Source organism: Geotrypetes seraphini, chromosome 2, assembly GCF_902459505.1.
Source record: "Geotrypetes seraphini chromosome 2, aGeoSer1.1, whole genome shotgun sequence".
Lineage (NCBI taxonomy): Eukaryota > Metazoa > Chordata > Amphibia > Gymnophiona > Dermophiidae > Geotrypetes > Geotrypetes seraphini.
Genome location: NC_047085.1, coordinates 450,440,874 through 450,585,052, shown reverse-complemented (window position 1 = coordinate 450,585,052; position 144,179 = coordinate 450,440,874). Strand labels below are relative to the sequence as shown.

At 42.5% G+C, this 144,179-nt stretch overlaps 2 long non-coding RNA genes across 2 annotated transcripts; one reads left to right on the top strand and one right to left on the bottom strand.

Annotated features, from left to right (window-relative positions):
* Positions 1-32,713: 32,713 nt before the first annotated feature.
* Positions 32,714-107,932, bottom strand: LOC117355531. Its single transcript, XR_004538396.1, has 3 exons — positions 107,780-107,932; positions 75,920-75,992; positions 32,714-32,797 (listed from the first exon to the last, which is right to left on the bottom strand). It is a non-coding gene; the product is annotated as an uncharacterized LOC117355531 (long non-coding RNA).
* LOC117355530 lies at positions 107,410-138,068 on the top strand. The gene is made up of 3 exons (XR_004538395.1): positions 107,410-107,629; positions 123,687-123,787; positions 137,205-138,068. It is a non-coding gene; the product is annotated as an uncharacterized LOC117355530 (long non-coding RNA).
* Positions 138,069-144,179: the final 6,111 nt, after the last annotated feature.

Here is a 144,179-nt window from a genome sequence, read left to right as displayed (position 1 = left end):
TGTATTTGTTCTAACAAAGTGTAATGCCACATTACTATGCCAATGAAATTAGGAAATTAAGCAAAACTGAATTAAGCATGGCCAATTTAGTAGTTTTACTGTTATTAGTTTGTCTTTTGAAAAATGGCAAAAATAAATAAATGAATAAATAACACATTGAAATAATGAATTGTTTCATGGCTGCTCTCTCAATAAAAATTATAAAAAAAAAAAAATGAATTGATACGTACAGAGTTTGGTATTAGCACGCCTGGTTAACTTACTTTAACTGGAGCTCTCTTTGTTTATGTTACCTTTTAATACATTTGTAGATAAGATTTTAAGACTATATAATCTATATTTATTATCCGTGAATTTATGATGGATGATTTTCATAGAGCAAAAGGGTTATTTTGTACCTTATTGGTTGTGTTTAATGGGTATTAATGAATACGTTCACCTTGATATTTATTACTTAGAATGTAATGAGAACAGCAGGAGGTATGTATCTAATATTGAGGCTCTGATTATTTACAATATTCGTCAAATGACATACAATGTTCATTTTAAATTGTTCATTAAAAAGAGATGATATTGTGTAAATTAGATATGTAAATTTTGTATATCTCCAGAGTTTAAAATGAACACAGCCATTTTCATTGTCATGATATTCATCATGAAGTTTATAGATACAAGGTAGATGATATTAGCCAGTTTGGTAGTGTGGGCAGCTCTCCTTTGCAGTTCAGAAGGCAGTTGTTACGATGTATGGCTATATGGCATCAGAATCATTATGTTTAGGTTGCCTTGATGTTTTGAAGTTTGAGGTTTCATAGATTGTATTGTGGCATGCCAGAAACTGTTTGTGGAGGTGTGCCATTTGACCTGCCTCTGTAAACTACATTTCCAAATTTCCACTTGCAGCATAAGCATGCAGCTGTAGTGGTGGATAATTCCTACCATTGAGTGAGCATAGTCAAATGCCCAGGGCCACCAGAGGTAGGGGCCGCCTGCAGCTGAACACTCCCTTCTGTGCACCTGGGTCCAGCATCTCCCCCTCCCCCCCTCAAACACAAACCCAGCTGCTTCCCACCCAGTAGGTCTTCCAGATGCTACAGCAGCAGAGATAGCACTAAATGCTGCCTCTCCGGTCGGTGGGGCTTTTTCTCTGATGTATCCCACCCACAGGAAGTTGCATCAGAGAGGTGGGAGGTGACAGAGGAAAGCCTTTTGTGCTGTTTCTGCTGCTGTAGCATCTGGCAGATCCAGTAGGTGGCTAAGCAGCTGGGCATGGGGGGAAGGTGGAGAGCTGCCAGATCTGGAAGGGCAGGTGGGAGGAAGAGATATTGGACCTGGGGTCGTATGTGGAGAGTTTATCTTGGTCCTCCATCCCAGGGCCCACTGACTCCCAGCTACACCACTGGTTAGTGAACACTACTGTATGCACTGTCTCCCTTATAACCTAAATGTAAGTTCCATATGCATGCTTAATTTATAGAATACTATTCATGTGCATAATTGACACGTATGTGTACAAATGGCACTATTTTGTATTCAGGTGCTTAGGCGTTGATTCAAGAAAGAGCACCAAATTTTTGGCAACGGGATGATGCCCACTAAGCGTGAATTCTATAACCGCAGTTTAGCACAAAACCACTGGCATAGAATACTAATGTAAGTCTGCAGTTTCACACCTAGCTTTAGGCTTGAGCACCTATGCCATATCAAAGGCACATATAAGTTCACGCACTTTACTGTTGGCAGTTAAGTGCATGGGACTGAATTCTATAAATTGTAATGAAAAGATAATGCTCAGCGCTATTTTATAAACGGCACTCAAAGGCAACATTTATAAAATCGTACTTAATGCCGGGAACTACGTCCCACTATAGGTGTAGAAATTTACGCCAACTGAAATACTGACAGAGATGTGCTGATGGGGACGGGGGTGATTTGTCTGTTACCGTACATTTTGATAAGCAATAGAAGTACATGAACCATGGTAGAAATGCATGAGACAGTTTCCCTCATATAGAGACAGCCACGTTTCTGTGACCTAGCTACAGAATCTCAAACATACATACTCTATCACTAATACTGTAATTCTATCAGCATTGCTTATCAAAATGTAACAGACAAATCACCCCCTGTCCCCATCAGTACCTCTCTGTCAATCCCCCCTCTCTGTCAATACATGCCTACATAAGGTGTGGTTCCCCCTTATTCAATAACTACACGTGCAAATTCAAGGAACATCCCTTATCCACCCATGACCTTCCCATTTACGTATTCCTTTATCTGACTCGTGCAATTATTAATTAAAACCAATTAGCACCAATAATTTCTGATTAAAATCCCAATTAACGATTCTAATTGGCTCGTTACTCAAATTGGCACATACAAATTAGGCATGGACCCAAATTTGTGTTTAGAATTGTCAGTGCTTTTTATAGAATTCAAGGGAGGGCTCCTAGTATTCTGTAACATATGCACTTAACTTGTAGGAGTTACAAACACAAATACATTGTTAGACAAATTTAATAAACCATACCACCAGATACAAAAGGGAAGAGGGTAGGGTTACATCGTTATGAAAGAAAAAGATGAAGGGGAAGAAAAGAGCAGAAGGGCATGCTACGAAGTTTAAGTCAAGCTCATTCCTTTCCTTGCTTCCTGTTTGCTATTTTTGGACACGGCCGCACACTGGTAACATTATAAATGATGGCAAAGAAGGTATGGTTCATTCAATCTGCCCAAAGAGGTGGCTAGAATTATACCTACCATTCTATGCAGGTTATGCTCCCCTCTTTACCTAAATTATAAAACATAGAAACATGAGAGCAGATATAGGCCAAATGACCCATCCAGTCTGCCCATCCATAGCATCCACTATCTCCTCCTCCCTTTAAGAGATCTCACATGCCTATCCCATGCTTTCTTCTAATTTAATCTAAATCTTAGATTTATATACCAGATCATCCCTAAAGATATAGGGCTCAACTCGGTTTACAATAAAAAAAATATGTTTACAAAGATGTGTTGATTTTAAGATTGATCATTAGGAGTTACATTCTAAAAAACATTGAAATATCGTAGTTTTTAAAATTTTGTGGAAAAACTGAAAAGGGAAGCAAAGGGTAGAGAATCATATCTGAACAGGAATTCAGACACAGTCTTTGTCTCCACCACCTCTAATGGGATACTATTTTATGCATCTACCACCTTGCTTTGATTCCCTCCTCTTTCTATACGGGTTTTCTCTATGTTTATCTCACATATTTCTGAATTTCATCACAGTTTTTGACCCCAACAGAAGGGTATTGCAGACATCCATCACCCTCTCTATAAACAATATTTCCTGATGTTACTCTTAAGTCTGCATCCTGCTACCTCATTTGATGTCCTCCAATTCTACTGCTTCCTTTCTCTAAAACATTTATCTATTAATACCTTTCACATATTTCACCACATACTGTACATTTGATTTGCAAGTTATCATTTCTGTTTAGTGTCTGTGCTGAAATAGTTTAAATGATTTCTTCTGCTCGTTCTCATAATATTTCAGCTTCTTGACAATTCTTTGAATACTCATGTCAACCTCAATTTCTGGTTAAAAGCAATTGTCTACATGAAAGATCAAGCTGAGCAGTTAACTGTCTTCCATCTCTCCCAGGCTATGCAATGAACAAAATCTGGCCCTTTCCTGTGAAATTTCCCATTGCTCGCAAAATCGCCATGCAAGATTGAGGGATACAATGCTAACACTATTGATAGTTGCTGTATCTTGCTCCTCTAAGCTTGATTCTACATAGCATGGGAACATAGTAAATGACAGCAGATAAAGACTCAAATGGTCCATCCAGTCAGCCCAACCATACACTCTTTATAAATTAATGATTTAATTTAAATTTTACTTCTTCTTAGCTATTTCTGGGCCAGAAATCAAAAACTCTTCTTGGTACTATGCTTAGGTTCCCTCTACTGAAGTCTCCATCAAAGCTCACTCCAGCCCATCTAAACCATCCCAGCCATCCTCAACTGAACGGCCATATACGGGACACAGACCATGCAAGTCTGCCCAGTACTGACCTTAGTTTTTCAATATATACCATTATTTTCTGATTCAAGATCCTCTGTGTTCATCTCACACTTTTAAAAATCACGCCTCCAGAGGTGCCTACCAATGCCTAATGTCACTATAGGCATGACTAATGCCAGAAGTGGCAATAGGCATCATTTGCCTAAAAGGCAGGTGCCAGAAATGTAAGTCTTGAAAACCCTGGCCTACCTGTCTGACGCCTACCTTCGCTGGAGGCGTGATTCTCTAAACAGCGCCATCACGTGATTGACATGCAATCGGCAGCCACTTTTGAGGCGGCTGATGGCAATGGCGCCATTTAGAAAATCTGGGCCTGAGTGTGCAGAACCTGAGGTCTTTTATTAATACTTGGGAACCATGGCTCATTTTTATCAAACAATGGAAAAGGTGCCAGTACTCAATACCCACGTTAAACTGAGAGAAACAGAGTGAAGTCACACCTCAGTGAGTAACATACCCTCTCTTTTACTAAGGCGCGCTAGTCCATTTAGCATGCGCTAATATTTAGCACGTGCTAAATCGGCTAGCGCACCTTAGTAAAGGACCCCATAGTTTTTTATTCTTAATCTTTGTATTTCGGGCTAGATTTGAACAGCTAATGTGTTTTTGTAGAACACGGAGAGAAAACTGGTAAAAAGTCCTATTGAGTCCTGAGGAAGCGGCTGAAGAGCCATGAAACGTTGACATGACTCACCAATTTGAATGGCTGACAAATGAGATACTTTTTTTTACATATAAGAATATCTCCGAATATAATAATTTAATTGACTGGTTTATGTCCCACATGACTAAACCATTGAATGAAAGGTTTTTTTTTGCCAATGATGTGGTTGGAGGTTGGTAGGGCATAACATGCTCACCACGTTCCTGAGGCGTTTTCTTTCCTTCAGAGTGGTTAATCAGCTTTTGTTGTGGAGTATAGTTTTGGTCTTTGTATTATATGAATCCCCTACTTCCTTATTATTAATTTTGTCTATTGCATTAGTGTTAATGTGTCTATTACATCAGTGGTTCCCAACCCTGTCCTGGAGGAACACCAGGCCAATCGGGTTTTCAGACTAGCCCTAATGAATATGCATGAAGCAAATTTGCATGCCTATCACTTCCATCATATGCAAATCTCTCTCATGCATATTCATTAGGGCTAGCCTGAAAACCCAATTGGCCTGGTGTTCCTCCAGGACAGGGTTGGGAACCACTGTATTACATCACTGTTAATGTGTGAAAATAGTAAACAAGCCCCATTGTATAATAGGCAACAACAGTAATCGTGTGCGTTAATCTGCATTAGAAAAACAAGCCCTCGGTTAAAGTTCAATGACCCTCCTGACTGAAATAAAACAGATCATAACACTGTGGAGGGCTGCAGAAAATATGGAGTCCAAACTGTTTTGCAATACAATCTTACTTCAGCTGCTGAGGCACACGTTGATAGGAATAACATTTTTCATGGTACTTTTTGATAAACAATATATCCTCGCAGGTTTTGTGAAAGATTTAATACAGCTAGAGAAAGCCTGCCAGGATCTGAAAGATGACACGGTGGTGCGTGCTACTTTCAATTTAGTTGTTATAATGATGCATGGACAAATCTGTCAACAAGACAAAAACGTGGCCTCACAAAGAAATATTTAGACTTGCAAATGGTAGAGCATTTAATTATTCCAAAATATCATTCCTCAGTAAGGGTTTGATCATTATACCCATCATTCTTCAGTTGATATAGAGGAGCCATTTATCATGTCTACTACAAACAGGAGTCAGTCATCAAAATATAGATTTTCAGTTCATCTATTTCATCAGAGTATCTCAATTAAAACATGTCAGTGTATTTTATGTATATATGTGTGTAGGCTATTCAGACCTCTCTTTTCCTTACTTATTCATTCTGATCAGTTCCTGCTCCTCATCTGCCCACCATAGTTATATTCGTTGAGATATGAGGGACTTTGAAATCCATCTTTTTCATGAATCCGACCATATTTATTCTACTCATCACTTTCAGTATTCTAATGTTCTTCCTTCAGGTACTTTTTCATCTATCCTTGTCTGTTGTCACAACCGTCTCAGATCCACACAGATTTTTTTTTTTTTTTTTTCTTTGAATACACTCTGTAGTTTTTATGATGAGAAGTTTTATTCTCAAGACCTTAATTCTCACTTTTTCAACCTAATATCTATTATAATACTTCTATGTACAGAGAGATAGTCTCTTTGCTACCACACTCTTTGAACTCAGGGGCGTGTTTACTAAAGTGTGCTAGGGAGTTAATATGTTTTGTATACACTATAACGCAGGGGTCTCAAAGTCCCTCCTTGAGGGCCGCAATCCAGTTGGGTTTTCAGGATTTCCCCAATGAATATGCATGAGATCTATGTGCATGCATACTTTGCTATAACTGCCCCCACATTATGGAACTCTCTACCCCAATTTCTTCGGGATGAAATCCAATTACCAAAATTTAAGACTAATCTTAAAACTTATCTATTTAAAGATGCCTATGCCAATTCTTAATCTTAATCGTTGATCTCTTTTTCAATCTAATTTTTTCTTCAGCGCATAGCTCTCATACCAGGCACCCCCGCCCCTTGTGTTATATCCCTTCCCTCTATCTCACTTCTTCTAAGATTATGTAACTTTTTCCCTACCTCCCCACTCACCCTCACCGTCAGGTCTGTCCATACGTTTTATATGTTTCTATTTTCTCTCACTTATCTTTCTAAAACACCATTAAATATTTCTTTCTTTCCTATTTAAATTTTATTGTTAACCGGTCAGATATTTGTTTTATGATCGGGGTATAAAAAACCAATAAACTTGAAACTTGAAACTTGAAATCCTAAAAACCCAACTGGATTGCGGCCCTCCAGGAGGGACTTTGAGATCCCTGCGTATAACACATTGCCATGCTAATGGCTATCATGGACTAATAACAGTAGTGCAGTGAAAATGCCACATTAACGGGGGAATTCTGTATATGTTAGGTGCGACTTTCATGCTGACTTTTTGGTATAAAATATTATAACAGATGCAAAGCGCCAAAACGGGGACGAGGCAGCAGATCCGGTTTTAATCTTTTGTGATCTTTGAATCCTTGTTGATTTGATTGTTTTTTTACGTTGTTGAGATGTATTATGTGGATTTTAATTATGCTAGTGTAAAGTGTTAACCACTTTGAATTGTAGAGTTGAGGTATATAAATATTTGATCAAATCAGATCTGCATGAAAACATGCCCATTTATAGAATAGCACCCAAGCAGAGGTGTAGCTACCATTGAGTGAGCCTGGCAAAATGCCCAGGGCTGCCCATGCTAATTTTTTGTACCTACGGTGTGGTATGTGTAAAAACATAGGCCTCAAATCCGGCACCAATCTTTTAGGTACCAGTAGGCACCCAAACTAGAATTACCCGTCGTCCAGATTTCCCTGGACATATCCTCCTTTTGAGGACATGTCCAGGGATCTGTACAGCTTTTCAAAACCCAGCACTTTTCCGGGTTTTGAAAATAAATCATTCTTGGGAGGGGGCATCGGTGCATGTGTGGATGCATGCAAGTGACATCATTGTGTTGCAACCGTGCATATGTGGGATGCCTTCCTGCCCAACGAACAGGCTGCAGGGGTGGAGCTATGTGGAGTTGAGGGTGGAGCTGGGGCATAACGGGGCAGGGATGGGTAGAACTGGGTGGCTCTGTGGGCGGGTCTAGAGGTCCGGATTTTTAAGGTGCCTACCAGTGCCTAAAAGATATGTACCAGAATCGGGTCTACAGAGACACTTTAGGCTGCTGAACACCACTGTGGAAGTGGCTAATGCTGAAAGTGGTATTAGGCAGCCTAAAGCACCTCCATAGGCACGATTCACATCATAGGTAGGTGCCAGAAATGTAGGCCAGGTAAACCCTGGCCTACATTTCCATCATCTACCTTTGCCTTAGACATGATTGTGTACCCAGCGCTATGGCATGATTGACACAAAATCAGTGGCTGCTTTTAAGGCGGCCACCGACCACGGTGCTGTTACAGAATCCGAACCATACTGCCTTATTGATTCCTTTTGTTCCATCCCAGTTTTCCTGCATATTTTTCACAGCACTTCTTCTTTTCAATATTTTCATGGCCCCTTGACTTGAATTGATTCAGACACTTGATCTTACAGCCTTTGCATATACTGATGACTTCCATATCCTGACAACATAGATCTTCAGGAGATTCTGATAAAGCCAAACTACTAAATGAATACTTTTGCTCAGTCTTTACTTGTGAGGCGCCGGGGACCGGTCCACAACTGCAGGCAAGGCAAACCTCGGAAGACCCATTTCAAAATTTCAAGTTTACACCCAGCAGCGTCCATGGTGAACTATCAAAACTCAAGGTGAACAAAGCCATGGGACCGGACAATCTACACCCCAGGATTCTTAGGGAGTTGTGTGATGTCCTGGCGGAACCGCTATCCGTGCTGTTCAATCTTTCCCTAAGTACCGGAAAAGTCCCCATGGACTGGAAAACAGCTAACGTCATTCCATTGCACAAAAAAGGTTGCAGAACGGAGGCTGCGAATTACAGACCAGTCAGTCTCACCTCAATAGTGAGCAAACTCATGGAAAGACTTATTAAACAAGAATTAGATACGATCCTGACCGAGGAGAATCTACAGGATCCCCAGCAGCATGGATTCACAAAGGGAAGGTCCTGTCAATCCAATCTGATCAGCTTCTTTGACTGGGTTACAAGGAAACTGGATATGGGGAAGTCTCTAGACGTCATGTACTTGGACTTCAGCAAAGTTTTTGATAGCGTCCCGCACCGCAGATTGTTGAGCAAGATGACTTCGATGGGATTGGGAGTGATATTGACGACATGGGTCAATGACTGGTTAAGCGGTAGAATCCAGAGGGTAGTGGTTAACGGTACCCCCTCCAATACATCAGAGGTGACCAGTGGAGTGCCACAGGGATCGGTCTTGGGACCGATCCTTTTCAACATATACATAAGAGACCTGACTTAAGGGCTTCAAGGTAAAATAACACTATTCGCCGATGACGCCAAACTATGCAACATAGTAGATAACAGCACCTTACCCGACAGTATGGAGCAGGACCTGCTCTTATTGGAACATTGGTCCTCGACTTGGCAGCTAGGCTTTAATGCCAAAAAATGTAAGGTCATGCACCTTGGCAGCAAAAATCCGTGCAGAACTTACACTCTGAATGGTGAGACCTTAGCTAGGACTAGGGCAGAACGTGATTTGGGAGTAATCATTAGTGAAGACATGAAAACTGCCAAGCAGGTGGAGAAAGCTGCATCCAAGGCTAGACAAATGGTGGGATGCATCCGTAGAGATTTCGTCAGCCGGAGGCCCGAAGTCATAATGCCCCTGTACAGATCCATGGTGAGACCTCATCTTGAATATTGTGTTCAATTCTGGAGACCACATTATCAAAAAGATGTGCGGAGAATCGAGTCGGTCCAGCAAATGACCACCAGGATGGTCTCGGGACTCAAGAACCTCCCATATGAGGAAAGACTGAATAAACTGCAACTATATTCGCTCGAGGAACGTAGAGAGGGGGGACATGATTGAGACTTTTAAATATATCACGGGCCGCATCGAGGTGGAAGACGATGTCTTCTTTCTTAAAGGACCTTCAACCACAAGAGGTCATCCGCTGAAAATCAAAGGTGGGCAATTTCATGGCGACGCCAGGAAGTATTTCTTCACCGAAAGGGTAGTCGATCATTGGAATGAACTTCCATTGCAGGTGATTAACGCCAGCAGCGTGCTCGATTTCAAAAAGAAATGGGATATGTATGTGGGATCTCTAGCCGGGTGAAATCTGGGGGTGGGTCATTAGCGTGGGCAGACTTGATGGGCTACAGCCCTTTTCTGCCGTCATATTCTATGTTTCTATGTCTCTATGTTATTTTACTCAATGATAAGCTTGCTACTTGGCTCTTTTGTCATAAGATGAAACTATAAAAATGTCAAAAAAGATATGATATTTAACAGGAAAAGCATATGTTTATATATCTTGCCAATGTTTACGTCTGGTTCCCCAATCACATGGGTTTCATCCTTGAAGATTCTAGGTGTAATACCTTTTAAACAATACATTGTTTATGTTTCTAAAAAAAGCTTTTTCCAAATGCATATTTAAAAAACATTATACATGTCTCCCTCTCACTTTATTTCATTATCTTAATCCATACTCATCTACAGGGATGCCATGCTTTTCCCAGCAAAAAAAACATTTAGTAGTACCAATTTTCTGCTATATATCTGTACATTAGGGTGTCCAGGAAAGCCTAAAGTTGGGAAAACTGTGCAAATTGAAGTTTTTCTCATAAATTTGATTGTAGTTAATCAGAAAATAATTTTTAAAATGTTTTTAAAGCCCATCTTGGGGTCTATCAAAGCCACTGATTAAATAAAGCTCTGTTTTTCTTAAAATTTGCTGATATTTGTGCTATCAGGGTATTATACAGAAGGAGATCAGGAGATTACAACTTATCCAAAACACAGCCATAAAAATTAACTTCAATGCAAAGAAGTTTGACCGTGTTACTCCTCTCTTTAAAAAAAAAGACCATTGGTTTCCATTCACCCATAGAATTACTTTTAAAATTCTTCTTCTTGCATTCAAAGTTCAATCTAATCACACACTCTTGCTTACTGACAAGCTTTTGATCCCGTACGAAACTTCGCAATCACTTTGTTCATCACAACAACATCTTCTAACAGTCCCCTCTGTTTGACAACTATTCTATGAGACAACACGCTAGCCTTTCTATTCAGTAGTTGTACCAATATTATGGAATGTCCCCTCCCCCCCCACCATTGCCTTGAGACAGGAAACTAACTCCAATAACTTCAAGTCCAGCCTTAAAACTTTTCTCTTTAAAGATGCCTATGAAATTTATGACCTCTTCTATTAAACTGCGCTAGCAGTTTTTAGCACAGAGAGCCGCGCTGAATGGCCCACACTGTTCACGATGCTCATAGGAACTCTATGAGCGTTGGGAGCAGTGTGGGCCATTCAGTGCGGCTCCCCGCGCTAGAAAACTGCTAGCACAGTTTAATAGAAGAGGCCCTTAGACATAGGGTCAAACGCATATAATACTCAGACAAAAGGCATACGCCAGACACTCCTCTTCTCCCTTTCGTTCTTGCCAAACCCATCTGTTTTTATTTTTAAATAATGTAATCCCACCCATTTCCCTTTAGTACCATGTCTCACAAGTAGCATCTTGTGGTTTGTATTTTCATTTCCCTCTTTTTACTTAAATTTTAAATTTTGTATGATATTAACCGCTTTGGTATGATATTAAACTTGAAACTTAATGAAGAAATTTCTTGGTATTATAGCTATATTATAGCTATAACTTTAATGTTTTCCCACTCAGCAATGATACTGTACATCGATAAAAAGACATTTTTTGCAAAAAAAAAAAAATAATAATCTAGTAGTATTTTATTAAATGAGCCTTCAATATCTGCACTTTATTGCGGAAATAGAAATTTAACATAGTTTGCTAATATCTAAACACATACACTTTGGTGTAGTCATCTACCAATGATGTTCCAAACACTCAAGCATTCAATGGCTTCTTGAGATAGGATAAAGCCTACAATGCTGCTGAACTCCTTGCAACAAGGCCTTATGCTGTACTGGCTCTATGCTGATGCCACTATCAATGTCAGTTATCCGTTTAACACCTCACTTGGCTGTGTTATTAACCACCTTCACTGTGTTGACAAACTGTTAACAGTAAGGAAGTTTGGCTCTTCAGACCATCTGTCCACTGGCTTTGCCAACCATTCATTGTCGTTGCTAATGGTATTGCCAATGGATGGTATCATTGGCATTACCACAGACCCAGTGCAGCATGAGGCCTTCTTGCAAAGTGCAGATATTGAAAATTCATTTAAGGCTCCTTTTATCATGTAGCAGTAGAGCTTTTTATTGTGGGCAGGCGAGGTAAATGCTCTGATGCTCATTCAATTCCTATAAACGTCAAAGCATTTGCCTCAACAGTCCATGGTAAAAAGCTCTACCGCTGCTTGATCAAAGTAGCCCTTAATAAAATACTGCTAGATTTTTTTTTTGCTTAAAAAGTCTTTTTATCAATGTACTGTATCATTGCTGAGTGGGAAAGCATTAAAGTTATAGCTATAATACCAAGAAATTTGCTCCAGTAAGTACAAATAGTAACAATTTTTTTAAAAAAGCAGAGTTTTATATAATCAGTGGCTTTGAGCAATCCCAGGATGGGCTTAAAAAGAATTCTTTTAATTATTTTCTGATCAAGCACAATCAGATTCATGGGGAAAACTTCAATTTGCACAGCTTTTCCAAATTGGGTTTTTCTGGACAACCCTACTGTATATTTAAATCCAATTTGGGATTCAGTTTTTCATCCTATTTCATCATTGACGTTCCTTGCAAAAGGCAATATTTTTCCAACTTCAGCAGTTCTTACAGAATTTTGATATTTTGGATGATGGTCAGTTTGAGCTTAGACCACATTTTTCCACAGAATTGTTATTGGCCTCCACTTTAGATACAATCTACAGGGGGCTTGATCAAGGGGAACAATTTTTTATGATTTTTCTTGATATATCAGCCACATTCGATATGGTTGTCCATCAGATTCTTCTGTTAAGATTACGGGAGTTGGGTATTGGTGGCATGGTGTTCTAGTGGTTCACCTCTTTTTTGTACAGAAGATTGTTTCATGTCAAAGTTGGGGCAAGTCACTCTGACTGGGCAGAGCTTGGTTGTGGGGGTACCTTAGGGGTCAGCATTATCCGCAGTACTGTTTAATATTTACTTGCTTCTTCTGTGCTGTGAATTACATTCCTTAGGGTAGAGCTATAAGCTGTATGCTGATGATATTCAGTTTCTGGTTCCAAAAAGTGGTACAATCTCGGATGCTCTTCAATGGGTTGAGGACTGTTTTCAAGTGATCAAGAAATGGGTGGACGGAAATCACCTGAAACTGAATACAGATAAAGCTGAAGTACTATGAAAAACATCTCGATTTATTTTCTTCTGAGCTAATACTTGATAATGCTGTGATTTCAGTGTCCAACCAATGTAATTATTAGGGTGCTATCCTGGATTCTACCTTGTCTTTTAAACCACAGATAAAAGCAGTGTTGTTTAAATCTTTTTATAAACTTTGTCTACTTCGGAAATTAAGAGACTTTTTGTCCACAGAGGATTTTCGAACAGTTATATAAGTGCAATATTGCAATGCTCTGTACATTGGCTTACCTAAGTATGTACAGTACTTCTGGTGCAAAACACCGCTGCATGACTGACTGTGGGAGCTTAAAAATTTGATCACATCACACCAGTTTTAGTGAGTCTTCATTGGTTGTCCATATCAGCTCAAATTGAGTTTAAGGTACTTTCTTTGATCTATAAGCTGTGGCATGCAAAGAAGCCGGTAGTGATATGCAACCTTTTCAATCTATGCCAGCCAATTCGAACATTGCGCTCTGATGAGAAGCTCTGTTTAGAAGTTCCATCACTGAAGCAGCTGAAATTGCCTCAAGTCCGTCACACAGTGATTGCGGTGTAAGACGTTCTATTGTGGGAACGCATTGCCAGTTGAAGCAAAGAGTGCTCTGTCCTTGCTGAATTTTAAGAAGCTGATTCAGTGCTGTTTGAAAGATATTTCTCACGTAAGTGGGAAGGTAGAGGTTGAGCTAATGTATTGAAGTCGGTTTTTATACCGTGTGATGTTTTACAGTATTTTGTTTGTTTATAAGTGTTAGGTAAATGGTTTAAATTATGAATGTTTTCTTGTAACTCGCTCAGAGCTGTAAGATGAAAGTGAGTAAGAAATTTTTTCAATAAATAAAATAATGTTTAGCTCCTCTTGGAATTAATTATCACAATGCCTGTGAATGGAGATATCTCAAGAATTTCAAGAAAATTCTTAAGGCTTTTTGTTTCGGAACACTTACGAAAACCATTAACAGTATGGCAGTGGAGGGTTGGGTGAAACCGTCCATGGACATGGAACATATATAAACAGCTGTTCTTCTTCTGTAATTACTTTGTTTGGATTTTGAAATGTATATTTTGCATTTTCTGTGCCTATTTATTTCATATCACTGATTAATCTATAAATATTGGACAGTGTAAACTGTATGAAATCTAATATAATAAAATGCTAGGCCGCGCATGCGCACTCTAAAGTCGTGTTCCCTGATCCGTCGCGGACATGAGAGTGCGCATGCGTGCTTAGTACGTCACCACAGCCTCCCTGCTCTCCACCTCGAGCCGCTGCAGTAACGGCCCCACACTCGCGACTCGCCTTTGTTCAGGAGCCGCCAAAGAAGAGCGGTGGCCTTCCTTTCCTGCCTCTCCCACGGTACAGCTCAGCGCTCGTGCAACCCCGGCTTCCCCACCATCCCGCGAGCCCCGGCCTCGGCACTGAGTGCGCATGCGCGCTAAGGCAAAGGCGGTGCGGAGCGGAGCCATGAAACGATAGCCACCATCGGGGCATCATAACCAGTGGCATAGTAAGGGGGCAGACCACCCCGGGAACCATGTTTGGAAGGGTCCGCTGCTCCAGTGCAAAAATCAAAACTTTTTTTTACTGCCACATCGTGGCCCTGCCCCGCCCCAGGAGAGGGACCTGTCTCACTCGCTACGGCATAAGCGAAACCGCCGAGACTGAGCATTTTTAGTGGACTGGATGGGGGGAGGGAGGGCAGAGAGTGCGCAGCGGCTTTAAACTTTAAAATAAACTTTGGACGGTAGTGCTGTTTTTCCGTGATGGAGGTCTGCGCGAGTTCTCCCAGAGCCTGGCCCGCACCAAGACGCGCTCCTACGGCACTACGGCTAACAGGTGAAAAGAAAACAAAAGAAAATAAAGAAAACGTTGGCCCCCACCGAAGTAGCGGAAGGTGGAGGAGGGGCGTGAGGAGCCGGAGAGGTGTATGTAAGTGTGGGTGTGCGTGTGTATAGCCGAGGAGGAAATGCAGCAGGAGCAAGGAGGTGGGGAGAGTGGATTTCCCCTACTTGGATGTCAGGCATCAAGAGGATTGGAGGGAGAGAGAGAAAGGGGGCTGCTTTATGAGGAGGGGTGTGCTAAAAAAAAAAAAAGGCCAAGGAGAGAAAGAAATACGGACACACACATCTATTCTAGCACCCGTTAATGTAACGGGCTTAAATACTAGTATTGGAATAAACTGCAAACTGAGGATTTCCATGTTTCTATAACATTTATCATTGTTTTTGTTGGTATTAAGAACATCAGAAGTGCCATGTTAAGTCACGTGAATAGTTGATTGAACTCAGCATCCTGTCTCTGGCAGTGCTAATCTGAGTCACATGAAAGTACCTGACAAATATTAATAGGGAGATCCATTCCGTGTCAGTCACTCCCAGAAATAAGAGAATATGATCCTTAAGTCTTCCCGACTAATTATTTTTATGGACTTGTCCTCCAGAAATTTTTCCAGTCTCTTCAAACCCAGCTATACGAGGGGCTGCTGAAAAGTTCTCAGCCCAACCAAGAAGAGAATGATGTGGATAGGGTTCAATCCATGATCTGAAACAATGTCAAAACAGAATTTTGGTTCCGCAGATTGGCACTTGATGAAATAAGATAACACTGTTTCAGCTACAGTAGCAGAATTTAGGAAGTTGGCTAGTTGGGCAGAGAACTTATCAGCACCTCTTCATACAATATCCTTGCTGTATCTTCCAGCCGCAAATTCCACAACTTGATTGTGCATTAACTGACGAAATGTTTTGTTAAATTTGTTTTAAAATCTTGGGCAGCTGGCAGGTACAAAATGGGAATCTGTAAGCTAAATATCAAAGGAAAACATTTCACAGAATATGCCGTGGGACAAATAAGGATCCGTGGATTTCGAACCTGCCTTGTAGGGAATTTCAAAATTAAATCTCCTTGCATATTCTTCCTTCCCAGGTCTATCTCTTTCAGAGAGTCGTAGCCGGGTCTTGAATAGACTCCACCTCTGAAACTGAGCTTCTAGGTGTCTCTGCTGTTCCCTGCTTACGAGTTTTTCTGTATCTGTGGGGGGATGGGGAGGGGTGGGTGGGGGGTAGGGGGTTTCTTTATCGGGGGGTGGGGGTATGGTGGGTGCGGGGAGGACATAAGAGTCCAGTCCTCCGCGGGTGTTTGATGGAAATGCATACCATGGTTGTTATTGCTGTTGTATTTACTGTTGCTTAATAAAATAGATTTGAACATAAAAAGGCCTGGGCAAGAATACTTTTAGCTGCTCAAATCGGAATAGTTTGAATCCCAGGGAATTTAACATGGAAATGGCATTGTTACCAGGCTAAGAGCTCCTTTTATCAAGCAGAAGTAAAGCTTTTGACTGCAGGCCAGCAAGGTAAATGCTCCGATGCTCATTCGGGTCCTATGAGCGTCGGAGCTCTACTTCTGCTTGATAAAAGGAGCCCTAAATTCTTTTTAAAATTCTCCTTCAGTGCCCCTAGTCAAAATGGGCTGGGTCACCCAAACCCTGACCCACCCAATATTTGAAATAGCTTATATAACCACCTTTTTACTAAACCGCGATAGCGTATTTTAGCACAGGGAGCCACGCTGAATGCTGCGCGCTGCTCCTGACGCTCAAAGGGACATAAGAATTGCCGTTGTTGGGTCAGATCAGTGGTCCATCGTGCCCAGCAGTCCGCTCAAGCGGCAGCCCGTGGTCAAAGACCAGTGCCCTAACTGAGACCAGCCCTACCTGCGTACGTTCTGGTTCAGCAGGAACTTGTCTAACTTTGTCTTGAATCCCTGGAGGGTGTTTTCCCCTATGACAGACTCTGGAAGAGTGTTCCAGTTTTCTACCACTCTCTGGGTGAAGAAGAACTTCTTTATGTTCATATGGAATCTATCCCCTTTCAATTTTAGAGAGTGCCCTCTCATTCTCCCTACCTTGGAGAGGGTGAACAACCTGTCCTTATCTACTGTCTATTCCCTTCAGTACCTTGAATGTTTCGATCATGTCTCCCCTCAGTCTCCTCTTTTCAAGGGAGAAGAGGCCCAGTTTCTCTAATCTCTCTCTGTACGGCAACTCCTCCAGTCCCTTAACCATTTTAGTTGCTCTTCTCTGGACCCTCTCAAGTAATACCGTGACCTTCTTCATGTACGGTGACCAGTTCTGGACGCAGTACTCCAGGTGAGGACACACCATGGCCCGGTACAGCGGCATGATAACCTTCTCCGATCTGTTCGTGATCTCCTTCTTTATCATTCCTAGCATTCTGTTTGCCCTTTTTGCTGCCGCTGCCGCCGCCGCACATTGCGATCATAACTCCCAAGTCTCTTTCCTGGGAGGACTCTCCAAGTCCCGCCCCGGACATCCTGTATTTGTGCATGAGATTTTTGTTACCTACATGCATTACTTTACACTTATCCACGTTGAACCTCATCTGCCATGTTGATGCCCATTCCTCGAGCCTGATTATGTCACATTGCAGATCTTCGCAATCCCCCTGTGTCTTCACTACTCTGAATAAGTTGGTATCGTCCGCAAATTTAATTACCTCACTCATCATACCAATGCCTAGATCATTTATAAAGATGTTGAAGAGCACGGGTCCAAGCACCGAGCCCTAGCACTGGAAGCAGCACGGAGCATTCGGCGCGGCTCCCTGCATTAAAAACTGCTATCGCGGTTTAGTAAAAGGGAGGGATATTCCTTTCGTGCTACCTCTGCACCCGGAGGTTGTGAGATCAAATCCCAGTGCTGCTCCTTGCTACCCTGGGCAAGTCACTTAATCCTCCAGTGCCCACCGCTTTGAATGTCAGCTTTGAATGCCAAAGCCACGAAAAGGCGGCATACAAGTTCCCTTCCCCTCCCCCCCCCCTTTTGCACTGTTCCAAGAACAGCTGCTGTTGCCATCCCATGTCTGTGAGGTGCCTATGTTGTTGCCCTGTTCTTGCACAACTGAGACTTCAAACTCAACTTGAGTATCCAGTTAGAAAAAGTTGTTTCTTTTTTTATAAGACTTAGAATTATAGAAAATTGAGTAGCTGAAATTTATATTTGTCTAAGAAGATTTGCTGAGGTCTTTTCCATCCTAATAACATTATGAGGGGGTGCTGAAAAGTTATTTTGCCACTGTAGCTGAAAAGAGCGTTATCTAATTTTGTTGCGTGCCATTTTGTAGAAACCAAACCTTATATTTTTACATTGTTTCAGATCATTGATTGAACCAAATCCACGTCATCCTCTTCTTGGTTGGGCAGAGAACTTTTCAGCACCCCCTTGTAGTGTGTTTCAGTCTCTGGCAACCAGAGCTGAACTTGTGATGTCATAATGCCTCATTCCACCAATAAGAGCCACCCTCTTCAGTGATGTCACAATGGCTTGATTGTCCTTTACTTTAATTACATATGAGGGGGTGCTGAAAAGTTCTCAGCCCAACCAACCAACTTCCTACATTCTGAGCGTTATTTTGCCACTGCATCTGGAAAGAGTGTTATCTTATTTCGTTAAGTGCCAATTTGCAGAAATTAAATTCTCTGTTTTGACATTGTTTCAGATCATGGATTGAACCATTTCCACGTCATTCTCTTCTTGGTTGGGCTGAGAACTTTACAGCACCCCTTTGTACAAGGTAAGAAATTGCACTAACAAAATAGGTGCCTTTCTGGATTTTCACATAAGTGCTCTATAAAAAAAATCATCTCCTGTTTGTATGATGATGCATATCTGGAACAATTAACATGCATTAACATGCACAGAAATTTGAGCACAAATGACTAATGATTTCTTTTCTTTTTCTCTGCCTTTGCATTATATTCATATGTTGCTGACTCTTTGATATTCATCTATAGGGGGACGTTAGCAACGTGGGCTGCTGTTAAGATGTTTTATTTTACTGTTGACCTCAGTTATTAGTAATTAGGTCTCATTGCATAAAATGGGACATGTGCTCAAATAGCATGAGGTAGTGATGAAACAGTACATCTTAACAGTAGCCCACATTGATAAACCTTTTAGGCCATCTCGTATTTGCAAATGGGTAGAAACTTTAAGGGCTCCTTTTACTAAGGTGCGCTAGCGTTTTTAGCGCACGCAGGAAATTACCGCATGCTACACCGCACGCTATACTTCTAGAACTAACGCCAGCTGAGTGCCGCCGTTAAGGTCTAGCGCATGCAGCAATGTAGCGCGCGCCATTCCGCGCGTTAAAGCCCTAGCGCACCTTAGTAAAAGGAGCCCTAAGTCCTATGCAGCTATTCAAGATAAATTGAAATTGAAATCTAAGGGGTCCTTTTACAAAGGCGCGGTAGCAGTTTAACGCGTGGAATACCGCGCGTTAAACCGCCTGCCGCGCTAGTACCTAACGCCTCCATTGACGAGGCGTTAGGATTTTAGGCTGCCGCGGGGGTTAGTGCGTGATGAAATGTCCGACGCGCTAACCCCCGTAGCGCGCCTTGATTAAAGGAGCCCTGAGTGTGCTCAAATGTGGAAGCTAGGATGCGAGAACTTCAACGATGTGGCTTTAACCAGGTCAGTGGACAAATAATGCCGAAAATGTACTTTCTAGCATGCCTTTCTGTTGGGAATGACCGATCCGGATGCTGAGTATATCAATGCAATGTGTCACAGCGGCACGTTGACTACTTTAAGCCTCAGACAGTCTTTAGGGACTTTTCCTCACGAGAGAGTGATCTGCGGGGCTTTATGGATCATTCTCTCATTCTTCAGTGCAGACCGTGAAAACTGTCTCAGGAAGGTGAGAGAGAAAATGGAGAGGAGGAAACAGGGTGGCAAAGCAGAGAGAGGGAAGCACTAGAGCCACAGGCAACAAGAGAAGTTACAGCTAATGACTGATGTTGCTGCAGGAAGTAATGTGTTCTGTTTCTTCATATTTCAAATAAAGTTGTGATATTTAAGATCTAATATAGCCTTTGGCACTAGATTCACGAGGAGACTCATGGAACAGTGGTCTATGGTTAGCGCACAGGTTCTTAATCCATAATAATTTATAATAATAATAAGGCCTACTGCTGGACAGGGGGAGCAGGAAAGAGGTGCTGCTGGACAGGGGGAGATTAAAAAAAGGGAGAAGGGCTGCTGCTGGATAAGGGGAGCAGTGAAGAGGTGGTGGTGGGTCAGGGAAGGTAAAGGGAAGGGAGAATGGGTGGACAGCCGAGGAAAAAGAAAGACAGAAATACAGAAAGCAGCTAAGGAGAGAGAGAGAGAAAGAAAGAAGGACAGACATACACACATATATTCTAGCACCCGTTAATGTAACGGGCTATAAGACTAGTAATTTATAATAATATTAATTATTATTATTATTAAATTTATTCTTATATACCGCCAAACCATCAGTTCAAGGCGGTTTATAACAAGACAAAAAAACTAAACAAACACCGGATTACAATATAAATATCAAATGCTTCTCAAAAATACAAACTGCAATTGGATCAAATAGTTCTCAAAGATGAGTCACAGTACGAAAAGGCTGGACAAGCAATAAATAGCAATCATAAATATCTGATGTTTCTAAAAAAAAATACAAATTGCAATTAAGTAAAATATTTTTCAAAGAAATAAGTTTTAAGAGTTTTTCGGAATAGATTATAAGATTGAGCTTGGGGAATAAGAACATTCCAACATGAATTCATTGCACTAGCTTGAAATGCCAAGGTTTTTCCTAAGAATCTCTTATTACGACATGCTTTTACTGATGGAAACAGAAACCAGCAGGTTCTTTGTGTATTCTTGTTTGAATTATAAAAGTCAAAGTGGGAAGAGAGGTAGGTTGGGGCCAGTCCAAATAGAACAGGGATCTCAAAGTCCCTCCTTGAGGGCCACATTCCAGTCAGGTTTTCAGGATTTCCCCAATGAATCTGCATGAGATCTATGTGCATTCACTGCTTTCAATGCATATTCATTGGGGAAATCCTGAAAACCCGACTGGATTGCGGCCCTCAAGGAGGGACTTTGAGATCCCTGAAATGGAACTTTAAAACAAATGCAACCAAATTTGAACATAACTCTGGCCAGTCCTAAGGATACACCTAACAAGCCAGGTTTTCAAGATATCCAGAATGAATATGCATGAGATAAATTTGCATGTGGTGCCTCTTTATTATGTAAGTCTACCATATGCGTATTTATTTGGATATCCTGAAAACCTGGCTTTCTAACTGTGTCCTGAGGACTTGGTTGAGAACCCTTGGGTTAGAGCAGGGGTGTCCAATGTCGGTCCTCGAGGGCCGCAATCCAGTCGGGTTTTCAGGATTTCCCCAATGAATATGCATTGAAAGCAGTGCATGCAAATAGATCTCATGCATATTCATTGGGGAAATCCTGAAAACCCGACTGGATTGCGGCCCTCGAGGACCGACATTGGACACCCCTGGGTTAGAGCAATGTGTTTCTCAACTCGGTCTTGGAGTACTCCCTTGTAAAGAATGACACAGAGACAAATTTGGCCCCATCCCTGCGGGAAATATCTCCATCCCCACAAGTTCTGTCCTTGTCCCTGTTCCATCCCTGTTAGCTCTGTCCTCTTCTGCACAAGCCTCGAGCACTTATGATTTTGACGTGCTCAAGGCCTGTGCAGATGAGGACAGAGCTTGCAGGGATAGGGCAGGACAAAATTTGTATGGCCGGGACGGGGATGGAGATAGATCCCGTGGAAGCGAGGACAAATTTGTCCCCGTGTCATTTTCCATCCCCTTGCCAGTCAGGTTTTCAAGATATCCACAATGAATATGCATAAGATAAATTTGCATGTGGTGCTTCCTTTCTATGTAAGTCTACCTCAGTGATTCCCAACCCTGTCCTGGAGGAACACCAGGCCAATCGGGTTTTCAGGCTAGCCCTAATGAATATGCATGAGAGAGATTTGCATATGATGGAAGTGATAGGCATGCAAATTTGCTTCATGCATATTCATTAGGGCTAGCCTGAAAACCCGATTGGCCTGGTGTTCCTCCAGGACAGGGTTGGGAACCACTGGTCTACCTCATGTGTATTTATTTGGATATCCTGAAAACCTGGCTTTCTAACTGTGTCCTAAGGACTCAGTTGAGAACCATTAGGTTAGATCAGTGCATCTCAACTTGGTCCTGGAGTACCCCCTTGTTGAGAATGACACTTATGATTTTAAAGTGTCCAAGGCTTGTGCAGATGAGGACAGAGTTAACAGGGTTGGGACAGGGACAAGAACAGAACTTGTGGAGATGGAGTTAGATCCCACAGGGATGGGGACAAATTTGCCTCTGTGTCATTCTTTACAAGGGGATACTCCAAGGAGAAAAGGAGACTACGAGGGGATATGATCGAGACATTCAAAATACTGAAAGGAATCGACAAGATAGAGCAGAAAAAAAGTTATTTACAATGTCCAATGTGGCACGGACAAGAGGACATGGGCTGAAGCTAAGGGGGGACAAGTTCAAGACAAATATCAGGAAGTTCTGCTTCACACAACGAGTGGTGGACACCTGGAATGCTCTCCCAGAAGAGGTAATTGCGGAATCCACCATTCTAGGATTTAAGGGTAAGTTAGAGATGTACATCTCCTTATGAGTGGCATGAAGTGACATGGGTAGGGGTAGGCTAGATGCACTTCTCTTTACGAGAAGCTTGGAGCGATATGGAGACCAAAACTATGCCAGGGTACACCTGGCGGGGCCTCCGCGTGTGCGGATCACCGGACTTGATGGACCTAGGGTCTGTTCCGGAGATGGCGCTTCTTATGTTCTTATGTTCTTATGACCCTCCCAGGGACGGGACAGAGATAGGCGGGGACGGGGACATATTTGTCCCCATTTCATTCTCTATCCCTTTGCCAGTCAGGTTTTCAGGATATCCACAATGAATATACATAAAATTGATTTGCATACACTGCCTCCATTACATGCACATTTCTTTCATGCATATTCATTGTGGATATCCTGAAAATCTGACTGAGAAGGGAGTACTCTATCACCGAGTTGAGAAACACTGGGTTAGAGCAATGGGCCGAGAACTAGGCCCGATAACTAGGGTTTAAATCCTACTTCTTTCACTAACACTCGTGATTTTGCATAAGTCACTTCACTCCCCCCCCCCCCTATTCAGGTATAAACATAGATTATAAGTCCACTTGGACAGGGATAAATGTAGTGTACCTGAATATAACTTACCTTCAGCTACAGCTGTAAAGGATTGAGCTAACTCATTAAATAATGATCTATTATAAATAATAGATCATTATTTTCAGATGACTTGACCTATAAACTAATCTTTTACTCTGTAACATATGTAGTATTTATTTGCAAGTATCCTACTTATGTTAACAGTCCCTCTTTGATGTCACAAGCTTATGTCTGAAATGTTTAATTCATTAATAAAAAGTGATTTAAACAAACAGACCTAAATGTGCCAACTCTTCCTATAATATGAGAAATAACGCACCTTTTTCAACCAAGCTTATGAATACCAAATGGTCAATATCCCCTTGTGCAAATAATCTTATGAGAGAAAATAGTGTCCCATTTTATGTACTTTTTTATGAGCTTAACTTTCACCCCTAGCTCTTCAAATTAGCGAAAGCCTGTTTCGTGATTTGGAAGTAACTATAATGTTGAGAACATGTTTTCTTCTCTAATTGAGTGGTAGATCTACTTTGCATGGATAAATTTAGAGAGAAGACGAATGGAATTATTCATACATGTCAGTAACCCTTGCGTAAAAACCTTTGTGTAATCATGAATGTCATTTTGATTCCACCCATGTCTTTATTTTATTTTAGAACTATGAAGAACATTACTGGGAATATTAAAATAGGAATAATGGGAAACAAAAGAAAACATGCAATTGGAAGAAACTGGATTGTCCTGTTCTACTGATCCAGTTTCAGTTTTATCACTGCAGAGTCAACTTTGGTTCAGTCTCAATGTCCTTGCCCAATAGCAGGCTATAAATTGATTCATTATAGAACATAGTGTTTGTACTATAATCAGATTTCCTTATAATAGTTCCAAACAACTAAAACTACACTTCTCCCACGTTATTCGCGGGGGATACGGGCAGATCCGGACCGCGAATGGCGAAAAACAACGAATGGCGAAAAACCGCAAATATCCGGCTCTGACCCACTTCCACCTCCCTGTCGCCTTCCCACCCCTCAACCTGTTCGCGCCCTCGGGACCGCGTCAACAGGGCATTTGCGCTTGCAAGGATGCAGCACGATGACGTCGCAAGCATGCGTGCGATACCACCCCATGTCATCCGCACATGCACAGATGCCCTCCTGATGGGGTCCCAAGGTGGACGTTCTTCAAAACCCAGATAGAGAGCCAAGTTTTGAAAAGCCGCCTGGACACATCCAGGTAAATCTGGACATCTGGTAGCCCTATACTATATATACATGCAGGCCCTGATCCTACAAACCACGCTTTAGCGTGCCTACATTGTAGGTGTGCAGCTGCATGGGTTGTCAATCATCTGCCAGATGTGAATTGTAGAATCAGGCCAATAGTTTTGTACAGGCACCTCAAATGCAGATCAGCATTTTAAAGGCCTACATCTGAGGTGTCCGTCTCACACCTATGGAGGCGCACAGCAATGCATGCAGACACGTATGGCAGCTTCCGGTGCAAGCCAGTCTACATTTAGAGAATGTGGTGTAGTGCTTAGAGCTACAGCCTCAGAACTCTGAGGTTGTGGGTTCAAACCCCACATTGTTCCTTGTGACCCAGGTAAGGTCCAGGACGCAGGAGGGAGGGGGGGTCAGGGTCAGAGTCTGTCCATAAGTCATTCGCAAATGTTCCATATTCGTGGGCCGGATCTGTCCCTAATCCCCGCGAATACGGAGGATAGAAACATAGAAAGATGACGGCAGATAAGGGCTACAGCCCATCAAGTCTGCCCATACCATTGACCCCCTATTAAGTCTACTGGCCCCCTTAACTCTACTAACCTGCTCTATTAAGTCTATATCCTAGCGACTCTATTTATTGGTATGACTCCCGCAGTGATCCCACATAGGTATCCCATTTGTTCTTGAAGTCTGGGATACTGCGGGCCTCGATCACCTGTACTGGAAGCTTGTTCCAATGCTCTATCACTCGTTCCGTGAAGAAGTACTTCCTGACGTCTCCACGAAACTTGTATAACTACAAAAAGGCAGTATATAAATACATATCCCTAATGTGTTTCTTTACAGTTCATTTAATTTTTGTAGCAGGACAATAGACACCACACATAAGAATGATATACTAGTGTCCCACTCTAGAAACATACTAGTTTAAAGTTTGGTGGGAAGATATGTGAAATCATGGGTTTTTAGGTAACTTTTATTTTGAGTCATATGGAAATGTTAAAGTCTTGATATTAAGCTGAAGAGCATGAGGCTCGAACCTAGCTCTCCAGGTAATAGTCAACCATTGGCAAACATCTTCTCAGGTCGAGATGCATTTACGTTGGAATACCCTGTGTTTGTACAGGAAATATGAGTATGCAGCTACTGAATCCCAAAAGTGAGCTTTTTAATGGATTGAAAATGTGGCATAAATTGGATTGATATGTGGAGTTCTGAAATATGTACTATGCTTGTACTGCAGAGAAGTTAGTACTCATAGTTTTATATTTTCTGGTTGTACATCTGGTTGTAATTTAAAAATGGCAATAAAAATATTAGAACGGAATTTATTTTAATCCTTTCGCTGCAGTTTGGAATGTGCCTGCCTGGGTTTTTGTTGTTGTTGTTTTGGGGTTTGTTTGTTTTTTTGCATTTTGGTGTGTGACACCGGCTAGGCTTGCTGTCATTTTCCATTGCCCCACTGGATATTTAAAATTCTGCGGGACTACTTATGATATATATTAACATTCATACAATATAAAAATTCTTTATTTTAGCTTAAAGGAGAGAGACTTGGTGATACACTGCCAACAGGTATGGAAGCGGGCATTGTAGAGTTGACAACATGAGCAATAATAGCAGTGGCAGTAAAAGGGAAACCTATGAAAAAAGTTCTAAAAAATTTAAAAGACCCCCACTGTAAGTCTGATTCTGAAATTGCAAAAACATCCATTGAAGCTTTTGGCAGGAATATTAGAAAGTGCCTCACGCAGAAAGTTATAAATGGAACCATCAGATTAGTGAGTCTGTCAACAACACTTTAAAACACTGCGCTTATATGTTCTTGTGTGCTCAAACTTTCAGTCATCATCCCCACGTGATTAATGAATTTTTAGTCATTTTTTTTGTTTTTGCACATGAAAACCTTTCTGCTGCGAATGATCAATGACAATCACAAATAACTTACATTGTACAACAGCGCTCTTTAAAGGTCTTCCATCATCACCATACTCTGTTTAAAATAAGCTAAAATCTGCATAGTCATCTTAAATAGGATTCAGTCTCCTGTTGAAAACTATACAGGTGTTGCCGCTTCTAACACCCAACATGGATCAAGCTTTGAATTCCTTCTGCTTCAGGCGTTGATGTGCTAACGGTACCATACTGATTAGCCATGTCAGACCAAGTTAGCCAGCTTTGGCTCTGCACTCCTGGTGAAGACGTACAACGGATTCAGAATCTGTGAAATTATATTCAAAGGACATGATATCATCAATTTGCTAGCCAATGAGAACACAATTCCAAACCATGGAAAGAAAATTAAAAATCGCTAAAAAAATATTTTAAAAAAATACAGCAGAAGGGCAGCATAATATCTGTATTATAAACCAATCAGAACATGCTTTCATATAGCCCCAAAGTAAATTAGGCCAAATAAAAACCTGTATGGTCCATCCAGTTTGCTCAACAAGGCAAGTCAGAGTTGTACCTGCTGTTCCATGCAGATCACATCCCTCTATGATGGCCATTTAAATTTTGCTTTGTTTCCCTCCTCTTTCTATATAGGGATTCTCTGTGGTTTTCTAATTTATTATTGAATTATGCCACTGTTTTTGTCCCCACCACCTCCACTGGGAAGATATTCCAGGCATTTACCACCCTCTCTGTAAAAAAATGTATTTTCTGGTGTTACGCCTAAGTCTGCTTCCCTACAAACTCAGTTCGTGTTCTCTAGCTCTACCACTTTCCCATCTCTGAAAATGATTTCTTTGTATATCTTTCAAGTATTTAAATGGTTCATTGTCTAAAGCGCGCGAGGACAAAGGTGCACCGACAACAGAACACGGACAACTGAGCGCAGGACTTCATCGCGCCAAAGAAAAAAAGTATTTTAAAGGGCCCCCCCACTTTACTTAATAGAGATCACGCTGGCATTGTGGAGGGGATTGGGGGGTTGTAACCCCCCTCATTATACAGGAAACTTAACTATTTCCCTGTTTTTTAGGGAAAAAGTTACGTTTTCAGTATAATGTGGGGGGTTACACCCCCCACACATCCCCAACATGGCAGCGTGAGGCTGCGCGATCCCTATTAAGTAGAGTGAGAGGTTCCACCCCCATACCCCTGTCAGAGCCCTTTAAAATATGGATTTTCTTCGGCGTGATTAAGCCCTGCGCTCAGTTGTCCGCGCTCGGTTGTCGGCGCGCCTTTGTCCTCGCACGCTTTTGACCCATCACCATTTAAACATCTATAATGTCTCTCTCCTGTCCATCCTTTCTCAAACCTGTCCAGGTTTTCAGGATGTCCCTAATGATTATGGGCTCCTTTTACAAAGGCGCGCTACAGGTTTTAGCGCGCGCACTGGCCGCAACCGCCTCCTCTTGAGCAGGCGGTAGTTTTTCGGATAGCGCTCGCTAATCCTGTGCGTGCGCTAAAAATGCTAGTACTCCTTTGTAAAAGGAGCCCTGTGTATAAGACCAATTTGCATGCCTGTCACCTCCATGATATGCAAATCTCTCTCATGCATACTCATTAGGGATACCTTGAAAACCCAACTGGCTGATGGTCCCCAAGGTCAGGTTTAAGAACCATTGCTCTAGGGCAGGCGATCTCATCTCAGTCCTTGGGAGACACCTAGCCAGTCAGATTTTCCAAGATATCCAGAATGAATTTGCATGAGATAAATTTGCATGCAATGGAATTAAGGCATGCAGATCTATAACATTCGAATTCATTATGAATATGCTGAAAACCCAACTGGCTGATGGTCCACCAGGACAGGTATGAGAACCACCGCTCTAGGATATGCGTTTTGTGACAAGGAACTGGGATTTGTTTGTCAGGGAAAAGGGGATGTTGTGAATAATAGTACATTTGTCCCCAGATATTTGGATGGGTTTAAGGCTCAGAAGAAGACAGGTTTAAGCAAAGAAGGCTGAGAGGTACAGGGTCTAGGTGCATACAAAAATGCTGAGTAACTGATAGCCATGATATAAGGAGCAGATTCTATAATAATTGCACACTAAGGGGCTCCTTTTACTAAGGTGCACTAACGTTTTTAGCGCATGTGGATTAGCACGTGCTAACCCCCCGCTACGTGGCTAGAATTAACACCAGCTCAATGTTGGCGCTAGCGTCTAGTGCGCGCAGCATTGTAACGGATGCTATTCCGCGCATTAATGCCCTAACACAGCTTAGTAAAAGGAGCCCTAAGCTATAGTTAATTGTGAAAATAGGGGCTACTACACCTATTCATTTCATATCAATGAAATGTAAAGTGTGGAATAATGTGTTGGTTTCATGGCTCCACATCATTCTCTTCTTGGTTGGGCTGAGAACCTTTCAGTGGCCCCTTCTATTGTGATGTCATAATGCCTCATTCCAGCAGTGCCTAAGAGCCAACCTCATCAGTGATGTCACAATGGCTTGGTTTCCCTATACAATACTTGTGGCCATTTGCTAGATACATTTGCCTCATTGAAACCAAGTGTCAAGAAAAGTGTAGAAGAACTTGTAAGTTTCATGGCTCCACATCATTCTCTTCTTGGTTGGACTGAGAACTTTACAGCAGCCCCTCATACAGCTCGTTTGGATTAGCATTCTGTACTTCTTTGTATTACATTTTAATTGCCATTTTTGTAAATCACTTATCATGCTGTCTACTTCTTCCAGGGAATCCATTGTGTTGCAAATCTTTATGCCATCTACAAAAAAGGCATACTTCTTTCTAACCCTTCAGCAATATCATGCCCAAATATATTGAATGCAGTTAGATTAGGTTAGGTGTTTTTTTTATTATTTTGCTATGCTGCCAAAAACTGATACACAGACAAAGGCAGTTAAAATCAAATCAAAAGGTAATAAAACAAACTACTTTATATCACAGGAAAAATATTCACACTGGAAGAACATGGGAACGAAAGACATCAAATTTTTTTAAAAAAACCCACTCATGATACTTTCAAGTCCCTTGTAATTCCAACTGCTCAGAGGCTAAATGAAAAAGATGCATCTTTAATAAAGATTTAACCAGCACCCTCCCCCCCCCCCCTTTTTACAAAACTGTAACGCAGCTTATAGTGCCGGCTGCGGCAATAATAGCTCCGATGTGCATAGAATTCCTATGAGTATCGGAGCTGTTACCACTGTGGTCAGTGCTAAAAAAACACGCTATGGTTTTGTAAAAGGGGGAAGGGGGTGTGGATCTACTAAGGGATTCCAATTAGCCCTAGTATCAATCCCTATGATACTCCCTTTTTTCCCTCTGACTGTATTCTATTTATACCACCTTCTTTCGCCTATTAGTCAACCAATGTTTTGTCCATTTTGCCAGCGCAAGTTAGGACAGCGAACGATACTCCTCAGTTTATGAGATTGTTAAAAACACATTTGTTCTGTAAAGCATTTAGGGGGAAAAAATGAATAGGAGAGTGAGCTAGGAGTCAGCCAATGTACCCTTCCCCTTTTAACAAAACCGCAAAAGTGGTTTTTAGTGCAGGCTCAGCGCTGCTCCCAACACTCATAGGAACTCTATGGGCTCCTTTTACTAAGGTGCGCTAGGGCTTTACCACGCAGACTAGCACACGCGCTAGACCTTAACGCCAGCATTGAGCTGGCATTAGTTCTGGAAGCGTAGCGTGCGGTGTAGCGTGTGGTAATTTCCTGCGTGCGCCAAAAATGCTAGCGCACCTTAGTAAAAGGAGCCCTATGAGTGTCGGGAGCAGTGCAGAGCATTCAGGGTGCCAGCTGGCACTATAAACTGCCTTCATGGTTTTATAAAAGGGGGAGTTATTTTATGGAACAGATATGGGACGTATTAAGTTGTGGCTTCATATTTTTGTAATTTTTTGTTTCTGTTTTATTAGGGGGTTTTTTTGTATTCACCTAGGCAGTCAGGCATAATATACATTTTAAAAAAACCTAATCCCCCCTTTTACAAAACCGTGATAGTGGGTGTTAGCAAAGGCCGGTGCAATGAATGCTCTGCGCTGCTCCCCGCACGGAGCATTCAGCGCGCTGGCCTGCGTTAAAAACCTCTTTTGCAGTTTTGTAAAAGGAGGGGGGAGTAACTAAACTGAACTTTGGATCCCATCTCCATCCCGCTCAGTCTATTTCTGAGCCTTTAAGGTTGAACAGTAGCAAAGGCTTTGCTACATCCAGTGCATGCCTTTGATCCAGTTCTTTTGTCATCCAGTCAAAGAAGTCAGATTCTTTTGATATAAGAACATAAGGATTGTCCCACTGGGTTACACCATGGATCCATCTAGGCTACTGTCTTGTTTCCAACAGTGGCCAGTCCAGGTTACGAGTACATGGCAGAGTCCCAGAAAGTGGGAAGGTTTCATGCTATTTAATCACAAGGGTAAGCAGCGGTTTTCCCCAGGTGTACCTTAATGGTTTATAGACCTTTCCTCTAAGAATATGTCTAAAAATCTTTTTTTAAACCTAACTATGTTAACTACTTTTACCTATTCCTCTGGGTTTTATCTATCCACTGAGTGAAAAATATTTCCTACCAGTTGTTTTTAAATGTGCCTTTATGCAACTTCATGGAGCATCCCCCAATCTTTGAGCATTTTGATAAATAATTAATCTGCATTTACCCATTTCACTCCTTTCAATATTTTCTAGACTTCCATGATATTCCCCCTCAACCATCTCTTCTCCAAACTGAAGACCCTAGCCTCTCATATGAGAGTCCTTCCATTCCCTTAATCGTTTTAGTTTCCCTTCTCTGTACCTTTTCTAACTCCACGGTATCTTTTTTGGGAGATGTGGCGACCAAAATTGCACACAACATTCAAGGTGCACCCTCCCCAAGGAATAGTAGAGAGGCATGATGATATTCCTTGATTTATTCTCTATTCCTTTTGTAACAATTCCTAATAGGTTACTCTTTCCAACGTGTATCATTTTGAACTTGTCTGCACTATACAGTGGAACTTCGGTTTACGAGCATAATTCGTTCCAGAAGCATGCTCGTAAACCAAATTGCTCGTATATCAAAGCAAGTTTCCCCATAGGAAGTAAGGGAAACTGCTTTGATTGGTTCCACCTTCCCCCCTCCACGAGGCTACCAGCGCTGCTCCATTCTCCCCCCCCCCTCTTGAGGAATCCGACGCTGTTCCAAACCCCTCCCCATGATCCAGCTTCCCCCCTGCGAACCAACATCCCCCCCCCCGCTCTCATTGCCCCCCCTCCACCGCGATCCTACTTTCCCCCCTCCCGAGCAGTCAATGACACCCTTTACCCGACTTGGCACCAGTGCCGGTGCCCGAACATCCTCCCTCTTCTGGCACGGCTGGGTGGTGCATCGGAGATCCTCCTTCTTCTGGTCTGGGCTGGGCTGGACTGGCTTTGAGCATTTGCACATGCTCAAAGCCAGTCCAGCCCAGCCCAGACCAGAAGAAAAAGGATCTCCGACGCACCACCCAGCCCAGGCCGCGCCAGAAGAGGGAGGATCTTCGGGCACCAGCACTGGTGCCAAGTCAGGTAAAGGGTGTCATTGACTGCTCGGGGGGGGGGGAGGGAAGTAGGATCGCGGTGGAGGGGGGGCAATGCGAGCGGGGGGGATGCTGGATCGCCGGGGGGGGCGATCGTACAGCGAGGCAAGCTCAGTTTACGAGGCACCAAGTTTGCGAATGTTTTGCTCGTCTTGCAAAATACTCGCAAACTGGTGCACTCATAAACCGAGGTACCACTGTTTATTCATTTGTCATCTGGATTCTTCCTAACTTGCCCCTCCCCCAACCCTTTTTTTTTTACACAGCTGCTGTGTGGCAATGGCACCGAAGCCCATTAATTCCCAGTGGGCTTCAGCGTGATTATCTTGGGCCGCCGCAGTAATCGGCTTTGTAAAAGGGGACCTTAAATACCTAAAAATGATTTGGTACAATAATCACTTGTCACTGAAACTTTCAAATTGGGATCCAGGGAAACTGAGGGGCTCTTTAACGAAGCTGTTTAACGTGGGCCGCTGCGGTAACGGCCCCGAAGCCCATAGAGCACAGGTGTCAAAGTCGGTCCTCGAGGGCCAGAATCCAGTCGGGTTTTCAGGATTTCCCCAATGAATATGCATGAGATCTATGTGCATTCACTGCTTTCAGTGCATATTCATTGGGGAAATCCTGAAAACCCGACTGGATTACGGCCCTCGAGGAGGGACTTTGACACCCCTGCCATAGAGATTTAAAGGGCTTCGGGGGCTGTTGCCGCGCAGCTTTATAAAAGAGGGAGTGAGTGATATAACAAACTCACATAGATTCTTTCTGAATATGACCAAATGGAAAAATTCCAACATAAATAAACACCGATGAATACAAATAAGTTTATTCAAACCATGAAACACGCAAATTCACCACACTGGATGCCATGACCGTATGTAAGGTAGTTCCATGAATCTGAAAAAAAAAAAAATGTTTTCCATTAAATTCAAAATCATTGTAACAAAATACCAATTAAACTAAGGTAATAAAAAAGGTTTTGGATATTTGACAGGGTTGTGGGCCACAGTTCAAAATATGTTCAATAATATCTAGCATTGCCTTCTGAAGGATATTGGTCTATGGCAGGGGTAGGCAATTCCGCACCTCAAGAGCCGGAGCCTGGTCAGGTTTTCAGGATCTCCACCATGAATATGTATGAGATGGATTTGCATGCCCCGCCTCCTTGAGATACAAATCTATCTCATGCATATTTATTGTGGATATCCTGAAAACCTGACCTGGCTCCAGCTCTTGAGAACCGGAATTGCCTACCCCTGATCTATGGGGACTCCAAGCCCATAAGATCTTGCTAGCTGAAGATCTCATGTGAAAGATTCAACAAATTTTCTTAGTTAGGTTTATTCAGTTTTCATTCTTTCCCTTATGTGTTTTCTTTCTCTCTATCAATTGTAGTTCTAACCCTTCTTTCCTTTTGTTCCCGTTCGTCAATGTCTTTAAATATTGTCTTTTCCCCTGGTCTGTTTCTGCTTAAATTGTATTTTATTTGGCGCATTGTTTCGATGTTTTTGTACACCACCTAGAAGGCTTGATTGGACGGTATAAGAAATTTTAAATAAACTTGAAACGTGAATTTCTTAGTCAATATTTCTAGTAACTATGGATTTGGTGTGTCAAGTGCTCATTGTGCCAGAGACCTCAGCAGATTACTTGACTCAGAAACTAAAAGAAAATCTTTAGCAAAATTCTAGAGTCTTAAAAGGACGAGTCAGGGAGCATGAAGAGAGAGAGAGAGAGAGAGAGAGAGAGAGAAAAAAAACACAAAACTGCCACAGGAAAAAGACAGGGTAGAAACAAAGCTGAAAGGAAGACAAGAGGCATTAGAAAAAGTAAGAAGATAAAAAAAGGAGGGTGACAGAACTAGAGCAGAAAATGAAAAATCGAAAATCAACAGAGTCAAAAATTATAGTCAAAGATAAAGGTTGGAAATCTTTTATTATCTGAAATAGAATACTAAGTAGCTAATTAATGTCTAGCTAGCATATTAGCTGAAAAACTGTACTAGCCAATGACATCTAATTTAAGTGGGTCTTTATTACTATGGATTATTATTTTTCTTAATCCACTGTATGATGGTGTTACTTTAATTGCTTTAAAAATGCATAGCAAAGGGTATAAAGAGATTGAGGGGGGAGGAAAATGAGGTTAAGCACAAAACAGTCCCGGGAGGAAACCAATGATACTAAAAGCAAGAAAAGTGACCTCTCCCTACATTTACATTTCCAGGGTTTTCGATCAAGACTAGAGAGCACTTAGATCTATTCACAAAGCTATGACCTACACTTTTTACATATCACAGAATCATTTATTAATTTGAATTAATTTGAACAAAAGCATTCTATGCTGGCGTGTGCATTTACATGATGAAATGAAGGGACAGATTTGTAGAACCTGTTTTTTTAATTGATTCCAAAGGGAATATCTTTCATGCAATGTGCCGACTTTTTTTTCAGGCTCGAAATTCCCTACTGTCCGTGCGGTAACTATTTCGGCGATGACAAGATGTACATGTAGCGGTGCTGACAAAGTGAACAAATATTACGGTTGGTAACGTTACATTGTTTTGGATCTTTTTATTTTTTTCTATTATAGTTTAGCTAACAATGTAGTGGAAATTTTAAGGATTTTTTATCATTTTTAATTAGCCGTTTGCCTGTGCAGCTCATAAACCGTAGCTTATATCAATGGCAAATGGAAATGCTGCAACCTTGGCCAGAAACTACCTAATAGATCATAAGATGAATCTAAGGCCACAGCAAGATGAGTTTTATTCTGTGTACTGTAGATCATTCAGTATTGAATAACAGTGGGAGTAGACCTGGGACACCACATATTTAATGCAGATTATATTATACTTTAGCATTGAATTTCAATATGCTGAAAGAAAGGATGAAATATAAGAGCAGTATGAAGTAATTAAGCAGAGAGCAATCCTTTCAGGCTAATGTAGGAAAGAGGCACTTGAAACAAAAAATATAGGGTAGTGAACTCTAAGAAAGTGGAGATATTGCCAGCATCCCGTGATGCACAAAAAAAATCAGAGCACTGCGGTACAACATAATCAGAAGTAAGTGTCAGTCTCGTCAAAGAAAACTAGGATGGAGAGTAGAGAGAAGAAGAAACAAGGAAAAAGAAGAGTAGTAAGAAAACCGGAAAGTAGGAAAGAGGTACAAGAAACTAAGGGGTCCTTCTATCAAGCCGCGCTGGCGGGGTTATCGCGTTGGACATTTCATCACGCGCTAACCCTCCCCGCGGCCTGCTAAAAAACTAACGCCTGCTCAATGCAGGTGTTAGCGGCTAGCGCAGCAGGCGGCTTAACGCACAGTGTTATGTGCGTTAAACCCCTACCGCAGCTTGATAAAAGGACCCCCAAGGGATGTGGGGAGAAGAGAGACTGCAGTGGAGATAAAGAAAAAGGAAAATAAAGTGGAAGGTAACAGGCAAGCGAGAAATGATGCTTCCCTTGGAGGGAAGGAAATAGGCTCTAAGAGAGGGAGGAGAGGAGGGAATCCAGAATGGGAGTGAGCAGAAAGGATGTGGGAGAAAGAAAAAAAAAAGTCAAAAGAGAAATTATAAAAGACCTTAAATAGAGCAGGTAGGCAAGTATATACTCACACTGTGACACAGTGGCCCATTTCTAGGGATATGCATTTGTTTGAAACGACATAGAAAATGTCACTGACATTTTGCATCTCGTTTCATATAGTTATGAAGCTGCATTAGGCTCTTTTATCGTAGGCCATGGCGGTATTAGCTCTGACGCTCATGGGAATTCTATGAGCGTTGGAGCTTTTACCGCCGTGGCCGGCAATAAAAAAGCGCAGCTTTATAAAAGGAAGGGGGGGGATAAAGATTAGAAAAAAAAAAAACATAAAATGTTGTATTTTTTCATGTGCTATAAATAGTGCAAACCACTTTGCATGCGTGGATAGTGTATGCACACTATCTGGAAAGAGTGCACACTATTCATGCTCTCTCAAAAGGACTGTATACACTTCATGACTGCTGGCTCTTTCCGAAAGAGTGCACACTGTTATTGATATTGCTCTCATGATGACATAATGAAAGATTTAAACACACACAAGAAATGAACATTCCCAAAAATAACATGGGAAATGACAGGACATGAAATGTTTAGTCTGCACACCCCTACCTATTTCTTCTTCCTCTGTTAGTACACTTATGCATATAGGATAATGCCTCCAAATGGGCTGAGTTTACATGTATTGTGACAGGAAGGAACCTTAACCCTATGCCGGGGAATTCTGGGTATTCACTGTTAGTTCATGCTTCAATACCTGCAATGTTTCAAAGAGAACCTCATTTTGGAGTTCATAGGTGTAATATACACAGGCGTCAAGAGATGCTTCGAAATTATTTTTCATAAGACTGATGAGAGCTACAAGGGGCGTTCAATAATTTATCTACCTGAGTATAAAAGAAAGTAGAAAGTCTGTGCATGTTGTGCCATGTCTCCAGGTTACTCATGCAAAGTTGCGGCTCAGTGTGAGTGTGCGGCTCATGAGAGAGGTTGTCAGGAGAATCGTTGTGCAAATCAAGTAAGAAACTGCAAGATTTGGAGTGCAGTTCAGTGATAAAATTTCTCACAAAAGAAGAGGAAAAAGCCAAAGGAGATTCATGAATGCATGACTGCAGTTTATGCTGAGTCTGTCCCATCATCCTACAAAGTAAAATTTTGGAGCAAGCGGTTTAAGTGGGGTAGACAGCTCATAGAAGATGACCCTCACACTGGACAGCCTGTGCAAGCAACCGCCACAGATATGTGCAAGAAAGTTGAGGATTTAATTTTATCAGACAGACGAATTAAGGTTTCCCGAATAGCTGAAGAAATGGGCATCTTGGCAGGTACAGCTTGGAAAATAATTCATGAAAAGTTGGGCATGTCCAAGGCTAGTACAAGATCAGTTCCAAGAGAGTTGATTCCATGTCAAAAGGCCACAAAGCTCTAGTGCTGTCAGGCGAACTTCAAGATGTTCTGTGAAGACCAAGTAAATTTTTTTTCATCGTTTGGTGAGACTTGGGCCTATCACAGTGAGCCTGAGTTCAAAATGGAGTCAATGCAATGGAAACACAAATAATCCCCCACCCCAAAAAAGTTCAAGACAGAAAAAATCTGCAGGCAAAGTCATGCAACTATCTTCTGGGATGATAAAGGACTTTTGCTTCTGGAGTTCATGCCACACAAGACAACCATAACTGGGGAGAGTTACTCCAACACAATAATCACTTTGCCGGAGTCAATCAAAGAGAAAAGATGAGGGAAAACTTACAGCAGGCGTGCTGCTTCTTCACGACAATGCGTCGGTGCACATGTCACAACAATCACAGGCTGCCATCTGAGAATGTGGGTTTCAGCAACTGAACCATCCACCCTACAGTCCTGACCTGGCTCACTCAGATAATTTCCTGTTCTGAGTTTTCAAGAAATATCTCTGTGGACATTGGTTTTCAAGTGATAAAGACGTCAAGGAAGCTGTGACGTCCTGGTTTGAAGGTCAAACAGAACAATTTTTTTCAAAGGGGTTGACGTCAATGCAGGAAAAGTGGATGAAGTGGATGGAGCTATCAGGGGACTATATTGAAAAATAAAACAAAAAAAAATTTTAACTCTTTTCTTTCCTACTGAAGTAAATAAATTAACAAACACCCCGTGTAATACAATTTTGCAACTTTCTGGCATATTTATTTGGACTCTAATGGCATTTGTTGGTTCTTAAGGATCTCTCTTTCAACTTGCAATACAGAGAACTGTATATACTTCCTCTACCAACTAGTTGATTAGCCCCTCACTTAGGAAATTAGCACTTGCCTCTTCATAGTTCCCACTCTCTGGAATCTACTCCTCACTGACATCTGCTGCGAACCTTCATAGTCAAAATGCACACTTTTCCTAAAAATCTGGCTGGTCCTCCATGCTTTTCCTGATTTTATTTCCTGATGTACCTCTGCCTCTGTTCCAAATGCCTGTTCCCTACTTCTCTGTACATTTTTCCCTCTTCCTATTATTCCTCTTTGCTTGTCTGCATTATTCTTAATTCTGTTGTCATGCTATTGCTCTTCCCCCTTCCCATTGTGTCTTAATGATTGAGTCTGATTGTCTTAGGTGTTCATTTTTGAATCAAACAAACATCTTGAAAGGCCAAAATGGACCTCCATTTGAGCAAAATGTTCAATGTACCGATTTTGCAAAGGCAGAAAAGGAACATCTAACACTGCCGTACATCTAAACAGCAAGGGGGGTATGTTGTGGGTTAATTTTGGGTAGGACTAGGGAGGGCCCAAAATCAGGAAGTCTAACAGCAATTACTGACAGGGAAAAAATGTCCAAGTCTAAAAAGAGGGATGTCCTTATTTAGACCTGTTCAAAAAAGTGCTCTGATTGACCAGCTGTCCACTGGAGGAATTAAGGCATGAGACCTCCTTAATCCCCCAGTGTTGTCCCCCTTCATCTTCACTGAACGTAAAATTGAAAGGGAATATAGGCTCCATGAGTGGCCTAGAGATTAGTGCAGTAGAAATTTGCATATAATCGAGGCAGTGTATGCAAATCAAGTTTATGCAAATTCAATGTGGATATCATGATCACTTGACTGGCAAGGGGGTACTCCAGGACTGAGTTGAGAAACACTGCAGTAGAGTGTGAACCATGTGACCCAGGTTCAAAACCCACTTTTAATTTGAAATAGAAAAATATTTACTGCACCTAAAAATATAATTTAATTTAATTTAATTATAGCACTTATATTCCACTGAACTGATGTAGTTCTAGGCAGATTACAGGGGCATTATAACATTCTTAGTCTTGTTAACCATCCCTTTTTTTAATAATTCCTAGAATCCTGTTTGCTATTTTAGCCACTGCCGCACATTGGGCGGAAGGTTTCAGCGTATTGTCCATGATGACATCCAGATCTTCTTCTTGAGCGCTGACCCACCCCCCCCCCCCCAAGGTGGACCTTAGGATCCGGTAATTGATTTGGATTATTCTTCCCAGTGTGCATCACTTTGCATTTGTCCACATTAAATTTCATCTGCCATTTCGACGCCCAGTCTTCCAATTTCTTAAGGTCTTCCTGCAATTTGTCACAGTCAGCCAATCAAAAATAAATTAAAATAACCAATTAAGAGTTTGGCGCCAAACTCTCAAGATGCCTAGCAACGCCTACACCCTGTAAATTCGACTTCAATGACAATTATTCCTCCTTTTCAGAACTTTTTGAAAATCAAAATGCTTCTTTTGAAGCGACAACCCCTTACCCAAATGTACTTCCCTTTTCCTCTTTCCTCCCTTTATTTTTATTTTCAGTCTCGATGTATTTAAATAATTTTCCTCTTCCCATTTTCTCCCTTCCATATCATGTACGTCAATGTGTAAGTGGTTCCCTACATTTAGCTTAGAAATGCTTTTATTTTTATTAAATTTTTATATTCTACTAGCTGATGCCCCAGCGTTGCACGGGTATTTAATTATAGCAATAACACTGTAAATGGATTTAAATAAAGATACTTTATAGTGGTGAATGAAATAATTTTGTTACAGCTTTATAAAAAGTAAAATATTCAAAGTATAATGTGAAATATTTGACAAAATGAATACAATTCAACTAACACAAAAATTGATTATAAACAACATTTTTAGTTTCACCTCCAGGAGCAAGAACATATACATTCTTGGGTGAACCCACCCTTCCCACGTGTGCATGTGGGCCGTGAGACCCCCAGAACATATCACCCCCGGTAGTGAGGGATCTGCATACCAAGGTTCGTTCAAATCGGTCAAGCCGTTTTTGAAGTACTGTGAGAATGGCAGCTTTTTAATTTTTTTCCATTGACTTGAATGGGTGAAATCTGATTTTCTGTTTGTAGCTCCGCCCACGTGTGCATGTGGGCCGCGAGACCCCCAGAACATATCACCCCCGGTAGTGAGGGATCTGCATACCAATTTTCGTTCAAATCGGTCCCACAGCGTTTTACATTTTTTCCATTGACATGAATGGGTGAAATCCGATTTTCTGTTTGTAGCTCCGCCCACGTGTGCAGGTGGGCCGCGAGACCCCCAGAACATATCACCCCCGGTAGTGAGGGATCTGCATACCAATTTTCATTCAAATCGGTCCCACAGCGTTTTACATTTTTTCCATTGACATGAATGGGTGAAATCTGATTTTCTGTTTGTAGCTCCCCCCACGTGTGCAGGTGGGCCGCGAGACCCCCAGAACATATCACCCCAGGTAGTGAGGGATCTGCATACCAAGTTTTGTTCAAATCGGTCAAGCCGTTTTTGAATTACTGTGAGAATGGCAACTTTTTACATTTTTTCCATTGACATGAATGGGTGAAATCTGATTTTCTGTTTGTAGCTCCGCACACGTGTGCAGGTGGGCCGCGAGACCCCCAGAACATATCACCCCAGGTAGTGAGGGATCTGCATCCCAAGTTTTGTTCAAATCGGTCAAGCCGTTTTTGAATTACTTGGAGAAAGGCAGCTTCTTACATTTTTTCCATTGACATGAATGGGTGAAATCTGATTTTCTGTTTGTAGCTCCGGCCACGTGTGCAGGAGGGCCGCGAGACCCCCAGAACATATCACCCCAGGTAGTGAGGGATCTGCATACCAAGTTTCGTTCAAATCGGTCAAGCCGTTTTTGAATTATAGTGAGAATGGCAGCTTTTTACATTTTTTCCATTGACATGAATGGGTGAAATCTGATTTTATGTTTGTAGCTCCACCCACGTGTGCAGGTGGGCCGCGAGACCCCCAGAACATTTCACCCCAGGTAGTGAGGGATCTGCATACCAAGTTTCGTTCAAATCGGTCAAGCCGTTTTTGAATTACTGTGAGAATGGCAGCTTTTTACATTTTTTCCATTGACATGAATGGGTGAAATCTGATTTTATGTTTGTAGCTCCGCCCACGTGTGCAGGTGGGCCGCGAGACCCCCAGAACATATCACCCCATGTAGTGAGGGATATGCATACCAAGTTTCATTCAAATCGGTCAAGCCGTTTTTGAATTACAGTGAGAATGGCAGCTTTTTACATTTTTTTCCATTGACATGAATGGGTGAAATCTGATTTTATGTTTGTAGCTCCACCCACGTGTGCAGGTGGGCCGCGAGACCCCCAGAACATATCACCCCAGGTAGTGAGGGATCTGCATACCAAGTTTCGTTCAAATCGGTCAAGCCGTTTTTGAATTACTGTGAGAATGGCAGCTTTTTACATTTTTTCCATTGACATGAATGGGTGAAATCTGATTTTATGTTTGTAGCTCCGCCCACGTGTGCAGGTGGGCCGCGAGACCCCCAGAACATATCATCCCAGGTAGTGAGAAATCTGCATACCAAGTTTCGTTCAAATCGGTCAAGCCATTTTTGCGTGATCGCGGCACATACACACATACATACCTCCGATTTTATATATATAGATTTTACTGTAAACCGTTTAGATACCTATATGATAAATGGTATATCAAAAATAAAGAAACTTGAATGCCTAAGTGGAGGTACCCTCCAATGCCTAACGACACCTAACTGAAAAGTAGGCATGGTTAGGGGCGGATAATATATATGGTTGACTTAGGTATCACTATCTAACCGAGTAAAACCTGGCCTACCTACCTCTAGGATGCCTAGCGACACCTAAGAACTCCTAGGCACCGCTAGGCGGATTCTATAAGCAGCACTTAGTGGTGTGCTAAGGTGCCGTTTATAGAATTTGGCCCTACTGCTTCCTATTTTGGAGGCACTAACTGCTCCTGCATAAAAGCTGCATTATCCAGTTAGCACTTGCTAATCATAACACTCTAGGCAGATAACATGGGAACACCCTCTCTCCGCTCATGACATGCCCACTCTAAAAAATATTTATATAAAATAGGTAATATACAATTAGTACGTAAAACAAGCAAAATACCACAAAATGTTCTAATGCATTTTGCAGGGAGCCTTTTCTGGCATACTAACTGCTTTTTAGGGTGTTGAACGCCATGTAATTAAAGGACCCTCTAAAGCAGGGGTGTCCAACCTGGGGCCCGAGGGCCACATGCGACCCTGTGAAGTATTTTGTGCGGCCCCGGTCAAGGGCGATGCAGTGTTTTCCTCTGCTGCCTCCGGGTGTTTACCGTTTTGCCAGCTCCCTCCTCTGTCTTGTTGCAGTGTTTGCGCGGCCCCAGAAACATTTTTTTTTCGGACAATGTGGCCCAGGGAGGCCAAAAGGTTGGACACCCCTGCTCTAAAGTTTCTAATGGAATTGGATACACTAAACTAATGTAAACTCCCTTAAATGTATTAGTGTATATTTTATGCTATTTATTTAATGCTATTTATATTTATATTTTATGCTATTTATTTACATTCTTTGCTTTGCTTTAGGATCAAGTGCAAGGACCCTGATCTATTCCTAAGGGCTAATAAGTTGCTGATAAAATGCCCAATTACATCTTAAGATGAAAAATGTTCCTCCTATCCTCTTAATTAGCTTAAGAGCTGATAAATCAAAGTTATGAGTCTGGGTGGGTGGAGGCTGGGTTGAGGATAAATCAAACACTGAACAGAAAGTTTTAACAGCTATGCCTGAGCTCATTTTACTAAATACTAAACAGGAAGGAGTAGATATTCAGCACTGTTTAACTGGGAAGGAGAGGCTTCTACCTAGTTAAATAGCGTTGACTCAGGACATAATGTTCCGTATAGGGCTACTGAACATTATGTCTGATCACTGCAGCACTCTCCAGTTAGTACCAGAGTGGACCTGAAAGCTATCTGGGCACTGGTGCCTGGATAACTAACTAGGCAAATAGGACCGCATGGTAAAGCAGATCAATTCCTGTGACAACTGATGACTCAGACATCAGGGACAGATTCTGCAAAAAAACGATAGGCGCCTACAGTAAGGCAGGGATCGACAGGGAAAAATGCTTGAGTACCTGAATATATCTTTGTAAACTGTTCTGAGCTCCCCTGGGAGAACGGTATAGAAAATTGAATATATAACTAATTTTAAAGGCCTACATTATAGGCACCTAAGTCCTTTAGAGAATCGCGCCTAGTGGTGTCTAAGCCTTTCTCCACCCCTAAACACACCTACTTTGGTGTTAGGCACTGCATGGTACCATGCGATAGGCATTTTTATCTTTTACATAATCACGCCTAAGAAGAAAGGCACCTATCTCCCGATTAATTTTTTTTTTTCAATTATGAGCTTCTTAACGCTCATTATTGAAGACAATTTACTAATTAAGTTGGGCGCCTAACTTTAGGTACCTTTTCTAGAATTTTCCCCTCAGTGCCAGTAGCTGGATAGGGCCCAGCACTGCTGCTCCCTCCAACCCAAGGGTGTCAAATGTCGGTCCTCGAGGGCCGCAATCCAGTCAGGTTTTCAGGATTTCCCCAATGAATATGCATGAGATCTATTTGTGTGCACTGCTTTCCTTGTATGCTAATAGATCTCATGCTTATTCATCGGGGAAATCCTGAAAACCCGACTGGATTGAGGTCCTCGAGGAGGGACTTTGACACCCCTGCATAACCTCAGGGGGAGTCCTCCAACTATGGCCCTCACAATGCTTCATGATCACATTTTCAGTGGTGGGAAACAGGCAAGCTCTGCAGGACTCCAATAGCAATTTAAAACACAATATTGAAGTACCCACACACTCACTGACAACAAAGCTCAGTTTGGAGTGCCCAGCACTGAATACAGAGTAGGTCAAACTCAGGCCAAAAACAATCGGCATTGACCTGAATGTTTTTGCAACTAATGTGTGCCTGAACAGGCCTTAATAAACAGTAAACAGCATGGGTAGTACTTAGCTCAAGGTAATCAGACTTTTTAAAAATGCTGGTTATTTCAGGCTGATTTAGACCTATGCCGGGCCACATCCAGGTGCCAGCCCTGAATATTCAGTCTTGGGCAGCTATCAGAAGTTATCCAAGTATCGCTGATATTCAAAGCTGGTTCCAACATAGCTATTTGCCGCTTATGTCATGCCTGGATAGTTATCCAGGCACTGATACTAATTGAATAGTTCTATACTGGTTAGACATGGTATTCAAGGGGGGGCATGGCTGAGCCCGAGCGAAATGGCGGCTTAATCTCCGTGCTCCCGCGCTGCTCCTCACACTCCGACAAACAGCTATAAAAAAAATCGAAACCGAGTCGCAACGGTAAGCGGCAGAAAAACCTGCAAGTGTCACCGACCTAAATCGAGGGTTGCCGACCCAGAAATAACCGCCGGATGTCGGACAAAAAGGTTGGGAAACGGCACAAGCCTGAGCCGCTTTCCCCATCAAAGGCACCGCTACCACCTTCCACCGGCGATTCGGGCCGTGAAATCCTGGCAGAGCTGAGAGAGCTCAAAGAGCTGGTAACGGAAACAAAGGCTTCTACAGATGAAATAAATGAAAAAATTACAGGTATGGCTGAGGATTTTGCACACCTCCAAACACGTGTGAACACATTGGAATCCAAGATGGAGGCTAGCACCATACAACTAGCTGAGCTCAGGAAACAGGCCACCCGCATAACTGCATTAGAAAGAGACTTGGAAGATAGTAATGACCGGTCTCGAAGGTGTATATTGGGGCTCCCGGAGAATGGCCGAGATGGTGAGCTTATTAAGAATCTAGAAGCTCTAATCCCTCGGCTCCTTGACCTTACTTTCCATAGAGAATTTGAAATAGAAAGAGCCCACAGGGTGCCCTCCTCTTCCACTGGAGACCGTCGCCCCAGACCGGTTGTTCTCAAGCTGCTCAGATATAGAGAGCTGCACGGGAACGGGGATGACGGGAATCCCGCGGGACCCACGGGGATCCCGCGGGTTCCCCCTTTGGGTCACGGGGATCCCGTGGGGACGCCCCCTAGGGTCGCGGGGATCCCATGGGGACGCCCCCTAGGGTCGCGGGGATCCCGTGGGGACGCCTCCGAGGGTCGCGGGGTTCCTGCGGGGTTGGATCGCAGTGCACTGCATTCGAGCCGCGAGGGTAGTCTTCTCCTCCTTACCTGCACTGTCGCAGCACACAGCCGAACGGAAGTCTTCCCGATGTCAGCGCTGACGTCGGAGGGAGGGCTTAAGCAAAGCCCTCCCTTCCTCCGACGTCAGCGCTGACATCGGGAAGACTTCCGGTCGGCTGTGTGCGGCAGGGCAGGTAGGAAGAAGGCAATGGCGAACGAAAGAGGGGGGAGGGGGCGGTCCGCCCCGAAGAATGTGCACAGCTGGTCAGGTCCCCCGATCGACCGACAACAGGCCCGGCCGACAAACCTCCCTGCCCTGTAGCCGCGAATCTAAATTACCTCTTACAGCAGCTTCAATACTCCAGCTGCTGTAAGAAGGTAATTTAGATTCGCGGCTACAGGACAGGGAGATTTGTCCGACCGGGCCTGTTCTGTTGTCAGTCGGGTGCAAAAGCGCCACAAAGGTGGAGGCAGGGAGGGAGGAAAGGTGGAATGGAGAAGAAAAGACGCTTAAGGGGGGAGAAGGCCGCTGAAAGCACTGGGGAAGACAAAGGGGTGGAGAAGGACGCTGAAAGGACATGGGGTAAATGGGAGGAGGGGGGGAAGGATGCTGAAAGCACATGTGGAAGACAGAGGGGGGTGAAGGACCCTGAAAGCACTGGGGAAGACAAAGGGGTGGAGAATGCCACTGAAAGGACATGGGGAAAACAGGGGTGGAGAAGGCCACTGAAAGGAAATGGGGAAAACAGGGGGGGAGAAGGCTGCTGAAAGGATATGGGGAAGACAGAGGGGGGAGAAGGCCGCTGAAAGGACATGGGGAAGACAGAGGGGGGAGAAGGCCGCTGAAAGGACATGGGGAAGGCAGAGAGGGGAGAAGGATGCTGCCTGACAGGACATGGGAAAGATGGTGGGGGAGAAGGACACTGAAAGGAAATGGGGAAGAGGGAATGGGAAGAAGACGCTGGCAGGGAAGAAGACAGAGGTGCCAGACTATGGGGGGAGCGGAGGGAAAAAGATGGGTGCCAGACCAATTTGGGAGGGGGGAGAAAGGGAGAGGCACAGTAACAGAGCAAATGGAAGACACAGAGAGAAGAGAGGCAGTGGATGGAAGGAATTGAATGAGAATATGAAGAAAGCAGAAACCAGGCAACAAAGGTAGGAAAAAAATTCTTTTTTTTTTTTTGCTTAAGGATAAAGTAGTATATTAGTTGTGTTGATAAAAATTTATAAACATTAGAGACTCTGGTAGAAACCCGTTTACAAAGTATGTATTCTTCCCAATTAATATTTCCAAATTAATAAAGTCTTTTTGCTTATTTTTAAATGGGTTTCTACCAGAGCCTTTAATTCAGTAGCATAATTAAATGAAATAACTATTTCTGTAGTTTATAGGGACAGGCGGGGACGTAGGGGATTCCTCGCGGGGACGTAGGGGATTCCTCGCGGGGATGGGCGGGGACGGAGGGATTCCTCGCGGGGACGGGTGGGGATGGAGGGATTCCTCGCGGGGACGGGTGGGGACGGGTGGGAGTCCTCACGGGGACGGGTGGGGACGGGTGGGACTTTGGCGGGGACGGGTGGGGACGGGTGGGATTTCTGTCCCCGCGCAACTCTCTACTCAGATACCAACACGTTATGGAGATCATGCAGAGGGCTAAGATCAGAGCTCCAATCAAGCATGAGGGTTCCACCATTCTATTTGTACCTGACCTGAGCAAAACTACTGCACGTCGTCGGAAGCTGTTTCTCTCCTACAGACCACAACTAAAAGCTTTAATGCAAGATTTGGTCTACTATACCCAGCTCGCATGAGAGTAACACTGAATAACACAACCAAGGACTTCCTGAACCCTGAGGAGCTGGCTTCATTTATTGAACTGCATTCACCTACCCCAATAAATCAGGTTTGACTGTTTGATAGCATGGTATCTCACCAATTGCTGTATTGGATGATGTTATTCTGTCTACACTTTGCACAACAACTATTTACTACCTTTTATTACATGAGAATGTTGTGACACTTTTAGCTCTTGCCAGGGCACTGTTTTGCTGTTAACAACTGTTTGTATGTTAAACTCTGACACAAATGAGGGCACGTTGGGTTCTGCCTGCTGTTATGGCTCCCTCAGCTACATTCACATGGTTATTATATAGCAGTGACTGTTTTGTCACTCTTTTCAGTTCAGGGTGTTTCTCAAAAGTTTTGGATTATTATTTTTCAATGAGATATATACTGATGTGGTTTCTTTCTCATACCTGGTTTTACTTCATAAGCCTGTACCACTGGTCACCTTTTACACTCAAATATCAGTGTCTCATGCTCTTTTGTATTTCCAACAACTGCAATGTCACTTAAAATTATATTTTTAAATGCAAAGGGTCTAAATAACAAGATTAAGTTGAAAAAAGTTTTAACATATCTTGATAATCTTAAACCAGATGTTATAATGCTACAGGAGTCACATCTAGATGCTTCTGCTTCAGCTAAAGTTTTTCTCCCATGGGCATTACCACAATTTCTCCTGCCATTGATAGAAAGGGTGGAGTTATTACTTTGATTCGGAAATCCAGTAATATTTCCATCATTTCCTCTTCAAATGATCTCAATGGACGCTGGGTCAAAGTCACAATTGCTAGCGCAGGAGAGGTTTATTGCTTATTTAATCTGTATGGTCCGAATCTTGACAGACCAGATTTTTTTCATTCTGTACACGAATCTCTGCTGGATGAATCCACAGCTAACCTGGTTGTCACTGGAGACTATAACATGGTTCTGAATTCGAGTATTGATAGAAAATCAAATTGCGTGTATAAGAAAACCAAAGCCTGGTTTGCATTGCAGGATCTCATAACTGATGTTCACCTTTTGGATATATGGAGACATTTACACGCTGACAAAGAGGCATTCACCTTCTTTTCTCCCCCTCATTCATCGTACTCGAGGATTGATTTTTTTCTTGTGAGCGAAACTTTGTGTTCTTCCATAACAGATGCGGATATTCTACCAATCACTATATCGGACCATGCGGCCATTACAATTCAACTGAAAGTTAAAGTCACTTCTCCAAAAACCAGGCAATGGCGTTTTAATAATGCCCTATTACAGGATGAACAGTTCTGTGAGTTGATAAGGTCTAGAACACAAGAATTCTTTCAGCTTAATACTCCGGCACAAACTTCCTGGTATTGTTGTTGGGATGCATATAAAGCTTTTATTCGAGGTATTATAATAACGTATTCTGCTCATAAAAGTAAACAACTGAAAGAAAATCAATGTAAGATAGAGGATGAAATCAGAAACCTAGAATCTCAACATCAACAAACTCCTAGTGACATAGATCTTCTGATGAGATTGAACAGAACACGCTTCCGCTACAATTCCATCTTAAGTAATAAGGCCTTGCATGCGATATTCCAACAATCTGCGTCTTACTTTGCTGAGAATAATAAATGCGGCCATTTATTGGCTAATCTGCTTAAACGACGTGAGGCTAAATATAATATTGCCTCCATCAATTTGGAATCAGGGATCGAAGTTACCGGAGCTAAGGATATCTCTCAAGCATTCATGACTTTTTATAAGTCACTATACACTGCTGAGTCTAGTAACCCACAATTGACTTCTGAATTTTTGGCAAATATTCCTCATCCCTCTTTAGATGAGACTGACAACGAACATCTAAATGAACGGATATCATCGTCTGAAATATCCCTGGTTATTCACTCAATGGCTCTCAAGAAATCTCCCGGACCAGATGGTTTAACGGTTGAGTTTTATAGGGCATTCCAAGAGGTCTTGATCCCGTTTTACCTTCCATTTCTTGAACATCTCATCTCCACTGGAGAGGTATCTGGCTCTTTCACTGAAGCTACTATAAATGTGCTGCCCAAACCAGGTAAAGATCCGTGTCATATTGCCAATTACAGACCGCTTTCTCTAATAAATGTGGACGCCAAAATTTATGCTAAACTATTATCAAATAGATTGCAGCGGGTCATAACTAAACTAATTCCATCGACTCAAAGTGGACCGACTGGCCGGTCCTCTAGTGACAATACTCGAACATTCTCGCATGTAATAGCACACGCACAAAAACAAAAAAAAGAATTGCTTGCGGTTGGACTGGATGCGGAGAAAGCCTTCGATCGTATTGAATGGCCTTTCCTTTTTAATACCTTACTCTGGTTTGGCTTCTCGGAGAACTTCATCAACAAAATTAAGGTGCTCTACTCAAAGCCTACCACTAGAACGTTTATAAATGGTACATTATCTGATGCCTTTTATCCCAATAGAGGTACCAGGCAGGGATGCCCTTTATCCCCACTACTGTTCAATCTTGCATTAAAGCCACTGATACAGACAATACGTACAAATCCTGATATTACAGGTTTCAGACTCCAAGAACATGATAAAGATATTAAAATCTCTGCATACGCAGATGATATTTTACTTTATATAACACCTGCATCTTTTCCCTTTCTGCTAGCTGACATAGCTCGTTATGCGAAAGTCTCTGGGTACAAACTCAATATGAGTAAGACTGAAGTGATGCCTCTTAATTGTCTGGCAGTGGAATCTGACATAAATTTGTATGGAATGAAATGGTCAGCAACATCCTTAAAATATTTGGGAGTCCTGTTCGGACCGAGTATTGATGAAACTATCCTACTTAATGTTGAGCACATATTAGACATTATTAAATCTTCCATTTCCAAATGGTCTCCGCTAACCCTGATGTGGTGGGGCAGAGTGGAAACGATCAAAATGATGATAGCACCCAAGATAAATTACATATTATCTATGTTACCCTTTGTTACCACTCACCTTTCATAAACAAATGGATTCTCTGCTTACGAAATTTCTGTGGAAAAACAAGCAGCCACGTATTGCTCTTGCTAAATTAAAAGCACCTCGTATTTTAGGTGGAGTCAATTTCCCTAGTTTCCTACACTATCACCAAGCCTTCATCCTGAAACAGTGGTCATCGGGATATCACAGGCCCAATACGTATGATTCTCCTGTTTGGCTCTCTGTTGAAAATGCATTATATGGAGATAGACGTATTAGACATTTAGCTGGAATCACTCTCTCCAAATCAGACAAGCAAGATAAGATGTTGGTAGCTTATAAAATAGCAGTGGATAGCGCTGATTCCACTTTCTCATCTCGATGGTCAGACTCCACCTTAATCCCCCTATGGAACAATGATCGGTTCAAGATAGCGGAGTCTCCAATCTCATGGCCGGAATGGCAAAAATGTGCCATTTACCTGGTAAAGGATCTCCGAAACAAAGATGTCTGGACATCCTTTTCGGACCTATCCTCTGAACGTGGTCTACATAGATCTCAATATTTCCGGTGGCTTCAACTAAGTCACTGTGTTCAACACTCAGTGCAGAAAGATGGCATGCAGTCAGCGGATCCTGATATGCTTCAATTCTTACGTTCTCTCCCAAATGGTAATGTCAAAGCTTCTACTTGGTATCGTTTACTACAAAATTCCTCTTTTTCTGATCCTTTGGAGTTGGAGGTGAAATGGTGCAATGACCTCAAATTACCTTCTGATGCCATTGATTGGGCATCTTTATGGCAAATTTTTTTCAAATCCATCCGCTCAGCATCGCTACTACAATCCATATTCTTTCTCTTGCACAGAGCGGTCTGGACGCCTATTCTGTCACATAGGATAGATCACTCAATGTCCACTCTATGCTGGTCCTGCTCTACTGCAGATGGTACTATAGAGCATCTTCTCTTCTTGTGCCCACTCCTAAAGGAATATTGGAACAAAGTGTGGAACATAATATGTGATATATTAGATATTAAAGAGTCCCTGACCTATCCCATTCTTATCATAATGTCACAAGCGATTATTGCACCTATGAATCCAGACAATACTCGTTTATTTACTATTATGATATCTCTGGCAATACAGACAGTGTTGTTTTGCTGGAAAGACTTTACCAAAATAGATTACCATATGTGGTGGAACATTCTCTGCCTTACAGGGAAATATGAAAAAGTATATGCGGAAAGGACTGACTCTATGCCTAGATTTATGGCTATATGGAAGCCACTTCTCCTATATTGTAATATATAACCTTTGCATTTTCTTACGCTTTTGTACACTAGCTTGCTTGATATCTTAATAGTTATTCTATTAGACAATGCATCTAGGGCATGAGTATTGCAATTGTGATCAATATGTGTTGACATTATACTAGAGTATTACCTCGTATTCATACATTCATCAGTATATTTTGTATATGAATGTGATTTACACCATGAACTGTATTTGTATTCATCTTTGTTTTTGTTCTCTTCTGTACATTGAAAACTCAATAAACAGTTTTGAACTAAAAAAAAAAGACATGGTATTCAAAAAAACCTAGATTTTCCTCATGTTTCTTCCAGCAGATTGCTTCTTAGCAAAAACAAGTCCTACCCTCAGCCTTCAATCAAAACAACAAAATAAATAAAACAGAAAATTTATATAAAAACATAACACCCTCAAAAATAATACCAGAAAAATAAATATGCTGAATTAAACTATGTATGCATGCACATTGCATTTATTTCTTGACTTTGATTTACCATATAGCAGTTATAATACTTATGCAATTTACAAACCAAAGTAACAACAAAAAGACCGCAGAATTCTAGTCTCTACACCAATGTCTCTCAAACTTTTTTTTAGCTCTGACACACTAAAGGCTCCTTTTATAGCGTGCGCTAAACCGCTGGCCACGCTAGCCGCTACTGCCTCCTCTTGAGCAGGCGGTAGTTTTGGGGGGTAGCGCGGGGGTTAGCGCATGATGAAAAGTCACACGTGCTGAAGCCGCCACCGCGCCTTCGTAAAAGGAGCCCTAAATGGAGCAAATGTTTTTCGCAGCACATTATAATTGAAATTATGAAATTGTAAAACCAACAAAAATTATGGGCTCCTTTTACAAAAGGGCGCTTGCGTTTTTAACGCGAGCGCCGGACTATCGTGCGCTAGCTGAAAATCTACTGCCTGCTCCAAAAGGAGGCGGTAGCGGCTAGCGCATGCGGAAATTCTGTGCGTCAAGGCCCTAGCACACCTTCGTAAAAGGAGCCCTAAATTTGAGAGTTATTTCTTTAAAGTTCTTTAAGCTATGTATGGGTCATTATAATAACGGAGACACTAAAGTAGGTAGAATAGGATTGCAAATCAATGTGATGGATGAGCTTATTTTTGAATGAAAATGAACTCAAAACGCAGCTTGATAGTCGACAAGCAAACACACATTTTGTCATCTACCATCTGCAGTCGTTCTCTTTTTTCAATTTAATTTCTGTCAAAGCTAAAAATCCAAGTTTGCAAAGATAAGAAGATCCAAATGGTAACAAAGCCTTGATTGTTGTTTTTTTTTGCTCAAGTTATGCATAAAAAATAAAAATGAAATTACTTGCCTTTAGTTTTCAAGGACCAATCACATCAAAGAATGATGCTTGCCTGGGAGTTGTATCCTTATGCCTGCAGATGCTCATAACATTGACAGATTCTTACGTACGAGACATACATGTCATCTATTCTAGTGTATATTTATGAAGGGAATTTTTTTAAATAAAATTATGGAATCTCTCGTGGCACACCTGGAATCTCTTTGGGGCACACCACTGTGCCGTGGCACACAGTTTGAGAGACACTGCTCTACAGAGACAAAGTACTTAATACCACATCAAACTATGTCAGTGCTATCTAGAAATTTCTGAGAGAAAGCATCACAGTCCATTGGAAACAACTGTGTTGTAACTTCTTTTCTGAACTCCATGTACAGTAATTAGTTTCTTTCCTGGTATCTAGTGGCATGGAATTCCAACTCTAAAGGAGCAATTATGGAGAGCATTCTATCCTTTATATGAAATATAATCTCTTTCGTAGTGGGCATATCAGCAAGACTTCTTGACTTGCTCTCAGCTGTCAAATAGATTGATAGCAATTAAATTTCTTAGCTGAACAGAAGGGTCTATTATATTTTAATGCCAAGAAGCTATTGGTAACCACACAGGGTCTTGAGCACTAGAATGGTTCTCGTATGAGGAAAGACTAAAAGGGTTAGGGCTCTTCAGCTTGGAAAAGAGACGGCTGAGGGGAGATATGATTGAAGTCTATAAAATCCTGAGGGGAGTAAAACGGGTACAAGTGGATTGATTTTTCACTCCATCAAAAATTACAAAGACTAGGGGGACACTCGATGGAAATACTTTTAAAACCAATAGGAAGAATTTTTTTTTTTTTTACTCAGAGAATAGTTAAGTTCTGGAACAAGTTGCCAGAGGATGTGGTAAGAGCGGATAGCGTAGCTGGTTTTAAGAAAAGTTTGGACAAGTTCCTGGAGGGAAAGTCCATAGTCTGTTATTGAGAAAGACATGGGGAAAGCCACTGCTTGCCCTGTATCAGTAGTATGGAATATTGCTACACCTTGGGTTTTGGCCAGGTACTAGTGACCTGGATTGGCCACCGTGAGAACAGGCTACTAGGCTTGATGGACCATTGGTCTGACCCAGTAAGGCTATTCTTATGTTCTTATGTTTTCTGTGGGACTTTTTCAGTACCATACCCACTGATTCTGTCCTTGTCCTTCTCTGTGTTATAATTTGGATACAGATCAGCTGTATATTATAATAATATAGGAGGTCTTTTACTAATGCAGGCTAGCCGATTTAGCAGGCGCAAAATGCTAACGCAGCCATTATGTTCTATGGACGCGTTAGCATTTAGCACGTGCTAATATTTAGTGTGCCTTAGTAAAATAGAGGGATAATAACTTCTTATATCCCACACAATCCCATCAAGAGTTCTATGTGATATACAAGAAGCTTATGCCTCTCCTCGGGCTCTGAGATCTGCTGATCTTAACCTGATTGTTCCGTCTCCAGTGGCGTACCTAGGGTATGTGGCACCCGGGGCCCATCATTTTTTGACACACCCCCCCCCCCATGTAAAAAAATATTTTTTGTAATGACCATGAAACGGAATAAATGGTCAGAATAGAAACAGGCAGTGAAAATTTTCTTATATTCCAAACATAACATAACATAAATTATGTCTGAATTGTCATGACATCAGAAGTACATATGGAGTAGTTGCAGGTGATGCTTGGGACAGTTCTGATTGTGTTAGTTCGGATTTATGTGTTTTTGAATAGAAGGGTTTTTATTTCTTTTTGAAGGTTTTGTAGTTTGTGGTCGAGGTCAATAGGTTGTAGAGTTGGGGGTCGAGTGTTGCAGCTCGAATGGCTAGGAGGTTGTTGAACAGTTTTTTTCTTTTGATGTTTTTGGTTGGAGGGTGTGTGAATGGTGCGTGAGTTCTCCTATGTCTGGTTGAGGTGGATTGAATTATTTAGCTGAAGAAATTAGTTACCCCCTCATCCCACCACATTAATTCTCTTCCATTTTTGTTCCCATTATAAAAAAACACTGATAAGTTCCCAGAAAAAAAATACATTAAAATAAGAAGTGAAAACAAAGGCCCCTACAGATGAGAGCATAACATAAGAATAGCTTAACTGGGTCAGACCAATGGTCCATCATGCCCAGTAGCCCATTCTCATGGTAGCCAATCCAGGATACTAATACCTGGTCAAAACCCAAAGAGTAGCAACATTCCATGCTACCGATCCAGGGCAAGCAGACACTTCCCCCATGTCTTAATAACAGATTATGGACTTTTCCTCCAGGAATTTGTCCAAATCTTTCTTAAAACCAGCTACACTATCTGCTTTTACCATAACTTCTGGCCACTTCATTTTTAAGTTTAGATCTTTCCTTTCAAACAGAGACCTTGCTAGATGTCAAATACAGCACAAGGTAACTTCACATGGACTTAGCTGTGCAGGAAATGTGAATCTCCTCATACACCCACCATATAGTGCAAAAATGTGCAAAGGTCTGTTTTATTCTTTCGATCACTACATAGCCTAATGCCACACAAGCAGCGCTGTTACAAACATATTCTGTAGGTCAATGCTAAGGATAACAAAGTTTCCTTCCTTGGACCAGAAGGAGATACTGATAAACCACTGGAAGAGATCCCAACACAACACCCAAAGACCCACTCAGTGTGTGAACCAGTTGAGTGGAGTGGACTAACTGGGGGGTGGAAATGGGCCCAGAGTTTGCTCAGCAGAATTTCCCAGACCACCTCTTCCTCTCAACACATTGACACGCTGCCACCACCACCACTAGAAACACCTCACTGGGTAGGCCAGCTATGCTATAAACTTTATAAAACACATTATTATATTTTCTTATAAAGCACATATTTTAACTGAACTCTCTGACATCCTCAGCCTTTCAATTCACAAAAATAGAAGGAAGAAAAGTTCCCATTTCCTGCTGTTTCATGTCCCCGGCCTATACAATATTTTTTTTCTGCAGACCCTTCAAAAGTCTGACCAAATCCTCGTTTCACTTGCATTATAAAGTACTGAGGATTCCATCTCTCCCCAATCCCAGGTCCTAAAGTCTAAGATAGTAGCGCAAACTAATGCTGCCAGATTCAGGAAAAAAAATTTCGATTTGATTCAGTCTATTGAATTGGTTTTTCAATTCGATTTTCCTGCCCAGTTGGGTGATTTTTTTTCAAAACTCCTGGTGGGTTTTATAGCTTTTTCACCCCCTTTGGCTTCTCCTAACCACACTGGCGCTGTGGTGTAAATAAAATAAAGAAACAAAAAGGACTTTTCCTCTCTCTGTTAAATCCTAGCTCACGTTTGCAGTCCAACACCAGCTCTGTCAGGATACACATTTCAAATCTGACATATTATAATCACAAAACAGAAAATAAAATTAATTTTTCTACCTTTTGTTGTCTGGTTATATTTCAAATCTTGTTGGTCCAAGGCTCTGGTTTTCTTCTGATAACTTGCTTGCCAGGGTCTCCTTCTTTCTGCGTGCTAACCATCCATCTGCCAACTCTGTCCTCCCTTTCCATTTCCCTTCCCTCCCCAGGAAGTCTGGTATCTTTCCTTTTTTTCATCTCCCTCCACAGATCCACCTTTTCTTAACTACCCTTTCATCCGGCATCTCTCCCTCCTTCCCCACCACCCCAGAGTCCACCATCTCTCCCTTTCTTTTCCCAATTACCCTCCTATCCAGTATCTCTATCCCTCCTCCACACCATCCCTTGTGTCCAATTTCTTTCCCTTTCAGTTCCTTCCCTCCCTAAATCCCATGGTCCATCATTTCTCTCCCTCTCCTCTATTTTCAGACCCATTATTTCTTCATCCCCCCCCAAAGTTTGGCATATGCACATCTCTTTGAACACCCCCTTCCCTCCGTGTACTTCTAAACCAGGGTCCCCCCCAAAGGCCTGTCCCCCCTTGAAGGCCTGTCCCACCCCCTTGTAGGCCTGTCCCCCCTTGAAGGCCTGTCCCTCCCCCTTGTAAGCCTGTCCCCCCACCTTGAAGACCTGCCTGCCTGTCCCCCCCTTGAAGGCCTGTCCCCCCCCTTGTAGGCCTGTCCCCCCCTTGAAGGCCTGCCTGCCTGTCCCCCCCTTGAAGGCCTGTCCCCCCCCTTGAAGGCCTGTCCCCCCCCCTTGAAGGCCTGCACCCCCCCCTGAAGGCCTGCACCCCCCCCTGAAGGCCTGTCCCTCCCCCTTGTAGGCCTGCCCACCCCCTTGTAGACCTGTCCCCCCTTGAAGGCCTGCCTGCCCCCCCTTGAAGGCCTGTCCCTCCCCCTTGAAGGCCTGCCTGCCTGTCACCCCCCTCCCCCTTGAATGCCTGCCTGCCTGCCCACCCGCCCCACCCCAAAGGACCGCTCACCCCCCTGGCCTTCCCGCACCACCTATGAAGCAGCACTATCTTTGCTCCCGGCCTTGCCGTTCAGTCCCCACCACCACCACCACCCCCGAAGGACCACTCGCCCCACTGACCTTCCTGCACCACCTATGAAGCAGCCGCAGCAGGATCGCGACGTCAGCAACCCTGCGCTGCTTAGGCACTGCTTCCTGCGCCGCGTTCCCACCCCTCCTCTGACGTCAGAGGAGGGGCGGGACAGCGGCGCAGGAAGCAATGCCCAAGCAGCTCAGGGATAGCTGACCTCGCGATCCTGCTGCTTGCTGCTTCACAGGTGGTGCAGGAAGGTCAGTGGGGCGAGCGGTCCTTCGGGGGTGTGGGGGGACTGAACGGCAAGGCCGGGAGCATCCCTTCAGGGCTGGCACCCGGGGCGGACCGCCCCTCCCGCCCCCTCCTTGGTACGCCACTGTCCGTCTCTCAAAGATCTTTTCTACACTCAAAACTTTATCTTCTCCATCACAGCCCCCTCCCTCTGGAACGCAATCCCATCTCACCTTCGATCAGAAAACATACTCGACAAATTCAAAACCAAACTAAAAAACTTTTTATTTCAAGATGCATACCAAAATTCTGAATAAGATCCTTTTTCTTCCAATTTTTAATTGCTAAAAACAACCGCTTTTAAGAAGCGACCCCCCTCCCCTCTCCTTTTCGTTTTCTCCCTTCCCCTTCCTACCTCCCTTTTATTTTTATTTTGACTTTGATGTAATTTTGAATCTTCCCCTCCCCCAGCGCCTATTGTACCAACTTTGTCCGTATCTTTGTCTTTGTCTGGTTTTATGTTCCCCTATTTTTATTTTTATTATTATCTTTTTTTTAAACTCTAATTTTAGCAATTATAAATCGTCCAGATATTTGTTTAATGGTCAGTATATCAAACTGTAAATAAACTTGGAAACTTGAATATTGATAAAGATCCAACAGATTTTTTAATTAAAAAAACTAATCTTAGGGCTCCTTTTACAAAGGTACGCTATCGTTTTTAACGCACGCACCGGATTAGCGTGCGCCATAGCGCACACTAGCTGAAAATCTATTGCCTGCTCAAAAGGAGGCGGTAGCGGCTAGCGCACGCGGCAATTTAGCGCGTGCTATTCTGCGCGTTAAGGCCCTAGCGTGCCTTTGTAAAAGGAGCCCTTAATCTTTCATCACAAACTTCTTAAACGGAGAAGTGTTTAATATTTTCCTAAATTTCTTATAGCAAGAAATGACCTTTACTGTTAATGACAAAGATTTCCACCAGTATGTGACTTGGCATAAAAAAAAGTCTGACCAGATCGATTCATATACCACTTTACTCATATCTGGGTAGTAGTATAGAGACAAATAAGAATGTTTATTAATACCACTGTTCCTTGAAGGCAAGTTGATTAACTTACTCATATAGCTCAGAGTGCCTGCATGAACAATTAAAAATATAAAAGTACAAACTATAAAAACTTGAACTGGCAACCAATGCAATTTTTAAAATAGTGGAGTGATTCTATGGAGTTTTAATGATCTGTATATTAAGGAGCAAATTCTATAAAGGACATCTAAAAGTTAGGCGTTGTTTAGCCATCCAGCAGCACACTGAGGCCCTGATTCTCCAAAAGTGCGTCCCGATTTTAAGCAGCTGTAGACGTCCTACAGCTGTCTAATCAGCCAATCGGGATGCACGTTTTTTTAAAAAAAATGCTCCCCAGGCAGGCCGCCCGGGAGAGGCGTCCTATTCAGAATCGGCCTATACTAAACGCCGATTCTGTAACCGGCGTCTTTAGAGAATCGGGTTAAATTAGACGCGGCAGCTATACTTATGGCAGCAAGGGATCTCCCTGCTGCAATATGTATAGCGGCCGCAGTTGTTGCGGCCGCCTGTCCCATCACCGACAGGAGAATGCCTAACTCCTCCTGTCGGAACCCCAAACCCCGGAACCCCCTCCCCCCCAAACTCGTAATCGCCGACAGGAGGATGCCCAACTCCTCCTGTCGGAACCCCGAGCCCTCTCCCCCCCCAAACTCGTAATCGCCAACAGGAGGATGCCCAACTCCTCCTGTCGGAACCCCGGAACCCCTTCCCCCCCCCAAACTCGTAATCGCCGACAGGAGGATGCCCAACTCCTCCTGTCGGAACCATTGAACCCCCTCCCCCCCAAACTCGTAATCGCTGACAGGAGGATGCCCAACTCCTCCTGCCGGAAAGCCCAACGACCCCCCGCCCCAACTAATCTCCCTCCCCAACTAACCTTTCAATGTTGGTCAGCTGGACGGGTCTTGCTGCCGTCCAGCCGACGGTTCTGCCTCGTGGAAATGAGACGGCACGCCCCTACCCGGCCCATCCCCGCTAAATCTAAGGCCTGATTGGCCCAGGCTAGGCACCTTGGCCAATCAGGCCTTAGGATTAGTGGGGATGGGCGGACCCGCTATGCCTAAGGCCTGATTGGCCCAGGCTTCCACAGCCTGGGCCAATCAGGCCTTAGATTTAGCAGGGATGGGCCGGGAAGGGGCGTGCCATCTCATTTCCACGAGGCAGACCCGTCGGCTGGACGGCAGTAAGATCCGTCCAGCTGACCAACATTGAAAGGTTAGTTGGGGGAGGGAGATTAGTTGGGGCGGGGGGTCGTTGGGCTTTCCGGCAGGAGGAGTTGGGCATCCTCCTGTCGGCGATTACGAGTTTGGGGGGGAGGGGGTTCCGGGGTTCCGACAGGAGGAATTGGGCATCCTCCTGTCGGCGATTACGAGTTTGGGGGGGAGGGAGTTCCGGGGTTCCGACAGGAGGAGTTGGGCATCCTCCTGTCGGCGATTACGAGTTTGGGGGGGAGGGGGTTCCGGGGTTCCGACAGGAGGAGTTAGGCATCCTCCTGTCGGTGATGGGACAGGCGGCCGCGGCCGCTATACTTTATTGCAGCAGGGAGATCCCTTGCCGCGATCAGTATAGCGGCCGTGTCTACTTACAATGTAGACCAGCATTTTGCTGGCCTACATTTTAAGCGTCTCTTCCTCTACTAGGGAGACGCGTAGGGCCGCCTAAGTTCGCCTAAGGCCTGTAGGCGAGCTTAGGCATCTTGCGGGTCTCCCTAGGCTCCCGGAGGCGCCTTCAGGCCTGCCTGGGGAGCATTTTTTTAAAAAAAACGTGCATCCCGATTGGCTGATTAGACAGCTGTAGGACGTCTACAGCTGCCTAAAATCGGGACGCACTTTTGGAGAATCAGGGCCTGAGTGCAATTCTATTAAGCATAGATGGACGATAGAGAATCGCACTCAGTGGAGCTCAGCGAATTTAAGCATGTCTATATAGTTAGGCCTGCTTTAAAGAATCACCTTTTAGGCGTCGTATAGACATCTTCACAACGTCTATAACGTTATCGCATTTTAGCATTATGATGTCATTAGAACGACGATTTTATGCTGATTTTTACATTAAAATTGTATACAGTAAAATGGCATGCAGAAGGCAGCCCAATTTTAAAGAAGTAGGAAACTAACGGTTAATACAGTAGGCTTTCATCCTGGTGACTTGGATTTAAAGATTCCCCACTGTAGCTCATTGTGACCTTGGGCAAGTTACTAAACCCATCGCTTACATTCATTAGAAGCAATAGGATAATGTCACATAGGCCCAGATTCTCAAAACTTTAACACGGTCCCTAAACTGGTTTCTGATGGTTTAGCCTGCATGCATTTTAGTGGCGGATTATCAAAACGGCTTATCTTTGTCTTTAGCGAGCTTTCTAGCAGTCTCCAACACTACCATGAAAATGGGCTCTTCAATATTTAAATGAGCATTCCGGTGGATTCTTTACAATCACTGAGACATTTTCTAAGAGCGGCCTATTCTCTCCCTCTGCCACACAATACCCCCCCCCCCACGCCCCTCATCCCTGCAGCAGGAGAGATGTCCACTCTCTTCCACTGCCAAGCGAACAACACCCCCCCCCAGCAGCGGAAGAGAGGCCCATTCTCTCTTGCTGCCACACAACACCCCCTTCTGCCTCTAACCTCTCTCCCCCCTACCTTGAATTAGATGACTGACCAGAGGGATGCCAATCCCAGGATGATGATTCCCCTCCCTAGTGCAATCTAGGCCAATCAGAGCCTCAGGCCCCTCCCAGGATATACCGGGAAGGGACCTATGGCTCTGATTTACCCAGACGCCTAAGGCCCCTCCATTGGGGTGTCCAGGCCAATCATAGCCTTAGGTAGTTGCACAGAATTCAAGCAATTTTGCAGACCACAAACTTTTTATTATTATTATTATTATGGCCCCCTTTTATCAAGCTGTGTTAGGGTTTTTTATTGCAAGCCACTGCGGTAAAAGCTCCAATGCTCATAGAATTCCTATGAGTGTTGGAACTTTTATTGCAGCAATCTGAGATTTATAAAAAAAACAACCTTAATGCAGCTTGATAAAAGGGGGCCTATGTGAAGTTATCCTGTGTTTAGAAATATTATAACAGATGCAAAACCAGTAATCTGTGTCAGATAGGAAGTTAGGGGTGCTTATAATCCTTATTGCTGGGGGGCCTAGATCACTAGCAGTCTGTGGTTCTCTATATGGAGATGAAGATGGGATAAAAGTATAGAAGATTTCCACTTAGAGAAAACTTAAAAAAATAGCTTTCCTATTTTAAAGACAAAATAGGCTTTCAGTGGGAGTTGACTTCACTGTCTATCAGATACATCCCTAAAGACAAAGGGGGAATAACCTGTGCAGAGTCACCTGGCTGCCTTTCTGTTAATCTCGATCTGCTGTCAGTTACATACTCTATATATGTTTATTTCATCCATTTTCCTACATGGGGGATCCTATGTATATATGTGATAATAATCAAATAAGGAAAAGTGGAAACACTATATACTGTATATTAAACTCTTAACCCATACCAGAATCCCACTTAAACAAATTTCAATGCCCAACGATACTTATCCATGAATGTTCAATAAATATGCAATAATTCAATTGTTTCTATAAGGAGGAAAAATGGCCTCAGAGCCCCAATGGATATAATCTAACTTAAATAGATGACTTGAAAAAAATAGATATTTCATGGGTCTATTAAAAATACTCCAAATTCCACAAATGGCTTGTAAAAAATATAAACACCACTTATGATGGTTCGATGCAGAGCTACTTCAGTTGAAGAGGGACCTTAGAAAATCGGAAACAGTATGGCTAAAATCGGGATCCCAGGAACACAGAGACGCCTGGAGACTTAAACTAAAAACCTATAAAAGCCTTACCAAGGAAAAAATGAAAAAATTCTATTCACACAAAATTGGTGACATTACAAATAACAGTAGCTCTCTCTTTAAGCTGGTTAATGACCATCGAGACATTCACCAACAACCATGAAGATTCCGCATTAACCGCAAACACCTTAGCTGATTTTTTCACCTCCAAGATTCAAAAACTAAGATCTACTTTACCTACCTCGACTAATCCTCTTGAGCTTTTTCCCATTCTTCCTGACACCGACATATATAAACCAGAACAAGGGTCCAGAGCAGATCTAAACTGGAACCAATTCAAAACACTGGACTGGGAAACCTTCAATAAACTCTACAACAAATATTCTAACTCCTTCTGCAAACTAGACACCTGCCCTCCAAACATCATGAAAACTGCGCCCATTCACTTCAAAGCCAACATGCTAACCTGGGTGAACTTCCAACTTTCCTCAGGATACTTTCCGCCAGACCAAGGCCATATTATGTTAACCCCAATCATAAAAAACACCAAAGAACCCCCTAACGCCCCTTCTAATTACAGACCAATCGCTAGCATCCCTCTTTTCACCAAAATAGCTGAAGGGGTGGTAAAAGCCGATCTCACTGCTTATCTGGATAAATTCAACATACTAAGTGACAATCAATCGGGCTTTCGAACAGACCACAGCACCGAAACCATCATAGCAGCCTTCATTGACCACTTGCACACCCTTTTCAGTCTGGGCTCCAGCGCATTGATACTCCAACTCGACTTGAGCAGTGCGTTCGACCTAGTAGACCACAACATTCTCCTCGAATGCCTGACCCACATAGGCTTCTCCGACCAGGTCCTCAATTGGTTTCACGGATTCCTACAAAACAGATCTTACAGAGTACTTAAAAACGACTCTTCCTCACCTAGCTGGTTTAACTCCTGCGGGGTTCCACAGGGCTCCCCCATGTCCCCCACACTATTTAATATCTACCTTGCCTCCCTGGGTAACCTCCTTCATAACCTCAAACTCAAATTCTTCATCTACGCAGATGACATCACAATAGTCATCCCACTCTCCACTTTCTCCCCAGAACTTCTAGCCTACATCACAAGCATACTCAATCAGATAGAACTCTGGATGCTATCCTACAGATTAAAACTAAACCCCGGACAAAACAAAATTCTTCCTAGCCTCCCCCAATGACAAAATCAAAGACTCCACAATCAAGGTGAAAGGTCTGGTCTTCCCCCTTGAACAAACATTAAAAATACTGGGAGTCACTCTAGACAAACATCTATCGCTAGAAAATCACACCGATCTTACTATCAAGAAATGCTTCTCGGTGCTCTGGAAACTGCGCACCATAAAAAAATACTTTGACGACTCCTCTTTTCGCCTTTTGGTACAGGCCTCCGTGCTCAGTGTACTAGACTATTGCAATGTCATTTATTTGTGCTCCACAAAGAAAACCATGAGGAGACTAAAATTGATCCAGAACACTGCCGTCTGCCTCATATTCGGCCTGAACAAATGGGACCACATCACGCCTTTCTACCACCAACTGCATTGGCTCCCTTTCAAATCCAGAGCCCTATTCAAATTTGCCTGCTTCTGCTACAAAACAGTTTTTGGCCTATTACCAAGCTACCTCAATCACCATTTCACTCTGAATCTCACCAACAAGAAATCCCGCAGAACCCAGCTGTTCGTCTTCCCATCCCTAAAATTATGCCACTTCAATAGATTTCTCAACAAAACTTTTGCTTACCAGGCGGCTAAGCTGAACCCTTGGCTTGCCCAAATGATACTCGAGGCCCCCTCTTACCTTAGTTTTAGAAAACTTCTCAAAACGCACCTCTTCCGCGAACAGGGCTCTTAATCCCCTTTGCCCCCGGCTTCCCTTTCCCACTCTCCTCCGTTCCTTCTGCTCCCTCTCCTCCCCCCCTCCACACTTGGTCTCACTCTCGCTTACCAACCCTACCTTCTGTCTTACCATTACCCCTGCTAAATCTCAGTTATAGTTTTCCCCTCGCCCCCCCCCCCCCTCCTCTTCATTGCCTGTAATTTTTTTTGTTAAAATTCTGTAATTTTGTAATTTTGTCAAAATTTTGTAAATCCGTGTATCACCGCGGACCTTAATTAATGAATGTGAACCGCCTAGAACTTTTGGGGTATGGCGGTATACAAGAATAAAATTATTATTATTATTATTATCTTGTCATATGCCAAAATGGTCCCACTGACGATGGCCAACATTTCACTTACAAAAGAAGAATCAGGGTATAAGGACCAGCTTTTGTAAGCAAAAAGGATCTGGTATCATTATTGATGATACATTGAAACTCTCTGCTCGATGGTGTCGAAGAAAGCAAATAGAATGTTAGAAATTATTAGGAAAGGGAGGGGAGGATATGTCCCTAAACATCTTCAAGACCAACGTCCCTAAACATCTTCAAGACCAATTTAAAAACATTCCTGTTCAAAGATGCCTTTGAACTATGATCATCCTTTTAAGGATGTTTTACATGCATTTTAGACCAGTGGTTCCCAACCCTGTCCTGGAGGACCACCAGCCAATCAAGTTTTCAGGATAGCCGTAATGAATATGCATGGAGTAGATTTGCATGCCTGTTACCTCCATTATATGCAAATCTCTCTAATGCTTATTTATTAAGGCTATCCTGAAAACCCGACTGACTGGTGGTCCTCCAGGATAGGGTTGGGGACCACCGTTTTAGACCAGCATTACTGCCAGTTGTTATGTTTTCCCTCCCCCCTTGTTGTTCCCTACTTCCTCTTTTTTCTTTAAATAATGTAGTTCTTCCTCATTATCCTTATCGCCTCAGTCCTGTCTGTGGTTTACTGTGTTCCATGTGTCCTGTCCCATTGATTATGTATACTTTTATGTTTCCCTTTCTTTTTATCTATGTAAACCGCCTCGAAGCCTGATTAAGAGGTATAACAAATTTTTAAGAAACTTAAAAACAAAAATGAGACTATTATACTGCGACCACACATCAAACACTGCGGGCCCCTTTTAAAAAGCTGCAGTAGCGTGTCCTGGTGCGGCAAATACTGTACAATCAGTCCATAGAAATTAAAAGGGCTGCATTGCATTTGCCAAGTGGGAATCGCTACTGTGGTTTAGCCCTGTGTGCAATTCTGGTTACTGCATCTCAAAAAAAGAAATAGAATTAGAAAAGGTAGAGAGAAAGGCAATAAAAATGATAAAGACTTCTCTATGAGAAAAGGCTAAAAATGCTAGGCCTCTTCAGTTTGGAGAAGAGATGACTCAGGGGAGATACAATAGCGGTCTATAAAATACTGAGTAGATTGGAATGAGTAGACATGAATCACTTGTTTACTCTTTCCAAATACATACAGTATACAGTATAAGGACTAGGGAGGCATTCAATGAAGCTACTAAGTAGTAAATTTAAAACAAGTTGGAAGAATTATTTCTTCATTCAACATATAATTAATGTGATAAAAGTAATGAGCTTAGCAGGGTTTAAAAATAATTTGGATAATTTTCTAAAAGAAAAAAGAACTGCAAACTACCCCTTGACCTCCTTATATTCCTCCTCCTTTCTGCACTCTCCTGTACTTAAGTTGCTGTATAGTCTTTGAACTGTTCAAAATGTACTTAAGTGGTTGTATTATCTTGTACTGTTCAAAATGTTTTCCATTGTGAATGTTGGCTTGTAACCCGTTCTGAGCTACTGGGAGGACGGGATAGAAATTGAAATAAATAAATAAATAAAAGTCTATAAGATGGACTTGGGAAAATCTACTGCTTATTCCTGGGATAAGCATCATAAAATGTCCTTAGAAAACAAGACAACAGAAATTGTTTACACAAAAAATATCATGTAAAAAAACAAACTATTGTGGAAACCCAAAAGGTGGTGATGCCTTCATTAGGTGAAATTTGAATAATGTGGTGAATCATCTATGAGAAAGCTCAGAGTGCTAGATAAAGTGGAAAAGGTCACATAAATGAAACAGGAGTTATGAAATGAGTGACAAAAGGTGCCAGTGGGTGCCAATTTAGCAATATTATTGTGAACTGGAGAACCAATGCCACAAGAGCTGCCATTTACAAGAGACCTAACCTACAAAGGTATTATTATGCCAGATTGCAAATAATACAAAACTCAGCGGTTCGTTTGATTTTCAGTTTGAAAAAAATATGATCACGTTAGCCCTTTCTATCAAGAACTTCACTGGTTGCCGTTTGAGGCAAGAGTTTTGTTTAAAGCGTTGTTTTAAAGTGTTGTTTGGTTTGGCTCCAGCTTACCTATCCTCTCAATTTAAATTGCACAAGTCTAATAAGAATACTCAAAAAACTTGCTTGTTTATGTATCCAACCCCAAAAGCTTGTCGATATAAGAGATTTCTAGAAAAGACATTTGCATTTCAGGCAGGCAAAATTAATTCCCGGTTGAGTATTTTTATTCCCCAAGCACAGTCATACTATTCTTTTAGAAAGTTGTTGAAAACTTACTTGTTTGATAAACTTGTAACTTGAATATTTTTTTTCTGTATTTCCCAAATATGTATGTTTCACTGATTTCACAGTCTTCTTTGATATGAACCGCCCAGAACTATGTTGTAGGGCGGTATATAAGAATAAGAACATAAGAACATAAGAACATAAGAAGTTGCCTCCACTGGGTCAGACCAGAGGTCCATCCTGCCCAGCGGTCCGCTCCCGTGGCGGCCCATCAGGTCCGCGACCTGTGAAGTGGTTTCTGACCATTTCTTTAACCTACCTCAAGTTCTATCTGTACCCCTCTATCCCCTTTTCCTTCAGGAACCTATCCAAACCCTCCTTGAACCTCTGTACAGATTTCTGGCCTATCACATCCTCCGGAAGCGCGTTCCATGTGTCCACCACCCTCTGGGTAAAAAAGAACTTCCTAGCATTTGTTCTAAACCTATCCCCCTTCAATTTCTCCGAGTGGCCCCTAGTGTTTGTGGCTCCCCTCAGTTTGAAGAATCTGTCCCTATTCACTTTCTCTATGCCCTTTAGTTATTATTATTGTCTAATGTTAAATCAAACATCAAAACATCAAACATTAAGGTTTTTTATCACAGCAACAAGAGATTAAAAAAATTCAGCTTGATAAAAGGGGGCCTATGTGAAGTTAGGGCTGCCTATAATCCTTATAGCTGGGGAGCCTAGATCACTATCAGTCTGTGGTTATCCATATGAGGATGAAAATGGAGAACTAGAATATGAACAGTTGTCTATTTTTAAGAAATAAAACTCAATAACCTACTATATGTATTCTCTACGTCATTTAAAATGAATTGCTGCTCTGTAAACTCACTAAAAAAGAGAACCACTTGTGTAAAAATTGATCTATGACTACTGATCACATTACCATAAACCACACAAATATGTGAAAGAACGCTTATGTCAATAAAAACTAGTATTTTATTGTCCAAACAGTATTGTGTGAGTTGCAAAAAGTTTTCCTGCACTTCATAGAACAACAGTAAAACGGATTTCCCTGTATGTTACTAAATCTGCCACAGCTCTATGCAAATGTTAATCCCTCTTGTGAATACTAACAAGTTGAAACATCATATTGAGTATAATTAAACATCCCACAGTGATCATTAATAGAATTACTTGATGTTTGTGGTCGTGGCATAAACTCCAAGATTAACAGTGTGAAAGACCTCTACCATGTACCTTGTGATAGCATTAATGAAAAAAGCCTCTCGCACACACTCATGGAAAACTGAGTAAGGAATGAAAATCAAAAGGCGCCAGAGTGTTACCATAAATAGCTATGAACAATTTAGCACAGAAAAACATCAAACAGACCTGCCATGGTGCTGTTGGATAATATATAAGCCAAGGAAACTGTGAGTGAAACATATGGATGCAGCGTGCATGGTGACATCAATTGCACAGGAAAATGAAAAACAGAATGTGATTGGTTGATTCTAATACAAGGGGTATATCCTTTGTGTAGACTGAGTATTATCCATAATATATAAGAACATAAGAATTGTCGCTGCTGGGTCAGACCAGTGGTCCATTGTGCCCAGCAGTCCACTCACGTGGACCAATGCCCTGAGTCTAACCTTACCTGCGTATGTTGTTTCAGCAGGAAGTTGTCTAACTTTGTCTTGAATCCCTGGAGGGTGTTTTCCCCTATAACAGCCTCCGAAAGAGTGTTCCAGTTTTCTACCACTCTCTGGGTGAAGAAGAACTTCCTTAAGTTTCTATGGAATCTATCCCCTTTTAACTTTAGAGAGTGCCCTTTCGTTCTCTCTATCTTGGAGAGGGTGAACAAACTGTCTTTATCTACTAAGTCTATTCCCTTCATTATCTTGAATGTTTCGATCATGTCCCCTCTCAGTCTCCTTTTTTCAAGGGAGAAGATGCCCAATTTCTCTAATCTCTCTCTGTACGGCAACTCCTCCAGTCCCTTAACCATTTTAGTCGCTCTTCTCTGGACCCTCTTGAGTAGTACCGTGTCCTTCTTCATGTATGGCGACAAGTGCTGGACGCAGTATTCCAGGTGGGGGGGTACCATGGCCCGGTACAGTGGCATGATAACCTTCTCCGATCTGTTCGTGATCCCCTTCTTAATCATTCCAGGCATTCTGTTTGTCCTTTTCACTGCCGATGCACATTGCACAGACGGCTTCATTGACTTGTCAACCAGTACTCTGAAGTCTCTTTCCTGGGGGAGTCTCTCCAAGTACTGCACTGGATATCCTGTATTTGTGTATAAGATTTTTCTTACCGACATGCATCACCTTACACTTATCCATGTTAAACATAATTTGCCATGTCGCAGATCATTTCTCGAGCGTGTTTATGTCACATTGCAGGTCTTCGCAATCATTCTGCATCCTCACCACTCTGAATAACTTTGTATCATCTTTGTATAAATTTAATCACCTCGCTTGTCGTACCAATTTCCAGGTCATTTATAAATATGTTGAAGAGCATGGGTCCAAGCACTGAACCCTGCGGCACTCTACTCATGACACTTTTCCAGTCCGAGAATTGTACATTTACCCCCACTCTCTGTTTCCTATCTGCCAACCAGTTTTTAATCCACGTGAGTATTTCACTCTCGATTTCATGGCTTGCAATTTTTCGTAGTAGTCATTCATGCAGGACCTTGTCAAATGCCTTCTGAAAATCCAGATATACAATGTTGACCGGGTCACCCTTGTCTATCTGCCTGTTTACTCCCTCGAAGAAGGGAAGCAAGTTCGTCAAGCAAGGTCTTCCTTTGCTGAAGCCGTGCTGGCTGGTCCTCATCAGATTGTGTCCATCTAGGTGATCAATGATGCAGTCCTTTATCAGCGCTTCTACCATCTTTCCTGGTACCGAGGTTAGACTCACTGATCTGTAGTTTCTCATTTCTCCCCTCAAACCTTTCTTGAAGATCAGCATAACATTCGCCACTTTCCAGTCTTCCGGAATCCTTCCTGATTTGATCAACAGATTGGCTAGTAGTTGGAGCAGTTCAGCTATAGCCCCTTTCAGTTCCTTGATTACCCCCATATGATGAAACTTAAACCAAAATAACCGTAGTTTACGATATAACCTATATAAAACTTAAAAAATGAAAAGTGAAAGTGAAAATTACTTACAATAAGACTTTAAAGAAGAACTTTAAGATAATGTATGAGGACAGATGTATGCAGATGAACTAGACTGTGCGTAAAAATAATATAAGTGAAAATGTGGACAGAAATCAAGTGATAACATAAGAAAGTGCAATATAAACACAAATAGTCCACAGGTTTATTCGCTTCTATGAACATCTTATTTCGATCATGTGGAAAATAATCATGTGTTTGTCATGCAAATCACATATACAATAGTGTTAATGAAGCCAATCTCATGAATAGATACCATAATGAATAAAAAATAATGAATAATATATAGAAAAATGATAAAACATCAGAACTAAACTGTCATAAGATAATAAATTATGAATAAAAACAGTACTAAAAAGAACAAAATTAGAAATTAGAACATATTCGTATATTTCTTAACAAACATAAACATATTTATGTACCATTAGCTCTGATATTACAGAACTAAAAGAATCATAGAAATGGCATGAGATTCGTTTCTTGGTTTAGTCAAAATGGTTGTGAAGAACTCATTTCAAAGACAGGCCTCTGCTCTGCTCGAAGTAACTTCTGATTGAGGTCACCTACTACTACTACTATTTATTATTTCTATAGCGCTGAAAAGGCGCTCAGAAGAGCTTACAATCTAATTTAGACATTACAAGGTTTGGGAGATTATGGTAGAGGAAATGATGTAGTGGGTATAGGTATCAGAAAGTAGTGAGTGGGAGTTAAGAGTTGAAAGCAATTTCAAAAAAGTGGGCCTTTAGCTTGGATTTGAACACTGCCAATGTTTGTTAATAACTGTAAAGACAAAAACATGAATATCATTAATTGAATGCTGTTTCTCCATCCAGTGTTCCACAAGATGTGCTGCTTTCACTTGTCTTCATACACAACTACTGTGTTCTTTAATTCTTTTCCATACCTTCCTTTTACTTTTACCAATATAAAGTTGGTTGCAAGGGTACACTACATTGCTAGCGTTACAATTACTAGAAAAGTTCAAATCATAAAATCTACCAGTGTAAGGATGTTGGAATGCAGATACAGAGGACATAAGGCAGAAGATGGAACATGTGCCACAAGGTTTGTGTCCCCAATGTGCATTGGTAGAGCTAAAGGCATAAGTTAATTCTTCAAATTCCTACCTCTTGTATTATAATAATAATAATAACTTTATTTTTCTATACCGCCAAGGTCAAAATGACTTCTAGGCGGTTTACATTGAAAGAAGGCTGGACAATCAGCGAAAGAGAGAAATGTTACATAAGAAATAGGAGTTGCATGAGGAATTACATCAGGTTTGCTAAGGGGAAATATCAGAGTGAGAAAAGGTCATCTGTTTAGGCGATGAATTTGTCAAATAGAACGGTTTTAATTGATTTTTGGAATGCGCCTTAGGTCTGCCTGGCTCTATTTAGGTAGTTTCCCAGCCAGGATTGCTGTCTGCTTGCTTGGAACATGAAGGTTCTGTCCAGAGAGGATTTGTATGAGCGATGGTCAGGTGTCCAGATGGTCAAGATCAGCACCCTTGAAGCAATCATGGATCTCCAAAATATGCCAGTGTTTTCATATAATTGCTTGGATGTCATTATTATTATTATTATTAAGATGGACTTGGGAAAATCTACTTCTTATTCCTGGGATAAGCATCATAAAATGTGTTTTTACTCTATGGGATCTTGCCAGATACTTGTGGTATGGATTAGCCACTGCTGAAAACAAGATTCTGGTCTTGACAGACCTTTAGTCTGTCTGATTATGGCAGAGCTTATGTTCTTATGTTCGCTTTCTGGATCCACATCTAGTTAGCAAAACACTTTTTAGGTGCAGTGAGAGTGCCATGTCATTTTTGAGAATCCTTATGTGGATGTAAACTGATATGCATAAGAAAGTGTTTTTAAACTAATTGTAGTGTGGAGCTTATGAATTGTAAGCATGTAAGTTCATTAAAATGCATCCAGAGTCTTTTATCGGAACCATAATCCCAATGCAGCACTCGGCTACCTCTGAGACGTGACCAATGTCATCTTTTTCAGTGCAAGGACACTGCACAATAGCTTGGAAAGGAAGTTGGAACAAATCTATTCATCTTTGAATAAGAATAACATTTTCTGCTTTACGTTTTTAAATGAGGTGAGGTGATATTATGGGCTGGGTATATTGAAGTTACTGCTGGTAACTTAAAAAAAACACCATTTCATTTTTAAAAAATGGCTGATTTTGCACTATGTATAAAGATAGTGATATGCAAAAATCTTATACAATTTTTTTTTTTTTTTTGGCACCGCCAAGAAATGGAAAATATATTTTGTGATAAGGAGTGATAACTATATCATATTATTGTGCTGTAGAAAAAAAATGGCACATGATATTTTGACTAAGGGCTCCTTTTGCAAAGGTGCGTTAGGGCCTTAATGCACGGAATAGCACACGCTAAAATGCTGCGCACTAGCCGCTACCACCTCCTCTTGAGCAGGCAGTAGTTTTTCGGGTAGCACATGCTAATCTGATGCGTACACTAAAAACACTAGCGCACCTTTGTAAAAGTAAGTGAAGAATGCAGAATGTTGCTGGAAGTCACACGCTCTAAACAAAAGCTGAAAACCCAGACTTTTGCAGTTTACTGGCTGGCAGAGTTGATAGAAGGCTGAGAGACAATAGATTCAGCCCAACGAGGATAGGTTTTGATCAGAGAGCAAGAAAGGATATACTGTAGACTTTTGATTGTGTTGTTTCTCTTCACCTGCTTGAGCTCAAGATAATATCTAGTGCTTTGTTTCTTCTGTCAATGTGCCAAGGCACACTGACGTACCTTCAGACCTGATCAGATATGCCCTGATTTTCAGCTCCAGATCAGCACCTGGGCTCTGCGCTCAGCACCTCACAGCAGCAACAGATGTCAGCAGGGGCTGCTTTCTGAGTGCATGCACAGTCACACAGATATCTGTCTTCAGCATATGAGCACTGGATTATGGGGATTAACAGGCAGAATACAGAGAGCACAAATAGCTAGGCCCTGATTTGTGCATCGGAAGGAGGTACTCGGCGGCAAGAAGGATCCGATTGGAGCAGCCCTGCCTGCGGGAAGCTTTGAAGAGGCTGGTAGGCCCACCCTGGGAGCTGCGAAGGGGCCGACATAGGCAAGGATGGCTTTAGTGGAGGGCAGACAGAACAGCTGCCCTGGGCTCCACAGCTTCAGGGTGCCCTGCAGTCCAGGCATCTCTTCCCCTCGCCGGGCCATCTCCCTCCCTTCCCCTTATTTTCGTGGGTGCTTTTCAGAGTTTTCTCTGAGGTATTTGGATGCGGCAACCATTCTCAGAAGTCCCACATGACTGCCCCAAATCTTCTCCACTGACACAAGCCACCCAGGCAGAAACAGGAAGGTGTGTCAGAGGAGAAGTTACGGGACAGCCATTCTTGGACGGTTGCTGCATCCGTATACCTGTGAAAGAGAAAACTCTGAAAAGCACCCGCGAAGGTGAGGGGAAGAAAGGGAGATGACCCAACAAGTGGAAGAGGTTGAGTGGTGCTGAAGGGAAGTAGAAAGAAAGTTGGAGGGGATAGGGGAATAGATGCTGAAGGGAAGTGAGGAGGCGAGAGAAGGGGAGCAAACGCTGAAGGGGAGAGAGATGGAGGTGTAATTACTGGATGGAAGTGGGGAGTGGAGACAGAGGGAGCAGATGCTAGAAGGAAGTGGGGAGGAGAGAAAGTGGAGCAGATGCTGGATGGAAGGGGTGAGAGAGAGGGGAATAGAAACTGGATGGGAAAGGAGAGAGAGGGGAGCAGATTTTGAAAGGAAGTGGAGAGAAAGAGAACATACTGGATGAAAGGAGGCAATAAAGAAAAAAGCGCACATGCTGGATTGAGGGAAGAGGATAGAGTTAGTGAGATACTGGAAGGGGTGAGGGAAAGAGGTGGCAAGCTACAGGTTCACACAATGAAAGGAGAATTGAGTACTTGAAAGTAAGAAAGTAGACAAGAGGTAGAAAACAAATTGAGAAGGAAAGCAGAAAAGAAAAGGAAGGGAAAGGGAGAGAGAGATACCAGAGTAATGGGGGAGGCAGAGGAGAAAGATACCAGATCTGAAGGGAGGAAAGGAGGAGAGGCTAAAAACCACCTGGGGGAGGGAGTGAGAGATGGAAGGGAAGAAGACAGAGATGCCAGACCATGGGGGGAGCAGAGGGTAGAAGATGGGTGCCAGACCAATTGGGGGGAGGAGAAGGAGAGGCAGACAGTTTATGGCAGAGTCATAGAAATAGAGCAGATGCCATATGGAAGTGGCAGAGAGAAAGCAAACAGTGGATGGAAGGAAGAGAATGATGAGAAGATGAGGAAAGCAGAAAACAGACAACAAAGGTAGAAAAAAAATTATATATTTTTTTCTTTTCTTTATGCTTTATCCTAAAGTAGTATTGTAGCTGCATTGATAAAAGTTTATAAACAAAGCCCTGCCAGGTGAAAATCTCTTCCTCTAGTTTGGGAGCCAAAACTCAGATTTATAAACTTACAATTGTATAGAATATTGTTTCTTTTTATACTTTAATAAAATAAGTTCAGTATAAAACTATCCAAGGCTTGTGTAGATGGGATCAGATGGTTGGCGGGGATGGGGACCAAGTTCACGGGGATGTGGTGGGGACAGGGACTGAGTTCGTGGGAATGGGGCGGAGACAGGGACAAATATTTTCCTCATGTCATTCTCTACTTCAGATTTTAACATATTAACCACACAGCAATAATCCTCTTTTTGAAGACCTTATTTTGCTTTGTGGTGAAGCAGTAAATAAATTATGCAAAGTAACCAGATCAGTTTATCCTGCTGAGCCAGCTTTTTTTTTAATTTGCATATCTTTGCTGCTGCCCCAACACAGTAAACAAAGGTCAACTGTTTCCGTTGTTCCAACCTTGATAATGTGCCTTTAATAATCACAATCTGGTTGTGTCATTTAAACATTATTTGAGCATTTACTGGAGCATGCACTAAAATCTTATGAAACTGACATCTTCTAGACCATTATTGTCTGCTAGTGTGGTCAGTCAACCTGCTGCTAATACACTCACACTGCTGATCCATTTTAAGAAGGACCACCACACCACTTTTATCCTAGCTATTAAACTGAACTTGTTCCTTAATAACCATATCCCTGGAGTTTTACGTGCTGACACTTCCATGGTATAAGTAAAATAACATGCAATATTTTATTCTCTAAGATGTACAAAGAAAACAGATACATCTTAAAACATTTAAATAAAAGTGATTTTGTTCGTCACATTGGACAGAATTTTTATCCTCAAACTGTCAAGATGATAGAAGCATCAGCATACATTTAAATTCATGCACCATGAAAATGGTAAATGATTTATGCAAAATAAAAACAGAGTGCATTTGAATTTTCTTTATGCCGTGTCTGTGAAGAAGAGGAATATGACAAACAAATAAGATTTTTTTTTCCCCTTATACTAATGCTAATTTATTACGCTTATATAACAAGTAAACTGAAGTAGGTAGTCACACTTCTAAAAAAAGAATACCAATTGGATTTATGCGTGAAGTTTTCTTTTCCTTCACTCATGCTAATGCACTGTGAAGGTCAAAGTGAAACAGACTTGTGAAGGTCAGTCTATGCAGAAAAGCAAATTTAAATATGAAATATTAATTAATACCAATAGTGAGTGAGTAGATATCACACACCTATTAAGGGTTTGATAAATCCAACTTCTGTTTTACCTGCGTGTATATGAGTACATATTGAACTCCAGTCATGGTACATGGACTTGTCGTGCCACTGGGGCTTTTGCAGGCCTACATTTAATGCATTAAGCCCACCCAAGGCCACCTCTGGGCGAAACCACACCCATGACCTGCCTTGGGCATGCTTAAGTGTAGGTACGCTTCTCTGTAGAGGCCTACAATGTAGGCATCCTGACTCTTACACTTTAAAAAATAAAATAAAATGTGCATCCCAATTAGCTGCCAGACAGCGGTAGGATGCCTACCATCACCTGCAATCAGGACGTGTGTTTCAAGAATTAGGCCCTTAAAGTTTATTTGAAAAAATTATTTTTCTGCTTGATTCCTGGTGAACTTTTGCTTTTAAACACCATGAATATGTTGCAAGTGGCAGCGAGATTAGCCCGATGAATGAGAAAACTCCTTTCCCCTTTAAGCAGCATTTATATTGCTGCATGCTTAGGTGAGTTTTATTTTATCTGAGGGCATGTCACAAATTAATCAAATTTATCAGTTTCTGGTCACGTTGGAAATCCGTATCAAGAATCAGCATTACTTTGATAGTCCTATTGAAAGGGAAATATGAAAATAAAAAATGCATAGTTTGAAGGAGGATCTCAAATTTTCTTTTTTCCCTGGAGTCTTTTCCTTCTTTTCTTTGATTTCATTTATTCATCTTACCATTTCCACTCTTTCAAGCTGCTGCTAGACTGTAATGTCTTACTCTCGTTCCTTCCTTTTACTCTGAGCTATTCTGCAAGATAAAATGAAAGTTTGTTTGACTTTTTTCTATATGCCTCTGCCTATCTGTCCATAGTGGAGTGAAATCAGGAAGTCTTTTGTTATTGAATGAGCCTCTGATTAGTATCGCACTGCTGTATGACCCATGACTAAACAAGCAAGAAATGAGGCACGGGAAGACACAATGGGGAGAGGCAGCAAAGGTCTAGAAGATTCTACTGAAATATGTCTTTAGACCAGGGGTGTCCAATGTCGGTCCTCGAGGGCCGCAATCCAGTCGGGTTTTCAGGATTTCCCCAATGAATATGCATGAGATCTATTAGCATACAATGAAAGCAGTGCATGCAAATAGACCTCATGTATATTCATTGGGGAAATCCTGAAAATCCGACTGGACTGCGGCCCTCGAGGACCGACATTGGACACCCCTGCTCTAGACAAACTGTTCCTGGCTCCTTCACATTCACAAACAGAGAATATTTATCTGATAACAAAATCTTGCAGCCTAGATAGGGACAACACGTCTTTTGGAAATAGGGTCAGCCACAGCAAATGAAAAATGTTAGCTTAGAGATTAAAATCTAAACTCACAGCAAAAATTGTAACAGTACATTAGAGGATTTATCATTTAGATTCCAAACTGAGTGAAATCCTTTCAGACGAACTATATATTGCAAGAGATCATTAAATATAGAGAAATATAACCTAACATGTTATTGAACTCTTCTAGATGAACCTCAAATTACATATCTTCCAAAGAAATCCATGGAGGTTTGGTGTGGGAGAAGCTCTTGGCGTCAATTTGGCATACTAATCAAAGTAATTGCAGGTTTGAGAAGTAAAGAGATCAACTTAATTAAGAAATTTATTAACTGTGAAACCAAATTTATAATTAATTTGATGTTGGGTGAGTGCAGTATGTGAGTTGCACTGCAAAAAACTCAATGAGACAATTAAACAAAAAAAAATGCATGAGAGTGATTAAGAAAGCTCATTTGGTGTACATCATGGAGATGGGCTTTACAGAACGCAAAATTTGTAATTGCAAAATAATAAACTTGGAGGGCCAAGTATGGGTAAAAGGAGACCTTGGATTGGAAGTAGAAAGGATAGAATATGTATGACGGTTTGCACTTCTAAATGCACCACAGCTCTCAGGTTTAAACATATAAATGAATTATGTCTCATTCCTAAAATGCAGGGGTAGGGAACTCCAGTCCTCGAGAGCTGTATTCCAGTCGGGTTTTCAGGATTTCCCCAATGAATATGCATTGAAAGCAGTGCATGCAAATAGATCTCATGCATATTCATTGGGGAAATCCTGAAAATCCGACTGGAATACGGCTTTCGAGGACCGGAGTTCCCTACCCCTGCTATAATGCATCTAGATTATGATTCTGAACAATTCATGCCCCTGTTAAGCCATAGCAAATAGAGATTTCTGTAATTCTGTGTGTACATATGAAGGAAGGAGTAGCCTAATGGTTAGAGTAGGGTGCTGAGAACCCAAATTTATTTATTTATTCGGTTTTATATCCCATCCTCCCAGGAAAGCTCAGAACAGGTTACAAATTTACATACATAACAAAAGGGTCCTTTTACTAAGGCGAGCTAACCAGCTAATTGATTTAGTGCATGCTAACGATTAGCGCACACTAAATGCTAACGCACCCATTATATTCTATAGACCCGTTAGCATTTAGCATGTGCTAATCTTTAGCATGCACTAAATCAATTAGCGCATGCTAAATCGGCTAGTGCACCTTAGTAAAAGACCCCTAAAGCATGGTAAAAACATAGCATGACAAACATGATATGGTGTGACGTAGCATGACGAGCATTGTATGACAAAACATAGGATGGCAGCTTAACATGGCAAACATTGTATTGTATATACAAGCTTAGCATAGCAAACATAGCATGGTAAACATAGTATACAAGTGTAGCTAACCTTGTATGACACGACAGTATGGCACTTAACATGGCAGAACCTAGAGCGGTGGGCATGGGATGGTAAACATTGAGTAGTAGATATAGTATGTATAGTATAGTAGAGTGGGAGAAAAAAGTGACAATATGACAAAATGTGGAAAAGCATTGTATGACAAAAACATGGTGTGGTCAGACATAGTACAGTATATGGAAGATGATATGGTGGGATCTTGCACAGTGGAGGCTATATATTATACCACAGGAGGTGACTTGGTAGGGTAGAGCATTATATGATGAGCAATATAAAGTGCGACAGTTCATAGTACAGTGGGCGAAGCACATCAGTATTTGAGATTCATGACAGCAGAGGGCTGTTTTGTACTTAGATTTCATAAAGCCATTAACATTAGTCCCACATAATGGTGTAGCAAGGATAGAAGGTGCTCGGGGTGGCGACGCCCACTCCCATGCCACGCTCGTGCCTTCCCTTCCCCTCCATACCTTTTTTAATCTCCAGCAACTTCTCCAGCCTGCTACTTGCGCCAGCCTGGCTCCCCTCTGAAATCACTTTCTGGTCATGGGGTCAGGAAGTGAAGTAAGGGGGAAAAGCCAATGCTGGCGTGAGCAACAGGCCGGAAAAGTTGCTTGCGCTGGCAAAGATTTAAAGAGGTATGGGGAGAAGGGAGAGCGCAATTGTGGCATGGGAGTGGGCGTCACCACCAATGTTCCCTCTAAGGATTGATGAGGTGTGTGCAAAAAAAAATATGCATGAGCGACAAGTTACATACTCCACAAATTTATGAGGAGGACGCATTTTTAAACAAATGTAGTTTATCCTTGTACTCCTTATGTAATTTTAATCATCTATGGATATGTTTGTATGTTTATTGTTCAAATGGTTTTATTTATTTCCCCAAATTTATTTTTGTTATACGCATTGAAAATATTTGATATTGCGTTTAAATCAAAATCTCAATAAACTTGAAACGAGTTCCCGTGAGATTGTGGGAGGGTTAAATACTCAAAACTTAGAAGAATAACAATTTACTTAAAGTTTTTGCTACGCCAGCTTTCTGGTATCTTTACATACAGTGGCATACCTAGCATATGTAACACCTGGGGCCCATCATTTTTTGGCACCCCCCCCCCCCATCTGTAAGAAAAACAGGATTTTTAGTAACAAACCACACATCACACATGAGTACCTAGGAAAAGGCAGCATCTTACATATTGCAGTGAGCAGTACATCAATACACCCATTGTAAAACTAAACAAGCCAGACCAGCACAGATCAATCCTACACCATCAATCCTAACAGAAAACCATGTCTTTCGAACACACAGAACACAGAAAACACCTTCGCCTAGTATGGAATATGTCATCACAAACTAACCCCTCACCCTTTTACAAAACTGTAGTGTGGATTTTAGCCACAGTGGTAACAGCCCTGACGCTCATAGAATTCTGAGCATCAGAGCTGCTACCACCACGGCTGGTGCTAAAAAACTCTCCACAGTTTTGTAAAAGGGGGGATAAAATAGAAATACATAGTTTCAACGCTCTAGCTCAGAGGTGCCCAAACTTTTTGGGCTTGCGAGCTACTTTAAAATGACCAAGTCAAAATGATCTACCAACAATAAAATTAAAAAACACAAAGCACACTATACGCTGAGAAAATGTTAATTATCATTCCTATTCTGGGTTTTTTTCAAAGAGGTCAAGGCAGATGACTCTATGCATTGTCACCTCAGTAACAACCATACAAAAATAGACAAATATACCCCCCTCCCTTTTTATTAAACCACAATAGCAGTTTTTAGCACAGGTAACTGCGCTAAATGCCCAGCGCTGCTCTCGACGCTCATAGGCTCCCTGCGCTAAAAAACATTATTGTGGTTTAGTAAAAGAGGGCCATAGTGCAAAATATAGACAGCATATATAAATTCAGACACATTTTGATCACTAAATTTAAAATAAAATCATTTGTCCTACCTTGTCTGGTGATTTCATGAGTCTCTGGTTGCACTTTCATCTTCTGATTGTGCATCCAATCTTTCTTCCCCTCTTTCAGCCTGTTTGCTTCCTCTCCTCCAGACCTCATTCTCTCTCCCTGCCCTTTCTTTCTTTTTTCTCTCTTGATGCCCCCTTTCTTTTTTTCTGTTTCCCTTCTGTCTCCCTGCCTGTCCCCTTTCTTTCTCCCTACCCTCCACAAAACTACTGCTGCCACCATCGGGGGAAACAGGTCCCAAAGCCACCCCCGCAACCATCAGGGGAAACAGGCCCCAAAGCCACCGCCGCGGCTGCCCCAAGCTCTCTCTGCTTCCCACCGGGCCAACCAGCATTCCCCCGACGTCAATTCTGCCGTCGGAGAGGAAGTTCCGCCCAGCCAGGCAGCGATTGGCTGGCCCGAACTTCCTCTCCGACTGCAGCCTTAGGGTGGGTGCACAGCCGGGGCGGACCGCCCCCCTCCTTGGTAGGACACTGAAGACATGGCAGCGGCTCCTCTCACGAATCCCCACCTGCGTCGGAAGTCCGATGCAGTCGGGGATCTTGAGAGGAGCCGCCGCTACATCTCTTAACTTTTAAATACAAGCCGCCGCCACCGCTTCCTCTCACCTCCTCCCGCCCTCGAGTGAGCGACAGGGGAAAGCGTATGAGCGACGCCACTGAAAATAGTGAGCGATCGCTCATGCGCTCACCTTAGAGGGAACACTGGAAACTTTACCACCCCGAGCACCTCCTATCCTTGCTACACCATTGTGTGGGACTAATGTTAATGGCTTTATGAAATCTAAGTACAAAACATCTAGTGCTCTCCCTAAATCCAACTGTTTGCTAATCCAGTCAAAGAAGTCAATCTGTTTAGTATAACAAGACGTTCCTCTAGTAACACTATGCTGCCTCGGGTCCATTTAATTTCAGAAACCTATTTTAGAAACATTTCCATTAATTTACTCATCACAGAAGTAAAAGTATCTGGCCTATAGTTTCCAACCTCCTTTTTATTTATTTATTTATTTAAAAATGTTATATACCACATAAAACTATGCGGTTTCCATATCACATACATAAAATCTTGTTTCCCTGTGATTACCACATATAACATAGACATATCTAAACAACATCATAATGGTCTTACTTCCACTTTTGTGGAGAGAGATCACATCCAGCCTTCTCCAGTCCTTCGGGACCACTCCTGACTCTAAAGAAGCATTGAAAAGGTCAGACAGCAGGGCTGCCAGATCTTCCCTATATTTCTTCAGTACCCTCAGATGTATCCCTTCGGGCCTTGTTTAGGGGAGCACTTATAAAGGTGCAAATAACATGTGGTAGATTACCCTAGCAGAGGTTCCATGTGATACATAGTAATGAGATACAGAGCATGAAAATGCATGCAAAACAACTCATTACTATGCAAATTGAATAATATGGTTTGACAGCTAACAGTAGTACCACAGGAGTGACTAATCTGTAGTACCAGGCTACCACTGTGAATCACTTCCAAAAGGATTGGGACTTTTACCACACCTTTATAGCAAAGCGTTATCTGCTACATTAGAAGTTAACACACACTAATGACCTCAAATGAATTGCAAACCACAGTCCATGTGTTTAAAATGGTACTCAGAGAAATAATTACTAACATGATTTTTTCCCCTTTATTATGCAAAACACAGCAAAATCATACATTATTCTACCATAATGAAATGCAAAGTATACATAGCAACTTATTATTATTCAACCTAAATAGGACAGTCGGACTGTTCATGCCTGGGAGCATCGAGCCACTAACACATGGCCCAATGCTGCCAGATACCATCTTAACGGGGACAGAGATGTATTAACAGTTAGGGATCATGGCCCACCATTTTGAACCCTGAGCCACAAGGGGTAGGAGTGGTGGGGAACACACCTGTCCCATTCCACTAGACCATGAGGGATTATTTTAAGGTAGGCCCAGGGAAAAATTTAGGGTGGGTGGGGACCTTGGACTAAGGTTTAGAAAGGTGACTGTATGGGGTTAGGGAGTAAATTCAGGGAGATGTCTTCGCTTGGAGGGCAGGGGAGGCGGCTGCTATTTATACAACTCTGACCCCCTTTAAGAAAGGATCCCAGAGAGCAGAATAACCCAACTTGTGAGGTTGATTGCATTATTTATTGATTTACAATGGCAGTCACTAACCTGCAGCACTGAGATAGCACAAGTTAGTGACTCCAATGGTAGATTAACTTGCAGTAAAATATCATATTTTCCTACTTCCCCTCACCTCCCACCCCCACCCTCCCCCCCAGTGCATGTTAACGGTTAATATTTTTAACAGTTAATGCAGCACCATGCTGTTAGTGTGCAGTAATTTCCACATTAAATCGCTAACACAACTAGGCAAACTGGCCCCTAGGGGCAGAGCTTGCATTATTGCTTGTTAGTAAATGGGCCCTAACTTTGATGATATCACCAAAGTTATAAATCAAGGAGATACTCACGTTACTATTTTGGACTTCAGCAGCAACTTCGAAACTGTCAGTCCTCAATGTTAGAGTCAGGTATTTTTGAAGGAAATAGCTGGCTTTTCAGAGAAAACAAACGAGGAGGGGCAGACAAATGACCTAAAGAGCTGGAACAAAGTCAAAGGTCTGTTGTGTCTCTGAGCAAAGAAGTGTCAAATCGTGCCTGTGGGGTGCAAAAATCTGCTAACCATTTGTCAATTAGGAGGACAAGGACTTGCAGCTGGCACACAGGAGAGGGATTTAACACTAATAATTTCTACTGACCTGAGACTGCCGGTAGATGTAATGAAGCAGCAAAGATGCCAACAGTGTAGTTACATAAGGAAAGGCATAGTTTAACCACAGGAAAAAAAAAAAAAGTACAGGTTACTGATCAGATTCCACTACTGGATACTTTTAAACAAGTTAGTCACATGTCCTAGCGAGGGGAATGAGTGCCCCAACCACTGCACACATATGCATTACAAAAAAGTTGCCAGATCACAATACTGAGTGGGAATAATGTATGTTTTCAGCTTTATTAATCATAACAGCATCTAACAAAGTCCATAATCACGCTCTTCTAAATTTCCAAACCTTACAAAAGAAGAACACCAGCCCTCTGCTTCGCCCACTGTATTATGAACTGTCACACTTTATATTGCTCATCATATAATGCTCTACCCTACCAAGTCACCTCCTGTGATATAATATATAGCCTCCACTGTGCAAGATCCCACCATATCATCTTCCATATACTGTACTATGTCTGACCACACCATGTTTTTGTCATACAATGCTTTTCCACATTTTGTCATATTGTCACTTTTTTCTCCCACTCTACTATACTATACATACTATATCTACTACTCAATGTTTACCATCCCATGCCCACCGCTCTAGGTTCTACCATGTTAAGTGCCATACTGTCGTGTCATACAAGGTTAGCTACACTTGTATACTATGTTTACCATGCTATGTTTGCTATGCTAAGCTTGTATATACAATACAATGTTTGCCATGTTAAGCTGCCATCCTATGTTTTGTCATACAATGCTCGTCATGCTACGTCACACCATATCATGTTTGTCATGTTATGTTTTTACCATGCTTTAGGGGTCTTTTACTAAGGTGCGCTAACCAGCTAATTGATTTAGTGCATGCTAAAGATTAGCGCACGCTAAATGCTAACGGGTCTATAGAATATAATGGGTGCGTTAGCATTTAGTGTGCGCTAATCGTTAGCATGCACTAAATCAATTAGCTGGTTAGCTCGCCTTAGTAAAAGGACCCCTTTGTTATGGATGATCAGGCTTTTTGATCGTCAAAGTACCCGTTTAGGCCACTTTTTAGACTTTTTTTTTTATTATGAGCCCCTTACTTATTATCAACTATAATGAGATAACATAAGATGTTATTGGGCCCCATATCAATTTCTGTATATTACCATGCCCCACATTCTCAGCATTTATTCTTTCAAGTCTATAACTAGAGCAAAGACATGCCCACCAGAATGAAAAATTTAAACGATCACAGTTCTTCCAATTTTGAGGGATTCGGCAGAAGGAAGACCTCGGTGCAGGCCTCATTGCCGATAGCAGTGTGAGTGATACCCTGGCATCGAGATCCATAACTTAAGTGCCTCTTTCCACGCCAGGCTGGCCATCTTTGCCCTGCTGCATCATCACCCCAACCTCATGTGAGTACTGAGGAGAAAGGGGGTGGTGGGGGTGAATGGAAAATTGCGGTGGGTCAGGCATAAGGCTCTGATGCCCCAGGGTGGGGCTACTGGATACCTGCAACTGACTCCCAGAATCTTCCACCAAATACTGAGCAAGCTCCTTCACTCTGTCTGGGCACCTGAAGGGTCATTTGTGTCCAGTTTGTGTGAGAGGAGCCCAGTCAAGGGCAATAACTGTTATGCACTATGATTGTTTGAAACTTAATAAAGATTTTAAAAAAAAAAGAATTCAAGTCAGGATTGGGATAAGCAGAAAAAAAAAATTGCTGAACGAGAGAGGGGAACAGTCTGAGAGAGTACAGTAGGCAGGGACTGATAGACGAAGGGTGTGCAACAAGCAGCCCTCCTTTCTCCTATCTCCTAACTAAAACTGCCTCTGTCACTTACAAGGGAAGAGAAAGGAAGTTGCACTTTCATTTTTTTTCACCAGAAAAGAGGTTCTGTACCATCCCCTCAGCTTTGTTCATCACTGGAGAGTGAGGAGCCTTTAGCAAACTTGTATCATCAGTATTCTTATTGTTACAAGTAAAAGAGATCAAAGACACTGAAATGGAAAATTTATATAATCATTTATTATATTACATAAATGTGAAATTAGATAAGGTATTAAGGGACCTTCATGATGACAAACTGGTAGCATATTATTGCTCAGATGTCTCCTTTTAAGAAGTAACCACTGATCTCTGTGTTTCTACCCAGCATCCAACTTTACTGAGAAGTGGGAATCGTGGCTTTCCGCAGCTACCAGTAGAAAAGTTTGGCACCTGCTGATGCAGGCCCAATCTTCCTCCATTCCAGAAAAGCCATGGGGGTTTAAGAGGCCAGTAAATAAACAGCAAGCATTTCAACCTTTCATGAGATGGAGAGGGTGAAAGATCCCCAGAGTTCAAGGTGCATGAGAATTTCGATAAACCAAGTCTCCCTGTAGGTTGGCATTTGCTTGTGTACAGTAGACAGAGTACACTGATACCCAACAACGGCATTGTTTATATACAGGAGAGAATGATTTGGTAGCCAAAGAAGGGTGACTGGAAGTTCAGTCCAATGTGTGGCTTTAAATTATGGGTACTGTGAATTACAAGTGTGACAACAATTCTGAATCATATAATAAATGAATCTACCTTTCACTCAAACAGGATTCAGAGATTCTTTATTGTTAATGTACAGAAATACAGAGGCGGGTGTGGATGACCTGTCAACAGTTTTCTGGTGCTATAGCTATGGGCAAGCCAACAAAGAAAGGGGCCAGAGCCTCAGACTTAGGCACATTTTTTATGATGCTTCTCCACTTGTCTATGATTTTACTATGTGCCTATGTAAACAAAGGAAGTCCATAAAAGAAAATATGGTAGATAGTCATCAATTTTGTAGCAGAATTCAAACATAATTGAGACAAATAGAGAATAATCTCACATGGGAAGATGAATGGGGAGACTTTTCTTAAGGCATCTATAAACATAATGCTTGCCATTTTACATTCTCTGCAGAGAATGGGGCTGCAGAGGAAGATTTGAACTGGCTCCAAAGCAGCACTTCTTGTCCTGCAAAGGAAACCTCACCTCAGACAGTTCAAGGGGCAGAATGATGAACATGCTGAGAACAAGAGAGAATCACAGAAGGGACCCGCTGCACACCAGCGGAGAGGGAAGGTGGGAGAGATAGTCCAATCTAATCTAGACTTTGATTATTATACCGGGTCATCTCCCAACGGAACTCGACTCGGTTCAACATGTAATTAAGACTAGAGTATACAAGAAGAAGAACATAAGAGAAGTAAGAGCTATATTATTATCATTTCGTTGATACTGAAGTTAAGCCATTTAAATATTATATAAATAGTAGAGTTTTCAGGGCTTTACAAAATAGTTGTAGCTGGCCTATCAGTCTAAAAGAGTCAGGAAGTACATTCCAAATCTCTACCAGCTTGAAGACAAGAGTTTAACTAAGCTTCCCAACAGATTTAATTCCCTTAAAGGAGGGGAAAGTTAACTTATATCTCTGTGTATTCTTCGAATGACAAGATCTAAAGGTATTCCAATATAAAGGTACTAAAGGATCAAATATTCCATAGAGAAGCTTGAAGATTATGAATGCACATTTAAATTGGATCCTAAAGCGGACTGGGAGCCAGTGAATCTTTCTCAACAGAGGAGAAACATGATCGTACTTTCGTTTCCTGAAAATAAGCTTAGCTGCCATATTTTGGTATTAACTGAAGTCATTTTAAACTGCCCTGCTTAATGCGCAGATAAGCTGAATTACAGTAGTCTAGCTGGGCAAGCACAGTGAATATTCTTGATGGAATAATGATCTAACTTTTCTTAACATATGCAGACTGAAAAAACACTTTTTTGTCAAAGAATTTATCTGTTTGTGAAATGTAAGTGATGAGTCTAGGATGATACCCAGCACTCTGGAAGAAAAATCTATATGTAATGAAATACCCTGTTTTCAATATAAGAGAGGAAGGGAGTTTTTCTAATCATGGCCTAACCCAAAGCAATTTGGTTTTAGCAGCGTTCAATTTCATTTGGATGGACAATGCCCACATTTTAAGTTTAGAAATGCAGCAATCTATACTAGAAACCAAATTACTAAGATCAGGATCGACTTCCAGTAAAATGAAAATATCATCTGTGTAAGTGAATATAGTCTCTGTTGATGTGAGAGAAAAGTTTTTCAGAGAAGTCATATATTCATTGAACAGAATCGGCAACAAAGGAGAACCCTGTGGCACCCTGCAGCTGGATTTCCACGTAGAGGTTGTCTCACCCTCCAAATATACCTCATAGGATCACAGTGATAGGAATTTACTCAACCAGTTCAGAACTACTTGGTCTAAGCCTATATCTGATAGCATATGAATCAAGATGTCATGATGGATGACATCAAACACGGCTGACAAATCAAATTGCAACAATACTGCACATTTGCTTTGTGTTTGTAAATTTTGAATCTTTGAAATTAGCGATAATAGGAGGCTCTCCGTACTAAAGTTTGGTCTAAACCCATGTTGAAATGGTAGTAAAATAGAAAATTTATCCAAGTAGTTGGAGAGTTGGCTAGAAATTAATTGACTCCATCATTTTTGTCAATAGGGGTATATTTGCAATTGGGTGATAATGAAAGGGAGCTGCAGGGTCCAGATCGACAGTTTTCAATAGAGGTGTCAAAATTATGTTCCACATACTCAGTGAGAAATGACCATTTTCAAGAAAATGATTTAATAGTAAAGTCAGCCATGTAATAGCTTGTGAAGGAATATCCCCAAAAAGATAAGAAGGAAACGGGTCCAATTTACAGCTACATTTTTTCCATTTTTCACACAGTTTTAAAACTTGAGTTTCTGAAACTGGATCGATATGGAGATGGAGGAGTTCAGACAACAGATAAGGGTGGACAGAAATGTCAATCAGGCTCACAGACTCAGTTCTCTCGCAGTCAGTACCAGCACAGTCATGAGGACATGCTACAACTGCACTTATTCATCGATTATTGCAATGCCCTTTTTAAGGGAATTGCACAAAATGAAATAAGACGGTTACAAATAATACAAAATACTGCCATTAAACTAATAACAAAAAAAAAAAAAATTGATCACGTAACGCCACTTCTTAAGAACGCTCACTGGCTTCCAGTAACCCATAGAATAACATATAAAATATGTCTACTTACTTTTAAAGCAATGTTTTTTAAAACTCCTGCTTTTATCTATAAAACACTGATTCCCTATTCCACAAATAGAATATTGCGGTCTAACGAACAGCATTTACTGACAATTCCATCTCTTAAAATTATAAATACTAGAAGACAATTTATCTTTTCTGTTACTGCTCCACAAATGTGGAACTCCTTGCCAATCTACCTAAGAAAAGAGCATGATATTGATAAATTCAAGATTAATTTAAAAACGTTCCTTTTTAAAGACGCTTTTGATTAATAACTTATAATCTGGAACACAATAATTCAATAATTAAAAAAAAAAAAAAACTTCCTATCTTATGTTTTTCCCCAACCTTCTTTTTATTATATTTTGTAGTTCTTATCCCCTTTTCCTTTTACTCATGTTTTGTCAAATATGTATTTAGGTTTTTTTTTTCTTTTAAATTAATTTTTAAGGTCATGTATAATTAATGTTTTAATTTCTATTTTATTATTGTAATATTAACTATTTCTATTTATATATATGTATGTTCATCGCTTTGAAAAAAAGACAAAGCGATTAATCAAAAATTTTAATAAACTTGTTAAACTTGAATTTACAGGTAGTCTAAGTCCTAACATTCATCTGGCATCAAATGTACATTAGAACATAAGGATAGCCATATTGCATCAGAACAATGGTCCATCTTGCCAGTATCCTGTTTCCACAGTGGCCATTCCTGGCCACAATTACCAGCAAAAACCCAAAGAGTAGCAACATTCCATGCTTCCAATCCCAGAGTAAGAAGCAGTTTCCCTATGTGTGTCTCAATAGCAGGCCATGGAATTTTCCTTCAGGAACTTGTCCAAACCTTTTTTAAAACCAGCTACGTTAACTGCTTATACCACATCCTCTGGCAACGTGTTTCAGAACTTAACTATTCTCTGAGTGAAAAATATTTCCTCCTATTAATTTAAAAAGTGTTTCCCTGTAACTTCATTCAGTGTTCCCTAGACTTTGTAATTTTTGATGGAGTAAAAAAAATCGATTCACTCATACCCGTTCTACACCACTCAGGATTTTGTAGACTTCAATCATATCTCCCCTCAGCCATCTCTTTTCCAAGCTGAAGAGACCTAACTTCTGTAGTCTTATCTCATATGAGAGGAGTTCCATTCACTTTATCATCCTGGTTGTTCTTTTTTTAACCTTTTATAATTCCACTATATCTTTTTTGAGATACAGCGACCAGAATTGAATACAGTACTCGAGGTGAGGTCACACCATGGTGCAATATGATGGCATTATAACCTCCTTAGTCATATTTGTCATCCCTTTTCTAACAATTCCTAGCATTTTTCTTGGATGCAGACCCTTAAGGTGGACCTAGCATCTGGTAACTATGATTTGAGTTATTCTTCCCAATGTACGTCACTTTGCATTTATCCACATTAAATTTCTTCTGCCATTTGGATGCCCAGTCTTACGATTTCCTAAGGTCTTCCAGCAATTTTTCAAAGTCCCATACTTTTTTTTTTTTTAATAATTTTTATTCATTTTAAAATAATTTCATGCATTTTAACAACTTTGAACTAGAGAGTTGCACAGGGACAGAAATCCCACCCATCCCCGCCTGTCCCCACCAGGATCCTCTCCGTCCCCACCCATCCCCGCAAGGAATTACCTCCATCCCCGCCCGTCCCCATAAAAAGCAGCAATTACTTCTGACAGGATCATCAATTCCACAGTTTCTTTTTTGTTTGCGCTGCTTTTTTCCTTGTGGAATCTCTTTGGTGGAACCCTTTTTTTGTTTTCTGTTCAGGTAATTAACTTATAAACCCCCTCTTTTACTAAGGATAACGTGTCCATTATATTATATGGACGAACCCTGCTTCCAAAGCCTTCCATCCCCTTGGGAGTCCCATTGGCTACAGGGAGGTCCCCGTAGGAGTCCCGTGGGCCAGAGGAGGGTCCCCGTGGGAGTCCCGTAGGTTAGGGTGGATTCCTGCGGGACTCCTGTGGGACCCGCGGGATTCCCGCGATTCCCGTTCCCGTGCAGACCTCTACTTTGAACAATTTAGTATCATCTGCAAATTTAATCACCTTACTTGAGGTTCAAATTTCCATATCATTTATCATTGCGGATGATACTAAAACCTACAATAGACACCCTGATGGTGTGAATAACATGAAGAAGAACCTAGCAAAGCTTGAAGAATGGTCTGAAATTTGGCAACTAATATTTAATGGTAAGAAATACAAGGCTGCAAAAACCCAAGGGAATGGTACAGTTTAGGAGTGAAGAACTTTTGTGCTCAAAAGAGGAGCAGCATTTGGGTGTGATAGTATGTGATGACCTTAAGGTGACCAAACAGGTTAAAAAGGTGATGACGAAAGTTAGAAGGATGCTAGGGTGCATAGGGAGAGGTATGGCCAGTATGAAAAAGGAGGTATTGGTGCCCCTGTATAAAACTCTGGTGAGATCTCATTTAGAATATTGTGTACAATTTTGGAGACCACACCTTCAAAAAGACATAAACAGAATGGCGTTGTTCAGAGGACGTCTACTAAAATGGTTGGTGATCTTCATCATAAGGCGTATGTGGACAAACTTAAAGATCTCAATGTGCATACTTTGGAGGAAAGGCAGGAGAGGGCAGATATGACAGAGATGTTTAAATACCTACATGACATAAATGTGCATGAAGCAAGTCTCTTTCATTTGAAAGGAAGCTCCAGAATGAGAGGGCATAGGATGAAGTCATGAGGTGATAGGCTTAGGAGTAATCTAAGAAAATACTTTTTTACAGAAAGGATGGTAGATGCGTTAGAGGTGGTGGAGACAAAGACTGCTTGAATTCAAAAAAGTATTGGATAGGCACAGTGGCGTACCTAGGGAGGATCGGGGGGGGCGGGCCGCCCCGGGTACCAGCCCTAAGGGGGTGTTCCCGGCCTTGCCGTTCAGTCCCCCGCCACCCCCGAAGGACCGCTCGCCCCACTGACCTTCCTGCACCACCTGTGAAGCAGCCCGCAGCAGGATCGCGAAGTCAGCGTCAGCATCCCTGCGCTGCTTCCTGCGCCGCGATCCCGCCCCTCCTCTGACGTCAGAGGAGGGGCGGGACCGTGGCGCAGGAAGCAGCGCAGGGATCGCAGACGCTGACTTCGCGATCCTGCTGCGGCTGTTCATAGGTGGTGCGGAGAGGCCAGGGGGGCGAGCGGTCCTTCGGGGTGGGTCGGGGCATCAGGCCTTCAGGGTGGGGCGGGCGGGCAGGCAAGCAGGCTTTCAAGGGGGGGGGGGTGACAGGCAGGCAGGCAGGCCTTCAAGGGGGGACAGGCCTTCGGGGGGGGGTGCAGACCTTCAAGGGGTGCAGGCCTTCAAGGGGGGCAGGCAGGCCTTCAGGGGGGTGCAGGCCTTCGGGGGGGGGGGGTGTAGGCCTTTGGGGGGGTGCAGACCTTCAAGGGGGTGCAGGCCTTCAAGGGGGGGAACAGGCCTTCAAGGGGGGAAAGGCAGGCATGCCTTCAAGGGGGGGACAGGCCTACAAGGGGGGGGGACAGGCCTACAAGGGGGGGACAGGCCTACAAGGGAGGGGACAGGCCTTCAAGGGGGGGTGCAGGCCTTCAAGGGGCGGAGAAGCTACAAGGGGGTGGTACAAGCCTTCAAGTGGGGGACAGGCCTTCGGGGGGGGGGTGCAGACCTTCAAGGGAGTGCAGGCCTTCGAGGGGGGTGGTGCAGGCCTTCAAGGGGGTGCAGGCCTTAAAGGGGGGACAGGCCTTCAAGGGGGGAAAGGCAGGCAGGCAGGCCTTCAAGGGGGGACAGGCCTACAAGGGGGGGGAGAAGCTACAAGGGGGTGGGACAGGCCTTCAAGTGGGGGATAGGCCTTCGGGGGGGTGCAGGCCTTCGGGGGGTGCAGACCTTCAAGGGAGGGACAGGCAGGCAGGCCTTCAAGGGGGGGACAGGCCTACAAGGGGAAGGGACAGGCCTTCAAGGGGGGTGCAGGCCTTCAAGGTGGGACAGGCAGACCTTTAAGGGGGGACAGGCCTTTGGGGGGGGACCATGATTTAGAAGTACACGGAGGGAAGGGGGTGTTCAAAGAGACATGCATATGCCAAACTTTGGGGGGGGAAAATAGAGGAGAGGGAGAGAGATGATGGACCATGGGATTTAGGGAGGGAAGGAACAGAAAGGGAGAGAAATTGGACACAAGGGATGGTGTGGAGGAGGGATAGAGATACTGGATAGGAGGGTAATTAGGAAAAGAAACGGAGAGATGGTGGACTCTGGGATGGTGGGGAAGGAGGGAGAGATGCCGGATGAAAGGGTATTTAAGAAAAGGTGGATCTGTGGAGGGAGATGAAAAAAAGGAAAGATACCAGACTTCCTGGGAAGGGAAGGGAAATGGAAAGGGAGGACAGAGTTGGCAGATGGATGGTTAGCATGCAGAAAGAAGGAGACCCTGGCAAGCAAGTTATCAGAAGAAAACCAGAGCCTTGGACCAACAAAATTTGAAATATAACCAGACAACAAAAGGTAGAAAAATTAATTTTATTTTCTGTTTTGTGATTATAACATGTCAGATTTGAAATGTGTATCCTGCCAGAGCTGGTGTTGGACTGCAAACGTGAGCTAGGATTTAACAGAAAGAGGAAAAGTCCTTTTTGTTTCTTTATTTTATTTACACCACAGCGCCAGTGTGGTTAGGAGAAGCTAAAGGGGGTGAAAAAGCTATAAAACCCACCAGGAGTTTTGAAAAAAATCACCCAACTGGGCAGGAAAATCGAATTGAAAAACCAATTCAATAGGGCTGAATCGAATCAAAATTTTTTTTTCCTGTATCTGGCAGCATTAGTTTGCGCTACTGTCTTAGACTTTAGGACCTGGGATTGGGGAGAGATGGCATCCTCAGTACTTTATAATGCAAGTGAAACGAGGATTTGGTCAGACTTTTGAAGTGTCTGCAGAAAAAAAATATTGTATAGGCCGGGGACATGAGACAGCAGGAAATGGGAACTTTTCTTCCTTCTATTTTTGTGAATGGAAAGGCTGAGTGGGTCTTTGGGTGTTGTTTTGGGATCTCTTCCAGTGGTTTATCTCCTTCTGGTCCAAGGAAGGAAACTTTGTTATCCTTAGCATTGACCTACAGAATATGTTTGTAACAGCGCTGCTTGTGTGGCATTAGGCTATGTAGTGATCGAAAGAAAAAAACAGACCTTTGCACATTTTTGCACTATATGGTGGGTGTATGAGGAGATTCACATTTCCTGCACAGCTAAGTCCATGTGAAGTTACCTTGTGCTGTATTTGACATCTAGCAAGGTCTCTGTTTGAAAGGAAAGATCTAAACTTAAAAATGAAGTGGCCAGAAGTTATGGTAAAAGCAGATAGTGTAGCTGGTTTTAAGAAAGATTTGGACAAATTCCTGGAGGAAAAGTCCATAATCTGTTATTAAGACATGGGGGAAGTGTCTGCTTGCCCTGGATCGGTAGCATGGAATGTTGCTACTCTTTGGGTTTTGACCAGGAATTAGTGTCCTGGATTGGCTACCATGAGAATGGGCTACTGGGCATGATGGACCATTGGTCTGACCCAGTTAGGCTATTCTTATGTTATGTTCTCATCTGTAGGGGCCTTTGTTTTCACTTCTTATTGTAATGTATTTTTTTTCTGGGAACTTATCAGTGTTTTTTATAATGGGAACAAAAATGGAAGAGAATTAATGTGTGTGGAATGGGGGGTAACTAATTTCTTCAGCTAATTAATTCAATCCACTTCAAACAGACATAGGAGAACTTGTGCACCATTCACACACCCTCCAACCAAAAACGTCAAAAGAAAAAAACTGTTCGACAACCTCCTAGCCATTCGAGCTGCAACACTCGACCCCCAACTCTACAACCAATTGATATCAACCACAGACTGCAAAACCTTCAAAAAGAAATAAAAACCCTTCTATTCAAAAAACACATAAAACCGAACTAACACAATCAGAACTGTCCCAAGCATCACCTGCAACTACTCCATATGTACTTCTAATGTCATGACAATTTAGACATAATTTATGTTATGTTATGTTTGGAATAATGGTTACATATATGAGGTTCAATAAAAGAAAATTTTCACTGCCTGTTTCTATTCTGACCATTTATTCCATTTCATGGTTATTGCAAAAAAAAAAAAAAAAAATTTTTTTTACATGGGGGGGGGGGTTGTCAAAAAATGATGGGCCCCGGGTGCCACATACCCTAGGTACGCCACTGGATAGGCATGTGGGAACTCTTAGGGAGAGGAGGAATAATGGATGCTGCAGATGGGCAAACTGGAAGGACCATTTGGCTTTTATCTGCCATCATGATTCTATTATGCTAAATAGCACTGGTCCCAGTACAGATCCCTGTGACACTTCACTATTCACCCTCCTGCACTGAGACAAATGGCCATTTAACTGTACCCTCTGTTTTCTGTCCAATAACCAATTCTTAATCCACAACTGAACATTGTCTCCTATCCGATAATGCTAATTTTCTCAGAAGCCTCTCATGAGGAACTTTGTCAAAAGCTTTCTGAAAATCTAGATGCACTATGTCAAGTGGCTACCCTTTACCCATATGTTTATTCTCATCTTAAAAGAAATGCAGCAAATTGGTGAGGCAAGACCTTCCTTGGCACTACCCATGCTGATACTGGCCCATTAGACCATGTTTGTCTGTGTGTTCTGTAATTTTTTTTTTTTTTAATGGTTTCAACTATTTTTCCTAGTACTGCAGTCAGACTTATCAGGCTGTAATTTCTTGGATCACCCTTTGAACCTTTTTAAAAAATCAGCATAACATTAGCCGCCCTCCAATCTTCAGGTACTACAGATAATGTTAGCAATAGGTTACCTTTGTGTTTTGTGCTGTTAGTTTTTGATTACTGAATTTTTGTTACCATGTGTTATTCAATCAAGGCAGTTCTGTCTATAGGGCATCAAAAATGAAAGAAAGAAACCCCTTTTGAACTTATTATAATTTATATTTTTGCACAGTTTCCTATACTGTGTTATATTTTACTAATATTGATTACAATATAATTCTTTAAAAGTTTCATAATTAGTTTTTTGTATTTTTACAGGAATGTTTGGGGAAAACAATGTCATTTTATCCTCTTTTCCAGGACATTCAAGGAGTTATAGCACTTCACTGGTGATTCTCATCTTCCCTCTATTGGCTTTTGGCTTTCTATGGTGGTTTGCTTTTCTGATACCCCATGAATAGCTAGATAAAACTGGGGAATATGTCAGACTGGTTTGGCAATATTCATTACCTAATGACAAAAAGGATAAAGAACAACTTCTAGTTGGGGGTTGTAGGGCACATACCTGGGAGATTTCCTTAGGACAAAAGATTATAGCAAAGAACCAAAATAACATCAGGACATCCGACCTTAGGACATTTAACTTTTGGGGGGCCATTTTTGACCACACAAATGTCCAAGCTCAAGACATCCTAATCCAGGCCATTTGGACATGGGAGGGGCCTAGATTGCAATGGACTGGCTACACATACATGCCAACAGGGAAGTGGAGTACCTTAGAGGGCACTGCTGTGAACTTCACATAAAAGGTAACATGTACATCGCACCACAACCCCCTTATAATATATGCTGAGCCCTCCAAAACTCCCCCCAAACCTCCTATACCCACCTGTCTATCACCCCAATAGCCCTTATTGCTGCAGGTGGTACTTATATATATAGTATATATATATATATATAGTAGGGTTTTGGTGGCCTCAAACTTTCCACCATAAATAGAATGGCTTATGGGCCTGAAACCTCCTTTCTACGGTTCACTAGCCCACCTACCCCCACCCCTAGGCTACTTAAGACACCTGTGTGCAGCTCTGCTAGGCTTTCCCATACCAGGTGCTGCTGTTCTAGAGACAGTATTTACAGTTTCATTCAGATCTTTGTGGGGTGGAAGGGGACTTAGTGCAGTGGCATAGTAAGGGGAATGGTCCACCCTGGATGCCATCTTGCTGAGGGCACCTGCACCCCTCCTCCTCTCTGCCTCCCGCTCCTTCTCACTCTTCTCCCTGCCGCCTGTGTGTGCCTTCACTCCCACCCACCCCCATACCTCTCTCTCTTCACCAGCGAGAGCAGCATCTCCAACCTGCTGCTCGCACCAGCATCGGTTCTTTCGCTGATGTCACTTCCAGGTCCTATGTCTAGGAAGTGACGTCAGAGGGAGAGCCCACATGGGCAGCAAGTTGGTGATGCTGCTCATGCCAGGGAAATTAAAAGAGGTACAGGGTAAGGAGGGGTGTGTGGCAGCAGGTGGGGAAAGGAACAGGGGGCAGTGAAGAGTCAGGGGAAGGGTGTACTGCCCCGGGCGCCTCTCACTCTCACTATGCCATTGGGCTAGTGACCACTGAGGGAGTGTGTGGAGGTCAATACTTAATTTCTCCAGTGGTCATCTGATCAGTTTGGGTACCTTTTTGGCATTTAGACACTTTTAAAACAGGTCTAGCTCCAGATGTCTAAGCTCTGTCCTGGAATTCTTGGGAAAGTTTTGATTATTGCCACAAGATGTTCAAGTGCTTAAGCCCGCCCAAAGTCTGCCCATAACACTCCTCCATCAAGGCCCCTCGAACTTTGGATGCACAGCAGCTAAGAAGCCTAGCAGATGTCCTGAAAGTTATCTTCAAAATCAGCACTTAGACGTTCTGATGAGAAAAACATCCAAGCGCTGGTTTATGCCGTTGTTTTTTGGTTTTTTTAAAAAATGTCTTTAATTTTTGAAAATGAGCGCCATGAAGTTTTTTTCATGAGTAGGGTTTTAGCATTTATGCAAATGGCTCATACGTGACCTACATTTTCACAGAGGTAGAGGCTATATAACCTTGTAAGGACACATTCCTCTATTTCCTTTGACTAAAATAGTTGGCATAGTTTGAGTTGTAAAATATGCCATAGGTGTCATGGCAACACCCTGCACTATTCTGATAGTGCATTAGGAATGATGCTATTAGAATTATTAATTGACATTAAGAGCTATTAAAATTTCTACCTGCAGATTCACAGCATGAAGAATAATTTGCTATTTCTTCTGGAAGATTTGCTCTAAAAAGAGACCTGGCTGCTACAGTAAATAAATGCAGCACACTGTGTGCAAGTCATTATGGAAAGTCCAACAGATAATAAAGGTCGTGTTGAGTTTTATGTGACTGCTTTGTAATGCAAGGGAAGCAAATGTAATACTTTGCTATTTTAATGGTGGCAGAAATGCATCACAGCTCTACTGGTGGTAAAGATAACTGGTCTTTCAAAGAGACGCTATCCATTTAACAGAGCAATTCTTACCAGCAGGTTAGTTTTCCATCCTACTTCTACAGTGCATTGTGAGTTCATGCCTTTAACAAGTTTGTTTGTTTTTTCTTGATGATCACCTTAAATTGGCTTTAAACTTACAATTTTGACTAGCAAGGACTATTAGAACGCAAAAGATGAAAATTTTACATGGTGTCCTTCAAAAGGAGATCCGAGTTATTAAGCATTTGTAATGGTGCAAGTCAGGTCAGTCCCGTTTGCACAACCTGCAAAAACCTGTGGATCATTAAATGTATGTAAAACTGTTAACAAGGCAGACCAAAAAAGAGATTTGATGGGCGTTGCTTAAGAAAAATCTTCTACCCTTATAATCCATTAGAAGAAAGTCTGCCATTAAGGCCCTCTTTTACTAAGGTGCGCTAATCAATTTAGGGCTCCTTTTACAAAGGTGTGCTAACGTTTTTAGCGCATACACCGGATTAGCACACGCTATAGCGCGCGCTAGCCGAAAAACTACCGCCTGCTCAAGAGGAGGCGGTAGCGGCTAGCGTGCGCGGAATTTTAGCATGCGCTATTCCGTGCGTTAAGGCCCTAACGCACCTTTGTAAAAGGAGCCCTTAGTGCCAGCATTTAGCGCGCACGCTAATCAGTTAGCACACCTTAGTAAAAGAGGGGGTAAGTGGAGGATCTTTTTTTTGTTTTAAGGGTCTGTTTGTGTTATTAGGTTTTATACACTGGAACTTGATGTTTGACTTTTAAGTGTTAGCATGATGATGGTGGATTGTTGATTTTTTGTTATATTTTTAAATTGTATTTTGTTACCAGCTTAGAACTGTTGGATATGTGGGATATAAATTTTTTAATAAATAAACCAGAGTCTAAAAGGAGCATTGAAGAATGATTGGGGCCCTTGCTGATTTTTTTCCCCCCCACTACAGAGGAGGATGAAGAGAATTTAAACTCATCATTTGTGTCCTTAACAAACCTGGACAGTTGTCCCGGTACTGGCACTACATATCAGCAGGTCCCAGATAATTTTTGTCATTGCCTTGGCTCTGCCCTCAGACTGCCCCACCACTTACCCAAATAAGGGTAGATTCAAGAAAGGGTGTCAAACATTACAAGTTAAAAAGTTGAGCGCAAAGTAATGCATTTAGGCAGTAAGAATAAGGAGCACGAGTATAGAATGTCAGGTGCAACTCTGGGTAAGAGCAAACAAGAAAAGGACCTGGGTGTACTGATAGATAGGACCCTGAAACCGTCAGCACAATGTGCGGCGGCGGCGGCGAAGAAAGCAAATAGAATGTTGGGCATGATAAAGAAGGGAATCACAAGTAGATCGGAGAGGGTCATAATGCCGCTTTAGAAGGATATAAAACTGCTGGAGAGGGTGCAGAGACGAGCAACGAAACTAGTAAAAGGGATGGAGAAACTGGAATACGAGGATCGACTTAAGAGACTGGGATTGTTCTCCCTTGAGAAAAGGAGACTGCGAGGGGGATATGATCGAGACCTTCAAAATACTGAAAGAAATCGACAAAATAGAGCAGGAAAAATTATTTACATTGTCCAATTTGACACGGACTGAAGCTAAGGGGGGGACAAGTTCAGGACAAATATCAGGAAGTTCTGCTTGACACCTGGAATGCTCTCCCAGAGGAGGTTATTGCGGAATCGACCGTCCTAGGATTTATAAGCAAACTAGATGCACATCTCCTTACGAGAATTATGAAGTAGCACAACCACCAAACTTCACAAGGGTACTCAGTCAAATAAGACTATCTTAAATGGTAGTAAAACTTAACTACCACTTCAATGCCCTTATGTATTAAATTCTATTCTTCCCAGATCCTCAGCGGCACCACTTGGAGCTCAATATTTTATCATTGCTCCAAGCTTTACGTGTCAATTCGTCATCGGCTCTTATTTATTAGCATTTTTTTGCAATTTTCTTAACTTTTGTGAATTTGTATACAACTTATTTGAAACTTAAATATTAGATTAAAAGCATATTACTTAGCTTAGCTTAGTCATGTGGTCTCTGGCAAGGGATTATTGCACCACAGTACTTCTGGCTAGGCAGCTGCAGAATTCCCATTGGAGTGTAGGCAAAACCTCTGCTCTTCCAGTTGCTCTTTAAAGCTTGGAATCCCACACCGAGAGTGCTCTTTCACTATTCTAATTTATTTAACCTTATTAAATGGGTTGATAATTATTTCTAGGCCAGATTTCTCACTTGACATGTAACATATCAAGGTACGTCCATACCATTTGATTGTGTCTTTTAGTTTGTCTGTCTCCACACTAAGTACCTCATAAAGTCTGTTTTTAGTAATTTAGACTGTCTATATCAGCGGTCTCAAACACGCGGCCCACGGGCCGCATGTGGCTCTTCAGGTTTTATTTGCGGCCCGCGGTCTGGAGGCATCATTCTCTTCCTTTTGGAGCAGCAGCCGGCTCGTTCGTTCAAAGCCGCGGGTTGGTGGCTCCTTGTGCTATCCACTCCTGCATCGGAAACCTCTCTGATGTCACAACATCAGAGAGGCTTCAGACGCAGGCATGGATCTCGCAAGGAGCCGCCACCCCCGGCTTTGAATGAACGAGCCGGCCAGACACGCTGCTGCTCCAGTGGCGTACCAAGGGGGGGGGCGGTCCACTGTTCTCCCTAGAGTGCGGCTCGTCTAGAGCCGTGATGCCCAACCTGCTTCCCTTCCCTTCTCACTGCTGCCATCGGGGATCAGGCCGGCACCATGTTCTTTGATCTCCCTGCTTCTCTTCCCTGCGGGGCCGACCAACTCTCGCAGCCCGACGTCAATTCTGACATCGAGAGGATGTTCTGGCTAGCCAATCGCTGCCTGGCTGCCCGGAACGTCCTTTCCGACGTTAGAATTGACGTCGGGAAGTGAGAGTTGGTCAGACCCGTGCAGAAGAGAAGCAGGAAGATCTCGGCCTGTTCCCGATAGCGGCAGTGGCAGCAGCCTATTCCGTGGCAGCGGTGGCATGGGGGAGGGCAGGAAGGAAGGAAGAATGAAAGAAAGAAGGAAAGTGGGGTGGGGACAGGGAGCCAGAAAAAAAAGCAAAAAATGGGGCACGGAGGAAGGAAGGAAGAAAGAAAGAAGGAGGGGGGACAGGTAACCAGAAACAAAGCAAAAAATGGGGCACGGAATCAGAGAAAGACAGACATAGAGAAAAAAAGAAAAAGTTGGGGGAGGGAATGAGGTCTGGAGGAGAGGAAGCATACAGGAGGCTGAAAGAAGGGAAGAAGTATTGGATGCACAGTCAGAAGAATAAAGTGCAACCAGAGATTAATGAAATTATCAAACAAAGGTAGGAAAATGATTTTATTTTCAATTTAGTGATTGAAATGTGCCAGTTTTGAAAAAGAAAAGATACTGAACTTTAAATGTGGGTGCTGCAGAAAAAAATAGAGTACTTGGAGGGCAGCAGAAAAAATAGTTAATGTCTTATTAAAGAAATGACAATTTTGCATGAGGTAAAACTCTTTATAGTTTATATATCTTTCCTTTTAACTGTTAAAGGAAAGTTTTATAAACTATAACGAGTTTTACCTCATGCAAAATTGTCATTTCTTTAATAAGACATTAACTATTTTTTCTGCGGCCCTCCAAGTACCTACAAATCCAAAATGTGGCCCCGCAAAGGGTTTGAGTTTGAGACCACTGGTCTATATGTATTTTATGTAATATCTGATTTTATTAATTTACCTCCCTCTTATACTAAAGTGCGCTAACCAATTAGCGCATGCTAAACGCTAACGCGTCCGTAGACTGACGTGCACACGTTAGCATTTAGCGCACGCTAAATCGATTAGTGCACCTTAGTAAATAGGGCCTTAGTCGTACTACATGTACTTTATGTAACGCTCTTTTATTAATGTACACCGTCTAGAAGCCTGTGGGGTCCTTTTACTAAGGCTAGCTGTTTTGGCGCACGCTAAACACTAATGCGTCCACAGACTATAATGGCCACCTTAGCATTCAGCGCACGTTAAAACGGCTAGCGCGCCTTAGTAAAAGGAACCCCTAATTAGGCAGTATATGAAATTTTTAATAAACTTGGAAACTTGGATAGAAGCTGCTTCTATGTGGGTATGTAAGTGCAGCTGAATAGTAAACTCTATGAATACAGTGTTCAATTGAAAGAGTAGCCAGAAAAAAATTACAGGTACAAATTGCACAGATGCTTTTCATGGGATAATAAACCAAGAAATGTTACCTGTGGATTTTTCCTTTGATTATATCAGCAAATTCTGCCTGTCCACGGATGGTTTGATTATGACCTCTTAAGTATAAACAGGGTCCATCATAATAAAGAAAAAAGAACTTCATAGGTATGCAGGGGAAAAAAAATCAACTCAGCTTCTGCAATTATCTTGCTGATTGGTTAGAGGGTTGAAGATATCAACAATGAGGATCTGATAAGGTAAAAAAGGCCACATAGTTAATCTGAGTGGCCACTAACAGTGGGCGACATCGAAGCCGGGAATATGAAGTTAAGGGGTTTGAATTGGGGGGAGGGAAAGAAGAGTGAATAGGGGTTAGTAACAGCAGAATAATTCTGATTGGAGGGTAGTGAGAGTAGGGGATTGGGGGGAAAAGAAAAAGGGGTGGAGCTTGGGAGGAGGAGAGAAGGAAAGAAATTGGCGGGCTAGAGAAGAAAGTAAGGGTGAAAGAGCAAGGGAGGAGAGTAAACGTTTTTTGAGTTTCCCTCCCTGCCACCGCTATTGGGGATTTAGGGATGTGACAGGTTCACGATGGAGGAGGTAGGGAATGGGGGGGGAGAGGTCAGTCGCAGCTAGTTGATTGGTGCCTAAGGGCAGAGCCGTTATTAGAGGCAGATTGAATTTGAAGTACTATCATTTTGAATAGTAATATGTCCTCGTGTGCGACACCGCCACGAGGTGAGGTGGCTTGACGACACCGTAAGTCACTGGGAGTTAAGGGAAAGTTGGGGATAAGGGAGCTACTGTCGATACCGAATAGCTCTTTGAGGGAAATCATAAATGGTTAAGTGTGAAGTTTGCTGATGTTCACAAAAGTTTTTAAAATTAATGTTTGGAAATAATATGAAATAAAGCTGTGACCATTATTTGCCCAATATGCATGATGTCCTGGATTATTATTTATAAATGAGTGCTGTATTTCTGAATGGCTGATGTATGAGTCCCAATTTTATAGACCTTGGTTTTAACAATGTTTTTCATAAGTTTCTTGACTAAAGGCTCTAAGGGCAAATTTCAAAGGATTTTGCATGGGCAAATATGGTTACCCAAGTAAAATACATTTCGAAAATTGCTTTGCCCTACCCACACCCCTCCCTTTCCCCCATACAGGTAAAACATACAAATAATGGAGCCGATATGAGAGACTGGCTGCTTTGTTTCTTGGCCAGTTCTGCAGTGTCATGTTGTATATTCTTTTCTTGGTGCTGCTTGTTATTCTCTTCCCCTGATTGCCATTGTTTGCTTATTTTTCTTCTGTGTTCTGCTTGTTTCTCTTGTTGACTCATAATAAAAATGATTTAAAAAAAAAAACAACAACATACAAATGGGTGTGAATTGTTTCTAGCCGTATGCTTCTACTCACAGTGAAATGGGAATAGGCCCAATTTTATTTTGAAATCTCTGTGCATACTTTAATACACAAACTTTTCACAATCACCTCCAGTTAAATAATTGTGCTGGGAGCAAAAACTCTCAATGTTACCTGACCCCCCAATAACAGACACTCGTTTTCTATACTTAATTATGAAATCCTAATTTAAGGGAAAAGGCCTCAGAAGCCACGGGGCTAGATTTGAAGGGCCAGAGCCATGAAGGGGAGCATAGGTGGTTCACTGTCTCCTCCCTCACACCCCTGCACCCTTCCCAATGCTTCTTCACTGGCCAGAATTTAATTATTTAACTGGAAATGATTGTAAAAAGTTTGTGCATTTATACTCTGGTTCCTCAAAGAATTTTTTGATTTGTCACACTTTAATACATGCATTGTGCAACTGTTTGGCTCATGTGTGGCAGGCGACGGATAGGGAGGGAGACGTATCTGTGAGATACCAATTATCTATGATAGGTTAAAGCTTCTATGTATAGGAAGAAACATATATTGATGGAGTCTGTCACAGTCCTCATCATCTTCCTAAGACCTGGTTAACTCCATGAGGGCTTTTTCATCATCTGTGTATAGCTAAAAATGCATTCTGCTGGTCCTCCAGGCACAGTAATGACCTTCATTAAAAGGGGCACCTAATCCTATAATCTCTACTAAACCTTGCTGAAGTATATATGCAAAACACGGAGCAAACAGCTGCACCTAGGAAAATAGATGATTTAGGAATATACTTGCAACAAAGTGCTGAAGTTTCAACAGTTTATGTTATTGCTCAAAAATTTCATGAACTGCTAATCCAATTCTTTTTTCTGTAAGCGCCTGATGTTGAATACCGGTTAAATTATAAAGAACAAAGGTGGATTTTTTATTTATATACAGTTCACCCTCAATGGTTGAAATCAATTGGAAGCGAATGATTTTTATTTTTATTTTTTTTTTTTGGCATTTCTGAGCTGTTTGGTTTCAATCCTGACATCACTGGTCAGGTGGTATGAGTTTTTCTTTTTAGCGCCGCTAAGATCGTCGGCTGTGTTTTTTGAACTGTTAAAGAAGAGCGACCTGCTAGTTTTGATGGAAGTGAACTGAGTTTTTTCAACGGCACTAGTCAGAATGTTATGGAAAGAGCCGCATTTAACAATCTTATTGATCTGTTTTGTTTTTGTTTTTTTTTTACTTTTTTTCAGCGGACCTCTACCCTGATGCGGGAGATGAAGCACTGGCCATGTCGGCAGAGGTCCGGTGAAGTGGCTGTCAAGAAAGTCGAGTGTTTTTGATTCCATTCTTAAGTTTTCAGTGGTTCATTTTGAATGTAAGTTTGAAATTTTGAAGACATAAACAAGGAAGATTTGATCAGTTAAAACGGGAGACCAATGAAGATATGGGTGGCTATTAGCAATTCTACTGAATGCTGTATATGGGTGGAAAGGATCTCTAGGTGCTAAGTAAAGCAATGTGTGAAATTATGCTGTTATTTGAATGAATAAGTGAACCATGTGTGCCTGGCAGTTGTTTTGAGTATTTGTGTTTATTTTCTGTGGCATTTCTAGACAACTTGTTGTAGCTATGCAAATTAAATTTGTTTTCTCTAGTAGGCCTGCAAGGAAAGGATGAAAGAAGGCATATTTATACTTAATCCCCTCTTTTACTAAGGTGCGCTAATCGAATTAGCGTGCGCTAAAAACTAACATGTCCAAAGACTAGCATGCACGTGTTAGTGTTTAGCACGTGCTAAATCGATTAGCGTGCGCTAATCGGTTAGCACAATGGTTCCCAGCCCTGTCCTGGAGGACCACCAGGCCAATCGGGTTTTCAGGATAGCCCTAATGAATATGCATGAGAGAGATTTGCATATAATGGAGGTGACAGGCATGCAAATCTGCCTCATGCATATTCATTAGGGCTATCCCGAAAACCCGACTGGCCTGGTGGTCCTCCAGGGCAGGGTTGGGGACCACTGGGTTAGCACACCTTAGCAAAAAAAGGGCCTTAGTCTCAAACAAGAGAAGACTCTACATTTGTAATGCTATATTAAAAAAATGAATGAGTTGGTAAAATAATAATTACATGTCAGAATCAAGACATTTATTGGAAGTGCCCTCTGTTGCAGTCCATTGCTAAATCTACCATTTGTTCCAGGTTTTTTAGGGTGGTGGTTCCACAAATGTGGAATTCCCTACCTGGCACTATTCATCAGATCTTAGTGTATTTGACTTTTCGTAAGTCTCTGAAAGCCTATCTTTTCTCAAGAGGCTTTTAGTAATATCTGAGAAGAGGTGAGAGTTGATAAGCTGTGCATTGTACTTTGTTTTAATTTTTTGAAAAACATATTGCAATTGTTGTAGGGCTCCTTTTACGAAAGTGCGTTAGCGTATTCGGCGCATGCACCGGATTAGCGCGCGCTGTAGTGCGTGCTAGCTGATAAACTATCGCCTGCTCATGAGGAGGCGGTAGCGGCTAGCGAGCGCAGCATTTTAGCATGCGCTATTCCGCGCGTTAAGGCCCTAACGCACCTTCGTAAAAGGAGCCCTTAGTTTAATTTTGCAATGTCTGATGTTGGTGTTTGTTTTTAAATTTAAATTTATGTGTGTATATATTGTAACTCGCGTAGATTGTTGTGGTATGTGGGATATAAGCTTTTTAAATGAATAAAATAAATATCTATATAAATAAAGTTATTATGGTGTCTAGGTAGTAAGTAGCACATCCACTGTAACTGCAACACAGACAGTCAGATACTTGACTATGAATTAAGTGCAATGTGCCATCCATGCCAGTTCCCCACACTAGATAATGACATTGGGACAAAGTTTGTCTCCATTCTCTTCCCCGCAGGCTCTGTCCCCATCCTTGCCCCATCAGCTCCTTTTCCATCCTCGCCCCATACTCACGGATTCTGTCCTCATTTGCACAAGCTTCGAACACTTATGAGTTTAAATTTAAATCTGTTTATTAAAGTATAAAAAGGAACAATATTCTGTACAACTGTCTATAACTAACAAATAGAGCCTTCCATTTCGACCTGGTTTTGGTGCAGCCTTGTCACAGATTCAGGCCTCCTTTTACAAAACTGCGATAGTAGTTTCTAGCACAGCGAGCCGTGCTGAATGGCCCACGCTGCTCCCGACGCTCATAGGGTTCCTATGAGCGTCGGGAGCAGCACAGGTCATTTAGCACAGCTCTCTGCACTAGAAATTGCTATCGAAGTTTCGTAAAAGAGTGGGGGGGGGTCAGTTGCTTGTGTTTCTACATCATCTAGAACAAGGGTTTCCATGCTTTTTGCCACGAGGGCAACTTTGGGTACTTCAGCATTTTTCAGCGGGCCGTAGTAACCTAAACATCTTCTGCCCAATATTCACACTCATTATATATTCATATTTAAATTGTCTTTTCTTTAATATTTCCGGGTGATAGACCATAGAAGTCCATACAGTACTGTCTTTAGATCCCCACTGCTGGATGCGCCATTGAAGCCCACTCCAGCCTATCTTAACCATCCTGTCACTGGAACTTCTATCAAAGCCCTCCTCAGCTCATCCTAAACCAAATCACCATATACGCCCAGTACTGGCCTTGGTTTGTTTTTGTTTGAAATTATCTTTATTAGCAATTGCAAAGGGAACATACAACCAGGATCAGAACAAGCAGAACAATCAGAGCGGACATAGAAACAACACTAGTAACCCATGACCGCAAATAAGGCACAAAACAGGAAGCCAATGGCTGGATGCCCAACACAATTGACATTTTTGAAGTACAAAACCCCCCCCAGGCAAACACACACAAACCCCAAGCCCTCGGCCTCAAACCACAACAATCAAACAGCAAACACTCCACAATCATACCCCCAAACGGAGGATTCGGACCCCCTTCCTTGATTCTTCTTTTTTGGTAGGGCTGTTGCTTGCTTGCTTTCTCTATTGTTTTCTCACCGGGAGATTTGTTTTATACCGTTTATTTTCTAATTAGAGATCCTCTATGTTCATCCCCTGCTTTTTTGAATTCTGTCACCGTTTTCATCTCCACCACCTCCCTCAGGTGGGCATACTAGGCCTCCACCACCTTCTCCATGAAAAATAACTTTCTAACATTACTCCTAAGTCTGCCACCCGCAACCTCAATTCATACCGTCTAGTTTTACCATTTTCCCTTCTCTGGAAAAGATTTGTTTCTATATTCATACCTTTCAAGTATTTAAATGTCTATATCATATGTCCCCTGTCCCTCCTCTAGAGTAGCACAAAAGGAAGTGGGAACAGACAATGAACACTCCGCTGAAGATCACTGATGTAAGACCAACTTGTTTATTTCTGAAAAGGACACAGGAAGAAGCTGTGGACTCGACAGAGCACTGTGTTTTGGCGTCTAAGGAACGCCTGCATCAGGGGATCAGTAAACATAAAAAACATAACACAACATATTAAATCACATCATATAAAAATTTTCATAAGCCATGCAAATAAATCAATACCAGAGGCCAAATAAATAAATACATATAAATTGTGACAAATCCAGAGCTAATTCAGAGTTTTTGTCTCTGAATAGCCAGGATTTGCACTATGGCAGGTATGTAGTCCTGTCTCTTTAAGGCATAGGGCTGTTGAAGCATAGGAAGGAAGCCTGCCCTGCACTGTGTAAAGCCCTGCTTTGGGGGCGTGGCTTAGAGCTCCTGAAAAGCCAGCTCAGAGATGGGGAGACCAGGAGGAGAGACAGGAACATGGAAGGCAGAGCTCTGGGAGCTCCAGAGAGCAGGAAGGAAACTGTGGGCAGGGCAGGGAGAATTGATCTGAGCACAGACCGCCCAGGAGCCCAGCTGGAGTCCTGTGTGAGTCTCCTAAAGGTTTTCTTTCTGACTGGGATATGGAGGAAGAATCTCCTCTCAGCCCAGAGTCGTTAGAGTTTCTCACACAGCCTGAAGGTATGGAGATTGATACAGGTTTCCCAACTTGTCAGGAAACAGCTGAAGCCATGCAGATCAGTTAAATCTGTATGTTTGGAGTTGCATTTAACTTACTAGTTTGCTGACATTAGGTACGGGTTATTTGCATTGTGAAAACCGAATACTTACTGTGATGCAGAAGAGAAACGTTTTCTTTTCTTTGAAATTTGTGCTTTGCACTGAAGTCCTCTTTCCCACGTTGGGGCTGATTAATGTGCTGCGTGCAGCTGGGATTGACTCAGTGAGGTTGCTACGGCTACTGAGAGCAGAGCCAGAGCTAGAGTTGCAAGTTGGATGAACTGTTCTCTGCTACATGCTGTTATATCATACCTGTCTCTCTGCTATAGGAAACTCTCTGTGTCTCAGACAAAACTGTTTAAAACTGTATATCGCCAGAACACTGCTGGTGAAAGTGTTCCATGAACACTGCTGGTATAGAACACTGCTGGTGAAAGTGTTCCATGAACACTGCTGGTATAGACTGCTTCTTTTCAAAGCCAGCACAGCCACAGTACCTAGGTGTTTGTGAAGGATTTATCCTGGACTTTGCTACTTTTTATTTTCATTTTTGAATTGCTCCAATGCAGTGAACTGGAGTCTGTCTATTTGCTGGATGTTCCACCACCCTAGGCAACTGCCTAGTAGCGCCAGTGCAGGTGAGTAAAGTCATTCAACAAACGGCTTCCAACACAAAATAAGGATTTATTGAGGCCACCGGCCAGATAAGTTCAAATCCTGTGCTATGTTTCTTGCACACAGTACAAACAATGTTCATGAAACAACATCCAGGGAAGGGATAAAACACGGACCTCAAGGATCTAAACCCGCACATCCTTAAAAATTTGAGGTCCGTGCCACTTGTAGTTAGTTTCTGGCTTTTGCAGACCTTGATGACAATTTAGCTCTGATGGATCCGTCTCAGCATAGGGAGAGAAAAGTATTAGGATCCGTCAGCGCTAAAATGTCACCGAGGTTTGTCAAAGCCAGAGACTAAAACCATTCCCCTTAATGAAGTTTTGCAGAAAATCCCTCCTGCAAAAGATACCAGTGGCAGGGACCCGGCCCAACCATCCGGGCTCTTTAAACATTCAATTATTGCCATCAAAGTAGCCACGCCACTTTTAGTCTCTGGCTCTGACAGACCTCGGTGAAAATTTAGCGCTGACGGATCCTAATACTTTTCCTTCCCTAAGCTGAGACGGATCCGTCAGAGCTAAATTGTCATCGAGGTCTGTCAGAGCCAGAAACTAACTACAAGTGTCACGGACCTCAGATTTTTAAGGATGTGCGGGTTTAGATCTGCAAGGTCCGTGTTTTACCCCTTCCCTGGATGTTGTTTCATGAACATTGTTTGTACTGTGTGCAAGAAACATAGCACAGGATTTGAACTTATCTGGCCGGTGGCCTCAATAAATCCTTATTTTGTGTTGGAAGCCGTTTGTTGAATGACTTTACTCACCTGCACTGGCGCTACTAGGCAGTTGCCTAGGGTGGTGGAAAAGACCTGAAGGGAACCCTCAAGCTAGAGAGGCCACACTGGGGAGATTATTGTTGCTGCCCAAAAGCACTAACCAAGCCTGTTAGGTGCCAAGGGGTGACAAAATACAATGAATGATAAATATGTCAAAGTTATGTATATATGGCAAACAAAACAATGATAATATATGTGCAAATTCATAAAAATGAAACCAACCTGTGGCGTATATGTTCACAGATGACAGGTCTGGGATAAAACAAAGCTGTGTAGTAAAAATATGGAAACAGAACCACCAAAATACCATATTTCATCAGGAGAAAAAACTCTAAGCAACTACAGCATCTCTATAATAAAACCCTATGCGGCGCATGCACACTCCCACCTGAGTGTTCTGTATGTCTGTGGCTGGAAGGAGTGTGCATGCGCCGCCTACAACTGCCCCACACTCGCAGCCCTGTTTGCATACCAGTGGCAGCAACTGACTGGTGGAGAGCAGCCCCGCTCTGCCCGTTGACCCTCCACAAACCTCCCGGCTCCAGCCACGTAGGCAGCACTTTAAACACGCTGCTTCGTGCCCTTCTACTGCCGATTTCCTCTGCCGCGTCTCTGATGACATCATCGGAGACAGACGTGCGGGAGAGGAAATCGGCAGTAGAAGGCCGCGAAGCAGCGTTTTTAAAGTGCTGCCTACGCGGCTGGAGCTGGGAGGTTTGTCGGCAGTGGGAGGGTCGGATGGGAGGGTCAGGAGCAGGCCAGATCGAACAGGACAACGCAGTAAAAGAAGGGGGAGGGGCCGAATGGAGCAGGCCAGATCGCGGTAAGAGAAAGGAAAGGGGGGGTGGAAAATGCTGCTACTGCTACACAGGGACCTGGAGGGGAAGGGAAATACCGCTGCTGCTTCTGCACAGGAAAGTGGGGGGGGGGGGGGGGAATAGGAGGGAGATGCTGTTGCTGCTGCATAGGGAAGTGGGATGGAAATGCTGCTGCACAGGGAAATGGGAAAAAATGACAGACAGACAGCGGGAGGGAGGGAGGCAGAAAGAAAGAAAGAAAGACACAGGGGCAGGGAGAGGGACAGAAAGACAGACAGAGAAAGGGGAGAGAGAGTCAGCAGGAGGGAGACAGACAGACATATATTCTAGCACCCTAAGCGGCGCATGCGCACTCCTACCTGCGTGGTCCGTATGTCCGTGGCCGGAAGGAGTGTGCATGCGCGGATACAACTGCCCCACACTCGCAAAGGGAGAAGATACATAAACAAAGAAAGACTGACAGAAGCCAGGGAGAGAGACAGTAAGACAGGGGGTCAGGGAAGAGACAGAGACACACAGGGGAACAGATACAGAAAGAAAGGGGGGCAGGAAGAGAGATTAAAAAACAAAGTAAGAAAGAAAGAAACGCCTCAGCGACCCATTGTGCTAAAAGTCTACACATCTATTCTAGCACCCGTTAATGTAACGGGCTTAAACACTAGTAACATAATATTTACATAAGACAATAAAAGAGCACAAAACATGTAACTGCGTAAACAAACTGTAAAAGTTATTTGATTGAAAGAACAAGTTTTGTAACAAGGTAGTAACCATGCAGAATGTTAATGCAGAAAGTCTCAAGTGTATCACTATGTAACTTTGTAACAAAATAGCAATTTTATGGAATGTTAATACAGAGAATTTCGAGTGTATCATTTCATGCATCGTAAAACCTGAACTGAAGAAAGAGGAAGGTGAATATAAAGAGAGATATGAAAAGCCACAGGTAAGGGGAAAAAAAATGAGACAAAGAAGAAAAGAAAAAAAGGGGGCCAAGAGAATTAAGGAAAAAAGAGAGAGAGAAAAAAAAGAAAGGGGGGAAGGTAGAAGAAAAACCACACCAAAGGAAAATAAGCCAAAAGGACCAACATAATAAAAATGATGAAATAAGAAGCAATAAGAAAAAGAAGCGCCTATGAACGGAGCTGAAAAAGAAGGCTCTGATATAGACGGAGCATAAATATTCAGGTCTTCCAATCTCTTCATGTACATCTTATGGTGCAAGCCCCATACCATTTTTGTCACTTTTTTCTCTGGACTGCTTTGTCTTTTTACATTCTTAGCCAGATACGACCTCCAAAACTGAACACAGTATTCCAGGTAGGGCCTCACCAATGACCCATACAGGGGCATCAATACCTCCTTCCTTCCACTGGATATGCCTCTTTCTGTACAGCACAGTATCCTTCTGGCTACAGCCACTGTTTTGTTACACTATTTCGTAGCTTTCAGATCCTCAGACATTATCACCCAAAGGTCCCGCTCCCCATCCGTGCATATTAGACTCTCACCTCTCAGTACATACGGTTCCCTCGGATTTCTACTCCCCAAGTACATTACTCTGCATTTCTTCGCACTGAATTTTAGTTGCCAAACATTAGACCACCAGGCCAGTCGGGTTTTCAGGATAGACCTAATGAATATGCATGGAGCAGATTTGCATGCCTGGCACCTCCATTATATGCAGATCTCTCTCATGCATATTCAGTAGGGCTATCCTGAAAACCCGACTGGCCTGGTGGTCCTCCAGGAGAGGGTTGGGAACCACTGCATTAGACCATTCTTCTAACTTTTGCAGATCCTTTTTCATGTTTTCTGCTCCCTCCAGAGTGTCCATTCTGTTACAAATCTTGGAATTATCTGCAAAAAGGCAAACCTTACCTTCTAACCCTTCAGCAATGTCGCTCACAAATATATTGAACAGAATCGGACCCGACACCAGTCCTTGTGGCACTCCACTTCTCGCCTTTCCTTCCTCCAAGTGAATTCCATTAACCACCACCCTCTGGCTTCTGTCCGTCAACCGTTTTCTAATCCAGTTCACCACTTTGGGTCCTAAATTCTGCCCAAGTCTATTCAAGAGGGTGGTGGATGCCTTCATAATGACCCCCCTAATGATAGTTTTGATATTTATGGTTATAAAATGGATGCCCCCATTGTACATAACTAGTTCATATGCGTCCATTCTTCAGTGTAGTTTAGAACAGGCTTGAAATCTGAAGATCTTGTTCTGAAATATTAGCAGAACTTGCTGTATCCCAACCTGACTGAAAGTCTGAGTTCTGATGTGTGCATCCTTTCTAAAGTTTGCCTACTTAACGTATGTATTTATTGTGAAATTATCAGCCATCTTACATGATTTACTCAAGTCAACAAGGACATTTCAGTTGTCCACCTATACAAATTGCTCACAGAACTGTATCCAAGCTGGATTTGCGACTGGAATATAATATTTTGAGCTTCTGTAGAAAACTAAAGACATTTGTCTAGGACAGTTTATCCAGATAGCATATGATGTTTTTAATAATTTGGTCTTCGAATTCCAGATTGCATTAACCAGTGTATAAATTATGTCTTATATACATATGTGATTTGTTATATCATTAATGTTTGTTGCTACCCACTTAGAATGCAGTGATAGGCAGGATATAAATGAAATGGAATCGCTAACATTAGGGGAAAATAGCATTCATTACATTCCCAGCAGTTGAGATCTCCTGGGAAAATCCCATTCCAGCTGATAAGAAGCTTGATGCCAGAAAACCAGATAGAGTGGTAAAGAAGAAAATCACGAGAACAGCATTGAAAATAGAAGTGTCGGTACCAAGGGATAATTCTGTACATCATGTGGAGAGAGAGAGAAGATCCTCAAGGACCAAGAAAGGCAGTCAGAGACTTAAGAAAAATGCCACAGAAAGATATAGAAATATTTTCCATCGTGCTCAGCACTGTAGAACTGATTAATAGCTATTTCCAAGCACATACGAACGCTAGAAGAAAGCTCTCTTTAGCACAATGCGAGTATTAATGTGAGAACTAGCAGTAGATTTTAAAGTTTCAGATACTCTGACCCAGGAGTACGAGCCATAGCAGTCTTGGTATATGGAGTTGTGCAGTAAAGAGAATCAAAATATTTTAATGAGACCAAAAGTACAATCTTTTCCAGTAACATTTCCATCTTAAAAGGAATTCGCCCTGACAGTAGCTTCTAGTAGGACAAGAGCCCTAAGCAGTGGCGTGTGTTCAGGGCCTTCAGGAAATACACCTCATCCCCCAAAGGTCCTGAGGGCACTGCTCTGAATTTTATTGGTCAAGCAGGCAACAGGCAGATGCTGCTCAGCCAATCAAATTCAGACGAGTACTGTCAGTGCTTTCAGAGAGGTTCATAGAATCTTCAGCCCAAGAGCCCTGCTTTTTGGGGGGAGGGGGTTACTTTTTGTTTGATACTGGTTGAGCAGGCTGTCTACTCAACAAATCAAACTGCATCAAGCAAAAATTGAAATTTTAATTTTTTTTTAAAAAAAGCAGGGCTGTAGAGCTGGTCCTAAGCATTGTTGTACCCCATCCTGGGATCCCAGAAGAAAAAAAAAGATGATTTTTTGGATCAGGGCTGGAACTAAAGGGACTGACTGGTGCTTTGCCTGGGTGCTGTAATTTAGAAAGTACAGTACGACAGCCTCACTTTGCTTTTATTTATTCAATTTTCTATACTTTTCTCCCAGGGGAGCTCAGAACAGTTTACATGAATGTATTCAGATACTCAAGCATTTTTCCCTGTCTGTCCCAGTGGGTTCACAGTCTATCTAATATATCTGGGCCAAGGGTCATGAGGAGCAGTGTGGGTTTGAACCCACAACCTCAGGGTGCTGAGGCTGCGGCTTTAACCCCCACACCACATTTTTGTTTCCAGGTCTTCTTTTATGCACTCAGTTCCCAGTGTTTTGTGACTCCTTAACCAAATTTGTGCTATGGGCTGGCTCTCAGAAAGTGATGTCAGGAGGGGTTGGGTTTACCGCAGTACATGGGGGCTGATGTTTCCCTTTTCATATTCATCCTAGCACTGAATAGCAAGGGGGGGGGGGTTTGCACACGTTCCTATCACCATCTCCTCCTTTTATTGCTTAGCTTCTTGGGCAGATAAGGAGGCCATAGGGCAGTGCTGCAGCCATCAGAGACTTTATAGTTGCACTCCTGCTGCTGTTGGAAAGCGCTTGGGCAGAATGAGGAATTGGAGCAAAAAGGAAGGAAGCTGGGAGGGTAGAAAAGGTAAGGAAAAGAAAAGAGAAGTCAGAGAAGAAGGAATAAGAAAAAAGAATGAGGGAGGATGGAGGAAATAGAAGGAACAAGTGGGGCAGGAAACAAACAGCCCTTCTACAATATTACTCACAAAAAAAAAACCATGGCAAGGATCGATCCCTGCAGAACACCCCTGATAGCATCCTTGTTTTTCAGCGCAAACCCCATTTACCACGATCTTCTGTCTCCTTCCACTTAACTAGTTTTTAACTCAGTGAGTCACTTCAGGACCTATACTGAGGTTACTCTGTTTATTATCAGCCACCTACCCAGAACCATGTCAAAGTTTTTGCTAAAATCTAAGTACACCACATCTAGCGCTCCCCGTAAATGCAACTGTTTGGTTAACTAGTCAAAGAAATTAGGCATGCAAATGAATATGCTAATGTGCCATTCTCCACCATTTGACTCCCCAAATGAAACATCCAAACTACACCGATGGGAAAGGGGACAAAAAGAGAAGACCTGGGTTGGGGGGAAAGACCACAGGAGCATACAAAAATAAAGGGAAACGGGACAGGAATTAAAGGGGAGGAAGAATTTTGGATTGAAGAGCCTCGAGGAGAGAAGGGGGAAACATAGATGGCAAAGGCTATACGGCCAATCAATACCAACTGCTAAAATCTACAATCCTGTACTCTTTTCTAGAGATCCTCTGTGCTTTTCCTATACTTTCATGAATTCAGGTACACTTCTCATCTCCCCTACCTCCTCTGGGAGGCTATTTCACATACAGAGCCTAAGAATCAAAGACGCCCAAGCCAATGAAAAAAAGAAAGCCCCATTGTTCAGTTTTTTAAAAAAATGTTAAACAAATAAACATTTTTTTCTAAATAGAAGCCCAGAGCAAGTATGAGGCTTCCTTGGCTGCCATAGATAGACCCTATCAACATATAAAGAAGTATGGCGATGTACAGGGGGAGGGGGTGGGGGGCACATTCCGGCAGGTGGTATTGGGCATCCCTCCTGCTGGCGATGTACGGGGGGGAGGGGAAGGGTTCTGGCATGAGGGACTGGGCATCCCTCCTGCCGCGTGATGTTCAGCGGAGGGTTCGCGAGTGCCAGGCAGGAGGGACTGGGCATCCCTCCTGCCAACGATGTACAGAGGGGGTGGGGGATGATTCCGGCAGGAGGGATTAGGCATCCCTCCTACCACGTGATGTACGGGGGTGTAGGGGGGCCCGGCAGGAAGGATTGGGCATCCCTCCTGCTGCACGATGTTTAGAGGGTGGGGGTGGGTTCTGGCAGGAGGGATTGGGTATCTGTAACAAGGACATCGGTTAGAGAATCAAGTTCTTAGGCAGGCTTATGCGCGATTCTCTATAGGATGCCCATGTGCGATTCTCAAAAGCCGCTTAGGCGGCTTCTGAGATTGGGCTTCCTATACAGAATCCGGGCCTTAGTACCCTCCCTAAGTCCAACTTTCTGACCATAAGTTAATCAGATTAATTTGACAAAAGCTACAGCTAGTAAAATGAATCTGCCTTGGATCCTGCAATTCACTGGATTCCAGAAACTGGGTTGCATATGGAAGGAGAGAATAAGAGGACTGGTTATTGGGGGGAGGTTAAGGAAGAAATAAAAATAGAAAATAAATTGGAGAAAAACTGTACTCAAAAATTCACCTAACTTCTAATATATCAAATAAAGTGAATATGATTATAAATTGCTTGTAAAATAAAATATAATAAAATATGATATCTTATTCAAAACCAGCAGGTTTATAGAATGAAGATGTGTTGTAACTACATCATTGCACTCACCTGCCTTCCAACCCTACAATATCGGTTATATCTGGTCTATCTCAGTAGACTTATATATATCAGGTAATGTAAAAAGTACTTAGCTGGATCCTGACGAAGATGATAATCAGATGAAGAATACAAAGTCCGATATTGTTGCACTCGTCTTCACAAGATAAAAATAGAAATGTGCATACTTATAGGTTTATGTAGGTGCTGACAATCATACAATGAACTGATTCATATTGCTGTAGCTGGCTTTGAAAAAAGTTAAGTAAAAGTGAGTTCCCAAAACAAATCACCATGTGTCCAAAACTCTACAGCGTGAAAAGTTAAAATGTCCAAAATCTTCATTCTATAAACCTGCTGGTTTTGAATAAGATATCACACTGAGCACTCTCATTCATATTTTATTATATTTTATTTTACAAGCAATTTATAATCATATTCACTTTATTTGATATATAAGGAAGAAATAACCCATAAGTACGAGCAATGATGATTGAGAATAGATAGAGGGATAGAGAGAGAACAGAGAAAACTCGGGGATAGAGGGAGAATGGAGAAAACTCGAAAGGAAGAGAAATAATTATTGGAAAATAATATAAGAGAATAAGGAATTGAAAACATAAAAGAAGGAGGAGAGATAAGAGGAGGATTGGAGAAATGCAGAAACAGAAGCTTAAGGGGGAAGAAAAAAGCAAGAAAAAGTATGCAAATATTACATCTGAAGGAAAGGAGAGAGGGATTTGATAGGAGAAACGAAATGAAAAAGGAACAAAGGCAAAACTAGAAAATAAGGGAAAAGATGCAATGTGTGAGATAATCAAAGCAGAGGCACCAGATGTTGGAAATGTTTATTGTTTGTCTGAGAATATTAATAAACTAATCATTGTAAAACATCCCTGGAGTCAGTTCAAAATCTTTGAACTAGACCTGTTTCCATATAGAATTTACAATTCGGAATAGTTGGATTTTGTTGACTGGTTTTACTTTCCCTAGTGTATAATTAATTCTCTTTTGTACAAGACATATCCTCTAGCCTCGAGGCTTTTCTACTGGTTCTGAACTATTTTATACTAACAAAATCGAAAGAATATGCTTTTATGTATATTCTAAAAGTAGATTACTACAATTTTCCACTTTTTCTCCTTTCCTGTATAAGACTCATTCACTACTGGCACTAAAGGGAACTAGACTGGCCAGCAGAAATGTGATAGCCTTATTCTAATTTCAGGACCAACAAGGAAAGAACATGACGAATCTCACAAGGGTAATGCAACAGGAGAAAGCAAGAACTTGTTTTAAGCCATTGCATTTGTCACTTATACCTCATTCCTTTTTCCAACTCCACCATACAGACTATGGACCTTTCCTCCAGGAACTTGTCCAAACCTTTCTTAAAACCAGCTATGCTATCCACTTTTACTATAACCTCTGGCAATGCGTTCCACAGCTTAACTATTCTCTGAGTGAAAAAAAAAATCCTCCTATTGGTTTTAAAAGTATTTCTCTATAACTTCATCGAGTGTCCCCTAGTCTCTGTAATTTTTGACAGAGTGAAAAATCGATCCACTTGTGCCCGTTCTACTCCACTCAGGATTTTGTAGACTTCAATCATATCTCCCCTCAGCCTTCTCTTTTACAAACTGAAGAGCCCTAACTGTTTTAGTCTTTCCTCATACGAGAGGAGTCCAACCTCTTTACCATCTTGGTCACTCTTTTTTGAACCTTTTCTAGCGCCAGTATATCTTTCTTGAGATAAGGAGACCAGAATTGAATGCAATACTCCAGATGAGGTTGCACCATGGAGCGATGCAGGGGCATTATAACATTCTTAGTCTTGTTAACCATCCCTTTTTTAATAATTCCTGGCATCTTGTTTGCTTTTTTGGCCGCCACCGCAATAAAAGTTGTCAATTGTGAGGGATGGAATAAAATATACTTAGTAGACTTTGGACCCTTTTAACAAAGCCATGGTAGCGATTCCAGCATGGCAATTGTGGCACAGCCCTTTCAGTTCCTATGGGCTGTGACACATTCGCATAGGCTATGTTGCATTGTAAAAGGGGCCCTTATATTTCAGATTCTGAATGCATATACACAGAAACTTAAGAGCAGCCATCTGAATAACATCCAGTAGAAGCAGCCGTTGTTCTCTTCTGCGCTTCTGTATCTTCTTTGTTACATCAGGACACATTCTAATTTTAAAATTGAGAAATAAATCATGGTGCCAGAAAAACAATCTTAGTAACCAATTTATGTCCTATTTTAATGCGAAAGAGACCATCGGTGTTGCTGGAACCAACGTGGAACCAAGCCCTGCTTGACACTTGCTTGTGTCAGATCTTCCCGGAGCATAAGGCAGGCCGGCTGTGATCTTGTCCCTTCTCCAACCATTGCAAGACTTTAGTGCAAGTTCTGACTCTAACTTTTTCTATCATAGCCTTACTGTAGAGGCATGTGAAACTACAGACTATAGGATACAGAAAGGTTGTGTTGTTGGTAGAAGCCTGTCCATCCTGGTTTTATCTCGTGGACAATGGCCCAATTTAAGTTACATTGTAAGACGTCTTTAAGAAGCAGAAACATTGAGAAATTGTTGAAACCTCAATGCAGGCATTTTACCAAAACATGACCTGTGTGGAGTTCCTTCCTCAATTGGATGTATTTTTTAATTTAAGATTAGCTGCCAGCTTGACAACTTTGGTCATCTCTGCTCTTTTCTCGTTGACAGTATTTCTTGACCAGTCTTTCTTTGGTATGGTGGAAAGTAAAAAATGTTCTTTTTTTATAAATTATTCATTTTTAAAACACATACAATAAGTGAAATACAGAATAAATTAATCATTTTACAAAATAGACATCACTTAAATTTTTCAATATTCATACATATTAATGCCCTCCCCTCCCCCCACCGAATCTTTTCCAACCTTGTTTACCTCCCACCCCCTCCTTGGATGTGCATATTATCTAATAACAAACCATATCTATAGAGATTCTACAAAGGACGTCAATTGGCCCCCAAATTAATTTAAAGTAAAAAAATTTCTGACAATTGATGAAAGAGATTGAGATGGAATCCACAGTTGTTCCAACATATATCCCTTGAACATGTCCAGTTTTTTTAGGAGAATTAATCAAACACAGATTCCTACGTCGTATTAAGCTCTCCAAGTTTTCACATTTAATAAGTCATAGAAACATGATTTCAGATAAAGGCTAAAAGGCCCATCTAGTCTACCCACCCGCAGTTTAAGGATTATTAGTTTTCTTTTGCTATTGCTGAACAGAGAGAGTCTACTCCAGTTTAATAAAGTGAGCAGTGTTTTGGTTTAGCTGCAAAAATAGGTTTGGGCCCAAAGATGCTCAAGTGATCATAAATCATCCAAAGTCACAACAGACAACTTTACTGGATTAAAATCACTGACTGGTGCTGCTGGGCCCTGCATAACATTCTGACTAGAAAATGCTGCCGCCGGAGTAATTCTTGCAAGATTTTGCACTATTCCCACTGCTCTTCTCCATGTCATACACCTCTAATGCAGTTTGCAGAGCCAGCTCAACTACAGGTTGACCCACCATGCTGGGAAGGGCAATGAGGCCAACCACCAGCATCAGACTTTCTGCCTAAGCTACGTCCCTTTCAAGTTCTGGATTTGTGGGGGTTGGAACTTGCATCTCTCTCCCGATTACCCCCTTGCAAACCATCCCCAGAAGATGAAATCTTCATCACAAAAGCATCCATCTTTGAACTCACAGGAAGGATAGGTAGAGGGACTGCCAAAGCAGATCCAGACTAGTTTTCTTAGCAGGCATAATTTACAAAAAGACCTATTTTTTTCTAAGTTTATCAATGACTGAAAATATCCCGACACTTAAGTTGTTATCTATAGTCTCTCAGCTTACTCACAGAGATTCCATTAATCAGCTCTCATTTCCACTGGCAAATTCACTTGCATGTTACTTTTCCAATAAAGTTGATTCACCTTGAAGGTATTTACCTGCATTTTTCAATGAATTTGCGATGAAGCTGATTCATTGCCCATACTAGATGTCGGCTCCACTGCTCCTTCATGAATCTGGAGCTCCTTTTCCTTACCAACATTGAATCAATCAGATATGATTCTTAACTCAATGGAACCCACTACTTGTCTCTTTTGACTTGCTACCTTTTTGACGGATCCACTTTCCTACCCACAAACTCCTACCTTACAAATTATCTTCAAGAGTCTTTTTACCAGATATGTCCCAATCTCTTGGAAGAAAGCTGTTAAGCTAATTCTCGGGAAACACTCCTCAGATCCTGGTTCAAATCTATTTCATTTCAAAGCAAACTGAAAAAGTTATCTTTGATCAATTCATCTCTCACAGTGCAACTTTCTGTACTTCATCCCCACCAACCATGCTTTCAAACCTACCATAGCACTGACAGTACTAGTACAGCTTTTTTTAAGTGAACTTTTATTTTTTCCTCAATGCAGGTTTGGGCAAGTTCCTGGAGGAAAAATCTATAGTCTGTTATTGAGAAAGACATGGGGGAAGTCACTGCTTGCCCGGTACGGTAACATGGAATATTGCTACTCCTTGGGTTTTGGCCAGGTACTAGTGGCCTGGATTCGCCACCATGAGAACAGGCTACTGGGCTTGATGGACCATTGGTCTGACCCAGTAAGGCTATTCCTATGTTCTTATGGTTTCACTTGATTTTTTTGGTCGCTTTTGCTATGATGTATAATTCACTTTTACAATCTCGTCTTCTGCAATTGGTCTCTCTGGCACTGAACTCAGCTGGCTTTCATCATACAGCTCTGATGCTCATCGAATTCCTATGAATGTCAGAGCTGTTACCTCCACGGCCGGCGCTAAACACCATGCTATGGTTTTGTAAAGGGGGGGAGATTATTCTTTTACTACCCCCACATCTACTTCATCTGGGTTCTTTCTTTCATTTAGTGTCCCCTAAGATGCTATATACTGTCTCCGCTTCTATTCAGCATCTTCCAGAGCCTTTTAAGAACTCTAATTCAGGACTTCAATTCTTTTCCTACGATGGTATTGACTTTTCCCACTTCTCTGTTCTCTCCCAATCCTGGTCCTTTTGTTTAATAATTTTTATTCAGAAAATACAAAGGAGCAATTTCCAAGCTCTGCAAACAGACGATCTGAATAAGCACATAGACATCCAGTCTTTGCCTTTTACGAGCTTGCCTTACTGCTCTTTAATGCTGACTAGTTTTGAATCCCCAAAAGACTAAAGTTTGTTAGATCACTGGCAGCCATTCAACCCCATCCTTTATTCCCATGCTTTTCAATTTACCTATTCCTACAGTGAACCTCTTGTAGCTACTAGACGATACCTTTGATTTCTAACCTTTCATTTGACAAACATATCCTAGTTTCTAAAATCAGATTTTTTTTTTTTTAATTTATTTTTTTTTTTATCCCTACATCTTTGTTCTTTTCATAACTTTCTAGACTTCTCTCTACACACTCATTCACACATGGAAGAGTAGCCTACCATTTAGAACAGCTGCCTCAACACCCTGAGGTTGTGAGTTTGATTCTCACTGTGGCTCCTTGTGACGCTGGGCAAGTCACTTAACACTTCATCGCCCCAGGCACATAATAAGTACCCACATAATAAGTAAAAATATGCAAACCACTTTGATTGTAACCACACACACAGAAAAAGCAGTATATCAAGTCCCAACCCCTTTACCTTTAATCTCTCAGCTGAATTATCGTAGTCCTGTCTTTTCTGGCATTACAAAGTTTAAACTTCATTGCCTCCAAACAAATCAAAATTCAGTTGCTTGTCTTCTAGGTGGGCCCAGAAACAGGATCATGCTTCCCTTTTGCCAGTTAAGTTACACTATCTACCGGTACACTTCATAGAAACATAGAGTATGACAGCACAAAAGGGCCGTCGGCCCAACACATCTGCCCACTCAAAAGAACCCTCCCCTTAAAAGAACACTCCCTCTAAGCAATTCCCCTAAGTGAACCCACATGTTTATCACATCATTTCTTGAAGTCGGGCACGTTGCTGGCCTCCACTACCTGACGTGGAAGGCCATTCCAACGATCGACCACCCTTTCGGTGAAGAAGTGCTTCCTGATGTTACCATGAAATCTCCCGCCCTTGAGTTTGAATGGATGCCCTCTTGTTGCCTTAGGACTCGTAAGAAAAAGGATATCTTTCTCCACCTCGATAAGGCCTGTAAGATATTTGAACGTCTCTATCATGTCTCCCCTCTCTCTACGTTCTTCGAGAGAATATAACTGTAGCCTGCTTAGAAGTTCTTCATATGGGAGATCTTTGAGTCCTGAGACCATCTTAGTGGCCATATACTGAACTGACTCCATCCTCTTCACATCCTTCTGATAATGCGGCCTCCAAAACTGAACAAAGTACTCCATATGAGGTCTCACCATGGACCTATACAACAGCATTATCACTTCAGGCTTTCGGCTGACAAAACTTCTTCTGATGCAACCCAGCATTTGTCTAGCCTTAGCCGAAGCTTTCTCCACTTGAGTGGCAGTCTTCATATCTTTGATAATGATTACACCCAGGTATCGTTCCGCGACAGTTCTTGTTCAGGTTTCACCATTCAGGGTATATGTTCTGCTGGGGTTACCGCTAACAAGGTGTATAACCTTACACTTTTTGGCATTGAAACTCAGTTGCAGACCATTTTTCCAGTAAAAGTAGGTCCTGCCTCATAGTGTCGGGCACGGTTGCATTGCCAACCACGTTGCATAGCTTAGCTTCATCGGCGAATAGTGTAATTTTACCTCGAAGTCCCTGAGGCAAGTCTCGTACAAAGATATTAAATAGTATCGGACCCAAGACCGAGCTCTGCGGCACTCCACTGGTCACTTCTGATATTTCTGAGGGGGTACCATTTACCACCACCCTCTGAAGTCTACCACTGAGCCAGTCTCTAACCCATGCCGTCAATGTTTCTCCTAGACCATCGTTTTCATCTTTATTCAATAAAGTTTGGGACACTGTCAAAAGCCTTATTGAAGTCCAAATACACGATATCCAGGGACTCTCCCTTGTCCAGTTGTTTCGTTACCCAGTCAAAGAAGCTTATCAGATTGGATTGACAAGACCTTCCATTTGTGAATCCATGCTGGTGGGGATCCCTCAGCCTCTCGTCATCCAGAATCGTATCCAATTTGTTTTTAATCAACATTTCCATAAGTTTACACACTATTGATGTGAGACTCACCAGTCTGTAATTTTCAGCCTCTGACCTGCATCCCTTTTGGTGGAGCAGAATGACGCTTTAAAACTTCTGCATCTGTTTTAAAATACTGTATATTATCCATAAAGCACTTCATTTAGGTACACCACTATATTTACATTCACTATTCCTTACACTCCAGATCATTTGCTTAGACGTATGGATACTCACCGTTTTGTTCATGCCCCCCCTAAAAAAAAAAGGTTCATTATGAGTCCACTAGAAATTCTGCCTTTTATTTTCCTAGCAACTAAACTCTGAATGATCTACCATACCCCCCCCCCCCCTGCTTTTATGCATAAGATTTAAATCCCTCCTCAAAATCCGTTTTTAAAATAATCTTTTGGGGTTCCCAATTTTGGCAAAGGCCAGAATGTCTGTTTAATTGAGACAATGCCTACATAGATTCTTGATTGTAACTTTGTTTAATTTTCTCTATCTTAAATCTAGATTTCAAAATCAGTCAAAATGGTGAACTGGACTAGAAATTGGTTGAGACAGACAGATGTCATAAGATGGTGGTGAATGCAATTCACTCAGAGGAAAGACAGGTGAGTAATGGAGTGCCCCAAGGATCAGTATTGGGGCCGATTCTATTCAACATATTTGTGAGTGACATTGCCAAAGGTTTCGAAGGGAAATGGGAAAGTTTGCTTTTTTGCAAATGACACAAAGATTTGCAACTGAGTGGACACTCTAGTGAAAGTGGACAACATGAAAAGTGATCTAAAAAGATTATTTATTTGGATTTATTTACCACTTTTTTGAGAGAATTTACTCAAGGCGGTATACAGCAAGAAAGAAGAATGGTGTAATGTTTGGCAGTTAAAATTTAATGCAAAGAAGTGTAGAATGTGCCTGGGGTATAAGAATCTCAAAAGCTGTATTTCCTAGGGGCTGAAATACTAATAATGCAACATAGAAGTGATAGCTGGCAAGTACCCACTAGGAACTTGATAGGGTAAAGGCAGTACAGATACCCAGAATTGTTGAGGATATGATAAACAAAGTACAGATAAGAATTATCAGGATGTATGTAAATCTAAGATGAACATAGAACACAATACAGGTATTATGTGTGCAAATAAGTAGGGTTTAGTATGAACATACTACACAATACTAGTATTATATGTGTATATACGTAGGATGAATGACTATGATATAAATGTGTCTATATTGAAAACCATCTCAGAAAACGCTAACTCTGTATTGTAACACCTTTACAGAAGCTCATGTAAATCACTCTGAATTGACTTCCTAGTCATTAGTAGTGGTATAGAAGCTTTCGATAAACAATAAGCACAGATCATAAGAGGGACCTTGGGTTGATCGTGTTGAAGGATCTTAAGGCAACGAAACAATGTGATAAGTTGATGGCTGTAGCCAAAAGGATGGTAGGCTACATAGAGAGAGGTAGACTCTCTCAGTATTCACGAGGTTAGGGGCAGAGCCGGCCCACAAATATTGAAAATTTGCAAATAACTTTTTGGCCAGCTCTGACCCACCCCTGCCTCCCTACCACCTTCCCCCCGGCATCCCAGACCTTACCTGATGGTCTAGCGGTCCTTCAGGGCAGGAGCGATCTTCCTACACTCCTTCCCCATGCAGATCACTCATCCAAAATGGCTGTTGTGAGTTCCCATAGTCTCTCGAGACTATGAAGAGAAAAGGAGCTTAGGAAGATTGCTCCTGCATTGAAAGACCGCTAGACTACAAGATAAGATCCGGGGAGGTCCAGGGGGGAGGTGGGGTGATTACCGGTTTTAGGAAATCATGAATAATCAAAATCGCAAGTCCTGAAACCACGAATAGGGAGGGGGAAGTGTATATCCAATAGAAGAATCTAGAGCCGGGAGCCGCTTGCTACTTCTCCAGAGATTCGGGCCGCGTGGGAGCCCTGCTCCGCCCCCCAAAACCCCAGTGACCTGCTCTGCCTTCTAAAGCAGCTCCTCTGCCACCGGGAGCTGCTTGCTACTTCTCCAGCGATTCGGGCCGCGTGGGAGCCCTGCTCCGCCCCCCAAAACCCCAGTGACCTGCTCTGCCTTCTAAAGCAGCTCCTCTGCCACCGGGAGCCGCTTGCTACTTCTCCAGCGATTCGGGCCGCGTGGGAGCCCTGCTCCGCCCCCCGAAACCCCAGTGACCTGCTCTGCCTTCTAAAGCAGCTCCTCTGCCACCGGGAGCCGCTTGCTACTTCTCCAGAGATTCGGACCGCGTGAGAGCCCTTGCTCCCTTCCAACCCACCGGGATCACAGAAAAAAAACCCCTGCTGTCTGGGTTTTTTTTATCTCCTGCGTCCCTACTTCCTCTCCCTAGGCTCTTGCCGCATCAAACACCAATTCTGACTTCATTGACAAGCTCCATCCTGTCAATTCCTACTTAATTTGCTATAGTCTGGCTAAGGCCCTCTAGATTCTATTCAGTATTTAAATTTGCCAAAGATCTTCAGTTTCTATTCAACTGTATAAGGCTCTGCTATTCTATTGTTTAAATCCTGCTATTGGACCATCTGATTATTCTTCCTGCTTTTTCTAAGTTTGTTAAGACCTCCATATTTTATTCAACTGTTTTTTAAGTTTGTTAAAAACCTCCATATTTTATTCAACTGCTTTTGCTCTGCTAAGGATCGCCAGATTCCTCTCAACTGATAAGCTCCGCCCAATTACTAAGTCTCATCAGATTATATTTAATTGTTTCAATTCTGCCCAATTGTCCGGCTCTGCCCTACTACCAAGCCTTCCGTTTACATTCGCCTCTTACTCCTCCAAAGGCTCTCCCAAACCCCACCATGAAACCACACCCATGGATCCTTCTTCTTCGCTGCTCATCCTCCAACATCTCCTTCTGCCTGAAACCTCCCCCTCCTAACTTACTGAACCCCACTATTGTCAGTCCCACCTGCCCTGGTGCCATAATCTCCACACTTTTGCGCACCAGAAGTCATCCCTCCAAGAAAATCCCCCGAAGCATCAATCACGCTTCCTTAAAGCCCATTTCCCCGGCCAACCCTCCCAATCACGCCTCTGACTCTCTCACCCCAGTACCGTCTCTCTACTGCAACGCCAGATCTGCATGCAACAAAACCCAAATCCTGAAGGACCTTCTTGAAGATCTTAACCCCGGATTCCTATTCATCACGGAGTCATGGATCACAAAAGATGACATATTCTCACAAAACGAACTTTGTTCTCACGGTTACCAAGGCCTCTTCTCCCCCAGAATTAATCGAAAAGGAGGTGGCCTGGCACTCCTTCACAAATCATTCTTCGATGTCCAGCTACTAGAAAAGAGCAGCCACGCCTCCCTAGAATACATGCTAGCCTCTGTCAATGATGAACTCCATCCTCACCCACTGGGCATCCTTCTATTATATCGTCCTCCATCCCCCTGGAATAAATCCGCTGATCTCGTCCTTGAGACCATTACTAACGCATTCCTCAAATTTCAAAGACTACTAATCATTGGAGATATTAACCTTCACTTAAACGACACCACCAACAAGGATGTTATCGATCTCAATAACTTCCTCACCTCTTTAGGCTTCCCCCCCCCCCCGGCTCTCTCCCCAACCCATGAAAAGGGGCATACGTTAGACATCATCAGCTTCCTCGACTTCACCGATTACAAAACTTCGGTTGACGAAACTCGCTGGGAACCTGTCCCTTGGTCCGACCATTCCCTAGGGGCTTTCTGCCTCCCCATTTTCATGTCACACCTCGAACCACCACCACGCACCCCCATCCCATTACCTTCCGAAAAAAAGTTGCGAGCGACCTGTACTAGAACAAATTCCTCAACCTATTTTCCACCATTCCCAATCCTCCAAGCCCTGAATCCAACTGGCTCAATTGGATCACTCTCTCTGAAACCACCTACTGCTCCCTTGCTCCACTATCCACTAAAACTGTCTCCTACTCCCGCAAGGCCCCCTGGTACTTTCCATACCACAGACATCTGAAACAGAAATGTCGAATACTGGAACGCAAATGGAAAAAATCTAAATCCCCCACCGACAGACAGTCCTGGAGGGCGAATATTAAGTTCTACAATACTGAATTAAAAAAATCGAGGAAGAACTACTACGGCAACAAAATCTCCAGATCCAACAACCAAAGTAATACACTGTTCAACATTTGGCGTTCCATATCCTCCAAACACGATTCCGTCACACCCCCCTCCTCCCCATCCGCCGATGAACTTGCAAAATTCTTCAATGAGAAAGTCATTACCTTACGATGCTCCTTCCCTCCAACACCCTCTTACAATTCCCTGGTGCTCACCGCCTCCAACCCCAATCTAACCGAGGCCAACCATATCCCAGCCGATAGATCCTGGACCGCCTTCGATCTTGTCTCCGATTCCCAGGTCTCCAAACTCTGCCTCAAGTTAAAATCCTGCAACTGTACCTTGGATCCTTTCCCCTCCTACTTATACGAAAATATTCCCACACAAGCCATCTCATCTCTCACCAAACTTATAAATTCCGCTCTACTCTCAGGCCTATTTTCTGCAGAAATGGGAGACATTGCCTTATCCCCTCTTTTGAAAAAAGCTGAGCTAAACCCCTTCACACCGTCCAGCTATCGCCCAATAGCTAACATACCTCTCCTGACCAAGATGCTGGAGTCCATCATAGCTACCCAACTCTCATCCTATCTTGAGAGATTCTCCATTCTACTACCCTACCAACATTGCTTCAGACCCAACTTTAGCACCGAATCCCTTCTGGCCTCTTTAATTTCAAAAGTCCAACATCTTCACTCTTGCAACAAGTTCGCTGTCCTTCTTCAATTTGATCTTTCTGCAGCCTTCGACATTGTCCATCATGACATACTACTCCTCCAACTTTCTGAAATTGGCATAAACTCTACAGTCTTAGATTGGTTCTCAAAATTCCTACGCTCTCGCTCCTACTTCGTTAACATGAACGGTACCTCATCCTCCCCTTGGAAACCGATTTGCGGAGTCCCTCAGGGTTCACCTCTATCCCTGATTCTCTTCAATGTTTATATGACCTCCCTGAAACTCCTCAAACTCTCCCCCTTTGAGACACTCTACACCTACGCCGATGACATTCTTGTCCTCCTCGAGACCGACTCCAACCTCACCAACCTCTCTGATAACATCTCTTCTTGTATAACGAACCTCCAATCCTGGGCTCTCACCGTTCAAATGAAACTTAATGAGACCAAAACAAAACTTCTTTGGCTAGGCCCACCCTCATCCCACTATCCTCTGGCACCAAACTTCAGCTTGAGCATTCAAGCAAAGTTCTGGGAATCATCATTGACTCTACACTGTCCTTCAACGATCACCTCAACTCCTTAGTAAAAAAATGCTTTTTCAACCTTCACATGCTAAGGAAAGTCAGATCCTGCTTCCACCAACAACACTTCGCTGTCCTCGTTCAATCCATTATTCTATCTAGACTGGATTACTGCAACTCCATCAACTTAAGCCTAACAAAGAAAAGTCTTCTCAGACTCCAGCGGATTCAGAATACCGCGGCTAAATTAATTTTCGCAAAAAGCTAATTCGACCACGTCTCCCCGCTTCTATCTAAGCTTCACTGGCTCCCAGTTCTCCTCAGGGTTCATTACAAATGTGCCTGCCTAACCTTCAAGTCTCTACATGGCGTCCTTCCCCCCCTGTTTCCACTATCTTGGCTCTCCGCGAATCCTAACTCCACCAGATCCTCTCAAAAATTCATACTATCATTCCCCTCTTTAAAAGGCATATCCCACACAGGAAAACTTGGATCATCCCTCCTCTTCAAGATCACCGAGCTGTGGAACAGCTTATCTGCCCCTCTCCGGAGTGCAACCTCCCTCCAACGCTTCAGAAAACATTTGAAAACTTGGCTTTTCTCTAAAATGTAACCACTCCCTCCCTCTCCTCTTCATTTAGTCCCATCTTTCTTCCTTTTTACCAAGCTCTTCTTCTCCCCATTGGAGTTCCTTTCTTTTGTAATTCCTGTAAACCGTGTCGAGCTCTACTTCTGTGGAGATGATGCGGTATACAAACTTAAGGTTTAGTTTAGTTTAGTTTAGTTTAGATGTTAATGCCTATGTGCAAGATGTTGATGAGGATCCATTTGGAGTATAGTGTTCAGTTTTAAAAGCTGTATCTCGCTGAAGACATCACAAGACTTGATGAAGTTCAGATGAAGGTGACACAAATAATATGGGCAGACATTTTGCTCATGACTCTAAACACGTCATATAGAACATCTGCTATGTAATCAACCTCTGAAAGTAACACCTGGCCCCCAACCTTTCTGAAATCTGATTTAGAGAATGACACCGTGACAAAATTCATCACCGTTCCCGTCCCCGCGGATAACTGCGGGAAACCATCTTCATGTCATTCTTTAAGGAGAGAGGGAAGAATCAGAGTATGAATGGCACAACCACTGACCCGCAAGCTTTGCTTTGAAGAATGCTGGTGTAGAAGGACCGAGGTTGAAATAGACACTAGAAAATGACATGGGATTATTTCCCACGGTTATCCGCGGGGACGGGAACGGTGATGAATTTTGTCACCGTGTCATTCTCTAATCTGATTGTCTTTCACTAGAAACTGGGATTTTCGCTATGCAGACCTATGTAATGTAATGTAATGTAATTTATTTCTTATATACCGCTACATCCGTTAGGTTCTAAGCAGTTTGAAGAAAATATACATTAAGATTATAAATGAGAAGTAAGAAGGTACTTAAAAAATTCCCTTACTGTCCCGAAGGCTCACAATCTAACTAAAGTACCTGGAAATTAATAAAGAAGAGAAAATAAAGATGGTTGAAAAAAGAAAAATTCTATGTGAATTTATAGGATGGAAATTAAACTGACAGTGAAGAACTGTATGAAAAATACATATGGAATGCAGTTAGAGAGGGTAGGTTACAATCTATTTATGGTATTTGTTTAATTGGAAGGTGTTAAGGTGGGTAATTTGGGGGAAGGTTATCTGAAGGTAGGTGAATCTTCTGGAGGTAAAAGAGGAGGGGTTAAGATATTTGGATGAATTTTTTGAAAAGCAGGGTTTTGATTTCTTTTCTGAATGTTTTGAAGTTGTCTGATATTGTCATAAGATTGGAGATGGAATGGTTGATTTTTGCTGCTTGTGTTGCTAGAAGGTTGTCAAACATTTTCTTGCGTTGTGTGCCTTTGAGTGGGGGGAAGGCGAAAGGGTTTGAGGTTCTTCTGTGTCTTGAGGTGGAGATTTGGTTTAAGCGGTTATTTAGATAGGAGGGGGAAGAGCCGTGTAATGCTTTGAATATCTGTCTGGAATGCCCTGCCTGGCGATTTGCATGAAAGCAGTACCGTATTTTCACGCAAATAACGCGCACCCGTATAAAACGCGCACACGGGTATAGCGCGCAGAAATCACGATGATATGTACAAAAACTTTGGTATACCGCGCTCACGGGTATACCGCGCATGCTGCCCGACGCTCCTTTCGCCCGCCCTGACTTTCCGTACGCTGTCCTGACTCTCCGTTCACCCCCCCTGACTTCCATGCACTGTCCCCCCTTGAAGGTCTGTCCCCATCCTGAAAGCCTGATGCCCCCCCGACGTCCGATACATCCCTCCCCCCGAAGGACCGCCGACTCCCCAACAATATCGGGCCAGGAGGGAGCCCAAATCCTCCTGGCCACGGCGACCCCCTAACCCCACCCCGCACTACATTACGGGCAGGAGGGATCCCAGGCCCTCCTGCCCTCGACGCAAACCCCCCTCCCCCCAACGACCGCCCCCCCCAAGAACCTCCGACCGCCCCCCCAGCCGATCCGCGACCCCCCTGGCGACCCCCACGACCCCCCCACCCCCCTTACCTTTGGTAGTTGGGCCAGAAGGGAGCCCAAACCCTCCTGGCCACGGCGACCCCCTAACCCCACCCCGCACTACATTACGGGCAGGAGGGATCCCAGGCCCTCCTGCCCTCAACGCAAACCCCCCTCCCCCCCAACGACCGCCCCCCCCAAGAACCTCCGACCGCCCCCCCCAGCCGACCCGCGACCCCCCTGGCGACCCCCCCACCCCCCTTCCCCGTACCTTTGGTAGTTGGCCGGACAGACGGGAGCCAAACCCGCCTGTCCGGCAGGCAGCCAACGAAGGAATGAGGCCAGATTGGCCCATCCATCCTAAAGCTCCGCCTACTGGTGGGGCCTAAGGCGCGTGGGCCAATCAGGAATAGGCCCTGGAGCCTTAGGTCCCACCTGGGGGCGCGGCCTGAGGCACATGGTCGGGTTGGGCCCATGTGCCTCAGGCCGCGGCCCCAGGTGGGACCTAAGGCTCCAGGGCCTATTCTGATTGGCCCACGCGCCTTAGGCCCCACCAGTAGGCGGAGCTTTAGGATGGATGGGCCAATCCGGCCTCATTCCTTCGTTGGCTGCCTGCCGGACAGGCGGGTTTGGCTCCCGTCTGTCCGGCCAACTACCAAAGGTACGGGGAAGGGGGGTGGGGGGGTCGTGGGGGTCGCCAGGGGGATCGCGGGTCGGCTGGGGGGCGGTCGGAGGTTCTTGGGGGGGACGGTCGTTGGGGGGGAGGGGGGTTTGCGTCGAGGGCAGGAGGGCCTGGGATCCCTCCTGCCCGTAATGTAGTGCGGGGTGGGGTTAGGGGGTCGCCGTGGCCAGGAGGGTTTGGGCTCCCTTCTGGCCCGATATTGTCGGGAAGTCGGCGGTCCTTCGGGGTGGGGGTGCGAGTGGTCCTGCTGGGGGGGGGGATGTATCGGACGTCGGGGAGTCGGCCGGGCAAGAGGGCTTGGGCTCCCTCTTGCTCCGATCGTGGATGCGGGTGCGGGTGGGAGCGCGTGCGAGCGGTCGTTCGGGGTGGGGGTGTGAGCGGTCCTGCTGGGGGGGTGAATCGGGCGTCGGGCGGGGTGGGAACTATGTTTTAAAACTTTTGTATACCGCGCTCACGCATATAACGCGCGAGGGGTATGCGCGGTAGGTAAAAACGCATATAACACGCGCGTTATATGCGTGAAAATACGGTAGTTATTATTCATTTAGGAAACCTCTTGGTTTTTGAAATAGCTTAGGGGCTGATGGTTTTTCTGAAATCGCCCAGCTTGAATATGACAGTTGTAAAAATGATTTTTTTTTTTTTTTTTTCCTTTTTAAATTGTTAATATTATTCATTTTTATCAGTTTTCTTTCATTGTTCTGTCATTTATTTGTATTTAGCTCATACCTTTTTCAGGAGTAGCTCAAGGTTAGTTATACTAACAGGTCCTTTTACAAAGCTGAGATGCCGAGCAGTGAATATTAAACGCTAAGCCACCCTTTCTGTTCCTAAGGGAGGCTTGACATTTAGCATGTGGTGCTTGGTAGCGCAGCTTTGCGATAGCCCATCTAAGAAATGAACTTAGCATGTCTTTTTCAGGCTCTAAGCCCATTTATAGCACAGCTATACAATAGGCCATAGGAGGGGGGCCTTAAGCATCTGGGCCAATCAGGGCTTTAGGCCCCCTTCCCGGTGCATCCTGGGATGCAATGGGCCTATTGCCGCCTACAACTGGGATGTCTGTTTGTAGAATCAGCCCCTTAGGGCCCAATCTATAAAGTGCATCTAAAAAAAATCAGCGCCAACTAGTGCCGCGCTAAGCGTTATTCTATAAAACTTAGACCCACTTTATGTAATCTTGCTTAGTGCCACATAAGCGTGCTTAGGTGTTGCCAGACATGCTAACTTTAGGTGTCCCTTATTTATGCCAGGGTTATAATATCTCTGCCTAATGGCGCCTAATTCACAAAGCGGCTCCCAACTCAAAATAACATCCATGATTTACCCAAACCATGCCCACTTTTAGGAAGGCACATTGGACTAGGTGTCTGCTTTATATAGAATTGTGTTTTTCGAGTTAGGCACCTAACTTTCAATTAAGTGCAACTAAAGCCCAGTTATGAGATGTTAAATGTCAATTATCAGTGCCAATTAAGCCTATTAATCAATTAAGTTAGGCGCTTACATTGGCTAGTCGCACCAATGTCGCTGCCTAACTTCAGGCAGACTATATAGAATTTGCCAATTACCGCTTTCTATTTAGGAGGTACTAAAGCAAGGGTGTCCAATGTCGGTCCTCGAGGGCCGCAATCCAGTCGGGTTTTCAGGATTTCCCCAATGAATATGCATGAGATCTATTAGCATACAATGAAAGCAGTGCATGCAAATAGACCTCATGTATATTCATTGGGGAAATCCTGAAAATCCGACTGGACTGCGGCCCTCGAGGACCGACATTGGACACCCCTGTACTAAAGGATCCTCTGTTAAGCCAGCATTATTCAGTTAGCATGTGCTAATATCAGCATGCTAGCTGAATTGCACCTCTTTTTTTATACTGTAAATTTTTTATTGAAAGTGTAAAGGTTACCAGTAACAAACAGTACCATAAAGAATCATATAATGCAGCAGAAAGAATATAATGCAGTACATACAAGGCAGTACTTATGAGAATAATGGTTTTTATTGAAAATACAATACACAGCACACAGCAAACAGTGATCAGATACAACAGAATTCCATCCCCTCATCCCCCCCCCCCCCTTCAACATAGTGCAATAGACATCCACAGAATGAAAGGAAGCATACAATACAAGCTACATATTCAATAGACAACTCTGTGCCCATGGGGGTCAAAGAATCCCAAGAGGCACTCCAAGTTCTCTTAAATTGATGCCCCTGCAAAGAAGTCAAATCCTTAATCTGAGTCCGCTCCATTTTAAGCAAAGTGATCATTTGCACCCTCCATTCCATAAGAGAAGGTGGGCTCCACTAAGCCAGTTAAGCAAGATCACTTTTTTCCCCATATGTATTGCCTTCCGCAAAAAAATTGTGAAACCCTTTGCAACGAATATATATATCAAACAACAGAAGAGCATCCAACTTGATTCCGCAAGTCCATAAAGACGATATGTAAGCAAGGAGAGTCTTCCAAAAAGCCAAAACAAGGGGGTAGCGCCAAAACAGATGCCCTAGGGAAGCAAGCGAAAACCCACATTTGGGACAGGTGCCGTCAGAGGACATACCCATATACAGAGCCCTTTTAGGCGATATATAAAACCGAGCACAAATTTGTAATGTTGTTCCCAATGCAATGCATTGTCCGAGACTTTAGTAAAAGCCAACACATTTTAGCATGTCCTACATTGGGCCATTTTTGTTGGGTAAGGTGCATATCAGTGCCTAACAAAGCTTAGTAAAAGGGCCCCTAAGTTTGTTCCCGAGGCATGAATGATTAAAGGATCCTTTCACTAAATTGTGTTTGAAAATGGACTTAGAGTATGCTAATAAATGACTTCCCTGTGCACTAAGCCCATTTTAAAAGCTGCTGTAAAACATGTTTTTCACTTTATTATGTTTGTAGGTCTTGCACTAATTTCTCCATTAGCATGCTATACAAAAAAAAATTAGTACAAAAGCATTTACTGCTTCCTATTTAGGAAGCATTAAGGGGGGGGGGAATTCATCAAGGGGCACTAACCACATTAGTGTGCACTAATTGCTAAGACATACAAAGGAATATAACGAGCATCTCAGTGTATAGCATGCATTAAACTAGTTAGTGGACCTTGATGAATTCCCCCCCACCCCCAAGTGCTCCTAATGATGATAATTGTATTAAGCAGGATATAAGGGGGGGGCCCATAATCCAATATGTATGAGACACCTCTTGCCTGGGGACCTGAAAAGACACTAATATATATATATATATATATAAAGATGTAGCTGAGTGATAGAAATGCTTCAGAGATTTGGACACAGCACAAAGAGTACATATTTGTCTCTCTGCTTCACTGGTAACAGAAAATTATGTACTCTGTGTGCTGTGTTAGTTCTGAGTTAACCAGTAAACACACACTAATTAGAACGCACTAGCTGGTCAACACAGATATTCCTATTCCTCACCTTCCAATAACAGGGGAAATGCAAAATTACCCCCTCCCCCAATACTTTAATATGTTTTGTAGTACTACTACTAATCATTTCTATAGCGCTACTAGACATATGCAGCGCTACACAGTATATCAAAACACAGAAGAGACAGTCCCTGCTGAAAAGAGCTTACACTCTAGTCAAGACAGACAAACTGGACAAGAAGGTGCATCAATACACAGTGCTCAGGTGGAGAATTACAAACAGATATTAGTGCTTAGAAGGTGGGCTTTGAATCTGGATTTGAATATTTCCAGAAATGGAGCTTGATGTATCGAGTCAGGCAGTTTGTTCCAGGCATTTGGTGCAGCAAGAAAGAAGGGACGGAATCTGGAGATGGCCGTAGAGGAGAAGGGCAAAAACAAGAAAGAAACTGCAGATGGGAATGTACAAGGACAGGAATCTTTATTTAAAAAAACATATAATTTTGTAATCCATTAAAAATGACTCTCATATACATGGAATACGGACCCTACACAGTCCGTGTTTCAAAGAAACACTCCTCCTCAGGGGTCCGAGATGTCCAATTTATCACATGTAGAAAATGATGCAGAAAACAACGTAGTAATATGGTGGAATATGAGGAAGGAGTATTTCTTCGAAACACAGACTGTATAGGGTCCGTATTCCATGTATATGAGAGTCATTTTTAATGGATTACAAAATTATATGGTTTTTTAAATAAAAATTCCTGTCATTGTACATTCCCGTCTGCAGTTTCTTTCTTATTTTTGGTGTTCGCTTTTCACTGCAGACTTGTTGGATTTTCCTCTGGTTTGCTTTGTAGAGGAGAAGGGTACAGATTAGAGAACTGCACGTGAACAGGGACGACGGGAATCCTGCGGGACCCACGGGGATCCCGCAGGTTCCCCCTTCGGGTCACGGGGATCCTGTGGGGATGCCTCCTAAGGTCGGGAGGATCCTGTGAGGTTCGATACAACTCGAGCCGCGAGGCTCGTCTTCTTTCTCCTACCTGCCCTGCTGCAGCACACATAGCCGATCGGAAGTCTTCCCCGATGTCAGCGATGACGTTGGAGGGAAGGCTTAAGCAAAGCCGTCCCTCCGACGTCAGCGCTGACATCGGGGAAGACTTCCAGTCGGATATGTGTGCTGCGGCAGGGCAGGCAGGAAATAGAAGACGAGCCTAGCAGCTCGAGGTCCATTTGGCTGAAAAAGTAGCTAAGGTAAATTGCTTGCAGATGAGGGCTGGGAGACAAACGCGGAACACAAAAGGGGAGGGAGTGCGTTTTTGGATACAAGGCATGAACTTGGGAGAGAGGAAGGGAGGGAAAGAGATGGTGAGGTGGGGGAGGGAATGCGTTTTTGGACACAGAAGACATGGACTTGGGAGAGAGGAAGGGAGGGAAAGAGATGATGAGGTGGGGAGGGAATGCGTTTTTGGACACAAGGCGTGAACTTGGGAGAGAGGAAGGGAGGGAAAGAGATGCTGAGGTGGGGGAGGGAATGCGTTTTTGGACACAGAAGGCATGAACTTGGGAGAGAGGAAGGGAGGGAAAGAGATGGTTGTGTACACTAGGAATGGAAGAAAGGATAATTTTTGGTCATAGGGAGGGAGTGAGATACAGATGAGAGGAAAGAGAAAGATGAGAGGGAGAAATATTGTGGTGGAAAGGGAACAGTGGGACAGATTGAAATGGATGCAAGAGGGAGGAATGTTGGATATAGTGGTGAAGGGAATGGTGGGAGAGATGTGGCATGGTGCTGGAGAGGGGTGATAGAAGGAGAAATCTTGGGCATGTGACTGCTGGGCAGGGGTGAAAGATGAGAAAGGGATAAATGCTGGACCATGGTATGAGGAACCAATGGACAGCAACAGAAGAATTTACAGAAGATGGGAAAGCGGAAAAAAGAAACTGGGACCAACTTTATGGAAAAATAAGTCTCCAGACAACAAAGGTAAAAAAACAGAATTTATTGACTAAAATATGTTAGCTTTGGGAAATGTATATAGCAGATGTCTTTGTATTGTGTTCAAAAGAAAAGGAAATGCATTTCTGTTTTATTTCTACAGTGTTGAAGAACTTGCTGACCCTTGCTGTGACTGGTGGGGATCCCCAAGCACCTGTAGGAATGCCACAAAGGAAACACACACACGCAGTCTTAGAATTGGGAGGAGGCGCTAGTAAGGGCTAGCTCTGAGTCCCTATTTATTATGCTTCTAAGCTAATGGCATCAAAGTAACTCCCTCATTTACACATCTCATGATTAGTGGGTACAAAGGTACATGGTTTTACAACACTGGTGGATACAAAGATAGGTACATGCTTTTTATCTCGTGATTACCCTCCCTTTAACTCGTGCTTTTACCTCATGATCATCTTCCAACTCAGCACTTAGACAAGGGCCTGATTAACACGTGGACAGGGCCTGAGTCTTTGCACATATGCAATAACTGCAATGCCTGTCAGCTGTGCAATGCCTGTCAGCTTACCAAATAATGACAGCTCAAATAAGATAAGCATGTGACAGTCCAAAGGTTATAATGCATGCTCCTTAGCCTTAAGCTGTAGGCAAAGTCTGATTGTTGCCCATATAAGGGATGCTTATACAAGATAAGGAATAAGGGTAAATGTGTGTCAGGTTAATATGTGACAAAAGTCCTGTGCCAAGATGCTAGCATGTTCCTATACTTAGAATGGCATGCATGGCAAGAAGGGAAAGGGAATGGGAATAATTCATAATTCCTCACAGGGGCTCATGATTCTTTCACAGGGGCGGTGAAATCAGTGTGCCAATTTCGCCCTGTTTCATAATGGTAGAATGGCGTCCCTACAAGCACCGCCAGCAGAGGACCTCCTCTAGAGACGGCCAGAACTCCCCTCCACCAAGCACAGCAGTCGCTGCAACATCCAAGAGCCACTGAGGTGCCAGCATCTGTGACTCAAGGACGCTACTGCTGCCTGCCAAGCTTGGCAAAAGGGACCCCCGGCCAACTGCAAAGGAAGTCCTCAGCTGACAGCTTGGGGGTTCTCATCAGCTGAGCATTTATATTTTATATTTACATTAGAGGCTCTGGTAGAAACCCGTTTACAAAGTATGTATTCTTCCCAATTAATATTTCCAAATTAATAAAGTGTCTTTGCTTATTTGTAAATGGGTCTCTACCAGAGCCTTTAATTCAGTAGCATAATTAAATGAAATAACTATTTCTGAAATTTATAGGGATGAGCGGGGAACAGAGGGGATTCCTCTCGGGGACGGGTGGGGATGGAGGGATTCCTAGCGGGGAAGGGTGGGGATGGAGAGATTCCTCACGGGGACGGGTGGGATTTTGGCGGGGACGGGTAGGGACAGGTGGGATTTCTGTCTCCATGCAACTCTCTAGTATAGATAAGATAGACTTATATAATGAGTGGAGTGACTGGTGGGGGGGATAGTGTTTTCCTATGAACTGAGTACACATTGGGGCTTAAAAGCTCTAAGGTGGGAATGCATCAAAGGGTGCTACCACATTAATGTGTACTAAACATGCCCATTGTATTCCTGTGGCCATCTTGGGTAAGGTTGGGCAGAGTGGATGCCGTCATCTACTATGTTATTATGTTTTTATGTTTTTAGCATACACTAATAGTGTGTGCTAACACAATTAGCACAAACTGACATTCTTTGATGAATTCTTCCGTATCCCCCTCCTCTTTTACAAAACCATAGCACGGTTTCTAGTGCCAGCCACAGCGGTAACAGCTCTGGCGCTCAGAGCTGTTACTGCTATGGCAAGCACTAAAAACCGCGCTACAGTTTTGTAAATGACTTTCCAAAGATCACATTCCTCTATGCTTATCTATGCTATTTTATTTTGTATTTATACTGTACATATTGTTGTTGAAATCAAAAGTGTCAAATGTGCTAATTTTGCATGAATTGAAATAGACATGTGTATTTTAGTACACTGCTGTAATCTTCTTGAATGTCAAACTCTCATTTTGATGTTTTATTACATTACTGTGAAAAATTTAAATTTGATATATATTAAACTTCACTTCTTATTTTCTCTGTTTCACATCAAGCACAAATACAACACTTTTTTGTTTTCAGCGTTAGTATATTAACTGCTTTAACAAATTTGTGGTAAACATTATATTAATAAATCAATCAGATAATTAAAATAAAGAAGAAAACTCATAAATCCCTTTTTTCTCTTTTTTACAGATGACTTTGTTATTTAAGGGCCATTTTAAGGGTTCATTTTTGCAAAGCCATGGTAGCGATTCTCCCTGCTGCAAATGAACTATAGCCAATAGGAATTGAATGGGCTTCAATGCATTCGCCATGGGGGAATCGCTACTGCGGCTTTGTAAAAGGGGTCCCAAATAATCTTGTGCTTGTGGTCAATTAAAGTACAAATTTGCTTTTAGCATTTACTTTCCTTACATGTTCTCACAGCACAGCTTCAGATGCACAAAAACAACCTCTTAATTGCATCTACTGATCCCAGGTGTCTTTCCTTGGACTAATTCAAAATAACTCAATAAATATTCTGCTTCAGGGTTTTGTTTCTTTTTTTTTTACATAGTTTTTTTCAAGAACTATTTCTGATTCATAGCAATCAGGCACATGGATAAGGTCCAAAACGTAATGGACTGTATTCTTAAATTCTGATTAAGCATTTTGAAGTCAATGTCATACCATACCATTACATCCAATATAATCATTTCACTCTGAGAAGAGTTGGGAACATCTCCCAGACTCTCATAGCATAAAATTATTTTAATCTAAATGAAAGTGTAGTGAGATATATCTATTTTTCCACTTACATACCATCTTTTTTCAACACTGGATCCAAAGTAGTAGAACAGTGTTTCTAAAACCTATCCTGGGGGAACCCCTATCAATGTATAATTTTACCTGCAGGAAAGGTAGGCAATTTTCAAATAGCCCATTTACCAGGGAAAATGTCTTGTGAATATTGCCCTCAATAATGAGGGCATGCGTGCTATATTCAAAAGCCTGGTGTCTTGAGGGAAGAAAAGATTAAGGGGCTTGAAGGTTAATTAAGGCACAATTTTCACCTAGAGTGACAAATACCCTTGTACTGGCCCTGTGAGAGGTTAGAAATGGATTTCACTATATCTTTTTCCCACTCCAATAAAGTTTTAAAGAAATATGAGCCCCTTTAATGAAACTATCTTTCCTCCTAAACCCTCTGCTCCTCCTCCTTCCTTCTCCATCTCGGTAAATAATACTGTCATTGTTCCAGTCTCCTCTGCTCACAAACTTGGAGTCTGCATAGGGAAGGGGAGGAAAAATGCTGCTGCTGCTGTTGCAATACCCAATTAGGGAGAGAGAGAGAAGGAGGGAGAAGGAAGACAAGGGAGAGGAACCAGAGATGCCAAGTCCATGGGAGGGAGGGAAATTAAAAAAGGAAAGGAGATACCAGACCATGGAGGGGGAGGAAGAGATGCCATAGCATGAGGGAAGGAGACAGAGATACCACACCATGGTGTGGAGTGGGAAGGAAGGAAGGAAAGGAGAAGAGAAGAGAAAGAGAGAGATGCCAAAGCATAGGGTAGGGGGTAGAGACAAAAAATGGAGAGCGGGTGAAGCTGAAATGAATCATGTGCAAAGGAGAGAAGGGACCCCAGATATACAGTTTATTGAAGGGACATAGAAAGAGGGAAGATGCCATATGGAAGAGAGAGAGGGTGGACAGTAGATGGAAGGGGCAGAGAGAGTGTGGTCAGTAGATGGAAGGGGTAGAGAGAGAGGGCAGATGTTGCATGGAAGGGAGAGAGGACAAACGCTGTATAGAAAGAAGAGAGCAAAGAGAAGATGATTAAAGCAGAAACGACAAAAGGTAGAAAGATTTTTTTTGTTGCTTTACTTAGAATCAAGTAGTATTGTAACTGTATTGATAAAAGTTTATAAACAGAAAATGGAAATAAGGCAATTTTTTGGACTAAACCCCTTTCCTTAGGACAGGATACCATAACAGCAGTATACTTTACTGTTCTGAAGAAAGATTTGGCCTCTGAAAGCTAATTGAAAAATGGATTAGTCCAATAAAATGGTATTTTCCTATTTCTCATTATTTGTTTTATTTTTATTTGTTAATTTGTAAAGTGTTGATTGTTATGTATCAGTTTTTTTCAAATTTGCATCTACTGTCTATATTTTGCACAATATTAGGGGACATGTGTCATGTTTTTGTGCTGTTGTTGTGTTGCATTGTATGCAGAGTCTGGTTTCTTGGTGGTTCAGTTTAACTTTTGTCTACATATTTCTATTTTTAGTTTGTGATTATTCCATATTGGACGAGGTTGTATCTCTGTTCTGTGTGTATGAAAAGGACATAGTTTTCAGTTGGCATTGACTACAGGATCAATTGACTGTGAAGGCTCTGGCTTCTTTAGTTTTACAATGTATGTGTTGGTGTTCTAGTGCTCACTGCAGTGTTTAAAATGCTGCCTTTTCCTAGGTACACTTTTGTGCGATATGTGGATTGTTACTAAAAATCATATTTTTTATATAGATGGGGGGGGGTCAAAAAATGATGGGCCCTGGATGTCACATATGCTAGGTATGCCACTGCTCTGGTACAGGGATCTTCAAATCCAGTTTTCAATGTGTACTACCCAGCCTGCTTTCCAAGATTTCCACAATGCACATATACTGTACATGAGGTTTATTTGCATGCAATGAAAGCAGTGACTGCAAACAGATCTCACACATATTCACTGAGGGAATCCTGAAAAACCAGGCTAGCTTGTGGACCTCAGGGACTAGATTTGAGGACCTGTGATCTAATATATTGGGGCATGGGATTCTGTTAATGAGGACACAGATAACTTGCCTGCATCCCAACATACACAACACTAAAAACAATAATCTGCCTAAAACTGTAATGCTTCAATCAGCTATAAACATCAGCGCCATCTTACTTGGGCTCTGGAATCATGCAGCACCCAGGGTCAACAATCATCCTTTCCACCTGCACCAAATTCATTTGAATACCTACCTGAACTTTTTTTTTTAATATTGAGAGAGATTAGGTCAGGAGAAATCCTTGGCAAACCTCTGGGTATCTGGGTATCGCACACCAATTGCACCTTAAGGGAATGAGAGTGCATGGAGCTGCGGAAGATAGGATTAATGTAACTGACAGTGGAATAAAAATACATTTTGAGGTCGTGTCATTGTTACCTAAGGGCAATAAATTTAATATAACTCCTAAACCATCTTGTTATGGCTTGTAGAACGTGTCTTAAATGTCTGGAGAAAGTGAACTGTTTCATTCCATTAATATATAGCCACAGCATTTTCAAAAGAGCCTGAGGTGAGAGAGCATAGCAAATAAAAAAAAAAAAAAATCCTTCCAAATAGTTTCTGTAGCGCGGAGAGCTGGTGGCCTGCCACTCTGAGCAGCTAAACAGGACCGTTTCTGAACTTCAGGCAGCAGTGGCTTTACTTATTTATTTAACCACTCCACACATTAGTACAGGCTCATTTTATGTCACTTATAACTAGACATCCATATATTCAAAAGCAAAACATGTAAGACAGAGCCATAATTTCAATCAAAAATAAACATTTGATAAATAATAAATGTAAAATCAACTCAGCTATGCTAAGAAAATAATACATCTGATTATGCTGACAGCAACATACAGCTAAATAAAAGCAGCTGAGAAAAGAAATGTCTAGTCTTGGCCTGTCAGCTCGTATATGCTAATTTTTCCACTTACTGTCCCTCCCCCTCCCCCTTATATCCTATTGTTGCGTTGGAGCTGGGACTGGAAACTGTTTTTTCTTCCTTTCTATTCTTTCCTTTCATGATTTTTTTTGTTTTATTGTACACTGCTCTGATTTTACCTGAAGGGCAGTATATCAAATTGAAATAGACTGAACTCAACTCATGCCTGGCCCAGGGTCAACCAAATGAGGTAAGGTGGCAGGACTGTAGATGGTAGAAGGACCTGGAGAGTCCATGAGAGGGTAGAAGGGAAAGAAACCTGCTGAACAGGTACCTCATTTCAGACTCACTGCTGCAGCAGAAACTTCATAACAGTCCAGCAAGTATGGCTGCTTTTCAGTCCAGCAAACCCACCCGCTTTGACACTGCCAACCTGGCTGGGAATATGACAGAGTCAGCGTCATTAGGGCCCTCAAAATTGATCATCACCAATTATGTGCTGTTGTATAAATTCTACTTGGGCTGTCTCTGGAATGTTATCAGTCACTGCTTCTTCTTTTGAAGAGCAACCTTATCTCTGTTCTCTACCCTACTCTCTAGCCCTCATTGTTCAGGAGAACCTCTCTTCCTCCATAAAGGTCCTCATCACACATTTGTTTGGGGACCAGAAATTTTAACATTCTATCCTACTGTAAGCATGGCACAACCAGAGGTGTAGCCAGCACTCCAATTTGGGGAGGCGGGGCCAAGGGTGGACTGAAGGGGCAATGAATTCCTCCTCTCTCCCCTCCCCCCACATACGCATGCATGTGTTCATTACGCATACTTTAGCTGGTGGGGATGCCGAAGCCCTGCCAGCCAAAGAAACGCGGTGTCCAAACCACTCCCCACTTTCTTGTGCTACATCTGTAATGCGGAAGTCGGTAGCGTGTCTCCAGTCGCCATCTCCAAGACTCCCTGAGCATGCTCAGTTCTTCTGCGAACTGAGCGTATGTGAGTGAGAAATCATGACACTGGCTACAAGAGGTACACCACAGACTTCTGCATTACAGAAGCAGGACAAGGAGGGGAGAGGCTCAGGCACTGCATTTCTTTGGCTAGTGAGGTTTTGGCATCCTCACCATGCATTTAAGGGGGGCACTGCAGATTTGGAGGGGGCCCAAGCCAAGGTTTCCACCCCCCCCCCCTTCTCCAAAGCTACACCACTGGGCGCATCATTTTCAATGTCCTTGTGAAAGGACAATCTTTAAAGCACCTCTCAGGCTGTAAGCGCATTTTCAGAGGTAAGTCTTGTACAGTCATTTTTTCTAGTATTTGGATGCATGTTGATATTTCCTGTTAATATAGGCCCCCTTT